At 39.9% G+C, this 143449-nt stretch overlaps 11 protein-coding genes and 1 non-coding gene across 16 annotated transcripts; 5 read left to right on the top strand and 7 right to left on the bottom strand.

Annotated features, from left to right (window-relative positions):
• Positions 1–30140: 30140 nt before the first annotated feature.
• On the bottom strand, positions 30141–33262 carry LOC117503400 (alpha-1-antitrypsin homolog). 2 transcript variants are annotated; one of them, XM_034162612.1, is made up of 5 exons: positions 33224–33262; positions 32404–33082; positions 31840–32110; positions 31467–31623; positions 30141–30396 (listed from the first exon to the last, which is right to left on the bottom strand). In XM_034162612.1, exons 2-5 carry the CDS (start codon positions 33068–33070, stop codon positions 30205–30207), a joined length of 1287 nt encoding a protein of 428 aa, XP_034018503.1. In that variant the 5' UTR covers positions 33071–33082; positions 33224–33262; the 3' UTR covers positions 30141–30204. The 2 variants fall into 2 exon arrangements, with proteins under 2 accessions (XP_034018503.1, XP_034018504.1); XM_034162613.1 differs by having other exon boundaries at positions 32404–33079; positions 33224–33254.
• A 9563-nt stretch (positions 33263–42825) lies between these two features.
• zgc:100997 (uncharacterized protein LOC445211 homolog) lies at positions 42826–49681 on the bottom strand. 2 transcript variants are annotated; one of them, XM_034162287.1, is made up of 10 exons: positions 49473–49681; positions 49104–49165; positions 48927–49022; positions 48513–48596; positions 48345–48437; positions 48045–48271; positions 47746–47939; positions 47013–47095; positions 45885–46906; positions 42826–44468 (listed from the first exon to the last, which is right to left on the bottom strand). In XM_034162287.1, the coding sequence occupies exons 1-10, from the start codon at positions 49540–49542 to the stop codon at positions 44339–44341; spliced, it is 2061 nt and encodes a 686-aa protein (XP_034018178.1). In that variant the 5' UTR covers positions 49543–49681; the 3' UTR covers positions 42826–44338. The 2 variants fall into 2 exon arrangements, with proteins under 2 accessions (XP_034018178.1, XP_034018179.1); XM_034162288.1 differs by having other exon boundaries at positions 42827–44465.
• Positions 49682–51238: 1557 nt separating this feature from the next.
• Positions 51239–53643, bottom strand: prkrip1 (PRKR interacting protein 1). Its single transcript, XM_034162286.1, has one exon. It carries the CDS (start codon positions 53617–53619, stop codon positions 53059–53061), a length of 561 nt encoding a protein of 186 aa, XP_034018177.1. The 5' UTR covers positions 53620–53643; the 3' UTR covers positions 51239–53058.
• On the bottom strand, positions 51297–51573 carry LOC117503686. The gene has a single exon (XR_004558636.1).
• A 1270-nt stretch (positions 53644–54913) lies between the features above and the next one.
• glrx5 (glutaredoxin 5 homolog (S. cerevisiae)) lies at positions 54914–58954 on the top strand. The gene is made up of 2 exons (XM_034162429.1): positions 54914–55326; positions 57327–58954. The coding sequence occupies exons 1-2, from the start codon at positions 55047–55049 to the stop codon at positions 57497–57499; spliced, it is 453 nt and encodes a 150-aa protein (XP_034018320.1). The 5' UTR covers positions 54914–55046; the 3' UTR covers positions 57500–58954.
• Positions 58955–60584: 1630 nt separating this feature from the next.
• ints9 (integrator complex subunit 9) lies at positions 60585–67117 on the bottom strand. The gene is made up of 17 exons (XM_034162072.1): positions 66988–67117; positions 66534–66661; positions 66392–66452; positions 66231–66293; positions 65339–65478; positions 65115–65201; positions 64722–64842; positions 64489–64623; positions 64287–64398; positions 64011–64191; positions 62750–62810; positions 62451–62622; positions 62259–62383; positions 62012–62179; positions 61833–61931; positions 61026–61163; positions 60585–60944 (listed from the first exon to the last, which is right to left on the bottom strand). The coding sequence occupies exons 1-17, from the start codon at positions 66994–66996 to the stop codon at positions 60768–60770; spliced, it is 1977 nt and encodes a 658-aa protein (XP_034017963.1). The 5' UTR covers positions 66997–67117; the 3' UTR covers positions 60585–60767.
• Positions 67118–67607: 490 nt separating this feature from the next.
• On the top strand, positions 67608–74457 carry pla2g7 (phospholipase A2, group VII (platelet-activating factor acetylhydrolase, plasma)). Its single transcript, XM_034162073.1, has 12 exons — positions 67608–67750; positions 67830–67886; positions 69806–69928; positions 70128–70278; positions 70529–70622; positions 70708–70776; positions 71705–71864; positions 72047–72160; positions 73051–73142; positions 73232–73402; positions 73484–73632; positions 73715–74457. Exons 1-12 carry the CDS (start codon positions 67712–67714, stop codon positions 73813–73815), a joined length of 1320 nt encoding a protein of 439 aa, XP_034017964.1. The 5' UTR covers positions 67608–67711; the 3' UTR covers positions 73816–74457.
• Positions 74458–76921: 2464 nt separating this feature from the next.
• On the bottom strand, positions 76922–89467 carry tdrd6 (tudor domain containing 6). Its single transcript, XM_034161895.1, is given in 12 exon segments — positions 76922–77174; positions 77533–77587; positions 78592–78626; positions 79726–79828; positions 79917–79981; positions 80087–80138; positions 80644–80714; positions 81023–81080; positions 81180–81238; positions 82506–82560; positions 82645–82703; positions 83917–89467. Coding segments are annotated over 12 exon segments (6249 nt in total). The 3' UTR covers positions 76922–77088.
• Positions 89468–91891: 2424 nt separating this feature from the next.
• Positions 91892–94434, top strand: sf3b6 (splicing factor 3b, subunit 6). Its single transcript, XM_034162911.1, has 4 exons — positions 91892–92044; positions 92488–92606; positions 93307–93445; positions 93594–94434. Exons 1-4 carry the CDS (start codon positions 92015–92017, stop codon positions 93681–93683), a joined length of 378 nt encoding a protein of 125 aa, XP_034018802.1. The 5' UTR covers positions 91892–92014; the 3' UTR covers positions 93684–94434.
• vsnl1a (visinin-like 1a) lies at positions 94314–122234 on the bottom strand. Of its 3 annotated transcripts, none has more exons than XM_034162909.1 (4): positions 122043–122234; positions 114385–114553; positions 96382–96597; positions 94314–96300 (listed from the first exon to the last, which is right to left on the bottom strand). In XM_034162909.1, the coding sequence occupies exons 2-4, from the start codon at positions 114544–114546 to the stop codon at positions 96103–96105; spliced, it is 576 nt and encodes a 191-aa protein (XP_034018800.1). In that variant the 5' UTR covers positions 114547–114553; positions 122043–122234; the 3' UTR covers positions 94314–96102. The 3 variants fall into 3 exon arrangements, with proteins under 3 accessions (XP_034018800.1, XP_034018799.1, XP_034018801.1); XM_034162908.1 differs by having other exon boundaries at positions 114385–114550; XM_034162910.1 differs by having other exon boundaries at positions 114385–114555; positions 122046–122234.
• On the top strand, positions 122235–126495 carry LOC117502778. Its single transcript, XM_034161894.1, has 3 exons — positions 122235–122470; positions 125077–126426; positions 126468–126495. The coding sequence occupies exons 2-3, from the start codon at positions 125096–125098 to the stop codon at positions 126493–126495; spliced, it is 1359 nt and encodes a 452-aa protein (XP_034017785.1). The 5' UTR covers positions 122235–122470; positions 125077–125095.
• On the top strand, positions 126435–131201 carry LOC117503627. Its single transcript, XM_034162907.1, has 4 exons — positions 126435–127958; positions 128622–128780; positions 129213–129293; positions 130917–131201. The coding sequence occupies exons 1-4, from the start codon at positions 126500–126502 to the stop codon at positions 131033–131035; spliced, it is 1818 nt and encodes a 605-aa protein (XP_034018798.1). The 5' UTR covers positions 126435–126499; the 3' UTR covers positions 131036–131201.
• Positions 131202–143449: the final 12248 nt, after the last annotated feature.

Below are 143449 nucleotides of genomic sequence, written 5' to 3'. Positions count from 1 at the left end.
GGCATAACCACAGGAAAAAATGTGTGGTTTGGGACCAAAGACCTTCATGTGTTCTGAGATGATGGATGCCATGTTTGGCAACAGTGAAGAAATAATTCAGTAAGCAGCTCTGCCATTACCACCAAAGATTCTGAGACATGTTTGCAGCACAACAACAAAGTAAAAGCAAGTTTAACATGTTAAAATTAAGTCTTTTCCACCGGTACACCTCACGATAACCCAATAAAATGTATTTGTTTGATATAATATTTGCAATGTACCACTGTTTGCATAGAAAACCAGGATTATGCTGCCACTGATTTTTCTATACAAACAGCAGTGTTAAGCTATAGTACACCCCAGATGTCTTATTGTATTATTATTATTATGTTGAATCATGCGACCCTCAGACTACACAATGTTACGTGACCTGTGATACCAAGCAAAGTACATTACATAAAACTGCATTATTAATGTCTATAGAAGCATTTATGGAATCCACAAATTCAAACACCAGACGGTTATGTCACCTGCAGTTGTGCAATATTTTTCAGCGAAATGACAACTCCCAGAAAGGTGCAATAGAAACACAAACACTGAGCCAGTAATGAGCCACCTGTCCTCAGTATGGCCTTAGTCCACATGCCCAGTAGAAAAACAGAATTATACTTTATTTTACTCCAGGAGAATAGGATTTTGTCTCACAGCTGGTGTTTGTTTGTGTTGTGTCAAAGGTCAGCTGCTGACGTGTATTTGCATGTCAAAATTCCCCAGAATTAAAGTAAACATGAAAAATCAGCACCAATTGATCAGGCAAATATGTTTGCCTTCCTGACCAATATCTTGATTGTCATGGGAATGCTTTTGAAGTGAAATTAAATTTGCTCCCAAAGGCCACTGCAAAAAGTCTGGTGTGACCGACTCCTAAGTATGCACACAATCATTAAGAGCTGGAGAAAACTAAGATGCCTTCAATGAGTGTACTTAATCTGCAGTTTATTTTGCATTCCTCAAGTAAAACCGTTGTTTACAGAAAATCACATCACTAGGGGAACGGGAAAGTACAGATATTTTACTGGCTGCTGATGGACGATGGGCCAGAAGAGACTCAGCTGGAGCCAACTTTTTCTCAGCTAATGAGTTTGTTGACCACTTGCATATCAGCTGACTTCTCCCTGGGTGCTCAGACTGCAGGAAATAAATGGTCTGCAGTCCAGTGAGACATTAGAGGGAAACTGCACAAATATATTTCTTACAATGGGAAAAGCTGGCTGGTTACCCAAAAGCCAAATGTTCAAGGAGCATACTCAACAATAAATAAATACAAGTAGCATACATACTCATACAGACCCTCTGCTGACTGTAGCTTTTCTAAAAAAAATAATGCAACTTACACACGTTAAAAAGGAATAGTTTGCACCATGTGTCATACTTAGTTATCACGTTACGGGGTAACATACGAGAGCTGTCAATAAAGTATAGGTCCTTTTTTATTTTTTTCAAAAACTATATGGATTTCATTCATATGTTTTTACGTCAGACATGCTTGAACCCTCGTGCGCATGCGTGAGTTTTTCCACACCTGTCGGTGACGTCATTCACCTGTGAGCACTCCTTGTGGGAGGAGTCGTCCAGCCCCTCGTCGGAATTCCTTTGTCTGAGAAGTTGCTGAGAGACTGGCACTTTGTTTGATCAAAATTTTTTCTAAACCTGTGAGACACATCGAAGTGGACATGGTTCGAAAAATTAAGCTGGTTTTCAGTGAAAATTTTAACGGCTGATGAGAGATTTTGAGGTGATACTGTCGCTTTAAGGACTTCCCACGGTGCAAGACGTCGCGCAGCGGTCCCAGGCGCCGTTGTCAGCCTGTTTCAAGCTGAAAACCTCCACATTTCAGGCTCTATTGATCCAGGACGTCGTGAGAACAGACGTTTCAGAAGAAGTCGGTTTCAGCATTTTATCCGGATATTCCACTGTTAAAGGAGATTTTTTTTAATGAAAGACGTGCGGACGGGTCCGCGTGTCGAGACGCAGCCGGCACGGTGGCACAGGAAAAACACCTCCGTGTTGATAACCATTTGTAAAATCCAGACGGCTTTTGATGGCTTTCAGTGGAGTGAGTATATGAGAAATTGTTTAACAGCTGGACATGTTCCAACTTGTCCTTAAGGCTTCCAACGGAGGTGTTTTTCCTGTGGCGGAGCGTCGCAGCGGCTGCGAGCCGACGCTGCAATCCGCCTGGACATCTTTCATTTAAAAAAAAAAAAAAAATCTTTTAACAGTGGAATACCCGGATAAAATGCTGAAACCGACTTCTTCTGAAACTTCTCTGTTCTCTCACGACGTCCTGGATCAATAGAGCCTGAAATGTGGAGGTTTTAAGCTTGAAACAGGCTGACGACGGCGCGTGGGACCACTGCACGACGTCTCGCACCGTGGGAAGTCCTTAAAGCGACAGTATCACCTCAAAATCTCTCAGCCGTTAAAATTTTCACCGAAAACCAGCTTAATTTTTCAAACCGTGTCCACTTCGATGCCTCTCAGGTTTAGAAAAAAATTTTGATCAAACAAAGCGCCAGTCTCTCAGCAACTTCTCAGACAAAGGAATTCCGACGAGGGGCTGGATGACTCCTCCCACAAGGAGTGCTCAAAGGCGAATGACGTCACCGACAGGCGTGGAAAAACTCACATGCGCACGAGGGTTCAAGCATGTCTGACGTAAAAACATATGAATGAAATCCATATAGTTTTTGAAAAAAATAAAAAGGACCTATACTTTGACAGACCTCGTATGTCACATGTCATAGAATCGAGTGGACGTCAACATTGTTTGACCTTTACTTTGGAGACAAAGCATTCAGCACACTCAAACCTATTCCATTTATTAATCCAATTAGTTCAAACAATTTGCACTACGTTTTACCAATATTGGAGCAATTTTAAGTTTTAACGCCTGTACAAATTGAAATTGACCTTTGTCACCGTCCGTGTTGTTTTTGCCCTATAACTCCAGAACATTTACTCATAGTCCAAACTATACCTTTTTGTAACCTTTACGTTCATACAAATAATGTGGTATATTTATTTGAAAAGAACATCTAAGGTGTATTTGTGTCCAATTTGGTGCTTGCATAGTATATATATATAGTGCACTCAGAGCACTCATGTTGATTTTGTCTCCAGTATTATCCTGCTGCCACAGCTAGCCCCATGATGTTTCGCCTGGTCACCAGCGGAATTCGGTGTCTTCTCTTCCTTCTGTGCCTCCTTCCATGCACAGGTTTTCATCAGTAAGCTTGTTTACCTTTCACTGCTGCCCCATTGCATTTTGGGTCCTTAACCTGTTGCCTTGGTTGTTTCTGAATATGGGTGATTCTTAGACTACGGGCACTTATGTCCTTTCATCATATTGTATGAAACACAGAAAAAAGGGGAAATTTCACACTTTTATAGTTATCTTTACAATGAAAGTGTGTTAAGAAATTTGTTCTAGTAGTCTGATGACTTTTTCACCTTTTTTCCAGCATCATTATATCCAAATATTGCCGTTTTGTGCTTGTCCCACACCCAGACTTTTGATCTTCAATGATAAAAATGAATGATAAAGTTTTTTCTAATGTTTTAAAATATCTCTGAATAAAATATCAGTAAAATAATCAAAACATAATTGGGGTATTCAATGTCATACAACTGTTGTGACTTTTTTTTTTTAAACAAAATGTAGTTGTCCCACACTATTGCCGTAATTTCCACCACAACACTGTAATGTCCCTTTAAACAGTTTGTATGAAAGATTGTTTGGGTAGTTTCTATGGAAATAAACAGTGACATCAGAGCACATGTATATAGCACCAAATCACAACAAACAGTTGCCCCAAGGCGCTTTATATTGTAAGGCAATGGTGTGGTGGAAATTACATTTACAAGGCCAATAGTGCCCGTAGTTAAAGAATCACCCATATATCCTAACACCACTCCATATATTTTATAGTGTATAAAAAGTCTATCGTTAGTGTTACCCAAGGCCATCAAATATGACCATCAGGTATTGTGAAGACTTTGCGTCCGTCCATCCGTCTGTGCTCAGCATAAGTCCAGTCCTATTACTACCAGAGTCTTCAAATTCACAGGGAACATTCTTGGGACACAGACCTTGGACAAGCTCAAAGATGGCTAACCTTTATTTTAAGAGGTTAAAAATCCACATTCTGTTTCATTGTGTTCTTTTTTTTTCTCTTAGTGGTGGGGATGACAGCCAATCAGAGTAGAGCGGCACCGTGACATCAGTGACTGGTCTCTCTGGTGCTACAAAACTGCTTTGTTTATGTGTTTATATAACATGTTTCTCATATATTATGTAAAAATGAGCAAGAAATAAACACTTCTAAAACTGAAAATGCTGTTTTTGTAACCTAATAACACCTCAGAAGTGATTTACCAGACATTTCACAGACGGTAGCATGGTGACATCACAGGCTGGTAGCTAGCTGCAAACTCTTTTGCTTATGTGTAAATACGGCGTGGCTATACGCCCAACCGTTAGGTCAGTAAAGTAAATTCGCAAGCATATACGCCCAACCACAACCGACCAGTGAGCGCGCTTGTAAGTTGACTTCCGGTTTCAACGCAGGGGGGAAAAAAGGTGGATATTTTCTCGCCGGCTGCGGGAGGGTTCGCACCCCACGGAGGGGCTGTAATCTAAAGTGGTTCTGTTTGGCTCATCACACCCAGGGAACTGTGTCAAAATAACACCATCTTACAGCCAACAAGCAGCATTTTGTTCACAAACTGTTTTGTCGTCATTAACAGGCTTCTGTTCAAAATGCTTATGAAGTTTGTCTGTTTTGATCCATTGTGGTGTTTTCGCAGTAATTAAAGATGACACCGTTAAATGGGTCCAACATACGCCACAACAGAGCCTTAAAAAGTGGTTTAAAAAAACGTAGTTTAGATACACAAAACGTGTCAAATACACGATCACGGTTGGGCGAATAAGGTAAGACATTATATTTATCTGCCCAACGGTTGGGCGTGTAATGTTCAATGTATGACTTATCTGCCCAACGGTTGGGCGTATAGCCTTTGCCGTGTAAATATAACCTCTTTTTCATATATTATGTAAAAGCTATCGAGAAATGAACACTTAAAACTGAAAATGCCATTTTTTGTAACCTGATAACACCTCTGGAGTGATTTACAAGAAATTTAGCAGATGTTAGCGTGGTGACATCACAGGCTGGTAGCTAGCTGCAAACTCCGCTTCGTTTGTGTGTAAATATAACCTCTTTGTCATATATTACATAAAAGCTATCAAGAAATGAACACTTCTAAAACTGAAAATGCAGTTTTTAACACCTCTGGAGTGATTTACAAGGCATTTCGCAGACGTCAGCTTGCACGCCAACGTCCCCTAACTCAACGCTAACTTCTGCTCTTGTCAAAAGCTCACGTATGTGCACTAGCACATCCTCCTGCAGAATCATTAAAAGGTAAATATAGTTTTTGATTGAGGGGCTTTATTGAACCTGTACAAATTGTACATAAGACAATAGGATCTTAAAAATTAATGTAAATAACAATACACATATACATATATACACATACACACATATACACACACTAGTTTCCATTGGTTATATTTGTTTTGTTTTTTTTTTAGTTTGGTTAAGTACAAGATGATATCTTTTTTTTTTTTTTTAGTTAATGTCAACACAGCCTGTAAGATATACTAACCCACCCGCCTGCCCACTAATATACAGCACAGGCAACATCAAAATCAATCCCAGAGCATAAGTGTATAAAGACATCCAGTGAAAAGAATCTAGTGTGCACTGGCAGTCATTCTCCCTCCCAAAACTCAACGATCAGAAAGTCATCTTTTCTCTAGTTCTCACTCATCGCCTTGACCCCTGTTCCAACAACAGCCTCCTCCAAGGAAAGAAACAGAAACTTTGCCCTTCAAATACATACAAACCACTGGGCTCTGTTCTCCTGCAGGACATCAATCCTCACACGCAGCAGTTCTGGAGAAAAACATCTTTCTGTAGACTAAACACTATACTTTGAAGTTTTCTGTCATTTTGTAACATGTTTTTTGGGCAGCATGAAAAATAAGTTTAAAAAGAAAGATAAAACACAGTAGATTGTCAGTTATTTCATTAAGTGTTTTAAGCATACACTTACTGACTCTAAACTTCAACAAAAACGATTTCTCACATACAAAAGCAGTTATCAAAGTGAGTGAAGCACTCAGAGGCTCAGCTGCTCCCTGTTTTAATATGACTGGGGTTTTTAAAATGTGAGGTTTTTTGTTGTTTAAACAATGCCTTCTACAAGAGGATGTGAAGGGTTCAGATGCAAAATCACAAATATTTAGTTGAGGACAATATGTACTGGACTGCTTACTTATCGGTGTTAGAAGTAAGCCCTCTATAGGCTCTGAGGCCCGAGGTTCACTACTGAATCCACAGAGTCAAGCAGATGAGAATCTACCACTCCCCCTGGATGGGACGCCAGTCTGACACAGGTTACATCACCAGCTGAGGTCGTTACCCATTTACAGCTGGGTGGACAAAGTGTCTTGCCTGAGGATGCAAACCCAGGTCCAGCTCCTTATATTGTTCTACACTTAGTGTGCAAAATATTATATTTGAATGTACCATCTTCATTTCTACATTTTTTCCTTTTTAAATCCCCATTTTGATCTGCATTTTTTTCCATTTTAAATAAAATTGGACTGATTGAGTTTTGCAAAAATACAAAAATGCAACATTGAATACCCAAGCAGATCGAGTCTCTTCAACTGGGCTTGTTTAACATCCAGAAAAGCTTAATCAGTTTCAGAACGGTTCTTCTTGAAAGACATTATTTTAATACCATTATTGATCACCACCCCACACCCCACCTCTGAGGTGGGTACCAATGTTTTCCTCAAATATGTCCAGTTAATAAGCATAAAATGAAATTTTATGTTTCTTAAAACCATAAACCCAAATATTACAGCTGACAGCTGAATGTCCCTTTTCAAAAACCTATTTTTCTTTTTTCATTGGTTTTATACTTCATATTCAAACACGTGTGCACACATGTGGGGGGGGAAAAAAAGGCACCGTGCTGGTTTTGTCTCCAAGATCCTGACCTGAGAATTTGCCTGTTCCAACAGCAGCTAATTTACAAGCCCTCCATTGTCCTCCTCTGGAGCCTTTTGCCCGTCTCTCCTTCTGATGCTTCCCGGTATCACACTAACTCAATTATCCAAGAAATATTCTTTCACATGTTGCTTCTGATGGCACATTAGGTGGAGAATCACTCTCCGGCTGTGCTTTTCAGTTCTATGTGAACAGCCACAGATGGGTTTTTTGAGAGAGGGAGCACCTGAAGGCTGTTTTCAGATTTGTCATGTCATTTCTGTCTTTAATTAGCCAGCTGATAGTGAGTTATTTCTTGGCTGGGCTGTTTTTGGTCCGTTTCCATTTTCGTTACAACAGATTGGCACACCGCTGGTTAAAGTTACCATGGCAACAGCGGGCAACTTGTGCCAAGTTTGCTTTTTTATGGTATAGATTGCTTATTGTTCTGTTTTTGTGTTGAAGGGTTTTAAGATTTGGAGTTGAAAACAGAATAAATCCAAGGTGAAAATATCTTGTGCTGCTGTAGAATGCACTGGGAGATGATGGGAACTGCCTGTGCTGAAGTTTGAAGTGAACCAGGTTCTTGGTATTCAGCACCAGCACCACATTGCCATAGCAAAACTCCAGCTTCATCTGTTATTCATGATTTACCACTTCAAAACCAAAACTCAGGCTTCTCCAAAATCATCCAGCTCCATGCACGCCATGCAGATGATGTTTCAGCTAAATTTCAAAGGTACTTGAATTAAGATGCTCTGGGGGTGTGGTGTCCAATTTTGTTGTGAGGTCATCGCAATCAGCTGACCACAATAACACCAGTGGCAACCACATGAGGAGCTCTCGTGAAGAGTCGGACATCCTCTGTCCTGACAGGAGGACTTTACCACCTGTCCATCTTCTGATTGTGCATTTAAAGAGTGCACAACTCATCCAATTTACAAGGCTGTTTTCCTCCCAAACACAACAGCAGAAACATCTAATGAGGTCACAACAGTCACATCTCAGAAATGAATACAAATGAAATCCACTGGTCCTAATAGCCACAAGTAGACAACTACTACAATGCATTTTCCAGACTTTGACTATGCTGTTAGTAGAAAAATGCCCCAAACCTGCACATAGACATAAATGGAGGTTTTGTGGACAAATCAGGTGATTCCTGTGTGCCTGCTGCAGGCAGGATTAACTCAAATCAATGCACATGAGGTCCAAGAGATCCCCAGGGGTATATTTTTGCTATATTTTCTGAACCATTTTCTTATTCAGCTGAAAGTTCATGTAATTTTCACCTATACAGCTTATTTTCATTGATTTTCAACCTGTTAATACTGTGAACTTTATAATAACTTTCTATCAAAATTTTGAGTTTAGTGTCAAATTTTCATGACTATTGAACTATCAGTGCAGTTTTTATTTGGGTTGTTTGCATCAGAGCAACTGCAGGGTGTCAAGGTGAGCATTGAATTTTCATATTGAAAAGTCATGTGCAAAATGGAGAAAATTACCAAATTTCTTTCAAAATAAAATGTGGTTTATCAACCAGATACTCAAAAGTTGTTGTTTTTTTTTTTGTTTTTTTAAATAGCTGGAAGGTGTCTCTATCAAGTTATATTGCAGATACCTGCCAAGACAATAAGTTCTGCTGTGAGCCGTATGAGGTCAGCAATGGGATATGTCAAACCTGAATCCTGCCATTGGAAGAAGGCAGGAGTGGAGCCTTTTTGTACTGAAATGTCATGTTCAAAAAAGGGACAGAAATGACCAAAAATCTTTTGAAATTAAATATGGTTTATCAGCCAGATACTCAAAAGTATTTTTTTAAATAGTTGGAGTGTCTCTATCGAGTTATATTACAGATACCTGCAAAGAAGAAGAAGAAGTTCTGCTGTGAGTCATTTGAGGTCAGCAATGAGGCATGTCAAACTTGAATCCTGCCATTGGAAGAAGGCAGGAACACAGCCTTTCTCCCCACCAACGTCGGACAGGGACCAACTGGTGGCGGTGGAGTGTAGGAAGGTATGGTGCAGGTCAGCAATGAGGGCATCAAACAGAAACCATATGGAGGGGGAGTCAGGAAGATGAGGCAGAGGCATGGCCAGCAACCCCCAGTGGGACCAACAGGACCAATATGAGGTGGGAGGGTGGAAGAGGTGCAACCAAGCCAACAATAGGGAACAATCAAAGGTGGCGGGGTGGAGGAAGCAGTGTCCTGGACAACAAATGCAAACACCAAAGAGGTGAGTCAGGATTGGCATCTTTAAATGACTGTTATTTCCTATTGTCTGTAGGCAAGGTTGGGTAGGATTACATGTATATATGGACATACATTTGTATTACTTGTAATCTGATTACATTTTAAAGTAATCCTACCCAACCCTGTCTGTAGGTGATGAATAAATTGTGGACCAGCTGCTTCTGATTCAAGATATGGCTGTTCGTGATTAGCAGATGTTAATGAAAGAGTGAAGTGTGAGTTTTCCTGGTATAATTTGTTCTATGCTACATTTTCTTGTTTTTCAGTGTATTTCTGTTCATTTTTCTTTGACTGTAGATATACCAGTACCTGGAGATGTTGATATATTGCTAGACATCCTCTGTCTGTCTTTGCTCTGTTGCCTAAATTAAAATTCTGGATGAGAGATAAAAGCAGAGAGAGCGAGAAGAAATTAAAAATCTGAAATGTAAATCATGCTGATCAAACCCAATTTGAGGGAAGTAAAAAGGTCATATGTTTGTTGGATTTGTTTTAATACCAGAGATCTGGAACATATTAGCTTTTCTGTTCCAGAAAATAAATTTGATTTAACCTGAGAGAATTTTAATGCCGTGTTTCCTGCTGAGAATGTAGTTATATCATATTTGTTACCCTTAAATTTCTCATGGAAACTTAAAAAAAAAGTCTTGGTCAGGAGTATGAGGTGTGTATGTAACTAGATAAAATTCCCATTTCCAGCTGCAGTCACGAAATTGGATCATTTGACTCAAATCAGGAGCTCTTGCAATCATCTAAGGTGGAGAGAGGAGAGAGTCTGCAGTGCTTGGATTGTTTTGGCAATAAAAAATGAATTCCTCTCTAAAAGTGTAATTTAAAATGAGCATTAGGCTGTAAAATACACCGCTGGTGTTCTTAGTAATAAGCTCCGGTTCTGCTTTGATGCTGATGCGTGTCACCTTTTTTTGTTTATCTCCTCTCCGTGGACGGATGTTATCATTGAGATGGTGCCTGAAGTGGTTCTATACATCTATACATCACAATATTAATCTCCATAACAAGCAGCCATCAGCAGCATCTTCAAACTCGCATTTCTGGATATAGCAGAGATGTCCATAATTAACTGATTGCTGATCTGCCACATGGGAACAGGAACTCTCGAGATAAACGGCCGAGAAGAAAAGAGCAACACAAATAAATATCAGCAAGATGAAAAATACTTCAGTGGAAGATTCTTTTTAGGTTTTTTTTCTTCTTTACCCAACTTCTCTAACAATCTGGCCATCTGTACACAGTTGTCACTTCATCCCTGCTTGTCATCCTCTTGAATCACATACCTTTCAAATGTGACATGGAAATGTCATTTAAATATAAATCACAGCCATTAACGTTTACTGTATAAACACGGGGTGGTTTATGATGACTTGGTAATGAGGTGTTACAAATCCCAGGGCCAGTGTTCACCGCAGTGACTCCTCTGGTCCCGCGACGTCAACATCACACATCCGGTGAAGCCACCAGATAACTGATTTATGAGCTGGCATTCATACATATGTATTATTTATACTCTGGAGCAATAGCATTAAAGCTTAAAGAACAGCAGCACTCTGGGAGATTTCTCCTTCTGCTGTTTCTCCAATGTGGACTATAATGATATGTGATGATATTGATGATACTGTTTGCTTTAAAATAAAATTATAATCAGCAGAAGCAGAAAAAAAAATTATTTAAATAATTGATTTGGCATGGAAAATATTTCTGTGTGAGTGTTTTTTGTTCTCCTTCCCCTATACATGTAGGCACAAACCTTATGTATGCACTGCTTCGCCTTTTTTTTTTTTTTTTTTTTTTTTTTGGACTCTTGGTACCTTTGTGAGAAATCTGAAATTAATTCAGTGTTGTTTTTACCAATATTTTAAGAGATCCCATTTGGGGAATATTGTACTAGCTTATCATGCTATACATGTCAACTAACAGAGTCAAACACACAGGGTAGTTTGCATATTTTCCCCAACAAAGTGGAGCCCTACAGCTGGAAAATTAGTAGTCCAGTGGGTAGCTGCTACACAAGCACAATAACCACGTAGCAGGAAATACTTTGCTCTCAAAACAAAGACTTTCTTGCATTCATTCTCCAATATACTACAGTTTCATAAAGCAGTCTAATCTTTTAGGTTACTAAATTTACTTAGTCTACTATGGTTAGTCACCCAACATTACTTAGCTATCTAATCTCCGTTTCACATTGATGGCTAAGCTTGTAGATTAGCCGTTTTACTTTAGTCAAAGATTTTCACAGGCATAGCAGCCTTGTGGGTGCCAATGCCAAGAATCACCTCCCGTGTGTGAGAGTTTTGTTTACTTACAGGTTGGATTTTGTTTACTTCTGAATATCATCCGCTACAAGCATGACCGAGGTGGACGGAAGTAGTATCACTGGAGAACCTCTGGCATCCATAAACATCTTCAATGAATTAACCGATCCCGAAAGACCCGCGCCTACTGAAAGGCTTTCCTTACTTCCTGCTCCATCAAGTGGTGGTACATGATAGCCACCTTCTTTGAGGTAAGACACTGAAGTTTTGTTGACGAAAATAAGATTAGCCTCTTCTGTAACAGGCTAAAAACACTAGTTGGCTAATGCGAAACTTTAGCCAACTAAAAATAAGCAAGATTAGACTGCTTTATGAAACCGGACCTAGGCCTCTGGCATCTAACCCTGAAATGTGGTTGTTGAGTAACAGGGGATGCACGGACCAGAGCAGAGCTATCCCAACCCACCCACCAAATGTAAGCAGCCCTGAACCATCGCTGGCCCGAATTCCACAAAAAACAACTCCCTACTAAATCAGCAAGATTACTGCCCAAGTTTATAATTGGGCTGGTTGATCTTCCATGCCACTGTTAGAATTACCTTTGAGCAGCAACGCGGTTGCACTGAACCAACCAAAAATGGTTAATTCAGTAAAACAGAGCTGTCCAGTGGCAGCAACACCAGCAGCAAAACCACACCCTGAACGGACATGAATCTGTGCCTTATATACCCACATCACTGGAATACTCCATTTTACAGGTGAACCTCCATCAAATTCATCACTTACAAATATTAATCCTAATTACTTTTATATTTTTTACCACTTCATATTTACTGCCATCTCTATCCAAAATAACACACTTAAAACATTTATAAAAACATTTACATTCCCCAGCAATACAGCTGTCACCCCTACCCTAATGTATCACTTGGTGCCCTCCGGAACCATTAAGGTGTTTGTGCTGCAGGGGGAACTCTTTTGGCTGAACACAGGAAACAAAGGAGGTAAGTGAGCAAATAACTAATACTCCATGCAACAATTACAAACAAAATATGCATTTAAATATAATGTGCAAACATTACATAAAGTGCATGTGATTCAAATGTGCAGGTGTCATTATTAAAGTGCATGTTAAATGTTATTGTATATGTTAAACCCATGCTGCTATCTTCTCTATAAAGCTCTCTCACTTTCCCTGAAGCCAGCAGATCTTTACAGGATCTTTCCCCAGAGTCAGTTTGAAGACAGTAGTGGGACCCACCCACCAAACATACAACACTCTAGGGGCCCTGATATGTTACGGCAAAGGCTGTTCGCCCAACCGTTGGGCAGATAAGTCATACATTGAGCATTACACACCCAACTGCTGGGCAGATAAATACGAGGTCTGTTAGAAAAGTATCCAATCTTTTTTTTTTTTTTTTCTTTCAAAAACCCGATGGATTTGAATCACGTGTGCTTGCATGAGCCAACCTTGAACCTTCATGCGCATGCGTGAGATTTTTTCACGCCTGTCGATTTCCTTGCAAAGAAAATCCGACGAGAGACTACACCCATCCTCACACAAAGGCTGCTTACAAGCAAATGACGCAATCGACAGGCGTGAAAAAACTCACGCATGCGTACGAAGGTTCAAGGTTGGCTCATGCAAGCACACGTGATTCAAATCCATCAGGTTTTTGAAAAAAATAAAAAGGTCGGATACTTTTCTATCGTATAATGTCTTACCTTATTCACCCAACCGTGATCGTGTATTTGACACGTTTTGTGCATCTAAACTACGTTTTTTACAACACTTTTTTAAGGCTCTATTGCGGCGTATGTTTGACACATTTAACGGCACCATCTTTAATTACTGCGAAAAAAAACACTGTAATGGATGAACGCAGACAAATTTCATAAGTATTATGAACGGAAGTCTGTTAACGACGACGAAACAGTTTTTATGAACAAAATGCTGCTTGTTTAGATCATAGCTCCTCCGCGGGCTGCGAACCCTCCCGCAGTCAGCAAGAAAATATCCGCCCTTTTTCCCCCCCGTGTTGAAACCGGAAGTGAACTTTCAAGCGTGCTCATTGGTCGGTTGTGGTTGGGCATATATGCTTGGTATTTACTTTAATGAACCAACAGTTGGGCGTATAGCCACTACGATATGTATGTTAACAAGGGTGGATGCACACAAGGAATCCCCCACTAAGTGGACAAGGGACATAGCTACTGGGAGGGGGGGCAGTTGCAATAGACAGATACTATAGCAAACATTTGAGGGTTTTTTGTTTTGGTTTTTTTTTTGGTCTTACATGCATATGATTGTTTAAATTTGTCATCTGCTGACATGTATACTGTCCCACAAACGCGTTTGGACATCACAGGCAATAGTAGGATGACAATGGATGGTTCAGTATGTTCTTTTTAAATAATGAACATGGCTAGCTTGCTGTTCTAGCCAATTTAATAAAATGACCTAGTAAGACAATTAACTTATGTAGTTAACATGTAGCTGGTTTAAAAATTGTCGTAGTGTGTTAGCCTTGAAAAGAAATCGGTTGGGTTGTCCACATGTCTTCCACCAAACCTGGCCACAGATTTAAAGCATTTGTATGTTTGGTTTAATCTGTCACTTTCTTGGTACCCCTTAGAAATGGAGGATAAAGGCACAGAAATGCCTTAGTTCCTGCACCTCTTAAGATTTGGATTTATTTACCCTGGAATTAAAGTCAACAGTCGGTACTATAGGCTCCTATTCATAATTTGCTTTCAACTCTAATAAGCCTTGAGAAATGGCTAAAATAACAAAGCTTATGGACCTAACTACAATTTAGGACCTCATGGATACGACTGAATCGAATAATGGGGGGGGGGGGCATTAAAGTGCAGTCTGAATGATGCTTGCACAGGAAAAGCCATTAAGCAGTGGGTCAATAGTGGAGGACAAGCAGCCAGAGTATTAAAGTGATCATGACATCACGCTAAAGGCAGAGAAGCCCTCTAAGGCTTCCTTTTGGCAGCACCTTATTCATCTGTAGCCCAGCGTTTTCATTAAGCACGGGACATATCAGACCGTCCATTGATCCTTGTTCTCTTGTTCTTTCTCTCTGTGTCACTCTGTCATGATCAGACTTTCTCCCCTGTCAAAAAAAAGCTACTTCCACTCAGTCAAAAACATTCGTCTTGATTAATCCGCTATAAGCCACAGCAAAAACAGACACTGAGTCTATTTTTTTTTTCCTAAAAAAAATTATTATTGAAAACCACAATGAATGGTACAATGATGGCAGTATAAAGATATATTTAGATTTTTATATACATTTTTTTAAAATAAATTTTAAAAACTTAACAAAAAAAATACAAAACCACAACTGCCCTCCACCAACTGCCCGGCTCAGTGAGTATACAAAGTAATAAAAATGCACATAGTCGAAACTACATGACCCAGCCCTCAGTCAGTTAAGACCTGCAGGTTGCCATTTATGATCAAGTTTGAGGAAAAACACAATATCCTGAAGCCACTGTGAAATAGAGGGGAGGGTTGGTGGACGTTCACAGCAGAAGAATACCTCATCTGATCAGTGGAGATGGAAAACTAATCATTTCTTTTTGCAAAGAAGTCAAAGAAGTGAACTGATATGGGAACCCCAAAATGGCAATTAATGGACAAGGCTGCAAGTCAGTTCGTAGTATAGTAGAAATAATCCAAAAATAACTTGACCAAAAATTTTGTAACTGGGGGCAGAGGAAAAACATGTGGCTCAAGTGGCAACATGGGTTCAAGCATCTGTCACATTTATCCTCTACATCTGAGTAGATTTTAAACAGTCTCAGCTTTGAACTCTGTGAATGACTTTAAACTGTATGAGTAAGAGGTGAGCAAGAGAGAGAGTTGTGCTCAAAATTTGCATACCCTGGCTGCATATTTTTTTGTTGTTGTTGTTGTTGTTGTTTTTTTGGCCATTTTTCAGAGAATATGAATATTAACACAAAAACTTTTTTTCCACTTATTGTGACCAGCCTAAAGCACACCTGTGCAATAATCATGCTGCCTAATCAGCATCTTAATATGCCACACCTGTGAGGTGGGATGGATTATCTTGGCAAAGGAGAAGTGCTCAATGACACAGATTTAGACAGATTTGTGAACAATATTTGACAGAAATGGGTATTTTGTGTATATAGAAAATGTATTTAGATCTTTGAATTCAGCTCATGAAAAATGGGAGCAAAAACAAGTGTTATTTATATTTTTTATATTTTTGTTCTCTCTCTCTCTCTCTCTCTCTATATATATATATATATATATATATATATATATATATATATATTATACAAATAATGGATGGTAAGGAGTCCAACATAGAGAAATAAATTAAGCAAACAACAAAGAGTCAAGTAATTTAGATCAATTAATTTTGTTGTGAACAGCATATGATTGATTCTGATGCGATGAATGCTTCTAAAACGTCAGTAGCATCCTTGTCTACCTTCTTAGTGTTTTTGGCATCCTTGGAGTTCAATATTTCCACCAGTTCCTCCTCTGTGAACTCAACAAACCTCGCTGGCAGATGATTTTCTGCTGTTGTTGACATGTTTGTTGCCATTTTTTCAACCAGCATCTGTCAGCTAGTTCCTGACCTTTGTATGCTGCTCTCTGATTGGCTAGCTGTTGTTGGCAGTAAGCTCTACCGCTATTGGTCAGTGGCAACCGATCCAATATAACTTTTGGTCCTAGCCTTTTTGGATCCTTTTGGATCCAGCATAACTTTCTGGTGCCAAGCATGCCAAAATACAGGTAAATGATGGACAGAAAGGCTAGTCTGTGATTGGCTATTGCAATCTGAGTGGAGAACATATATATATATATATATGTGTGTATATGTGTATGTGTGTGTGTGTGTGTGTGTATGTGTGTATATGTATATATGTGTATGTGTGTATATATATATGTGTGTATATATATATATGTGTATGTGTATATATGTGTGTATATGTGTATATATATGTGTATGTGTATATATGTGTATATGTGTATATATATATGTGTATATGTGTATATATATATGTGTATATGTGTATATATATATGTGTATATGTGTATATATATATGTGTATATGTGTATATATATATGTGTATATGTGTATATATGTGTATATGTGTATATATATATATGTGTATATGTGTATATATATATGTGTATATGTGTATATATATGTGTATATATATATATATATGTGTATATGTGTATATATATATATGTGTATATATATATATGTGTATATGTGTATATATATATATGTGTATATGTGTATATATGTATATGTGTATATATGTGTATATGTGTGTATGTGTATATATATATATGTGTATATGTGTATATATATATATGTGTGTATGTGTATATATATATATGTGTATATGTGTATATATATATATGTGTGTATGTGTATATATATATGTGTGTATGTGTATATATATGTGTGTATGTGTATATATATATGTGTATGTGTATATATATATGTGTATGTGTATATATATATGTGTATATGTGTATATATATATGTGTATATGTGTATATATATATGTGTATATGTGTATATATATATATGTGTATATGTGTATATATATGTGTATATGTGTATATATATGTGTATATGTGTATATATATGTATGTGTATATATGTGTGTATATGTGTATGTGTGTGTGTGTGTGTGTGTATATGAAGGGTTCAAATGCAAAACCCAGTATCTCCAAAATCATAATTTTTTAGTTGAGGCCAACATGCACTTGACTGTCAAGGGGACCATCAGTGTGCAAAATATGAAAGGATTTGAACAAACTGTTTTCATTTTATTGATGAAAGTTTGTGCATTTCTGCATATGGTTTCCTTTAAATCTCCATTTTCAACTGCATTTTTCTCCATTAAAAAAAAAATACTTACTGGGTTTTGCATCTGAGCTCTTCATACACACACAAACACACACACACACACGGGTGATTCTTTAACTACGGGCACTATTGGCCTTGTAAATGTAATTTCCACCACACCATTGCGTTACAATATACAGCTCCTTGGGGCAACTGTTTGTTGTGATTTGGCGCTATATACATGTGCTCTGATGTCACTGTTTATCTCCATAGAAACTACCCAAACAATCTTTCATACAAACTGTTTAAAGGGACATTACAGTGTTGTGGTGGAAATTACGGCAATAGTGTGGGACAACTACATTTTGTTTAAAAAAAATCACAACAGTTGTATGACATTGAATACCCCAATTATGTTTTGATTATTTTACTGATACTTTATTCAGAGATATTTTAAAACATTAGAAAAAAAAGTTTCTTTACCATTCATTTTTATCATTGAAGATCAAACGTCTGGGTGTGGGACAAGCACAAAACGGCAATATTTGCATATAATGATGCTGAAAAAAGGTGAAAGTCATCATAGACTACTAGAACAAATTTCTTAATACACTTTCATTGTAAAGATAAGTATAAAAGTGTGAAATTTCCCCTTTTTTCTGTTTTTCACACAATATGATCAAAGGACATAAGTGCCTGTAGTCTAAGAATCACCCACACACACACACATATATATATAAAATGTGTGTGAAGGGTTCAAATGCAAAACCCAGTATCTCCAAAATCATAATTTTTTTAGTTGAGGCCAACATGCACTTGACTGTCAAGGGGACCATCAGTGTGCAAAATATGAAAGAATTTGAACAAACTGTTTTCATTTTAACTGTTTTCATATATATATAATATGAAAGTGCCTGAAAGTGCTTCTGTGAGAATGTGCCAAAATTTTGGATAAAGTTTGACTGAACGGGTGTGCACGCTGTGGGGACGCAATCTCAAAGAAGCCACTGTTTCTGACTTCAGTACTGGCATATTCCCAACTGTTACCCTCCCATTTGTAACACACAAATTCCGTATCTGCTGCCTTGTCCAATCCTCTGAATATTGTTTCCATTACTACCTGCTGCTGTTCTCTGTGGTGCAGAATGCTACCAGATGCATCACATGACTCAGTAAACAGGAGAGGCTCAGCTCTTCAGTCCACTATTGTGCATCGATTCACATGGAACCTCCATCAAGGGGGGGGGCATATATTTTGGGCTGCTTGTGTCAACACCTGCAGTGCATCATTTATGACACTGTAAATCTCCACTGATTGCCTCTATCAGACAGCTTGTAAGTGGCTTAGCGTATGTGTGCAGGAATGTCCCTAACAAGCCTGCAGCAATTTCACTGCACATTAGATTTGATGGATCGGCCACAGAGTGCCTCACACCTGTGTCGAAAACAGTCGACACATGTATCAAGAAGCAGAGGAGTTGTGGTGAGTCGATGCAATATGACAGGAGAATAATAATGAAGCACAGCTGTTGTCTTCCCACTGACCTGGATTGATACAGTACACGGTTATTCAGAGGCAGTCAATCCTCCAACGCAGCGGGTTGTCTGGTGAAAAGCCTCGCATCTAATCCTATTTGTCAACAACAAAGATGTACTTAGATTTTTAAGGTCAGATTGTGAAGCAGCACATTCAGTCACATCTACAAGCCAGCGACCGCCAATAAGAATAGTTTTGTGCACCGTGTGAGCACAGATGCAAGTCAGCGCACGCTGTGAATGATGCGCTTTAGTCTATCAGCATGATTTACTCTAATAAGACATCACCAATCATAATCCACATCCAGATGTACTGAGGTTTGTTCCCCCTTTGGTTGATTCTGCCATGTACTCAGGCAGCTACGACCACTACCTTTGCACACACCCCCCACCAGGACTAAACCAAACCAACCTTTTTAGGTTCCTTAGATTACCCCAAAACACAATCGGGATGTTCCCAAAAGTAAAACCTGGCCTCAAGCCAGTTATCCAAGATGGCGTCCAAGATGGCCGTCAAAATTACTTTTTCACTAAAACACCTTTAAACAACATATAAACAACTTAAATATCACAGAGATTCGATGGGAAGACCATTGCAGGTCACAGCAAACTCATTTGTGCCTAAACTAAATTCATCCATGGGTTTAAGATTCAAAATGGCCACCAATAGACCCTTATCATTGAATCTCTGTGTTTTTGTTTAAAGGTGTTATAGTGAACAAGCCTACATTGGTGGCCATCTTGGACGCCATCTTGGATAACTGGCTTGAGGCCAGTTTTTATTTTTGGCAACATCCTGATTGTGTTTTGGGGTCATCTAAGGAACCTAAAAAAGTTGGTTTGGTTTAGTCCTGGGGGGGTGCAAAGGTAGTGGGCGTAGCTCCCCTAGTAATGAAGAATATAAAAAGTGGAAGTCTTCAATTATGCATCTTGAGTGTCTCTGCATAAATGACCAACAAAATAAAATGAACATTAAGGAAGTTCATGTGCAGCTTCCTGCTTTTTTGCCTTTGAAGCATATTTAATGAGGTTCTACCTTCACACTGTTCTTACCTTATGCCACTCACGAGGTGTCATACTGTTTTTGAGCACATGTACGTATTGTTTGGCCAGATTGGTTTTGTGACTTTCACCATGGAAATAATGTTTTTACCTACACCTGTTTGTGAGTTATAAATGTTAAAATGAGTCTCTGTGTTACTTACAATGTAAACATGGTCCAAAGTCGGAGGTTCACTAATCCTCACCTGTGTCTGTCAGATCCCAAAATGTCAGAGTTGACTCTGCAGTAGTTTTTAAGTTATCGCTTGCAAAAATATTGCAAACCAACTTGCTACCTGGGTTTCCATTACAGATTTGTGCAAAAGTTTAGCAATATTTTCAGAATGTTGACAAAGTAGAACGGCAAAATGACAGCATTTCCATGAACTTATAGAATGGGACAACTGAGTTCTGTGTTCTTGTGATAACTGTAGAATTGTAACTCCATTAGTATTGGCGACGGAATGGTATGTCCCACTAAATATTGCCATTTTATTTTTTTTAAGCCAATATTGCCGTAATGTCAACCCTTATAATATTTAACAACCTCACCCTCTCTTACTTTGTCCATTCATACAGTTTTGTGTATTTTAGAATGTGAGGTGATGCTTTTTGTGCATTATGCAACCTGTGTGTTTCCATTGCCATTTTTCAAACTATGGCATATTCAAATCGCCTCATGTCAAATTTCAATTCGCTACTTCACTTTGTGCAATTTGGAGGGTAATAGAAACCCGCCTACTGAGTCACTCACCCGCTGACTGACTCCTTTCATTTTATGCATGCCCTGTTACTCACCTTTATTCATTCATTCATTAAATTTTTGACGCTTATCCGGGTCGGGTTGATAATTTAAACTTGCAGTTCTAAAATTACATTTTTATGTAGCTGCGACACTTTCGCTTCCTGCCTTAATTATTCTGCTGAGCCACACAGATATAATGTGCTTTGCCGATCCTTAATGATGCTGCAGCATTATTCAGAAACGGAATATGTTTGGCATTCCATGGAAAAGATTTCAATTCTGGTTCAGAATTTGACTTGCTTGACTACACACTTCCTTGGTGGTGATATGCACAACTTTTTATACCTTTTTTTTTTTTTTTTTTTAATGGACAGCTGAAGAATTTTTGCTTATTGTTAGGGTTTGTTTTTTTGTTTTTTGTTTTTGAAGAATTGCATGAGTAGTGTGCAGCTTGTGGGGATCTGGATCCTCTTCACAAGAATAACTGAATTTTTAACCTCCTTGAATCTTAATTCTGCGTATAATCTGTGATGGAAGTCTGTCATTTTATTTGTTTAGATTTCATCACAGGCAAAATCTTAGGCATCTCCATCAAAGGTATTTATCACATGTTTGCACGGTCCTACTTGATTGAGAGAAAGTGGCACTCTCCATTTCTGTGGATTGGCACATGACAGGACATGGAGCCTTTCCGTGACCTCCCCTGCTTTAATTCATGTGACTCCGATGTGTAAAATAAACCAGCGAACGGGGAAACAAATGTTCTTTAATTTTGGTTTAAATTGCCCAAAAGAGCAGAGAATTGAATGAACAATAGCAGAGCTGTGCTCCTGAAACACAACAGTGCCACCCACTGGTGTGTGCTTTGTCTTCGTCTATATGTGCACGTGCTATGTGTTTATGCATCTTATCAGAGTGTACAGGAGCTGATTCATGCCTCATGCATGAAGGTAAGTGTTGCATATTGTGGTGCTCATCAGGGTTATTTCAAATGTCCATGACTTGTTTGACACTCATTTTAATGTCCAAAGAGGAATAAAGCCTCTTTCATTCCTGCTGCAACAGCCTGTGAGTCATTTTGATAAACTTCTATTTGCACATGCAGATAGGGCAGATATTTCAACATCATTCACCATAATATTAACCAGGTCAACACAAGCAAGCAGAGACTGTAAGCAGAGTGCAATGTTGTCTCAATCTGGGTCGCTGGTCTCCAGATTCCTGATTAAAAATGTCTTTGGTGCCGTAATATTGTGTAATCCCCAGTGTTGGAGTGAAATGGACGTGATGGACACATTGTTTGAGGCTACTTGTTACTGCGAGTCCTCATGTGGGAGTAAAAGGCAATTTTCAAAACACTCCAGTTTAACCGGTCACACTTCTCCTTCTTTTCTGCTCGACCCCCCGCCCCCCCGGTAAGAGCGGTCAAGAGCACGAGCTTCCCAGGAGGTCACGTCAATCTCCAAGGGTTTAAGACTCCTCTCCAAGGTGTCTTTGGAGAGCTCACAGGGTCTTCCAAAACCTTGATGGACCTCCTTCAGTTGACCATGTAACAGCATTTTGAGGATCCTAGAGATTCACGCTGATGATGTACGTACATTAACAATGTTAGTTTACTCAAGTTAAAAATAAGTGTAAATGCTACAAATCACGTAATGAATGAAAACTGATGAGGAAACATTTTTGACCACCGTCCACACGAAGCGTCAGAACTTAGAGACGTTTTAAAATGTTCCAGATGGAAGCAAATCTTTTAAACTTCTGCTCTGTTTATTTTGTTCAGGTTGTCTGTTCATTCATTCAAAAGTCTGTTACAAACCAAACTGCTGGACTGAAGCATCCATGAAGGCTGTCCTCAGGTTCAGGTTTATGGATATATTGACATGTTGTGGTCTCTCCTCAGCAGATAAACTGCACGGGTCATTTGTTTAAATGGTAAAAAAAAAAAAAATCGGTTTTGCTTTGCTGGAAGTGTCGTCTCACAGCAGTGAAAGTCATGATCTTCAACAAAGTCATGAAAATCTTGTAAGAACCATCCCTGGTTCTCAAGACCAGGCACCTAAGTGATTCTCCTCCTTTTTTTTTAAAGATATTTAGGTGTATCTTAGTATACACTAGTAGAGTTCCACCTTACAGTTGGAATGTATAATAGAAGATATACGTTATTGAATTTTCATGATTGATGCCTGTGATACTGCTGAAAAACTCTTAAGGTCATTGTATTGTCCAGCCCTTTGTGAAAGGTTTAGGCACCCTAGAATTTTTTTGCAATGAATTTTTTTTTTTTGGAGGGCTTTTTCTTTATCAATGGGTCAACAGAAGATTAAATTTAAACCAGTTCTTAAATTGACTGTGATGCCACGTTGGCAGATGTCTTATGAAAGTCACCATCATCCTGGGGCTTCTGATTTACCCATACCGTTGAGATGTGGTTCCTAACCAGATGATGTCTTTGGTGCTTGGTGTCTCTGGAGCATCTTTGGGTCCTGCTGGAATGACTTTGTCAGATGAGGGCTAAATATGATCCAGCATGTAGTTACTATAACAAAACCAAGGGGGTGCCCAAAAGCATCAATTGACTGCAACAGACAGATGGCTGCTTTCAAGATGGTGGACCACATTGTGGTTACCCAATTGGGATCCACACCTGTTGCATAAGGATGTTGGATCTGGCAATGTGAAGCATTGTAAAGTAAGAAAACAAACAACAATATCCTCTCGGAAAGTCATTGCTACCTCTTTTTTTAGTTTACAGACTTTTCCTTCAGCTCTAAAAATAAACGCAATGCCAACCCACCAGCTTTTGAGTTATAGTCAGGAATATTGATTTGTGCCATGAACCACGGACTTTCTTTCGCTGGTAATAGAGATTGCTTTCCGAATAAGCATAGGTTGCCTAAACGCCTGCCTTCCAAAAAAAAAAAAACCCTTAACTCACAGGATCTTGTGCAGCTAATATTAATAATATTATAATATTCTGTGCTGTGAAATACCTGTCACTCTTCCCAAATACATGGATCATCCATTTACTTGTGACTATGACACGAAAAGATGCAATACTCTGTTGCACAATGCACTGCCCAAAACACAGGTAGCACACAAAACGAAATATGGAAAATTCCTTCACATTAGCGTCGGTCCTGGACTGTATTTTTGCAGACTTGTTCCTGTGCATGCCCCCAAACGTGACCTGAGCTGACACCCTGTTCGAAAAATCACAAAATCAAGCATTTCGACTCTGACTGATCCACTGCCCTCCCACGATTACAGCACCTGTCAGTAAATTAACACTTCATGTTTCCACTTCACTTTAGTTCACATCCAACTGCAGAAATCCCCCCTAAAAAAAATTAAACCTTTATGATTCAGATGGAAAAAAGTGAAGGTGTGATCACACCACGCGACAGCTGATGTGTGAACAAATGGAATTTTTCAAGCAGCTTTATCCATTAGACTCCAGCAGGTCTGAGTTACAACAGTGTGAAGACAAAGGAAAAAAAAAATGAACGCAGTGTTACTCCATGTCATCAGTTCATGTTCTGTGGCTTTTCCCTGATCTTGCCTGTTCATCTTCTCCCGTCACATCCACTACAATCGTCAGATATGTCAGAGGAGCAGGCTGAAATACTGGGTATTAGGACTCGTCCTCATCCTGGCAGTGTATGCATTATAGATGCCCACTTCAGAATGTGTCACATCGTGTCACCATTTGCATGCATTTGATCTTTTTCAAGAAGGAATAATAACCAACTCGGAGGGAGATCAGAGAGCTATTCAGTGCATGAAAAAAGGGGAAAGTCGTGGAGTTCAACACTAATGATCAGATCTGTCTGTGGAGTTTATTTCAGAGGAGACATTACTTATATAATTGAAGAAGAAAAAAAAGCTTTGATAACCTCTTGACATTTTTACAATCAAAGTCACAATGCATAAGAAAACTTGATATTTTGTCTTCCATTACCAAAGTTTTGATACTGCACCAGTGCTTTGGGAGGAAAAGTATATCTTTAGTAATGAAGAATGTAGAAGTCACTGCTTTTTTGGAGGTCCTGTGATTTATACTCCGGTACGATTTATATACCCCAAAAAAAAAAATCACACATTCCTTATTAATAATTAGAATATCTATATGACTTTCCTGGGAATCAAAGCACTAAACAAAATAAATTCTAATAATAAAATAATAAATGGCAATAAAATAACAGTACAACAACACACAAAAATCCCACATGAAAGACCCGATAATGCAAAAAAGTGCAACTTATACTCCTGCACAACTTATATTCTGTTGCAATTTATACTCCAGTGCAATTTATGCTCCGGTATGACTTATTCTCTTGTATGACTTATCCTCCGGTATCACTGTTCTCTGGTATGACTTATGCCCCTGTGTGACTTATCCTTTCAGTGTGACTTATCCTCCATTGTGACTTCCTGGCAGGCTATCCATTACGCAAGTCCAGTGTGACTTATTCTCTGCTATGACTTATCCTTTGGTGCAACTTATCCCCTGGTGTGGTTTATCCTCCTGTATGACTTATTCTCCGGTATGACTTATGCTCCAGTGTGACTTATCCTCCTGTATGACTTATCCTCTGGTGCGACTTATCCTCCGATATGAGTTATCCTCCAGTGCGACTTATCCTCTGGTGCTACTTATCCTCCAGTATGACTTATCCTCCGGTGCGACTTATCATTCAGTGCGATCTCCTGGCAGGCTATCCATTATGCAAGTCCAGTTCGACTTATCCGCCAGTATGACTTGTCCTCCCGTATGATTTATCCTCCGGTGTGACTTCCTGGCATGCTATCCATTATGCAAATCCAGTGCGACTTATCCTCCAATATGACTTGTCTTCCGGTGCAACTTATCCTCCGGTGCGACTTATCCTCCCTTATGACTTGTAGTCTGGTGTGATTTATGCTCCTGTGCGACTTATACTCCTATGCAACTTATACGCTCCGGTATGACTTATACCCCCATATGACTTATACTGATGTGTGACTTATACTCTGGAAAATGCAATACTTGCCTATTTGAATTTTAGATTCGTGAAGAAGCTTCATTGAGATCCAGTGAGATTTAAACCATATTCAGTGTGCAACTCATGCATGTTTGGATGATCGGTGTTGAAACCTCACATTGGCGAGTCACATCAGTGCTGTCTGTCGCATCAGTGCTCTGTCACATGTTCTGTGTTGAGAACATTCAGTGTGTTAACATTCATACCCAGCAATTACTGTGTGGCGGCGTTACACAGTGTGTTTCCAGCATTTTATTCATTTCAGGTAAACCTCCATGCAGATGAAATTAGCTCTTTTATTGTCACAATGAAACACATGGAATATTTCTGAGTGCACGAGCTGCCGTCATAGCCGTGGCAGTAACACCTCATTAAACTTGTCAGCGGGTTTGATCATCACGTTGGCAGATATGTTGCTCAGTGTTCACAGTTAACATTTTGTCCATTTTACATTTGCCCATTTGCTTCGTGAGCCCAGATAGCTTTAAACACATTTGGTGACTTTCGAGCTTTAGTGCTGTGGATGTTTTAGCTGGTGGTAGCAGAGAACAATGTGCAACCAGAGGAGAATGTTAAAGGAATCGATTAATGATCATTCAACTGGGAATTGTAATTAAGACTTTTCTTTAACCTACTTTGATAAATGTTTAAGTTTGTAGCCATGAAAAAAAAAAAATCAAATTAGCACTTTTTAAATTGCTTAAATTTGATATTGCCTCATTTGCAGTTTTATAGTTTTGCAATAAAAACACAAGAGCCAGTGCAGAAGACATTTATTGAACTATTTACTTGAGCTCTGTACTTTTATACATGCACACATCAATCAAAATAAATACACATTTTTGTCCCTCCAGGGAGCGTTTGCTGCAGCTGCAGGGGAATGCAAAATGACAGAGACAACACACACAAAAAAACAGACACCCTGTCTCTTCAGATATGACAAGTCTGGTTCTGTTGCAAATATGCAATTGTTAAATTTTCAAGTTGATCATATGCAATGATCAAAATCAGCTGAAACGTGACTACAGCAAGCCGACAGCAGGATACGCTGATGTTCACAGACAGTCGGACAGGTGGGAAGACTTTCAGCACTTCTGATGACTTTCTCGACTTTCTGAATAATTCTTTATGTCCCTTCCCAGTAGTCGACGGTGTGTGGGTGCTGATTGTGGACACGGACTGTGCACATATTGATTGTGTAAATGCTGCAGCAGTATGTCCTTTTATTGACAGGTCAAAGGGTGAGGGGTTGTATGAGGCTGACGGCCATCCAGGTGCACATCTTTCCACGGAGCCATAGGTCGAGTAAACTTTGCCAAGAGATGATCTTGTCAAGCAGTTTCATCCAGGTGAAACCAGGAAAGGGGGTGGTTAACCAGAACGAAAAATAATTTCTTGTATTTGTTTTCTGGTGCATCCTCGAGCCTTGCAGGTGGTTAAGAATAAACAACATAAACCTGTTTGTTTCACTGTAAATGTCTCAAAAGAAGATGACTGCAAGACTGTTGCATCAATCCATCAATCCGCTTTCCAAACCTGTTAATTCCAGTTGAGGGTCATGGCAGGGGGGCTGGAGCCTATTCCAGCGGTCAATGGGCGAGAGTCGGGGTACACCCCAGACGGGCAGGCGCTGACATTTACAGCTATTATCTTATTAATGAAGGATAAATATTTTAGTTGGTCATGAAGCCTCACATTAATGAAGCTCATGCATCAATTCCATTTCTTATGCTGCAGTGCAGAAACTTTCACCTTTCCAACCTCCTCGTTATGGAATTCAAGCTTCATTATGGTTGTTGTTTTTTGCTTTGGTGATGCTGTGGATCAGATCTCTCAGCACAAACCTCCATGCAGCTTGGATTTTAAAAAGTACAACACTCAAAGCTGAAATGTCACCTCATTAATATTTGCTATAAAGGGTCAGTTCTCCCTATTGCATATAGGAAAAATCCACCCAGAATGCATTGTGTTGTCAACAACCAGGATTTTTAAAGCCGGCAAAAACACTTCCTGCAGCACTGGAATGCTGAAGATTTCCGCTTTGCCACGCATGACTGATGTGTTCGCGATGTGAAATGCTTTCAGGCAAAAGCAAGTCGTGCGCCCCCCCATGGGAGTGCGTAAGTCCTCTCTGCGGTAAGGAGAGTTACTTCACACCGTCTGGAACTCCACATTCCAGCCACATCATATAATCAATACTAATAAACGTGTTTACTTCTACCACTGATGAGCACAGTTTGTATCTGCATGAGCTCCTCATTGTCCAGGTTATCTGGTTGCACTTAGTGCCGTCTGTGCTTCAGGGAAGGACGTCGAGAGTGTGGCTGAGCGGAGCCCAGCGAGGTTAGCAGTGACCGGCGGTGCAACTTCAGGGCTTCATTATCTTCACTATCAAAGACGTGACGGCTTCTGTTACGTTGTGGTTTTTTGATCTATTTACTGCTGTGGCCCCAAGAGACTAAAGGCACACGGTACAAGAGCAAACTCACAAACATTAAGAGCAATGCAATTTAAATCTCAGTGATGAAAATACGAAATGACATGCCAAAGTTGAAAGCATAAATATGAAGTCAAATTCATTACACATCTGAAAATGCTTTCATCTGTACCTTGTAATAGCCCTTCCTGTTCTTATTTCTGATTACATTTGTCAACAAAAAGATTCTGTCCTCCGAGTCAGCCGTCGTACCCTCCGTAAATAACAGTTAAGTAGATACAAGCTGGCTGGAGATACGGCGTGAAGCAAAAGCTTGAAGAATATCTGCTTGTCTGTTGTGGCTTAAATGAAGATGTCACAACATATTGTTCTGCACGTCAGTATGTTGAATTGCTAAAGTGATGAGACATTAGCAAGAGATATTTCTACATACTGGAAATTATCTCCGTATGGACATTTGCCCCTTTAGACTAGCCGTAAAAGTAAGGATGGGGAAGTGTGGGGTGAACTACTTGGTCTACTGCCACCGTGACCTGGACCCAGATAAGCAGCGTAAGAATCATTCAGTTGACGATACCAACACCAAATTTGGTATAAATACTTCTGAGAAGTCCTTTTCTTCTAAAAAAAAAAAAAAAGCTGTTACTCACATGAATTTTTTAATTTTGGGTATATAATGTTGAAGTCACTGTTTCATCTGTTCAACGGTCCATTCTGTCTTCAAGCACTGATATGGGAGCAAAGCAAAATCCATCACTGAGGACCTACCCTTACCTAGTTTAGTCCACAAGCCAATGTGGTTTGCTGGGGTGACGCCATTGCTGTGCACAAGCAGCTACTTGGACCCATAGATAAGAGTTTGGTAAGCAGAGAGGACAAATGTTCATCCAAAGGACACGACTGACTTTAAAAGTAAAAATACTACCTCTACTACTAAACCCTGACACTCCAAACACTATCACATGTTGTACAGCATGCATGTACACTTAAGAACATAAACAATCTATTTAAAAAGCATGAAAGTCAACATTAAAATATTTAACAGGTACAACATTGAAATAAACCAAGAATGTGCAAATATATGATGAAAATACATATTTCAGGGTGCCATCTTGAAAAAAAATGGCCGTCATTTTGAAAACTGAAGTGGCTAATGACTGATTTGCAAAAAGTAGACCAAGAAGGACAATTAATCCATATGTGTTGCTTGTATCATAAAATTAAAGATTCTTATGATATATGCATTTATCTACTTCACTAATGTTTGACGTAAACTTTAAAGCCATCAGTTTTTTCCATTATGCTTTTGCACTTCAAGACTGTTGCACCACACAGTTGAGGTGGCAGGGCTGGGGTAGGAACATGTCATGGTGTAAAAAAAAAATAATAATACTTCTGTGCGCCATTTATTTACCCATGATTCTTTTCTCTACATCGACCCAAAGCGTTGGTGATGTGCAGCGTCGGCGTAGTGAACACCGTAGTTAACTTGAGCTTTCCTGAAGTGTTTTATTAGCCAAATGAATGGAAACATGAACTTTCAGTGTAATTTTTATTCAGTAACTGTCTTATTCACACATTTCAAGGAGAAATGAGGCCATTTACTGGATGTTTTCCTTTTTAAAAGAGAAAAAATACAAATTCTGCTTGATAAAACGTCAGATATTGTTAGAGGGCCGTGAGACTTGAGGAGCAGACGATCTGGTTGTCGTGACGACAGACAAATGTGTTCAAAATCGTCTGCACAATCACTCAGAGATGGAAAAACTGTTGAGAGACATCGTTGAGATTCAATTCTATGGAGGAAAATAATTTCCGACAGCAGTAAAACATTTAAACACTTTTTGTATTTTTGTTGTATTTCTGATTTTCACTTGATTTTCCACGCTGTCAGTTGTGATCGTGATCATTTCTTGTCAGCCTTTACGCAGCAGTAGGGTCAGAAACCTTGCCCATGAACAGGATGCTCTTGCTGGCCTTCTCCATGATGAAGACCAGGAAGGGTCTGTTCACGACCATGTGAATCGGCATGCTCATCGGCATCATCTCTAACGTGGTGGCTGCTGCTGCAGTGGTTCCCACTTCATCCACGCTCATCACAGCCTTATGGGTCGCCTGGAACAAGAAAGAGGAAGTCGGTTTTTGCTTTGACACAGTTGCTTTCAAAAAAGTGATCTTTTTTGCGCAATGTGTATCATTGTGATTGTGTTTGAAAAATTAAGGGATTTCAATGGGGGGGGGGGGGGGGTCACAGGGTCATGGAAGAGTTAGTTATATTTGTCAGTTGATCCTTTTTTCAGTCTCAGGTTGACATTTTAAATTTTCTCAAAATCTTGAAAGTAATTTGCACCATATTGGTGAGGCGATTTAATCCAACCTGGATTATAAACCATAAAATCTGGGGTTAGAACTGAAATACAGGTGGGTGTTTGACATGTTTGTCTTACTGTCAGATTCTGTGTTCAACTAATGAATGAAATAGAAGTACTGAGATGAATTGCACCATCCTATTTCGTATCATTTACAATTTCCTATACGTTTTCATGCTCTGGTTTATGCTGGTTTACTCTGATTCCAAAACTGAAAATGGGCTTGTTATATTTTATCATTTTTATTATTTTTAATTATTGTTTAATGTGTTTCATTTATTACTGTAAAAAAAAAAAAAAAATCCAGACTCCATCTTCATGAAACATGCGGGCCGTGTTCGGTCGAGCCTGGAATAGATCATTTTAGATTACTCAGATTATAGATGAGTTTCTGGAGTGATTAAAGTGATGGGCCAATATGTGATTTCCTGTCTCTGTCTCTTTGCTTGCACCTACTGTATCTCAAAAAGTGGTTTGGTGACACTTGGGTTGGAGAAGGGGTTTCGTCATAACCTGGATTTGCTCTCAGAATGGGCCTTTTTTTAATCGGATGGTTTAGGTTCTTTGACATTGTGAGGTACAATTTGCCTTTGAACTCATGACTTCATGGCAATGCAAAGATCTAGTGTTTTGTTTTTGGGGTTTTTTGACAGTTAGTGGCAACTATTGTAAACCACACCATTGCGCCATTTTACGAGGGTAGGCTGAAAAGTTCTAAGGCTCCCCATGAAGGAGTAATGCATTAACTGCATTATAGTGAGCCTTAGAACTTTTCAGCCTACCCTGGTATGTATATATAACAATTCATGAGCTTACCTTTGAGACTTTGGTGGGGACTTTGTCAGAAATACCAGAGAAATCTGCGTTGTCTTCAAAAGCATCTTTGATTCCAAGTTCTTGCAGCGTTTCCTTCAGAGATGCTTCATCAGAAATGGAAAATTTCGGCAGCTCCAGTGTCACAGAATGGAGACGCCTGTGGAAGACGTCACTGCTATCAGAATCACTGTCATATAACGTTTACACAGATCATATGTCCAAAAATACTCAACCAGTTAAAACTTCAAACCTTTAACGTAAGGAACATACTCTTTCAACCAACTCCTACACGTTCTCTCTGATCCTGCAAGATGTCAGTCACAATTGCATAAGACAACACAGAATGAAGATTAAATTGTATAACTTCACTTACTGTTTAAGTTTTTTAAGCCAGTGCCTAAAGTGTCCTAAGTCCAGAATGCCCTCCACCTCGTCCATTTTGCCTTCATCAGGCAACACAACAATCATGGAGGAGTTGCCGCCTTTGTAGGGCAGCAGAATGGCTTGGTGGTGGTGTTCTTTGTCGTTGTAGTACTTGTAGCGGCCCGTCCTCTTCATCATGTCCACTTGCACGGTTTTGCTTGAGGATACGTGGAAGGTGTCTTTATGTGTAAATGAGGCGTTGAAGGGTTTCTCCCACTGTCCTGTGTGAGCAGTGAAGGAAGGACACATGAATATTTGCTTTTGAATGGAGGAGTACACTCTGTACTTATTAATCATATTATAATAAGAACATCGAGGCACTAATCGTTATTCAAACACACTTCTACACTTTTTGAGCGACCTCTCTTTTTTATTTAATTTGTCATTTTTACACAAAATTAATTCATGTTCATGGCATTTAAGTACTTTCTGTTGCTTGTAGCATCCATACATTGCAGAAAGAGATGTGCTTTTCACCGAGTATAAGATGACTCTGCTGTATTATCCATCTTACCACTGAAGTATATGTAGCTGATCAACACCATGGCCATTGCATTGTCTAGATCTTTGACTTGGTCTTTGATCATGTCATGGGTTTTATTGGCAATGAAGCTGTTGATCTTCGCTGCAGCATCCGTGGGTTTGGAAAAGTCAACATGAAAGAACTCTCCTTGGTAGTAAGTCTTGACATCGTTCACAAATGTTTCGAGGGTACTGAAATCATTACGCAGAGCGATACCGTTGCCAAATTCCAGCTGGTACTCATTGGGTTCGCCCAGTAATTTTAGAAGATGCTGATATGCTTCATTGATCTGGGTCTGATTGAACTCGTTGTAGCCCAAGGTGGTAAACATCTGGCTGTGGGTTGCACCATGGGCACCTGTAGACAGCATGGACAGGGCAGTGGCAACACCCAATGGTGAGAAGAAGATATTACTTCCAGCAGGAGATTTTCCCAACAGGTTTTTGTAGAGGTCAAAAGCAAATTTGCCATTGGGAGGAGCCAGGATGTGGCAGGGATGAACTTCATGGCCATGGTGGTCTTTGTAGTGCTGGTGATCATCATGGTCATGACCAGGGGGGTGACCATGATGGTCATGACCAATGTGGTGATGGGCATCTGCCCAGGCCATAGCCAGCAGCACCACTGTGAGCGCACAACTAGCAGATAAGCACCGCATCTTGTCAACCTGCTTAAATGAACAGAAAAAAACACAGGAACTTGTTAATCAGGTTTGAAGACTAAATCATTGTGCTATTTGAGCATTCTTTAAAAAAAAAAAAAATTGAATTAGTGGGCAAATGTTCAGCATATTTCAACAATCCAAGCTCACCTGTACTGTCCCCTTTGCTGCTGAAGGTTGAGCAGAAGCTTCATCATTATATAGAGGCGCTCCGAGAGTGTCAGCTGACAGGTCGATTAAAAATTAACCAAACTAGCCCACTGTTTTCTGTCCTTTGCTAACAGATAGTCAGAATATCTCACTGATGCAATTCCACTCGTGCAGGGCAACGTTGATAAAGAACTCCTCACAAGATACCATGTTTTCATCTGAAAATGTTTTACAAATGCTTCGTAAGCATTGTGTCACTCACAGTTGCGCCTACAGAAATCTTCACACACCTACAGAACTCAAAAGGATACATCACAAACCAGCAGCCTTTGAGGAATACAAGAAGATCCATTTTTGAGGAGGCTGAAGCTCTGAGGGGTTTCCTCCGGTTAAAATCATCACTACATGCAGATGCTTATCTGATTCATTGATCAAGTCAATTCCCTTTTGTCAAAAACTTTGGAAAAAGTTCCTGATCAAATCCCTGATTTCATTTTCAGCCCCAGACGGGCATTAAAACACAGAAATTTAAAGATATGTGTGTGCGTGTGTGTGTGTGTGTGTGTGGACACAATTATCAAGTACAAGATTATAGCAGTGAAAATGTCCACTAGCCTGATCTGCACAAAGATCACTTTCTTTCTTGTGCGTAATATTGCAAAGATTCGACCGGTTGCAGAAACACTGATTCATAACTTTGTTTTGTCGAAAACTGACTGCTATGTTGTTTTCTGCCATCAAGAGTCTCCATCTGATTCAGAATTTAACTAGGAGAAGAATATTTGATCGCATTACTCCAGTTCTGGTTTCCCTTCATTGACCTCCTGTTCATGTGAGGTCTGATTTTAAGGTTTTGTTATTAACTTGTAAAATTCTCAAACCAGTCTCATGGATTGTTGTGATTCAGCAGCACAAAATATACATTAATCTATTGGTTCCTCGTATTGTCACAAAAAGTGTAAAATTTTCGTTATGGCAGCACGAATTCATTCTAATTCATGCCATGATGGCTGCACATAATCAAAACTGCAGCGGGGGAGCTAGTTATGGTTAGGGTCAGGGGAAGGAGTAGGGTTAGTAAGTTTTAAAAAAAAAACGTCACGAAAATTTGAATAATTTTCGCATCTTAAAATTCCAAAACTCAACTCTAAAAAATGTAAATTATACATTAATAATGGGAGGTCAAAGCTTTGCTTATCTAAAAATGATGCATTTCTGACATGTATGAATGCTTTTTTTTGTTTGTTTGTTTTTTTGCTGAATTTTGGGATTCAAATGGAAAATGTACCAGAAGCTGTGAAATGTTCACATCGCCCACTAGATGGTGACAAAAGCTGCTTAAATGTGCAGCAAGATCTCGACTGTTTATTGATTTGAGAAGTTAACTTTTGGCAAAATAAATAAATAAATAAATAAATAAGCTCCCTTATGGTAAACTTATTTGTTTTTTAATGAAAGAGACAAATCCAAAAAAAAATCCAAGCTGAGTACCACTGATCGTCTCCGAGAATAGTTTGCCTTTTATTTTACAAAAAAAAACAAAATGCAATCAGTGATTATTTAACATCACATAGTCAGCAGTCAGAGACAATCAATCAATGATCGGTCAGTGAACTTAAGGTCTTATGGTGACTCATGTCGAGGGTTGTGTTTATTTATTGGTGAAAGATTAAAATAATACACACAGCAACTGTTTCATGTTCATGCCATTTCAAACAAAACAAGAGCAACACAGTCGAGTTGAAGGTCAAGATTAAAGTTCGTGTTTGTTTTTTCTTTGTTTATTAAATATATCACACTTGTCAATAATATATAATGACATATTTATACCTTTAAACATCCAGCCAAGTTCAACTGATTGATGGAGAATAAATGTCACGCTGAATGTCTGGAAGCAGATGAATAGGTTGACATTTCTGTTACTTGTGATAGATCTGTTGTCTTATTCATCAAACTATCAGCTATTCATCATCTCCTGAATGGGGTAAATATCACCACGACATGTCTGCAGGCCCGCTTGATACCAAAGCAAAAACCAGCTAATGTCCCAAAACTCTTAAACTGTGCAGCCACATGAAAATGTATCACCATTTTATGTTGGTTTTCCTTTGTGTTTGGGAAAGACTTGATGTTTTTTGCAAAGCAATTTCCGATAATTGCATGAAAGAATGAGGACATTAAAGGAGCAGGTGGGCTGCAGAGTCTGCAAAAAAAGAAGGAAAAAAAAAAGATAAAATAGCAAATAGCTTTGTAATGGAGGAAACTTAAGGTTTTTTTTTATCATGGGGAGATTCAGTCACAAGGGAAAATACTTTCATTTAAATGTCTTTCATTTTTGTCACATTGTGAAAAATGGAGAAATAAACTATAAATTATACTGTTATTTTCAGAAAATTGGGGGAATGGGAAAAGATGAAGCAAATTTTGTGACATAAGGAAAATTGATAGTTGTGCATTTTTCTGAAAAAACTAGGGCGGACGCATCTCCTCCACTCTCCCTTATCCCTGCTTTCTGCTTTAACCTTCAAGTCCCTACTTCACCAGACTGTGAATTCCTCAAATTATATTGGATTCTGGATCTATTGGACTACTATTGGATTTACCATGGAATTGATCAGCTGGTCTCTGAACGCTATTGACACCATTTTTTCTACAAGAAGGTCAGGACCAGGGGATCCTACCTGCCCAGATGGAACGTATCCTGCGGGCTATGTTCTCGACTCCTGGGGCTCTTGGCGTGTTGCATGCTTGGCGCCTTTCTCCATTGAAGACGTCGAGGATTTATTCATTTTTGGTCTCATGGTAGCAGGGCTGGTACTTTTTGGCTTATGTGCTGCCCTGGTATACCGGAAAATTGGCAAGACAGTGGCATCAAGAACCACTGCCCCTCGCTTGTCCGTCATGATTAACGAGGTTGGCAAGGCAGTGCATTCTCAGACTGCGTTGACTCTTGAACTCGGATGCAAATTGGATGACACCTTGGAGCTGATGCGTGCCTTGCAGTTGAAGTTGAAGGTTTCGGAGGCCGGTGAATATTCTTAATTCATAATTGGGAATATTCTTAATTCATAATTGAGATTTGGTTGTTCAAGTGGAACTGTTAAAAAGTGTTTTTCACTGCTCAACCACTCCAGGCTTATCGAGCCTGAAGGACAAATCGTCCACTGTTTACCTCCAGAGGAATTTATTCAGGCCTTGGTGAGATTATTCGGCTCCTTCTTATCTCAACCCACAAAGACAATAAACTGACAGACTTACACATGGACAAAGACTGAAGCATGCTCCATTTTTCCCTTCACCTCCCTTCCTGCCCCTCCCATCACAAACCCCATCCTGGCCACTGCTCACGCCACCCCTTTCCCCTGCGGGGGCTGCGCAGTTTTTAGCTGCGGCAGGTCCCCGTTCCCCCCAAGCTGGTGGCGGCGTGACTCCAGTTGCAGCGGCTACCACACACTCACATCACCTCAATTTGGAAAATGGACTGTTTCAAGTTTAGTGCACATAAACAATGTCAAATGTATATGTGTTGTCTTAATTCTGATGTGTGCCATTATTACGGTAAACAAGTAATAATTGTGGATTAATTGCTGTTTACCTGTGGAATGTGAGTGCGGAAACCGCGCGATTGGCAAAAACACAAATAACAGCTATTTAATATGAGCGAATGCTGCAGATTCTCAATTATATGCTTCATATTTTTGCCAAGTCCAAAGAAAAAAACTTGCCTGTTGTACCAATTTGTTGTTACACCAATTTGCAAACAACATGGAATCCAGCATGAGATATTGTAGAAAAATGAACCCTGATCCACCTCAAAATCCAATAAACTCTAAAAAAAAAATAAAAAAATAAATGCTGACATGTCCATATATTTGTGAGTTTGTTCATTCATTCATTTTCTGCCGGGTCATGGTGGGAGTAGACCAAGCAGCTCATCCTACACTTCCCTATGCTTGGCCAAGTCCTAATTCTTCCCAAGCCAAGTGGGAAATATGAGTTACATTGCCCAACAAAACAAAAACAAAACAATGCACACTTGACATTAGTTGGTTTGACAATTTTCCCAATTTGCTGTTACACCAATTTGCGAACAACATGAAATCCAGCATGAGACATCGTAGAAACATGAACCCTGATCCACCTCAAAATCCAATAAACTCTAAAAAAAAAAATAAATGCTGACATGTCCATATTTTTGTGAGTTTGTTCAATCATTCATTTTCTGGCGGGTCATGGTGGAAGTAGACCAAGCAGCTCATCCCACACTTCCCTATGCTTGGCCAAGTCCTAATTCTTGCCAGTGGAGTGGCATTCCCAAGCCAAGTGGGAAATATGAGTTACATTGCCCAACAAAACAAAAGCAAAACAATGCACACTTGACATCAGCTGGTTCGACAATTTTCCCAATCAAGAGGAATATCCCGGTGACATCGTCATAGATTATGAACATGAACAGAAAAGCTCAGTTTGTTGGTATCTTCTCACTCCTGATTTTTCCACATCGAGTACAACTTGATGACGAGCCTGAGAGCAATGACGCAGGAAAAACAGCGCAATGGGGAATAAAAATGATCCACGGTGAACAGGAATGAATGTGCGCACTAAAGAGAAGATGAGAAAATATAATTCAACACATCCACGGTCAATAAAAGTGAATCCCTGAGGTGTAATTTGTTCCTCAAAACTCATAACCAGGATTTTATGTCTGGTACTTTGGTGTTATGCCGTTCTATTGAACAAAAGCAGGATGATTTGGATCTTTCTTGACCAGCGTCGTATTTGGCGATATCCCTGAGAAATGACCCCACGGAGCTCCTGGGGAGGTTTTCAAAACTGTAGGATTTCCTGAGCTGAAACTCGGGGAAACGGATTTCTGCCCGCCTGTGAAAACAGCAATCAATGTGTTAATGGATTTGCTCTAAGCTGTCTTGTTACAACTTGTGTGAGCCGTACTGTTGCTTTCCCTCACTGATGTATCGAGAGTAGTAATTATTGCTGACTTAGAAACTAGTCAGCATCATTCATCAGGCCATGCAACAACAGAAAGCCAGCGAGTGAGATCAATACAAACTAAAAGAGATCAGCAAAGCACAGATGACAAACACTGTGCAGAACGCGCTTGCATCCTGTTCTTTCTGCGTAATTTCATTTTTTATTAATTTCCTTTATAATTTTCTTTTTAATCACGCTCATTATTTAGTCCATGGGCCAACCAGGTTGCCAGGGGACTAAACAGCAATTTACAATCCAGACCTACAACAAAATGTATGGTGGCCATCCCAGGGTGGCAGCTGTACACAGGTGTCCAAAGAGAAAAATGCTCCAATCATTTTGAAAAGTATACCACATTATTTCTGTAATCATACCCACTCCAAAAAGGTACAGTTTGGACTAGCTATGATTGAATGTTATGGAGTTATGGGGTAAAAACAGCAAAAATAGTGACAAAAGGCCCATTTCAGTTTGTACAGGAGTCAAAAGTTATAGTTGCTACAATTTTGGTTAAAAAAAGGAATGCAAATTATTGGTTGAGTTAATAGGGTTTTCATCTGCCATGCTTAGTTATCAAGTTATAGGGGTTATCCTGTAACATTGACCTTGTTTGACCTTTACTTTGGAGGCCAAGCATTCAATGTGGTTAAAACTATTCCATTTATTAATCCTAGTAGCTCAGCCAATAATTTGCATCACTTTTTACCAAAACTGGAGCAACTTTAATTTTTGATCCTGTTCAAACTGAAATTGTCCTTTGTCATGATAATTGCTGTTTTTATCCTGTAACTCCATAGCATATAGTTGTAGATTGTCTGAACTATAGCTTTTTGGAATCTTTGGAATCAGATAAATAATGTGCTATATTTTTCAATATGATTGGAGCATTTTTAAATTTTGACCCCGTCCAGGGCACAGCTGCCACCCTGGGATGGCCACCATACCTTTGTGCCAATAATTGTATACCAAGACAGGAGTATAAGTGTCATTTAGTCCCCTTATGTGGAAGTGATTGTCAAAACTGCCTATTGGCTCATGGATGAATGTGTTTTTAACAGCTTTCTATCCAGATATTTAGCAGTTTTCATTTTACAAATCAAGGCTTTATGATGCATTGACATTTCCACCTTTTCACCAGCACTGATGTATCAAATCAACTCCAGAATCACGCAGTCATTTTTCTGTACTAATTCAACAACGTTCAATGATACAATCTGAATGCAACCTTCATAATGCACTGTTTATGCAAAATATATCAAACGCTTCAAATGTCACCTGTAGATTTGTCTAATGATATCACACACTTAATGCAATACTGTCACCCGGTGGCTAAAATCCCAAAACAATTTAGATCCTGTTATGCTAAATTAATATTTAACTTGTGTGAAGCACCTTGAGGCAACCTTGTTGTGATTTGGTGCTATATAAATGAAAATAAATTGGAAATTGAACTTATGTGAAGGCTTGGAATCATTTTTTTCAGTCATTTTGCATCCGCTGACTGAACTCATCATTCTTGCCATGTTACAGGCACTTTTTTCCTGAGAGAATGGGAAATAATACATTCATGCTGGTTTTGCTGTTGTTTTTGTTGTGGTTGCTTAATTTACCACCACAGACGGTCACATTTGAATATCTGTTCTTTGGAAGAAAAAAAAAACAATACCTGATTTGAAAAAGCAGCACATAGTGGAAGTGTTCAGAGTTTTTACTGAAATTTTTCTTAGAAACTTTCATTTTGTGAAGGTGCATCTATTTTTTTTTAACCTTTTAACTGTTCACAGCTTTTCTCAAAACTGCAACTTTCATCACATCAAACTACCTTTGAAATACACAAAGTTGTTGAGTATGAGTTTGTCAAACACTTTGCAAGACTTTCTGTAATGTGGGAAGGTTTCTACTGTTGAAGACAGAAGGTGCAACATGCTGAGGACTCCACAGAAAAGTGGTGAAGGTTCTCCATCAGCATGTAGGCTGCTCCACACTGATCCAGGATTCAGACCCAACTGATTGTCAGTTCCATTGCTGTCTGCACTGTGAAGCACAATGTCAGCTTCAGATCTACTACCAACGAGTCCAAAATCTACACTGGTATTTGGATGAATTTTCCCAGTTTCCACTCCTGCACCGTCTGCCCTTTGATCCCCAGCTGCAGCCCCTCCGTCTTGCAGGAAGAGGTTCTGCTGCAGATTTGTGAGAACCTATATGGTGGTCTCCGCAGACCGCTCTGCAGAGTCGGCCTCCAGCCCGGTGTCCCCAAGTGCCCGTCTCCAAATCTCAAACCCAGAGACCCGAGACAGTTGAGCCAAAGCTGATGCTAGGCCCACGGGCAAGAAGAGGACGTTCTGTTGTTGGACGCCAGGTTCACCAGCAGTGCTGGCGGTTAGGCCCAACGTAAGGCTCAAAGGTCAATGCTGTGTTTGCGAACGATGTGTCGAGAGGCTGCGATGGCCACCTGATCTCTTGTTCCTCCCTCAGTTGGTCTCACATAATCCCGGCCAAACTCCAGCTTTGGGGAAGCTGTGTTCTTGTGGCTGTGCGGGGGTGGTGGTGATGTTGAAAATCTATCGATCTCCGTGGCTGAGCTTTTGACCCACGGGCTGAGCTCCAAGCAAACAACATCCTCCGTTTCGCAGAATTTCAACAGCGCTCAGTGAGCGTGCACGTGCACAACGGTGCTGTGAGAGCAGACCATGCCCGCGACTCCTTTCATCCACACTGTGGTCAGCTGGGTTTTTTGAATATTTCTGTAACTCGAGTGTGAGTTTTGTGTCGGCCCGTCTGTGTGCAGGGAGAACTGAACTTATCTTGCAAAGATAAGTCACAAATCTATCTTATCTCATGCAACTGTAAATAAGAATATTGACACGCTACTGCCACCGTTGGACTTCATCATGAGGTGAAACAGGCGACGGCTCAGAGCCCTCTGTATTCAGTGGACAGAATAGCATATGTAAATTATCCAAGATCGGATGCATCCAATCAAATTTGTGCTTGAAAAATATCACGCTCTCCGATTGTTGTTTTTTGCTCACACACTATACATCCAAATGAGTAAACAAAATATTAAATATGATGTAAATATAATGCAACCCAGTGACAAACCGACACATTAATCAGTTATCAAAACAAGAAGTTATTTTAAATGGGCCATATTGTGTAATATATTATTTGCCTTTTCCTTTCAAACAGAACTGGGATTTGACTCGAATGCATGTGGCAATTTCACTGCTGGGAGGAAAATTCCAGCCAGAAAAGTCTTCAGATGTTAGTAATATGTGCGTTAGACAGAAACAGGTCATTTCTGAAAGTGTGGAAACTGGTTTTGTTGCAGTTTTCATTACCTCAGAGTCAAGAAAAGAATTGGTATTGTTTTAAACAGCTGTTGACCAATATTAACCCACTGAAAAGGTGTATAACATCAGTTTATTTACGTTCCATCTACAGGAATTCTGTGTTCATTGCTTTGTTTGTGTGTCTATAGTTTTAGACTTTGAACACCTCAGTTAAGATCCATTACTGTACATGTGGGTCTAATTGTAGGTTTAAAAGCCTGAGGGCCTCTTAATCATGTAGCCTACTCCGACTATTCCGGAGACTGAAAGACAAATGTCCATAGATATGATACCAAACAAGTGTATTGTAAATATTTGTCTTACAGTCAACGCAAAACCCATCACAAAAGAAGTGTGGTTGATCAATTTAAAGGTGTACGGCCTTTGAGTTTTTAAGATTTCAGTCATAAAAGAATTTTCTTTGGCACCACTACAATTTTACTCCTTAGGATTTAAATGAGTGGTTCGTAATAAGATATTGCCAATCAAAAATCATGCTGACTGGAACAATTTATAATTTTGACCCCTGAAGGGAAAAAATTCAAGCAATCAGATGTAATGACCTACAATTCAATTCATTTCATTTACGCCAAATCACAACAAAGCTGCCTCAAGGCGCTTCGCACAAGTAAGGTCTAACCTTACCAACCCCCAGAGCAAACACACAAGCGGCATTGATAAGGAAAAACTCCCTCTGATTTGAGGAAGAAATCTCAAGCAGACCAGACTCAAAGGGGTGACCTTTGAGTCTACATTTGATAGCGACATCATAGATCATGTGAGGGTTTTGGCTGCTTGCTTGAACAAAACAAACCAAGATGACGGAAAATGCTCTGAACCAGCTTATTACTTCCACCAACGAAGTTGGAGGAGGTTATGTCATCACCCCTGTTTATCTGTTTGTGAACAGCCTGGAGCTCACAATTTTTCCATATATCGCTATCAAATTTTTATTGAACATTCATATCCTGATAGGCAACAAGTGATTTGATTTTCAAGGGTCATAGGTCAAAGGGGGAAAAAAAATCCCTATCTTTAACATTGAACAAATTTTTAAAAATTCATAACTCTGTCAAAAAAGATTATTTTTAAATATTTGACAGCATTATGTAGGATGGTATCTTTATTGAATGACTAAGTTTGATCCAGATCTGATCCAGATTACAGATTTTGTGGCCATTCAAATTTAACACTGAAAACCCTATTTTTACATTATATCTTAATCAAACATGCCCCAATCACTCTCATAATTGAAGGTGAGGTGCAGACTGACACTCAGTATCACCTGAAATAGTTTGATCCAGATCTGCTCCGGATTGTGGATTTTGTGGGCATTTGAATTTAATATTGAAAAGCCCATTTGATGTACATTTTGCATTATATCTCAAAAGTGCATCATTCACGCTCATTTGTGGCAATGAGGTGCAACCTGGCACTCTGAATGAAAAGACTAAATTTGATCCACATCTGATCCGTATTGCAGATTTAGCACATATTTGGTATTAACATAGAAAAGCTCCTTTGAGCTGTATTTTGTATTTTATTTTAACTTATGAAAGTCACTTTCTAACAGGACTTTCATCTTGAAAAGTGTTTCAAAGGTAAAAATTTGTGGAATTGGAAACTAGTGTTGGCGGAGGATTGCGCTGTGCTCTAGTTCCTGTATGAATCTAATATCTTTCTCAAAAAAAAAAAATTAGCAAGGAATAAACACTTGTAAATTTTAAAATGCTGTTTTTGGAACCAGATAACATCTCTGAAGTGATTTACAAGACATCTTACAGATGTTAGTGTGCACACCCAGGGAATGTGCATCAAGCAAGTGGGTCAGGTCACGGGTGATCTGAAAACCTCGTGCATGCACACACGCGCTGCCTCCTACAGTCTGTCTGCACGGTGGCGTTAGAAGGAATTTTTTTTTTATTGATCTTATTGGTGCTGTGCTGCAAATGGAACATTAATTTCACTAAGGGACCTTATCCAAGGGATCAATAAAGTTCTACCTCTCTATAAGACAATATTCACCATGGAATTCAACCACCCACCCCCTGATAAATAAGCTCTCTTCATTAAAATGAGCTGTAATTTTGCAACATGTAGCAAAATTGAGCTGAGATCATAATGCTTTGATTTCAGTACAAACTAAATTTGGTCACTTTTTTGAAATTTGAAAGGCCGTACAGCTTTAAAACAATCAAATGTGGCATCAGAAGAAAGAAACATTCAGAGAAAAATCCAACATATCAAAGTGTTCATTAAATATTATCAGCTCAATCTTTTCAATGCAGCAACAGATTCAAGAGAACACAGCAGGTCTTTGGTTTGCGAGTGGCCGTAGGAGCTGATCAGTCACCCTGTGCAAGCAGCCTGCAGCACTTTTACATCACGTGGAACATCTGATCTGATCCTGTAATGCCACCATGTGGTTTATAAAGAAGAGTGAATGATTTTATTTATTTATTTTTGTTAATGACACAATTACACTGAGCATTTATTTAGCAGGTGCCTTCTGCAAAGATCACCAGATGGACAGTGTCGGATAACTCGTGCAATCTGAGCAGTCATGGGGATAACACCATTATTTGTTTATGTGAAGCTATAGCCCGACAGATAAATAATTTCTGCTTACAAAAAGAAGCAAACATAATCATTAAAATGTTGTCCTGAGGGAAGTTTTCACAACAGAGGTAAAGAGTCAACTGTGCCTGAAGTATCCCTGTTTGGATCATTAGTGCAAACTGGGCTAATAAGCATATCTTAATGAGGAGGGTGCACCACGGGGGGGGCCTCAAAAGTTCATCTTGGGTAGGACGAGGCAGCAGTAGACCAGGATCCACAGCACCAAGAGCACTTGCAGCTCTAATGGGGTTACATCACAGCAGGCTGCTAAGGACTGAAGAGCGCCACCTCCATCACTGCTGGGGAGAATTTAAAACACAAGAATGTTGAATTCAGGGTGAATAGGAGGCACGCTGCAGAAATGATGTTCCATAAATATAACAAGGAGGGCACTCGGAGAGCTGTCAGCTGAACAGCCTTGAAATTTTTTCATTGCAATTCACATCATTAATACCCATAATTACTCTATAATGACACTATATTTCACAGTAACAGATCCAGATCCGTATGCAGACCACCATGAAACTCCACCTGCTAAATGTCAACCATGGAATATGTGGACAACTTAAATTTTGGTGAAATTCATCACTAGAGTGGGCAGGGTGTACCCCGCCTCTCTCCCAGAGACCGCTGGCATAGGCTCCAGTCCCCCCAGATCACTCTTCACTGGAATAAACAGGATTTAAAAATGAAAAACATAAAAAAAAAGAAAATCCTATCTGACTATGTAAGATTTGATTAACACCAACAAACAAAATAATTTCTACCATATTGGTAAGATTAATAATTCTATCAGGTTTTACAGAAATTGTCCAAAACTTTTTTTTTTTAGGAATCATAAATCACAATTCCCTAACTCACATTAAAATGATCAAAAATCCAGATTCAGACAATAATAAATAACTTTTTTTTAATAGAAATTACCAGATTTCATGGAGAGCAGCTGATCTAAAATCTAAAAATTTCTCATCTCATAATGAAAGAAAAAATAAAATAGAATTAACACTTAGATCCAGATCCAATTGTAATGGGTTCTTATTTTTGTTGACTGATCATTATTATTTTTATTTTGTTATTTTAATTTTGATTATTTCATTATTATTATTTCTGTTGACTGATCGTTTGTTTTTATTTTATTTTCATTTTTATTATTTTTTGTTGACTGATCGTTTGTTTTTATTTTAATTTTATTTTATTTTTATTATTTTTCTTGACTGATCATTTTTTTATTTTATTTTCATTATTATTATTTTTTGTTGATAATTTGTTTTTATTATTTAAATTTTATTATTTAAATTTTTCATTATTTTCTTGACTGATCATTTTTTTATTGTTTGTATTTTATTTTACTTTTCTATTGTTATTAGTTTTGGTGACTGATAATTTGTATTACTTTTAAAGCAATCCGCTAAAACATTTTGGGTAAATTCATTAGAAAAATTAACTGATTAGCTGATAAATTGCTTGGAATATTCCAAATAAATAAATAATTACCCTTTTGTTGTGCCTGAGAAATTAAAAAAAAAAAAAAGAAAGTCTTCAAGATCCTGATCAACACTAAAATTCAAATTTCTTCCTTTTGATAGGACTGATTTTTACAAAACCTATTGCATAATCCTGCTGATAATCAGAAAACCTTCTTGTTGGCAGTAATAAAAAAACAGACATGTTGAATATTTGTGAATTAAATGCATTTCTCCAGAGATGTGGATTACCTGATTGACTGACAGGTGGCGCTGAAGAGTCGACCGATATCAGCACCTGGCTCTGTGTCATATTTTATTTCCGGTGCCTTTTCTTCACACGGGTGTGTTTTAACCCTTGTTTCGCTGTCTTCACTCTCCTCGTCCTCTCTTCCTCGTACTAACCGTTGATCGTGCCCTTTCTCTGAGGTCTCGTCTTGCTCGAACAGTCTGGTTCCCCTCGCTGGTCGACCTGTTTCAGAAAGCTCTGCTTCAAAACCAGACCTCACCAGTCTATCATTCTCCATCTTCTCCTGCCTCCATTCTTTCTTCTTTCCATTATCATCATTAACGGATTTGTGTTTCCAGCTTTCATAAAGCACACACTTATTGTTCACCGGCTCTCTGAATGAACTTCTTGCTTTCATCTGACCTGCTGAAGGAGCTCTAACTTCTGCTTCATCTTCAAAATCTTGACCTTCCCGATTGCTGTTGTGTAACACCTCCTGCCCATTTAACATCATTTCTTCCTCCGTTTCCTCTTCCACTCTTGCCACTTGATGTTTCTGCTGACCACACGATTGGAAAACCTCTTTGTTGAGTTCCAGGATGTAGCTGTATGCTTCCTCCTCATCGGAATCCAGCACTGATAAGTTGTAGATTCCTTCCTCTGAGCTCAAAGAAAAGTGACTCTCATCTCCTCTGAACTTGGTGTAGCCTGGACCCGAGGTGGAGTTCTCTATCCACGATTGAATCTCCTGGCTGCCAACACCTACGGCCAATGGACTGATTGGCCCAAAGACGCTTAAATGCCTGCTTGTCCCTTTGTGGTTGCCTACAGGCTTTTCGGAAACCCAGGCTCCACGAGTCCCCCCTGAGGATCTTCTGGCCCACCGTTTCCACAGTCGCTGCTCATTGCTCTTCTCCAGGCTCTTGAGCAAAGCTTGAACTTTTGGGTCATCAGCCTGTGTGTCTCCAAAGCTGACTGATTCAAGTGATCCAAAATTTGGGATCTCAGGGATGTTTACACTCATTTCGGTATTGGACATCTGATCCTGTGTAAATACACATATCAAACAATTAAAATAAGCTGCTGTTGCCATGACAACCTAATGAAAGACCTCAATAACATCTAACAAATTGTGTAAAATCCAAGCTCACCTCATGCGTGGCTGAATAATGGCCCAGGAACATGGACACATAGGTGATGATGGACTTCTCATCTGGTGAGTTACATGTTACATCTGTAGACAGACAGACCAATTTCAAACTAACATGGTAGTCGGGGGGTCAAAACCGTAATGGCGGTTTAAGCCCCTCGTGTCAACTAGTAAAGCAGATAACTGCATATTCCAGAGTAATGTCTGTCAACACTGTGGCAACCAAGAGCACAGCCCAACTGACTGGAGACTGGTGATGAATGGCAGATCTTCTGGACAGTTACTTCTCCTGTTGCAGCAAGTTCTCAACTGACCAGATGTGGATGCACATCCAGATGTTGTGGGTGGTGCAAATGCTTCAGACTTGGTCTTTCTTCCACAGCTCTTTGTAGCTACAACTGTGAAAATTAGCCCATTGCCAACTATAATCTGAGCAATGATCAACCATGCCTACTTCTAGATGGTCTTCTGGAGGACCTGAATGCTCAGATGAGTGAGATTTGGATAAATATGCACATTAGTTATTCTGTCAAATTCTTCTTCGATGGATATATTACTAACAGGTATTTTCTGTATATTATTCTGGACCGCTGCTTCTGATGCACTTCCACTGTCCATTGATAGGTGGCGTCACTGCACTACTGTAGTGCAGATGCAATCACAATGCTTAAAGTGTTGTTTTATTTTTTTAGGAGTTAAGCGGATCAAAATGCAGCACTTAACTGCGGTGTTACCTTCAGGCTCCAGTAGGGGTGGTACACCCAAACTCTGATGAGCTATCATGAAGGCCTCCTTCATGTTTTCTCCAGGCTTCCTGGACAGGCTGTTCCTCAGGTCAACCAAGAATGGGTTTATGGACTTAATCAGTGCTAAGAACGCCAGGCCACTCCTCCAGCTCTTCCCAAAGTCATGCACCTCCACACCAAACCTGAAACCAACAGAGAAACAAGTGAACTCGGCAAAAGTCTCTGCCTCCTTGGTGACAGTTGGACAAACCTTCATAGAGTTTGCAGATCTGGTCTTTCGCCCTCACTTTGATGTGCATCTTTGGACCCAGTCTAGGAGCGTCTTGATAGCTTTCCCGTGATACCTTGACCCCCTGGCAGGTTTCCTGCCTTTGCTTGGCAACGTTTGACTGGAAAAGTTCCCAACAGTGTCTGTGGGCAGCGGTGAGAGGTCACTAGAAGGAGAGCTGCTCACTGACAAGGATGAAAGGCTGGATGACAAATGCCGCTGGAGGCCTGCTGTCACCTCCTTGATCTGGAAAGAAGAACATCCTCAAGACTGAGCTGGAACAACAGGCGTGACAGTGAAGGATGATGGAAACACCCACCTGGAAATGCAGGATGATGCTCCAGATCAGACTGAGAACAACCGAAGGAACACCATCCGCGATCCCGGAAGCTTCAATGCTGAGCAGCTTCACCTGAGACGCCAGGAAGAGACGACCGTGAGACCACGTTTTTAACACCGTATGTCAGGTAACTGCTGGGAAACTCACATGCCTGTCATCCAGGAAAGCCAGAGCTTTAGCAATGTTGTTCAGTCTGAAAATATGGTGAGGAGATGATCTGAACCTGTAAAGCTAAAAAGTACAGAAGAAGTGCAGGTCTTTTTTTTTTAAATTGGATTTAAAGAGGAACTTGCAGGTTAAATTATGTTTTATTAAATTCACACGTCTGTGCTGAGGAAATGATAATTAGCCCATCAGCCGAACAGTACAAGTTAAATGGACTAAACAACACTTAAAGTCCAGCCTCAGTGTACCATGAACTACACAAAAAGTATGGTGGCCATGGCCCCCCCCCCGCAAAAATTGCTGTTTTTCAGGAAGAATCCTCTGAGTGCCACACATTTTGGAAGTAAGCACACATTGTGACTATGAATTACCGCGAGAAATAAAGTTGACACTTACCAGTTTGCAGCTGGTGAGTTCCTCCAGCAGGCCCATCAGTATTTTACCATCCTGGATGTCCGTGAACAGGTCATGTACCTCAATTGGAGGCTTGCACTAACAAATAATGATGCACCAGTGTTTGCATTTTTGCTGTAAAATACGTGGAAATGAAACCATAATGTATTTGTCCCTTACTTTCTGCAGAAAGACGTTCATCCACCTGGTGAAGGTTCTCTTCTGCACAGTCTTCCTCCCACCTGAAGGAAAAAAAAAGAGCTTTTGCATCAATGATTTCACAAGATGCTTGTGATTTTGTGTTGACACGATAAAGCAGGCGGAATCTGCCACAACTTGCAGTGTCGAAGAGCGTGGAGTACTGACTTCTGATAAGAAACGGTTGGAAATACTGCGATTGGGCAATAAGGTAGAAAAATACCAAAGATACCTTCGCAGAGAAGACGAACGGTAAAGGAAGATCTGTTTTACTCCGGATGAGGTGACACTGACCGGGTGTGTTGTGTTGGTGATAATCACAGCATCAGTCTTGTCATTTACTCACTGTACCTCGAGGCTGATGTAAGTCTGGATCTCTGAAGTCTCCCGCTGAGCTCATCTGTGAATCCTTGTCCTGCATTTGTCATTTAACATCACCTTCTTTCCAAGAGAACTCGACACGAAAGCTCCCGGTATGAGTGTCTGAGGTGTCTCACAGAATTAGGTTGAAGAAATGGTACGGCGAGGCCACGCGTCCTGCCTCAACACGCTGAACCCGCCCTGTACGGTGTTGATCAACGCTGACACCACTCCCCCCAAAACGGCTCCAGTGGAATTCTGTTGGCAGGTAGCAGTTTGGAAAATGCTGTCTGTTGAGGTGTTTCCTTTCTCTCGAAGGCCTTCAGTGTTTTCAAAGTAGCAAACACCAGCTGGTTTGTAAAAGTGGGTCTTGGACGGGGTTGTGAAAACCAGTGGCTTTGATGCCGTTGTCAGCAAGGAAAGATTTACTGACCGACTTTGTGTGTGATGTTGTAATCTTTACTGAATTAGTACCTTGATTGCACCCTTTCACAGAGGGAGGAATCAGGGTGACTGAGACTGTGATTGTCCTGAATCATGACCAAGATCCAAGCTGTTAGTGGCTTCCTGGGCTCAGGCATTAGAAGCCTATCAGTAATAAAGCCAAGTCTTCAAGGTCATGGTGTTTCCTGTTTCACTCTATAATTACAGGATGTGAGTGCAAATCGTTGACCTAAGGAGATGACTGGATGTCTTTGGTAGCAGGTCTCTTTGAAGGATCCTTGGGTACCACTGGAATGACTTTGTGTCAAAAGGCTACTTAAGGACACTTGGATAAGGAGTGTCATTTGCATTTTGGAGGACCATCGGCTATTTTGGCCACATGATGCATTTCTCTTGGTGATGCAGATGCCTCAGTTTTGAGGACCCCAGTGGCTGGAGAAGGTTGAGGGGACATCCACATTTCACCTATCTGCAGCAGATAGACAGTTACTTTCTCAAAGTGGGGATGGACCAGTTAGTTGCCATCCAGAATCCAAATTGATTCTATAGTGTGGTGGATAGGACGACACGTGGCACCAGCGCCTGATCCTAAAGTTCCCAACCCTGGTACTGCAGTTTCTATGTCTGTGCTCTGCCAACCGCTCTACAACAGCAGACATCTGAACACTCATCAGTGTTTGGGCAGGTTCACGGCTCCCAGAGTACCAGGGTGTGTAAGTATGTATAGAATATTAAATAAGGTACCTTTAAGATATAAATAAAACTTTTAAGCAACATCATTATGCATGTTATTGTTGGACATATGAACAAGAAATGCTCAAAAGGAACATTTCTGAACATTACTCACCAGTTGCTTACGTAACATCCTCTATATTAATTTCTGACAAAGTTCAAGAAAGTTATAGTGAACAAAATTATAATGTTTTGTCTTTCAAATTCAGCTTAATGTCCTGCTGAGGACACAATACAGCAGCAGTAATGCTTTGGTTTGGACAGATGTTTGCTTTAAATTACGCTTTATTTTTCTCTAATCTCTCTGAGTTTTTTTCTGCATCTTCTCAAATGTCAAATTCCATTTTTGTTGCCGTTTCTTTAGTTCTGTCTGGTTGTGCGAGTCTACAAAGAACTGGGTACAAACACAAGCTGCTTGGCAGAGGGACAAATAGACAAGTCAGATATTTGAAAATACAGGTTCTCAATTGCATCTTGACATTTTGAAATTATTAAACAAGAATCCTTTAGTTTGTAGATTTTTGTATACAAATCTGACTACAAACAATGTCTGAATTCAAGAAAACAGTCTGAAAATCAGATGGTTGAGCAGAGTTTTATTTGTCTTGGGGACGTGACTCTGGGATGAAAGCAAAACATGCTTGTGGCAGCTCACAGTGTTTGACAGGAAGAACTTCACCTGTTCCAAACAATACCTGGCTGCCCGGTTTTTCTCTGCCTGCCTCAAGAAAGGCGACGGCCACAGAACCAGACCGTCACCGCCGTGGGAAGCAGATCCAGCTGTCCAAGGAACATCGCACGTGGAACTCCTCAGCCTCTGGGAGACACGCCTTTTTATTCTTTGTGTTGCTTTCTGCAGTCCGGCTGTGCCCACGAGCAACAGTCATGGCAAGGGGCACTTTAACGAGACTGCAAACAACCGTGATCATCAACATTTTGCACAACTCTGCTGCTCCAAGTGTTTCAAACTCTGAGGTCTCCAATAACTGGAATTTATTCAACCGGAACACCTGGGTGTCTGCAAATCAGCAGATTTTAATTCAGGTATTTACATCATACATCGTGGAAAAGCTTCAATACTCTGATAAATCTCAAAATCTGTAGATAATTTCACGACAAAAAAAAAAAAAAAAAAAAACTGTCCCGCAAGTGTTCAAAATCTTAGGGTCAAAAACAGATTTTTTTTAAGTCACTCACTCTGTTACCAGTCTTAGCTCATTGTTCAGCGTCAACAGAATAAAAGGCACAAACCTGTGCTCTCTGGTGGACCTACAGGCTGGAGTCCAGGTTGAAATCCCTCCCAGAAGCATTCCACAAACTGATAGTTTTGCATCTGTTCCGCAGTTTGTGAACCTGAACTATTCCCAAATGGGACCTGGACCATATAGGAATTGTGCTATTATGCAAAAATCCTGGACGTGCACAAAGCTGTAGTCTGGCAAACGTACTGTTCAAACCCCAGAGCATTTTACAAGAAATATACACTAACCCTATGGCCACATTAGCTTCAAATCACAGTGACAAGCAGCTGGTTTTGTCACTTGTTGGGCGTTCCCAGGGAGGGCACGCTAACATGTTCGTAAGATGTCTCGGAAATCACTTCAGCTGGTGTTACCTGGTTACTTAAACAGCATTTTTAAATTTAGACATGTTCATTTTTTTGCAAACGTTTACAAATTGTATGAGAAACATTAGATTTATACAGAAACAGCTGTTTCAGAGCGTTTTCCACCATCTTGGATTATTTTTGTTCGCACAAACAACCAGCTGACGCCATTCTTGTTTTTTTCACTCGGATTGGCAGTCACCGTGTCGTGTCACTCACCATTTGCAGTCTTAAGCCACCTTGACACTTGCACGAATTTGATCCCCTACACGGGCAAGCAATCTTGTGCGCCAATGAGTAAACTTGTCAAACTGTGTGTGTGTAAACTGTCCGTGAACTTTGCGCAGCTGCGTGCCAGTGCACAAAGAACATTTTGAAATGTTGAAAACTTGAACGTGAACTAGCTGCGACTATTGCACAACCTATTCACAAACACTATGTGTCAATGCGTGTAGGACCTCGCACAGTTTGAGTTTACTCACTGGCACGCAAGATTGCCCCGCCAGTGCGGGGACCAAATTCATGGAAGTGTCAAGGTGGCTTTATGTTCCATTTTGGCCCCGCCTACCTGGCGGGGTGAATGTTGTCTGTTGCTGCCACAAAACGCCCACTCTGACTGAAGACGAACGGCGAGTCGTTGCTTTGCATTTCGCTTGTGGCTAAGGTGACCCAGACCAGTTACATTTAAGCAGTAAATAAAATAAAAATACAAAAATAAGAATTTCCACTTTGCTGACTCTGGAAACTCCTGGCTCCGCCCCTGCCTGTCCTGGCTCCGCCCCCTGGAGGAGCTCCTCACTTCTTCCCCATGATGAAGCTCGGCTCCTCCGCGTCGTCCTCTCTCTCCTCCTCTTCCTCGCTGCTGGCTGACTTGTCCTCCTCAGTCCCCTCTCTCTTCTCCTCCTCCTCCTGCTGTTTTTTGGCTTTCTTCGCCGCCTTTTTCTTCTGCTTCAGTTTCTGACGTTTCTTCCGCCTCTTGGCCGTTCTGTCCTCCGCCTTGTGTTTGTTCTCTTCCACTTTGTCCAGATATTCCAGGTCCTTCTTCTGAATTTCCGACATGCGGTCCAGGAAGTCCTGCCTCTGGTACTCCCTCCGGCGGAGGTGCCGGTACACGTGGAACTCCCCGCTGCCCGCTCCGGCGCTCGAACCCATCACGTCCCGCACGAACTCCGGCGGCGCACGCGGGGTCCAGTCCTTAGCTCGCTCCGGGATCGGAGCCGGTTTCTCCGGGTTCCGCATCAGTCTCTCCAGCTTCAGACGCTGCTCCTCGGCGGGCATTTTAGCTATTATTAAAGGCTGAGCCTCTTTTCCGCCTGGTTTCTCCGCTTTAACGGGCTTTGGTATTTGCGCCGCCATGTTTCCTCCTTCCTCAACCCGCCCCGGAAGTTAAACGCTGAGTGACCTGCGTGTTGCCAGATCTCTTCATGAAAACAAGCCTATATTATACAAGTTCTTAAAATGGTTAAATTTAATGAAATAATCAATGTACATTCGTTTTTTTTTTTTACACACAGCAAAGAACAAATACATCTAACTTCGAAATAATCCATGCTTTTATCAGACACTAAGGAGTTAATTAGATGTTCCCTCAATGACTGTTGTGCAATGTTCTGAAGTTCCAGAAAACACCATTTTTATGCAACTTTGAATTTATTTCTAAAATCCCCACAAATTCTTCATGTGTGACGCGCACACACCACACGGTGTCAAAATAAAAAAGGAAGTATAGTCTAAGTAATATTTGTTTTACTGTGTAGATGTCGACATACATCTATACACGACATTATGTATATTTCTCGCAAAGATGCAAGAATTAAGCTTTAAAAAAATACACAAATAAAATGAATGCACACTGTTGTGTTTTTACTTTAGTGTTTTTATATTGGCCCGTTTACATTTGAGTTGGTTGCTGCTGTTTGTTGTTTTGTATGTGCTCCTAAACATTGCAGGACTAATAAAGGGTGATCTTATCTATTTTTTCCTTTTAATTTATTATTAGGTAAGCAATTGTGAAAAAAATATTGAAGACTTCTCCCCTTTACATGTATATAAAATTATAAAGCAATTTGATTTTTTTTTTTTGTTTTATTATTTTTGTTTACTGTCTGTTTTACTTATTATTAACTATTATATTTTTGAATTTATTTATTTATTTAACTGGGAAGTTTCTTTTGCGGTCACGTGGTTCTGAGACCAGTGAAGTTGCGCCGTCACTAATCACGTGATTATATCCAACCAAATGACGCCTCTAAATCCATGTTGCCAGACTCTTATACTAAGCGCCCTTTGGGATTGTTTTTATGAAGTTGCTGATACATTTTATTAGCGCTGGGCTTGTTTTCAAAATGCAGGTATTTTTATTTGAGTTTGTTTTCGCTAGTCAAATATCAATAATAATGGTACATTTCCTTATTGTTGCTGGTTGCTTTCTTGATTGGTGAAGGTGGCAGTTTTATTTACTAGTGATTGTTTAAAGCTTGCGTTTATAACAACAGTAATAATATGTTCATAGTCTCATCTTTTTGTATCCACGGCAAAATTAATAATTAAGTGGCAATTTTGCATCCTTTCTACGAGAAATGGCTTTTCTTGAGTTGGTTTTTAGATACGTTTGCTTGTTTTATATACACCATCTGGCAACGTGGCGTGGGGCTGTTTTTTCTGCGCTTCGGAGCTTGTGTGTCAAATGTAGCAACACTTGTGTTACTTGTCGCTGACTCAGTTCACTTTGATACAGCATTTATTCTTCTGGTTTCAAAACAGGTTCCAGCCTGCCGAGAACCATGTACACTTTAACCAGGTGTCTCCGGGCGGGGACGGCCGTCTGTCTGCGCGGGCAGACCGGCGGACGCGCGGCCTCCAGCCGCCTGCTGTGCACGACGGCGGACGGGCAAAAGAAGCTCGGTGAGATGGTGAAGAAGGACAAAGTAGTGGTTTTCATTAAGGGGACTCCGGCTCAGCCCATGTGTGGCTTCAGTAACGCCGTGGTTCAGATCCTCCGGATGCACGGAGTGGAACAATACGCCGCCTACAACGTCTTAGACGACCAGGAACTCCGACAAGGTCAGTGAAGTGCGACCAACCTGGCAACAGGTTTCCACAGCGGTTCGGCGGTGTTACGCCGCATTCTGTGACTCGTCACATTCTGTGACCGATGAAAAAAAAAAAAAAAAAAAAAAACCTACTGAGGCAGAGAGCTCCATCAGACAATTTAATACCGAGAGACAGTTCTGAAGACTGGAGCAAATGCCATGTCCATCAAATATTAATGTTTTTTTTAACCATTATTTATGACCTTACACATAACATAAAATGACATGAACTAACAGAAATATGAAATTTCCATCATTTAAATTGTGGTTCTTGTAGTAGATTACAAAACATTATAAATCTTTTGTTAATTTATTCCGCTTTACATAGACCAATTGACATCTGAGAAGTACCCATCATATGATGCGAATGGCCCCTTACTTCAGGCACTGAGGGGCTGTTAGCCCATACCACAATTTTTAAAATATGAATCGCTGATTTGGTTTGTAGCAAAGTTTCACCCACAATATTACTAGATTTGTTCAAGAAAGTTCAGCCTGTCAGTGCTGAAGCCTGCTGTCCCACAGACTGGCGTAGAAGAAAATAGCAGTATGCAGACTGTAGCTGTGTTGGCTATATATATTTATTTGTTCATTTGATCAACTTCATAATGTTATTTATAGCTCCTTGCACTTTTTGTGTGAAGATCATGTTGAAAGGTTCTGTCAATTAAACATATGCTGCAAAATATTTAAAGAAAGTTGTGGTTTAAGAGTGCGTTATACTAAATTTTTGACACTTTTTACTGCAAGGAAATATTGGTATCGGCCTCCAAACCTTGCCGATAATCTGTATCATATTGGCCCTTAAAAATCCATACTGGTCGACTCCTACCAGTGATGCATGTTGGGTTGGAGAAGAATCCTGTAGAAGGTTAGTGGCCTTAACCAACTTTTGTTCTGAGAAAATGGGTCAATATTTAGTCAAAAATCACATTCTGGGGTCTAAGTAATTGTCTGTCTGTGACTGAATGACTTTTAGCTTTGACCAGAATCTAGTTTGATCTTTAAGGGAAAATTCTAAGAAGTTTCTAACAAATTCATCATCAGCAGCAACTTTTTGTACGAGCAACCTTTAAGAATACGTCCCTTGGTTTTCAACTTTTATGCATCATTCATGGAGTAGTTTAAACAATTTTTAATCCATTTAAACCTGGAAAACCAATAGAAAAGTGATTTAACTGGATGAATGGTGGCTTTGCACCAAAAGGTTTACCAGCCATCAGTAAATATGGTGTACATTTATTAAACATTTTCAAAGCATCACAAGAATAATTAATAATAAAAGCAGTTCTTAATTATATGGATACGACTTTCTTCTGTCATGCATCAAAAATAGATGTAATCTCCTAAAAAAAAAAAAAAAAAAAGTAAATAAATAAAATTAGAGACATCCCTTTGTCTGTCGCTGAAGTCATTTTGGCAAATGTAAATTATCTGAAATGTTGAGACCCTCATTGAGTCTCTGTGTTTGGTGTAAAACTCCTTTTTTTTTTTTTTTTTTGGCTGCTGACTTTTCTCAGCTGTTTCTGGTCTTTAATATCTGTCGGCTGTCTTGAGTTTCACTTCTCCGTGTGACGTTTTTATCAGCATCCTGCAGCAGGAACTAAAGGGTGTGGTGCTCAGAATTAACCGTTACATCAAACGACTCTGGCTTCTACAGGCCCGAGACGTTTCTTTATATAATTGTTGAACACACATGAAAGTATTTTCCCCTTTGTGTTTCAGATGAGTTTTAATGGGATTTTGCAACAAACTTCCACATTGCATTGAGACTGTTCCCATGTCAAATACTTTAAAATACAAAACAGTTTTTTCAAACTTGTGGCCATGGGGCTGCATAAGGCCTGTTCTTTCATAATTGTGTTTAAGTCCAGGAAATGGTTGAGTTTTTTTAGTCTGAGACTTCGAAATGCCCCCGTCCTCTTGGAGTAAGACCTGATGTTGTGCTGGTGTCACTTTACTCTTCCACAGGTGTGAAGGACTTTTCCAACTGGCCCACAATTCCTCAGGTTTACTTCAACGGCGAGTTTGTCGGCGGCTGTGACATCTTGTTGCAGATGCACCAGAACGGAGATCTGGTGGAGGAGTTGAAGAAGTTGGGCATCCACTCTGCGCTGCTGGACGCTGAGAAAGAATCTAAGTAACGGAACAGGACAAAGTTCAGACAGCCGAGGAGCCAAAGGTCACATTTAACAGGTTCAAATTCTCAGTCAAAGGAACAAAACCAAACCACTGCAGAGGAAGCTGGGAGTGAAACGCCACACTGCTTTGCTGTGGCGGGTCTGCTAAATAACTGTTACCATTACTACTTTAGTTGGTGTTGGTGGGGAAAAATTAATAATAATAATAATAATAAAAGCCACCACGAGGTGCCGTCTTGAAATGACTTGTTTTGACCAAAATAACTTAAAAAACAAAAGACCCTTTGTTTTATTTTTTACAAGTTAGTCAGTTAATCTCTGTGTGTCCAATTGAACTCTACTTTAAACCAGTTTACTATCATTATAGAACTGGTCTATAAATTACTTCAGCATTTTAAAACCATTTGAAAATATCTGTTAAATTTTGCCAAAAATGTTATTGTACAGCGACCCATAAGAAATTATCTGGAAAAGTGTTTTGTTTTGTTTTTTTTTTTAAAAAAGCAGATTAAATCACACTTGTGGTAAAAGCTGGTTCAGATGACTTTACCTAAAAATGGAGCAGCAGCAAAGCTTCGAGTCGGCCGGTCGCAAATAAATTGGATTAAGCATTTGTTTTTGTTGTGACCAAACATTTCAGCTCCGTCAGTGGTTACATCGTGCCTTCAGTCAGGTTGACAGACACGTCATGCGGTCTATGCGTTACGTTTGCTCGCTGTCTTCGTCTTTGTAGCGACGTTGGTTTAATTATACAAAGTGTTTTATTGAAACACAAGCTTGTGCAGTTTGTTTTGATTTAACATTTTATATATATAAAATATAATCTTTATTTTGATTATGAAGGATGTTCAGTGTGAACATTTTTGGAAATGGGCACTTTTGTGTTGAACTTATTTATACCGCCCTAGTGCTGATGAAATGTATGTCATCCATGTTTCTTAATCAAATATCAAACTGTTTCCACAGCAGTAAAATGACTTTTTGTCACGTGTGCAGTAATAACGCTGCTGTTGTGACATTTACGCCTTGCGCAGTGAGATCGGAGATGGTGCTCGTGACTGGTTACCGCTGCTTTTTGGTTGTTTCCCCCCAAAGCTGCCACCTCTTCAAAACCAAAAGATGATTTATTCATCCAATGATGAAAACAGTGTTTTAATAATCATATCCAATGTTTAAGAAGTGGTAAATAGACACGCCCACTTTACACGCAGGTTTGTTGGAAGCGACATTTGTTTTGTTCATCCAGATACACAAACGACATACTGTTGCCTTTTCATGTCACGGATTCTCCGGCAGTTTCTTTCAAAAAGTGATGTCTAGTCATTTTTCTTTCTGGCCCAAAGAATCTGACTTTTATGGATCTTTGATTTTATTTTTCCACTACACAGTTTCATGTCATACACTGTAAAATATATAATCTGTTTGTAATCCTAATCCCATTAAATAGTTTCACACAAGCACTGACCCCTGCTGGAATCTGTCAGTCTGTGAACAGTCAAGAAAAATCAGTTTTTCACAGAAAGGAAGAAAAATTTCCAGTTTTTGTAGTGTTGATCTGAGTCGTAATGTGCAAAATGCTCCGGATCACCACAGCAGTGATCCTCTGTGGAATCTGGCGCAGGAGCAGGTCCTGGTGTTCCTCAGCAGTCCTCCAGATAAAATCCTGATCAGGACCTGCTCTGCCGAATGTCTAAGTTCTGATGGGATCAGGTGTGTACATACCAGCGCATTATCTACTCAAATAAGCAAGCAGCAGAGGGGAAGTGATTATGGCACTGAGTGTTGGAAGCTTCAGCTGAAGTAGAAAAACCTGTTTGTCTAACAACTTCTGAGAATTTCAAGAATATTATTGACAAAAGAAGTCAAAGACAGGGACTAAATTTGATTCTGATGAAAGCATCAAGAGGAGAAAGTGGATGTGTTGAGGGTTGGTGGTGTTGTGTGTTAGTGCATATCTGGGACATTACGTTGTGGGTTTAGATCTCGTTCATGCTCCAACATTTTTGATGTCTAACTTATCCAATGAAAAGATAAAGGCACACAGAGGTCTGCGTGAGAAGGTGCCTGTGGTGTTGTAATGTTCACGACTATTAGTCCATGAGCCAGTCGTCAATTTTGACCTGATTAGTGCCACTTAAGGGGACAAAACAACACTTAGAATCCAGCCTCAGTGTATCATGGCCTACACAGAAATGTATGCTAGCCATCCCAGGGTGGTAGCTGTAGCCAGGTAGGGGTCAATGAAGAATTACACAGAGGTCAAACTTTAAAAATGCTCTAATTATGTTGAAAACTATATCACATTATTTGTCTGATCATAACTATTCCAAAAAGGTATAGTTTGGACTATCTATGATGGCATGTTCTGGAGTTATGGGGTAAAACAGCAAAAATAGTGATAAATGTCAATTTCAGTTTGTACAGGGGTCAAAAGTTAAAGCTGCTCCAGTTTTGGTTAAAAAAAAAGTGATACAAATTATTGGTTGAAATAAAAGGATTAATAAATGGAATAGTTTTGTGTTGAATGCTTGGTCTTCAAAGTAAAGGTCAAACAAGGTCAAGGTTTACTGAATTCTATGATGTGACATATGTTACCCTGTAACATAACTAAGCATGACAGATGGTGCAAACTATTCCTTATTAGAACACCATTAACCCAAACAATAATGCATGACGTCTGTTGTGTCTTCTAAAGCGTTAAGCTATATAAGGAGGTAAATATGCTTTTTTTTTTAAGCTTTTGAACTTTTGTTTGTTGAGCTTCTAAATTCAGGGGCCTGTAATGAAATTGAACCTATGATGTAAACATATTCTTTCAGCTTCTCCATTAAGTAATATACAGCTATGTCCTCTGTCTTGTTTGAGTGATTGAACCTATGTTCAACTTCAAAGTTAATTGGGATATATGGGAAGTGAACCTATGACCAGCTGACATTTTAGAATAAATATTAGACAATTACAATATCTTTTTTTTCCTTTTGCTATAACACCTGCTTCCTCCTACGAGCCTGCTAAAATGCGTGACAACATATGATGGACCTGTCGTGAAGGATCAGATCAGCATGTGACCTCATGACCCACAATGCCCTCACTGGATCTGCTGGTTCAACAGACACAAAAAAATAGCTTTTATTCAGTATAAATGTGCAGCCATTCAGACGGTGCACTGTGAACGGTCTTACAAAACAACACTGCAAAGGGTGTAAACATTAAATAGGAGTGAGGTATGCTGGGAATCTTGTGAGTCCAACGGGGGTGGGAGGAGGAGAAGTCAGAGTTTCTGCAGGAAGCGCAGCACCAGATCTCTCAGCGTGGTGCGCAGCGGCTCATTGTTGTCGCAGACGATGTGCGTTCCATCCTCCTCCAGCTGGATCAGCGTGTCCTGGGCCTGCAGGTGCAGGATGTGTCCGTCCACCGTCTCCTCCACTTTGACCTCTGTGATGCCGTGCTGCAGGAAAGAGGAGAACGTCAACTTAAACACGAATGTATGAACAGAGTGAAGGTACAGAAATTTAAATACGCCTTTCACCTTCTGCAGCATTGCCAGGAAGGCCTCAAGGGGCACGGCCCCACTCAACAGGGGTTTGGGGGTCAGCAGCACGGGCGGCTCCTCCATCAGCCGCTTCCTCTTCTTACTGGGTGGAACTGGAGGAGGTTTCGGCACCGACTGGAAACATGTAAACCAGCAAACTGTCATTTGGGGGTGATTCTTAGACTACGGGCACTTATTATGTCCTTTGATCATATTGTATGAAAAACAGAAAAAAGGGAAATTTCACACTTTTATAGTTATCTTTACAATGAATGTGTGTTAAGAAATTTTCTAGTAGTCTATGATGACTTTTTCACCTTTTTTCAGCATCATTATATGCAAATATTGCCGTTTTGTGCTTGTCCCACACCCAGACTTTTGATCTTCAATGATAAAAATGAATGGTAAAGAAATGTTTTTTCTAATGTTTTAAAATATCTCTGAATAAAATATCAGTAAAATAATCCAAACATAATTGGGGTATTCAATGTCATACAACTGTTGTGATTTTTTTTAAACAAAATGTAGTTGTCCCACACTATTGCCGTAATTTCCACCACAACACTGTAATGTCCCTTTAAACAGTTTGTATGAAAGACTGTTTGGGTAGTTTCTATGGAGATAAACAGTGACATCAGAGCACATGTATATAGGGCCAAATCACAACAAACAGTTGCCCCAAGGTGCATTATATTGTAAAGCAATGGTGTGGAAATTACATTTACAAGGCCAATAGTGCCCGTAGTTAAAGAATCACCCTTGGATGACGCACGCGCTCGTCTTCCTGCAGATTGACAGACAGACCTGCAGCGTGTGCTTGTTGTCCTTCGAGTGCAGCACCGCAGACACGGTGGCTACAGAGATGCCGGGTTTGACCTCAGACGGCACCAGCGAGTTGGCCAACTGAGGAGGAGAATCACACAGCAGATCTTAGAGGCTACGAGCTGCACTCTGACACCGAGTGAGGTTTATTAAATTCTCACCTCAGGCAGGATGTAGACGCGCTCGTAGCGGCGTCTGAAGGGCAGGTTGAGGACGGAGCAGCGCCTGTAGGGCACAGGAGGAGGCTGCAGCTCCAGCATCAGGTCGGAGCGGTGCGACTGGGTCATGGGAGGCTGGGTGTACTGCTCCGGACACACCACATGGAGGGGCTGCAGGACAGCACACACCGAAAGTGTTTAACATCACAAGCTGTAATCTCTAAGGAAGACTCGGCAGCTGCCGCTGTACCTGGACTTCTTTCAGCAGCTTTGCCACTTGGTGGAAGTTGAGCCGCGTATCAATGGGACAATAAACGCACTTCATGGCCAGTGGCTGGTACGGAGCCAGAGCATCCAGGTAGGAAAAGTCTGGTTCTGAGGGGGAGGTCGGTTAATAACAAGCATTAGACCTGACGCAGAAAAACCACACAGTGCTCCTCACCAGTGAAGATGATGGTGTTCAGGCCGGATTTGCCCCACAGTTCCATGAAGTGAACTACATCCCCAAAGCGCAGGGACGGGTGGCCAGTGAACACGACGCACGGCTGACGGAACTCGCTGCTGAAGTCTCCGTGAATGCTGGGATAGTGCTTCAGTTTGTTGGTTTGGATCAGCTGAAACGCAAGACACAAAAGCCACATCGCCGTTTCTGCCCACCTTCATAAAGAATCTTAAAGTCTCCAACCCGGCCGACCCTCAGGATCAGTCGTTCAAAGTATCAGACACAAGAAGAGGACTTACCTCTGCGTGTGGGAAAGGAGGCTCGGGGAGGTAAACCTTTGTTTGCTTGTTGTGGCAAAGCCTGATGAGGAAAAAAACAAAAAAGGTTCAAGAATCCCCAAAGTCCTTTGGACAGAGAATTATTTTGGCCAGATATGAGAAAAAAGTGGCATTTATGATTCAAGGTCAATGAAAATCTTTGTGTAGGTAGACACTCGAGTGTGCAAAATATCACGTTTGGCCTTTCAAGGGGCCTTTAGAATGATTCATAGACAGAGATTTTTGTTGTCACAACCCCTTTCAGGGACCCTGGGGGGACCCTTGGAATGACTCAAGGATAATGGGATACTTTTTGTCTGTACATGTCCTCCTAAAGAATGAATGAATTAATTTATTCAGCACACAGAGTCAAAATAACAAGGAAAACTCATTAAAAAAAACAATTTTAAAGAATCTTAATGCAAAATGAGAAAACGTTACTAAACAGTTTTTCTGCAATAAATCAGACTGAAAATTTACTACTTTTTTTTTTTTGCACCCTTTTAGGGGCCCACAGGGATTCCATCAGAAAGTCCAACCAACCATGACCAGACAGGTCTCCAAGGATTGGCTGTACCAAATATAAGATTTTTCACAAACAAAAATTGGAGAACGCAACATGCGTGAATCCAGATGGATTTAGTACCATGACTATTCGTCCAAAGGACTAAAAATGGTTGAAGTTTAGTCAATAATCCTACATAATGCACAGCAGAGCATAACTGGCATCACAGTGGCTTAGTGGTTAGCACTGCTGCCTCACACTAAGCCACCGTGCTGCCCACCTTTCTGTGTGGAGTTTGCATGTTCTCCACGTTTGTGTAGGTTCCCTCTGGGTGCTCCGGATTCCTCCCACAGCCAAAAACATGCAGGTTAGGTGGATTGTAAACTTTAAGTGGTCTGTAGGTATGAATGTGTTTGTCTATATGTGACCTTATGACAGACTGGCGTTCTGCCCAGGGTGAACCCCGCCTCACGCCCTGTGACTGCTGGGATAGGCTCCAGCCCGCCGTGGCCTGATCTTGAATAAGCGGTTGAAGATGTGTGTGAGAGAGTGACTTCTACACAAGAACCACCCGTTTCCTGACATCAGATGACATCACCAGTGGTGCAACAACCCTTATCTAGAGCAACTATTCTAAATGAAGCAAAACGCAAAAAAGGAAAAGAAATTGATATTGACATTTAAGTGTCGTCGTCTTTTTTTTTTTTTTGTACAAATAGACAATGTGGTCGCTCTTACCACTCAGCAAAGATCTGAGAAAACTCCAGCGAGCTGTTGGCCACTGGAGAGATGAAGTAGAAAGGCGTGGTCCCCAGGTTGGCGCTCTCGATGAACTGGTACAGACACTCCAGCAGGTCGTAGATCACGCCCGAGGAGTAGCACGGCACCAACACGTTACCTCCTGCTCGTATCGTCATGGCTACATTAAGAGATAGAAAAGATCATCTGTCATAAGGAACTGTTTTGTTTGATGCTACGAAGACCGCAACCCTCGTGAACTAACTGTGCGGTTACCTAGGTTACTGCAGAATTCTCCTAGCATGCCGTCTGGGTTGGCGGTCGGCATCTGAGTGAGACCCGTCAGAATCAGAACGTCGCTGTTCTTCAGGGAGCTTTGATCCATCGGCTGAAAGAAGACAGAGTTCAAATCACTACAAAGACACGCCCCCTCCCTCTACTGGTCCAATCCAAAGCATCACATTTTTCCTGTCCGTACCTGTGGGTGTGTGGTGAGCAGCGACGAGCCCGACACATAGGAAACTTTCTCGTGATGAGACTGGATGATCCAGTTTGAGCTTCCCAGTGAGTATCCGGAACTTAAAGGAGAAACCTGGACGGCCCCAAACAACTCCTGAGGGACAACCACGCTAAATTCTTCATCACATACACCAGAATCCCCGTTTTAATTTCAGGGCAGGCGACAAAGCATGAGAGAAAAGTGTGTCTCACCACTTTTTGTGAATAACCCACAAGCTGGACTTTGCTCAGGGCCGAGTTGACCTCATGCATGCTGTAGCATCGCTTCCAGGTCCACACGTCCACCGCATCCTTCAGGGGCCCCGGCAGAATCCTAAAACAAGACCAGGTCGAATCAGAACTCATTCTGATCCGATTTCACTGCAACTGTGTGCCACCCAAAGAGCATGGAAGCGTTTGTCAAACTTTTGTACAGATATTCTCCACCTGTTCAGACTGTTTCTGCAACTCAAACCACAACCAGTGACCAAACTGTGACATTTGCAAAGTCAGCCACAGCATCTGGAAACAGATTCAGGATCATGCTGCACACCATTTGATGTATCCATGGATGCCTGACACTGCACTGAACATGTCAGCAGCTACCTTTGTATTTCCTTGTTCTTCCAGCAGGTAGCAGACTGGGCTTTGGGAACTCGCTCCATGAAGTTGACCAGCTCTTCCATCAGCAGTCTGAGCAAAGCAAGAAGATGAAGGATTTTTTAAACATACTGAACCACAGTCAGTGTTTGGTTCCAAAAGAAGGCAAATTAATTATTGCTAAAATTAACTACAAAGTGACACAAATGTAAAAGAACGTGCCGCCTCACCTGCCGATCTGCAGGGTGGGCTCTGTGGCATACACAGTCCCAGTGAAGCCCGTGTTTTCAGTGACGTAAGGTAACGCCATCATGCAGTGATAGTTGGAAATAAGGATAACATCGATGGTGGACATATCCAGCAGGTCTCTCTGTCAGACATTGTTCAACAAAAGGCTGTTTTTTTGTTGTTGTTGTTTTTACTGCAGAGCACTTATCAAAATCAATGAATAACAACCAGCAAAATGAGGAAGAATAACTGAAACATTATAATGTTACTGATCAGAATCTTACAGGAAATCGCTCATAATCTGAACTCCTAAATTCATTTTGCTTTTCAACTATTTCAAATAAAACTGAAAAATTAACTGACTTTTCATTGATTTTAGAGCCAGCTAAAACATGCAAAAATGGCATTATCTGGTTTAAAATATGTTCAAAGACAGTTACAAACATGTGACCTCAAATAAAACAGGAAGGAATAAATATTCTAGATTGAACAATGTTTTGATTTTTTTTTTTTTTTTTTTACATGAGGAATCATTTAAATGTTACACTGATTATAAAATAATTATATTTCTGGTGAGCCACTAACCATTGTTTGAATTTGCTGTAATAATTGTATTTAACTGATAATTTCAGCAAACAAGTCATCCAGACGATGAGCGCCCCACTGCCGCCTGTTAATTTTTCAACTTGGCTTGATGCATCTGTCAGTCACAAGAGCATCTTTACAGAAAACTGTACATTTTAGATTTCTACATCTGATTTGAACTTACACATATGACCTTAACATGACCTGTGTTGTGAGAGGACAGCCTACTGAGTTTATACATTGAATTGCTTTTTAAAGGTACTGCCATAAAGACAGACAGTAGCCTCTTTAGGCGTGTACGTGTGCTACCTCAGGGAGACAAAACTCTGGCTGTGAGTCCACAAACACTCTTCCTGCACATTCCTTCAGCTCCTAGAATGATGACAACAGCAGCAATATCTATTAAAAAAAAACATTTCAATGAGGATGTCCACAATCAGCCTGCAGTCAAACTAAAGACATGCAGTCACCTTTTCCATGTTCACTGTTCCGTCTTTGGAGACCCAAGCTGGGAGCTTGGAGAGTCTTGGACTAAAGAAGAGGAAAAACAGGACATCAGCCCTCCATAGGGGAATGAATGAAGGTGTGAGTGGTGACAGCATGACGTCTCACCTGTGCACCAGAGGAAGCGGCAGGAAGTGGAGCACAGAGGTGGTGTCCAGTCCACAGTCCAACATGACGGTGGTGGATTTGAATTTGAGGACATTGCAGGGAAGAGTGGGGTGTCCGGACAGACAGTACTGAAAGTCAGCACAAACAGACCCATCATTAATAACAAATCACACCTACTCTGTGTCAACAATATACAAAAAAAGTGTGGAAGAAAATAACAGAAATATTTCCTCAATAATAGGAATTCATTATAAACAACAATGAAAGGAGGAGACGCACATTTTACACACAAATATCCACATGCATTAGTAGTGTAGCCTGATTAATGGAGGCTAATAGCTGTCACGCTATACTCGGTCATAAATTGTTAACCCGTGTGGTAAAGCGTGGTCATAATCACCGCGTTATTTTTTGCTGCTTAAACATTATCTGTGCTGTCAATTTGGTTACTCACCAGTTTCATTTTTGACCAAAAAAAAAATTAGGGTGAATGAAACCGGATTCGTTAGCTCGGATTAGCCAACATTCATCATGCTTCTTCTTCTTGATGTTTGCCAGGTGTTTACCCGTTAGCGTCACCAAATGGCCAGGAGTGTGTATTGGTATCCTGTTCATCGGTTGTTGTTGTTTTTTTTTTTCTTGCTTTCTAAGATATTAAAACACGCACCTGTAACATCTAATCTCTTCAAAGAAAATTTTCCAAATCAAAACTTAGTTATCTTTCTGAAGGAGTTTCCCTCTCCTTATATTTCAGGGACGTTACACCTACACCGCCCCCTACAGATGTGGAGTGTAACTTAAATAATTAAAAAAAAAAAACAAGAATAAAAATGAACAAATCTGGATGAAAATGAATTTATAAATTATTGTTGACAACAACACGTGTTTGCTGGCTGTTAGTCAGACTGGTTGGTTATTTTATGAGGTGTTCATATTAATGCCAGCATTAAGTTTAAAGCCTGCCCAAATTATGTCAAGCATTATTTTCCCGATACATTATTTAAAACACTCAAAGTAGTTGATTATTTTTTCCTGTTCGCGGATTGCGGATTTGTCGATGAATCGAGTTGTTGTTGTTGACCGGTGCTGTTAGCTCATGCTAAATGCTAACGCCCTGTCAAACTAAACCACTCCCGTCAGACTCGTTCCGCTGCTCCTGACATTGTAATTACGCTGTAATGTTGCGAAACCCATGTAAGAACTTTGACACACTTTGCGTATTCCCGTTGGAATTCGTGATTTATTCATGCTCGCTTGGTGCCCCTTTTGTAGCTCTCAGGCTAATGTTTTCATTAGCTTTGGCTGTTTCTGACGGACTGCTCCGGTTTTAAAACCAACAACATTCACGTACTGGTAAGGACAGATTTAAACCATCATTTGTTTTTACATACGCGCTCAAAACTGTAGTTAATAATAATGTTATGTACGGTAGTTACAAGTTACGGTAAGAAGTTTAGTTTCGTTTTGTAGTGCAGCAGATAAAATTTACAGAGGAATCCTTCAAATCTGGAATAAGCACCAAATTTCGCACAAATACTTAGACATTACTCTTTTGAAAAAACTGAGTAGCCACTTGAATTTTCAGTAGGCGGCCAGGTAGGGGTCAATTGAAGAATTACACAGTGGTCAAAATTTAAAAATGTTTCAATCATATTGAAAGCTATACCACATTATTTGTCTGATCACAGCGATACCAAAAAGGTATAGTTTGGACTATGACTAAATGTTATGGAGTTATGGGGTAAAAACAGCAAGAATGGTAACAAAGGTCAGCATTAGTTTGTACAGGGGTCAGATGTTAAAGTTGCTCTAAATGTTGTAAAATGTGATGCAAATTATCGGTTGAGTTAATAGGGATTTAAAAAGGAATAGTTTGCACTATGTGGCATGATTAGTTATCATGTTACAGGGTAACATATGTTACATGTCATAGAATCCAATGGACGTCGACATTGCTCTACCTTTACCTTGCAGACCAAGCATTCAACACAGTCAAAACTATTTAATTTATTAATCCTATTAGTTCAACCAATAATTTGCACCACTTTTTACCAAAATTGGAGCAACTTTAACTTCTAATCCCTATACAAACTGAAATTAACCTTTGTCACCATTCTTGTTGTTTTTACCCCATAACTCCATAACATTCAGTCATAGATAGTCCAAACTATACCTTTTTGGTATCGTTGTGATCAGACAAATAATGTGGTATAGCTTTCAATATGATTGGAGCATTTTTAAATTTTGACCCCTGTGTAATTCTTCAATTGACCCCTACCTGGCCGCCTACTGAAAATTCAAGTGGCTACTCAGTTTTTTCAAAAGAGTAATGTCTAAGGAGTATTTGTGCCAACTTTGGTGCTTCTTTCCAGAAATGAACAATTGTTACAGTTATCTGCTCCACTATTGACAGTTTCCTCGGTTTTAAGAAATTCCTAAGTTTTTAACAGTGTTGTGCTACAAAAATATCGACGATATTAAATAGCATTGATTGATAAAGGCCATCTATTATATATATATATATATATATATATATATATAGTTTTTATTGCTGGCAGGGGCGTAGCGAGGATTTTTTTGTTTTTCCTGTGACAGGGGTCCTGCAGCAAGAATTCAGCATCATGTTGATGTTGCAGTTTCATTTCTTCATCTTTTATAACACAACAGAATGTTCTTTCACAAAAGTGCACATCAGCTTAGACTCCATGCAGTGACGTATGTCATTTTTGTGCCATGTTCGTGAAGAAACTGTGAACCATTTTGTATTGTTTTTTAGGCTCCTTTATTGCTCCATGTCGACTTAATGAGTCTCTAGTGGCCATCTCAAAATCCATTTAGGATCATATGCCTGTTTCAAAATGAATGCTTTAAAATCTCAAGGTTATAGCTGCTATTTTTGGTTTTTGAAAGTAGCTCAGTTGAATTCTTGGTGCCAGAAAACATGAGGCACCAAAATTGTTGAAGCATAAACAACCTCGTTTGGATAAATTTGACACTTGACCAAAAGTGCATTGACCTTTCCACATTTCCAGTCACCATGATTCAATGGAAGGTCAGAAATGGGGCAAGCCATTTTCATTTTTTGCTTCCAACCATCATTTCTAGACCTCTTGATCTGGATTGTTTTGCTGGTTATGGTGCTGGTGTTGGTACGGGCAAAAGTCCTTTGCTGGTTTAAGCATGGTTGGCCTGAAATCAGTATCAGCACATCAGTGTGAAGTGGTTCCAGCTCAGTCAGTGCTTCTCATTGTTTTTATGTCTCTGTTTGACAGCGGAGGTACACGCTCAGTTTCCTCAGCATGGGGAACACCTACAGCAATAATCTGGGGATCCCTCCAGCCAAAGGCCCCCATCCTGTGGGATGTACAGACTTCATGATGGACCACACCAAGCAGGTAAATTCTAAATACCATTTATCAGTTAATACCCGTCTGCCTGAGCTGATGTTTGTCAGCAGGAGGTCTTAAATAAAACATCCAAAGACTGGGAACAGCTTTTTTGCATTTCTCAATCCTAGTGTTTTATAAACTAAATGTTTTAATTATACACAAAAATTAGACTCGTAACTGATTTAACTGTGTGAACGTCCAACAGGGCAGCTTTTTCCGAATGTACTATCCTTGTCATGAGCCAGAAGAAGTAAAACGACCAGACTGGGTGCCAAGCAGAGAATACTTTAATGGTCTGGCAGACTTCATGGAGTTCAACAGAACTCTCAGTGAACGGATTTTCAACTACCTCTTTGGTAACAGCACTCACGTGCAAGACCTTTATCGTGTGTTTTGTGCAAAACCATACCAGTATTTTTATTTTTGGATAGGTGTGTTGTGGCCCTGCTCAGTCCTCATTTTCTATCAACAGTAATAAGGTTCTTTATTGTAAGTTTAGCAGCGATAAAATCAACTTGGGGTTAAATCTGTGGGTTTATTTTACTGTTGCAGGGGAAGCTACAGTAATTGTAGCCATTTTAACCACTCTGAATTTCTTTGTTTCAGGGTCCTTTAAGATCCCAGCCTTCTCAGACGCTCTGTTTAAACAAAATGGAAAATATCCTGTAGTCATTTTCTCTCACGGTCTTGGAGCATTTAGGTACCAACAACTTATTTTTTTCCATTTATCAGTTGAAGTTCACTCGTCATCCGTCATGCTGACTTTTTTTTTTTAACTCCTGCAGAACTTTATATTCGGCTATATGTGCAGAACTGGCGTCTCAGGGTTTTGTTGTGGCGGCAGTGGAACACAGGTACTCATTTCTTGGCGTGTACTTCTTATAGATGCAGGTTCATGTGTTTCAATGAAAGAGTGACAGATTCATGCAAATCAATTGTTTTGGGTCATAAACATTTCACCCTGTTGAGTCCACATTGGGTTCACACACCTGTAACATCTAATCAATTCCTAGAAACAGTCATTCTAAATATCACCTGTTTGCAAGTTCTTGGTTAATATTTCTCATCAAAAAGTTTCAGCCAAACTGGATCAAAACACAATTTATATTTTATCTGGGGCTAAAAAAGTCTGCAGCAGTTGAATGATCCCACTTTCAGTGACAGACGTGAACATAAATGAGAACTGGTAAATATTTTACATTTTCCCCCTCAATCAGTAACAGTATTCACCTCTGCTCGTCCGTTTGTATTATCAAATTAAACTTGAACTGTGTTTATGTCCTGTTTCCTCTGCAGTGTGTCAGATGTTTGAATGTTAAGCAGCTTGCAGTGATTATGGTTAAGGTTGTCATGGTAACGGACAATAGCGCAGACCAGCTCATCACATTTCTGTGCAGCGTAGAGACGAGGCAACCATATGGAGACAAACATAAAGGCCGTAGTGGTATGACCCAGCCATTAGACGCCACAGAAAGAGCCCGTGACCCCCGCAGTGTCACACTTTGACAGACCTGCGGTGAGGGTCAGAGGTCAAACCGGCTGCCCCGTCGCTGTGTTTTTGTGAAATCTTTAAATGTGTGATTTTTCGGTTTCAGCTGGTAATCACTTAAGACATTCTGTGTTGAAAGGCCTCATGGAAGAGCCAGTAATGCTGAATGTTGAGCGGTGGTGTGGTGGTGAAAAAGCCGACTCTGCATGTGACTGCTCCGCTGCCTCCAGGTCAGCTGTTAGCAATGGCAAACAGTAAACCTGACATTTAACTTCTTTTTGTTTTGAACACAGAGACGAGTCTGCATCGGCGACCTATTTTTATCGTGAGAAGGGAGAAAATGAGTCATCATCCAGAAAGTCTCCAGCAGCTGGAGACGACCTGGTGAAGGAGTGGATGTACTACAGACGCCTGCAGCCGGGAGAGAGGGAGTTCCCCCTGAGAAACAAACAAGTACGAAGGGCTTCCTCAAAAAAATCTAAAGTTTTAACCACTGTGGTTTAAGTAGAGATGACGTATAATGCAGAGCTGCAGAAATCATTTTTGCTGTGTTGAAATAATCTTTTCAGAAAGAGTCACAATGCGGAAGTAGGTTTGTTTTTTGTTTTTTAAAACACTCTCCCCCCCATTTTCAGGTGAAACAGCGAGCAGATGAATGCATTTGGGCTCTGGCTAAACTCACCGAAATCAGCTCAGGGTTACCCGTGAAAAATGTGCTGCAGACCCAGTTTGACTGGACAACACTGGCGGTATGTCCAAATTTAAGAACAACTCACTATTGTACAGTAAACTAGTAAATGACAGAAACTTGTTATAATTGAGGGTGGAGCAAGCAGCAGAAACAAGACTAAAAAAAAAAAAAAAAAAAAAACACAAAGGAATGATAAATATTAAACATTATTAGGTTTTGGAACACCAAGTGTTATCACTATACAAGTCCATCCCCTCCAGGTTAACACATTGACTCCAAAACAAAACACTAAATTAAGTGCAGATGAAGACAAACCCCTTAAAATGTAGTGAGTTTTGGTCTGCTTGAGGTTTCTGCCTTCATATCATCAGAGGGCATTTTTTTCCCCACCATCACCTGTGCACTTGGTAAGGTTCGATCTTACTCGTGTGAAGCGCCTTGAGGCAGCTTTGTTGTGATTTGGCACTATATAAATAAAATTAACTGAATTGTGATGGAAGAGATTTATTTCTATGTGATGTAATTTCCCACAGACAAGTTTGCCACCTGCTGGCTGGTTAGTGGAAATTAGTAACAGGTGTGGTTATCAGGATTCTGCAGAAATGTACAAAGTTACTTTGTGTTGAAAGTCAAGGATTTTGTGTGAATGCAGCTGAAACTGACGCTTCATTTTCTCTCCGTCTTTCAACAGAGTGTAGTTTTATAGTTCTCTGAAGCATGAAATAAGCCTGTTTCAGTTTCATCCACTTCCAAAGCTGAGGTCTGCTGTCCACTGTTGCAAACACACCTATGTGAAAATATTCCAAATGCTTTCTCACAGTTTTTTTCTAATTAGGATTCGAACCTTGTTAACCATGACAGCTGACCTCTGACAGTTAGCACTTAGGTAATTAACGTAGTTTAAAACCCATTCATGGGACTCGTTAGGCTTTTGCCCCTCACTTGCAGAACTGCATGGATCTGTGTCGGACGGCGATCGTGGGGCATTCCTTTGGAGGAGCAACAGTAATCGAAACTCTGTGCAAAGAGGTTAAATTCAAGTATGTAATTAAAAATGTGGCGCCACTTCTTCCAATTTTTATTTTTTTTGTAGTTGCACAGCCTGTTGAAGTGATGCCTCTATGTTTAGGTGCGGCGTAGCTCTGGACACCTGGATGGTCCCGTTAGATGATGAAATATTTCCCCTGGTGAAGCAACCCATCTTCTTCATCAACTCGGAGAAGTTCCAGTGGGCGGGAAACATCAGCCGCATCAAGAAGCTGGACTCAGCCGTCACGCAGAGGAAGATGATCACCATCAGGTAGAACAGAAAAGTGGCTCACAGCCACGTTCCCGTGCAGATAAAAACTGATGTTCATGTTTTTTGTTTTCCGACCATCAGAGGTGCAGTGCACCAAAGTTTCCCAGACTTCACCTTCTTAACGGGGAACTGGATCGGAAAGCTGATGAAGCTGAAGGGAGAAATCGACCCAGAGCTCGCCCTAGATCTCTGCAACAAAGCGACGTTAGCATTTCTGCAGCGCCATCTTGGTGAGAAAAGTCAACTTCTCGTCTTCATGGAAATATTCCTTAAAGTTCAGAGTTCTGTTTGATGTCATTTTGGATTTTGCAGGTCTAGAGAACAACTTTAATCAATGGGATCATCTAATCGATGGGAAAGATGAAAACCTCATTCCAGGAACCAATATTACACTTCTTCAGTCTGCCATCTGAACTGAAGTGCCTCCTGACAAATCTAATTGTCCAAACCCAGGAACAGTCCTGAAAACATGGAGCCACACCTGCTTGGTGTTAATTCAGAACATGAAGTATCTAGGAAGTGATTTACCTCACACACAAACCACCACAGCCATGACATACGGTTAGAATGCTCATCTCTACCTCAGTGATTCTTTTTTAAACTAGATTTTTGTTTTTTGCCTTTACGTGAGAACGTGAACTCAGTGGACCCGTGTTTGTTCCATGATGCCTGAATGTTGGTTAGTTGTACACTTATTGAAAGATTTAATAAGCAGCAATGTTGACGCACTTCCTACAGCGTGTCTGGTTCTACGATCAGCGAGGAGCTACACCAACCACCCCTCGGTCATCATAAACAAATCAGTTATCAAACCAAGAGACTAAAGTTGGGATTAAAGAATGCCTTAATGCATTTAAATTAACAGACTGATGATAATTTGTCTGAACTCATCAATCTGCATCAGTGAAATAAAAATGACTGTAAATTGATATGCAGTGACGGTGGAGGGGGAGAGATTGTTCTTCATTCTCAAAAAAATAAAAAAAATCTAAGTGAGCTACTTTTGTTCCATTGATATACATCCAGAATCAAAAGAATTCATGTTTTCAGATGTTGGAAACGCATTTATGTATTTAAAATGATTGCCATTGTTTATACACTCAACAAAAATATAAATGCAACACTTTTGGTTTTGCTCCCATTTTGTATGAGATGAACTCAAAGATCTAAAACTTTTTCCACATACACAATATCACCATTTCCCTCAAATATTGTTCACAAACCAGTCTAAATCTGTGATAGTGAGCACTTCTCCTTTGCTTAGATAATCCATCCCACCTCACAGGTGTGCCATATCAAGATGCTGATTAGACACCATGATTAGTGCACAGGTGTGCCTTAGACTGTCCACAATAAAAGGCCACTCTGAAAGGTGCAGTTTTATCACACAGCACAATGCCACAGATGTTGCAAGATTTGAGGGAGCGTGCAATTGGCATGCTGACAGCAGGAATGTCAACCAGAGCTGTTGCTCGTGTATTGAATGTTCATTTCTCTACCATAAGCCGTCTCCAAAGGTGTTTCAGAGAATTTGGCAGTACATCCAACCAGCCTCACAACCGCAGACCACGTGTAACCACACCAGCCCAGGACCTCCACATCCAGCATGTTCACCTCCAAGATCGTCTGAGACCAGCCACTCGGACAGCTGCTGAAACAATCGGTTTGCATAACCAAAGAATTTCTGCACAAACTATCAGAAACCGTCTCAGGGAAGCTCATCTGCATGCTCGTCGTCCTCATCGGGGTCTCGACCTGACTCCAGTTCGTCGTCGTAACCGACTTGAGTGGGCAAATGCTCACATTCGCTGGTATTTGGCACATTGGAGAGGTGTTCTCTTCACGGATGAATCCCGGTTCACACTGTCCAGGGCAGATGGCAGACAGCGTGTGGCGTCGTGTGGGTGAGCAGTTTTCTGATGTCAATGTTGTGGATCAAGTGGCCCATGGTGGCGGTGGGGTTATGGTATGGGCAGGCGTCTGTTATGGACGAAGAACACAGGTGCATTTTATTGATGGCATTTTGAATGCACAGAGATACCGTGACGAGATCCTGAGGCCCATTGTTGTGCCATACATCCAAGAACATCACCATGTTGCAGCAGGATAATGCACGGCCCCATGTTGCAAGGATCTGTACACAATTCTTGGAAGCCGGACATGTCACCCATTGAGCATGTTTGGGATGCTCTGGACCGGCGTATACGACAGCGTGTACCAGTTCCTGCCAATATCCAGCAACTTCGCACAGCCATTGAAGAGGAGTGGACCAACATTCCACAGGCCACAATTAACAACCTGATCAACTCTATACGAAGGAGATGTGTTGCACTGCATGAGGCAAATGGTGGTCACACCAGATACTGACTGGTATCCCCCCCCCCCCAATAAAACAAAACTGCACCTTTCAGAGTGGCCTTTTATTGTGGGCAGTCTAAGGCACACCTGTGCACTAATCATGGTGTCTAATCAGCATCTTGATATGGCACACCTGTGAGGTGGGATGGATTATCTCAGCAAAGGAGAAGTGCTCACTATCACAGATTTAGACTGGTTTGTGAACAAAATTTGAGGGAAATGGTGATATTGTGTATGTGGAAAAAGTTTTAGATCTTTTGAGTTCATCTCATACAAAATGGGAGCAAAACCAAAAGTGTTGCGTTTATATTTTTGTTGAGTGTATTATCTAAAACTGGGTTGGATCACTGTGCCAAGCGAGGGTACCAGCACGCATTTCTCAAACGCTGCCCGTGTCTTCATGTGCCAACATCAAAAGATCAGGGATGGAACTTTATAAAAAAAAATTTAACTGATAGATGTCATTATTGATTCTGCTGATTGAACTAATTATTGATTTCTGACCTGTTTTCAGCATCACTGCAACTGCTGTCGTTGCTCAACGCCAAATTTTTACAAAGCGGAACTTTCAGAAAGAAACTTGTCTACATTGGTAACATCTGAGGCACAAGATTACAATGCACTGAAAAATTCGGAACCTAGAGTCTCGTTGCGACAAAAATAGCAACAAATGTTCAACATCATGCCAGAAACTGACAACACATCCACATTTTAAATTATAAATCACATACACTGCTGCAGTGAATAAAGTAAGATGCTTTTTCCAGCAGGAAAAATTGACCAAACACTTTCATAAGCAAAGTTTCTAATACATTTATTTTACCCACAGATGTCAGTTGGGACCCATTTGGAGTAAAATTTTACCGTAAGTCCCCAATGTGTCATGTAACACTGACAGACTGTTAGTTACAGTGGCCACTTATCTGGAATGTTAATAAATAAATCTTCACACCAAATACAAAAATGTCCTTGTATAAAAAAAAATAATGATCGATCCAGTCACATTAATGATATCCCCTGAAACTTCAATCAGCATTTTTATTTATTTTTTTAATCTTTAAACTTTTTAAGCACTTTATGGAACATGTATATACTGGGCCAGCACTCAAAAACAAAATGACAAAAGTTTTCCACAAATACTGTTGAACAAAACCTTTTTTAAAGGTTATATAATTAAACAGGAACAAAAATCTTAAAGTCTTAACAAGGGACTTTTCACTTAGCCCAGTAAATCTGGAACAGCACCAACCACTCGAGTAAAAACAAAGAAAAACTGAACATATTTCAAAAGTAAAAGAATAGGTAGCTGATAAACTGTGTGCAGCGTCTTATTCCTCCGGCTGCCGCTGAAGAACCTCAGCACAACTATCCATAATGAGCAGACAGAGGTGGGTCGCATTTGACAAGTGAGCCGCTAAAACACAAAGAGAAACAGTCCATCATTATCCCGCTTACGGAAAAGTGACGACACAAAGAACAAGAAAATATTAGCCACGATGTGCTCAAGAGTAGGCTATGTTTGAGGGAATGCCATGATGCATTCAAGTGCAAAAACATGTCTCCTGATCAACGGACATTTCAACCAAATGTCCATAAATACTGACTCAGCGGGTTACGTAACAGATAAAATGTGATTCTCTCCTGCTTCCCCATTTGACATATCAACAAACATGAGTTTACGGCCACATGGACAAGTTTCAGTCAGCTGTAGGAAGTTCTAATCTCTTCTTTATCAGACTGTGTATTATCACTGAATATCCTGTCCCATTTACCAAGACTGTCATCAGCAGGCAGCATCTGTTCCACGCATACGCCATCATTAAGTTCCTGTAAGAGCCAAGTAGAGATGAAAATAAATATGAAGAAAAAGACAGCAGCATTAAGGACAGTGTTTCCCCTATAGTAGCACAGGCCTGGCGGGCCACCAGGCCAACAAAACCCCCCCACCAGGAAGAATACCGCCAACAAAATACTACCAAATTTACAGTAATTTGGATGTCAATCATTTCAGAACTTCCACAGCGCTCTGATTCTGGGTTTCCTCCTCATGCAGTTTTCTGTGGAGTAACTTATTTAAGTGATTAGACGCCTCGGTAAGTGGCTTATTTTTGGATGACTGGAGGTCAGCTGATAGCAGCACAACATTAAAAACTCCTACTGCTGTCTGCATCAATTAAAATTAGTAGACCTTTCAAAAGAAGGCGTCAGAATCTGTCTGACATAACCCTCCTTGATTTTTTTTCTTTTTTTTTTTGGCTTGCTGCAGAATGTGTAAACTGTGACCCAGAGATCTGTCAATGACGACTGGGAACAGTCTGGCTCATTACGTTTTGTTTATACCTGAGTATATTGTTGAATATAATGCAGCTGCCAGTGTGAGAGACCAGTTTACTGTGATTTTCAACAACTTCCTTTGCTGATTTCCAGTCGTGGTTTTTCTCTTGGTTTGCAGCAGTGCTGGGAGTGTCATCGGCAGCACTGACCTGTGAAGGAACAGTGCTGAGTCTTTACGTCATGTCATGCTAGCACTAATTAGTCGGGCTCATATGCCGCTTCTACTGTGGATTTATTTTCTATTGTTTCACTGCAGAAGTAACTGATAGGATTAAGGGAACAACTACAATATGCAACATGGAGCAATTTGCCTTTGTGTCACATTATTTTTACTCAGTATTTTTTTTGTGTGTGATGGTAAGTGAAAAACCTTGACTTGAATGAATACCACCTGTCACATTGTATTTTTGCACACATGCATGCACAGAAGACTTTGACGATAAGTAGCAAACTAATAAATCATTAAAATGTGTTTTCTCCCAAAAAAGCACACTCACCTTACTGACCAATGTTTCGGCAGTTTGTCGCTTATCTGTAAAAAATAATGAGAAAGATCATCATAATGGAGTCAGTCAATGGGTGGGTTTTCTCTAAATCCATAAAATAAATAAAAACACCACCCAAATAAATAAATAACTCAAGTACCGTGCTCTCGTACAGACGAAACGTCTGCCAACACTCGTTTCAAGTTTGAGAAATTTTCATCTTGGGGAAAAAAAAATTCAAGGTCCAAGTCCTGTTATAAGTGACTTTTCATAAGCTAAAATATAATACAAAATATAGATCAAGGGGCTTTTGAATGTTAAAATCAAATATCTGCTAAATCCACAGTACGGATTAGATGTGGATCAAACTTAGTCTATTCATTGAGAATGTCAGTTTGCACTTCATTGTCACAAGAGAGTGATTGAGGCACTTTTGATTAAGAAATAATACAAAATGTACACCAAATGGACTTTTCAATATTAAATTCAAATGTCCACAAAATCCATAATCCAGATCAAATTTTGTCAGGTGACTGAGTGCCAGTCTGCACCTCACTTTCAAATATGTGACTGATTGGGGCACTTTTGATTAAGAAATAATGCAAAATATACATTAAATGGGGTTTTCAATGTTAAATTTAAATGGCCACAATCTGTAATATGGATCAGATCCGGATCAAACTTCAGTTGACAAAGGATATGAGCCTACATAATACTGTCAAATTTGCGCTTTTTTGGCAGAGTTACAAATTTTGGAAAATTCTTTCATTGTCAAAAGATAGTGATTCTTCCTGAATATGACCTTGACAATTTAATCAGTTTTTGCCTATTAGGATATGAAAACTGTCAAAAAAACAAAACACAAACAAACAAACATGTTAAGAAAATTTGTGGGCTCCAGGCTGCCGAAAACAATCTCCGCCCAACTTTGTTAGAAGTGAAAAAAATAAAAAATAAAAATATTGTCTTAATTTAGTTCTTCAGGTTCTGAATGAAAGAGGTAAGGACCACTGAATGTTCCATAATTTCAGCATTTGAAATGGTCTTTAAATAAAATCAAGAGAGGGACAGCTCACGTTGTTGACTGCAGGGTCCTGGTGGACACTAGGGGCCACTGTTGCTTTAATTACAGAAAAGAAAACAAACCTGAAATAAGCTCAGCAGAGACAGAATCCAAGGATGACTGCCACAAATCAGAAGCTTCATCCTCACAGAGAGTGGAGGTTTCCTCTTCACTCACACTGTTGCTCTATTCAAAGAAACAAAAAACAATAATTACATGGCAAACATTGTTTATGCTCCGTGAGCTTCCAAACAGCCTCGACAAAACTCGTTACCTCATTATGACTGGCAGCAAATGACAGGTCCTCCTCAATTTTCATTTTGTGTTCAGAGAGAGATTCTGTGAAAATTTTGACAATTACAGCAGCATAACTGGATATCTCAGTATTCTGAGCACACAAGAGCAAAGAAGCAAATAATCACCATAAGCAATGAAATGACTCACCAAACTTTCCCAGATGAATTACATTAAAGGGAAGCAGTGAGTCATTTGGCACCTACAAAAAAAAAAGTTTTATTCTCCATTTTAATTTGAGTAAAATAAAATAGGCAAGCAATATGACAAAACTCAGATACTGGTTACAAAATTAAGGTCAAGAATCAACCAAATATTTAACTAAGACGACAATGTCCAACGTGGCCCCGTTCCCTTTTTTCTTTTGTTCACCATGACAACTGACAAACTGTCTGCAGGGTTTTATTCTACATTTACAATGAACTTTTTTGTTTAATTAAACATAAATTTAACTGTGTGCAGTTCACACAACATTTACTTTTGTTCCCTGCTGCTGCAGACAGATTACATGTATCATCCTTCAAAGGAAAGAATTTGGGCACCTGTATTATACATGACACTTTATAAACACACAAACATTTTTCCAGATTCATTCAAATGCATTTTCAAGTGACAGAAAAATTCACCTGTGTATACTGAACTGCACATGCACAATAAAACCTAAAAACACTCAAATAAGATAACATGCAAAAAGCTGTGCTCGTTACCAGTTCCTCTGCTTTCATTCTGAGAGATTCATCTGTTGTATTGGTGACATCATCACGCTGCGGAATCAGACCTGCGACAAAAATGTCAAAACACAAATAACCGCTTCCAGCCGTGATTAGACATTTTCACAGATATATGGCTAAAAGAATTATTACAATAGTTCGCTGTCAGTCAACATCGGCTCCATAATCATCGTAAAACCGACAATCGCGTGAAATATGCTTTTTTTTTGGGTGAGTGTGTGTACGTGGCCACTTACATTAACACTGATGTCAGACACACATCGCTTACAAATGTTAATTTCAGTGATGACATCTTATGAAAAATAAAACATTCCTCAGGACTTAATATGGTCAAACAAATGAAGCTGACACTCACAGGCTTCAGCGTCCGTACGGCAGGCGGCCCCGCCATAGTCATCACCGCCATCAGCAACCTAGTCCACATGAGCGCAAATAAATAAATTAAAATGGTACATAAATAGTCAAAGTGTTAAATTCAAAAGGCGTCTCACTGTTTCAGTTCATTCTGTTACCTTGTTCTGTGTGGAGATCCGCTCGGTGACTCCTGTGTCATCTTCATGTGTCAGCTTTGCTAACAAAAATGACAAGTGCTTAAAATAATGTTTAAAAAGCACCTGTACAATCCAATACAACAAGCAAGATCTGAAAGCCAATGCAGATACAACTACAGCAACCTTTGCCAACACTAGGTGTCCAATTCCACAAATTTTTACCCTTGGAAAAAAATTAAGATTAAAGTCTTGTTAGAAGTGGGTTTTCATAAGATAAAATACAGATCAAAAGGGCTTTTCAATGTTAAAATCAAATATCTGTTAAATTTGCAATACTTATCAGATGTGGATCAAACTTAGTCTACTCATTGAGGGTGCCAGTTTGTACCTCATTCTCACAAATGAGAGTGATTGAGGTACTTTTAAGATATAATGCGAAATGGACACCAAATGGGCTTTTCAATATTAAATTTGAATGTCCACAAAATTCCCAATCAGAATCAGATCAAACTTTGTCGGGTGATGGTGAGTGACTGTCTGCACCTCACTTTCAAACATAAGTGTGACTGGGGCACGTTTGATTAAGATATAATGCAAAATAAAACATAAAATGGGGTTTTCAATGTTAAATTTAAATGGCCACAAAATTTGTAATCTGGATCAAACTGTCAGTCGATGAAGGATACCATCCTACAAAACTCAAATATGAAAGAAATTCCATCTTTATTTTGACAGTTATAAATTTTTGAAAACTGGCAAAGTGGTTAGTGAAGGTTCCTGGTTCCATGTAATATGGAGTTGCATCAGGAAGGGCATCCGGCATAAAACTTCAACATGTAGATCCACGTCGGATTTGTTGTGGTGACCCCAACTGCAAACAAGGGAGGAGCCGAAGGGGCTTAGTTATGTTCAACGTTAAATGATAGGGACTTTTCTTGACCTCTGACCTTGAAAATTTAATCAGTTTTTGCCCATCAGGATACGAGTCCTCTGTAAAAATTTCCTAACGACATATGAAAAATTGTGGGTTATAGGCTGTTCACAAAAAACAGAACCTCCGCCCGACTTCATTGGCAGAGGTAAAAACTATACGAGCACTTTAGCAGTTTTTCCACAAATGTGATAAGTCAGAATATAAACAGACAAATTACTGCAGGACCATTTGTAGATTGAAATTATGCTTTTAAATTTTATTTTCTTTGGGTGTGAGAAGCAGGTCTGCTCTGGGACTATACACTCATGCCATGTGTGCTGCAGCATCCATCATACTAAATAGAAATGCAGTGTCTGTGTGAGGTACCGTGGCCAATCTTTTAAGGTTGACATGAAGATGCTGACGGGCGATACCTGTGCTGACATCTGTGAAACGCGCCTCTTCAGCATCCTCTTCAAACACAGCCCTCTAAAAACAACAGAGGACATCACTTGTCAAACCACAGCATTTTACAGTTATAAGTTAAAAGTCACATTAAGTGAATTAATTTACCGTATCTGCAGAAGGAAATGTGTCACTGTGCTGCTCACTGGCTGCTCCATCCAGCTCAGCTACAACAGACATAGATGAAATAAAATACAAACAATGATGGCATTAATATAAATGAGTGGTTTCATGCATGAGGCAGACCACATTTCTGAGCTGAAAACAAGCCTTTTGTCTACATTTGCATGTTTTATGCAGATTTGCTGAACTATAGTGGTCGTTGTTGGCATATAAAAGTCTGTAAGTCATAGTAACTCACCAAGTAACTCCTGTGCAGGAGTAACACTGGGTGGCTGTATTGATTCCACCTGTAAAGAAAGAAAAACATTTGAATTAAAAAAAAAAAAAAAAAATTTTAGGACCCCAGATTTTAGTGACCCCAGAATCACCCTTAAGGGGTGTGTTTCAGTAAAGTTCAAGGTCATTGGGGTCAACAGTCAAATTTACTGGTTACAAAAGTTGAATATTCATTTTTAGAGAAATCTGTTGAGGTACATGTTGTGTATAATATGGCTCTATTGGATATTTAGTCCATAATAACAATTTTCAGCGTAACTCAGTTGTCTGATCCAGATCAATGTTTTCTGAGTGACCAACGGCTACAGAGGAAACCTTTTAGGAAAGAGGCCAGGTCTTATTTATTTTACACACACACTATTTTATATGTGTGTGTGTGTGTGTATGCATTAGACCATGGGCCCAACAAACAGGCACAAAGCACTACAAATGTCAAACTATTTACCACCGATGTCTGACTGGAAACTGAAATATCTGTCGCAGTGTCAGGCCTGTCCTCACAGTCCTTATTTGGTTCTTGAAATGGAAAGAAGAAGAAAAAAAACATTATTTCACACTGCACTGACAAGAAAACAAAAGCCAACTGTTCTGTGTTAAAACTTGCAAATAAAAAAGTGCAACAGTGGAACAGTGATTCCTGTTTGTATGCAAATGTGCTACACATCACCATTTAAATCACTTTTCCTCATGCACACATTTTACCGCTAGTAACACTAGCATTCCTATGCATGCAGCAAGACTGAATCATTGATTATTAGCATACAACAATTAAAAACAGAGAAAATAGACAATATACACAATTCAACATGGGTTCAGCACATACTAAACCTTAAATGTCCACACAGACTACTTTTTTCTCCTCTAAATTATTAAACATTACAGCACTGATGCTGATTAATTGATTATTAAGATCCACAAGCCTGTTTTTTGGGGGGGACCAATGTATCATTATTTTAAAAACAAAAGCCAAACTAATCTGACCTGAGTGACTTGTGATGTCATCGTTGCCTCCAGAATTGTGGGTCCTGATGTCTTCAAACATCTCCACCTCACTTGGTGCAATCTCATACTTGTCCTCATGTACGTCATCTTCAAGTGCTGGATCATCTGCAGGAGTCGACTCTGGAGCACCTGCGATGATCGAGCACGTTTGCGGAATTTCTTTACCAAGTGGAGTCACATTCTCTCTGTCATTTTCCTTCACTGGCAAAGACTTTAGGTCATCTGGCTTAGTGCCCATCACTGATATGCATTCATCAGTTTCCAGGTACTCGTCACAACTCAAGCACAAAACGCCTGGATCCTGTTCCTCATCAGGCTGAGACAGCATGATGTTAATGTCACCATTACATGGCTGAACGTGATGATCTACACCTTCTTCTGGAATCTCTGTGCAAGACTCGCAACGACCAAAATCACCAGAGTCGTCACCATGCATCTCCTCAGCTGTGTGACCCTCATCAATCTTATCAGTGAAAACTTCTTTACTTTGGTCTTCATCATCTTCAGCTGCAGAGACCTTTGACTCATCTGTTGGTTGACGCTCACCCAGCACAGCGTTCAACTCAGGTATTCCACTTGAGGGGGACAGTTCATCCGTATCAAGATGGTTTTCTGATGTAGAGGTTTTCCACCAGTGTTTAAGCGACTCATTCATCACTTCACCTTCACATTCCAGTCGCACAGAGTGTTTCATCTTTCCTCCCGCCATCGATACTCTACACACCATAAGGTGAAACAGTCTGTCTGTTAAAGCAGACAGCTCATCAACTGCCGCATTATCCCAAAATCCATCAGAGGAACCAAAGCCTTCCAGCTCACATAAAAATGCTTGTGGTGGAGTTTCCACCAGTTCAGGAGACATTTCCCTCACATCTTCTAGTTTGACTTCAGATTTGTTCCCGTAGTCCACAAAGAGAACAGACAGATTATCTTCACCTTTGTCAATGACCTCTGCACGATACCACAGCTCATCTTCTGCATAACGAGCAATGCATGGACTGCCAGGGGACAACACGTTTATATCCACTTTTCTGTGATCTGCTGTATTACCAACTTCTGACACAATGATCTCAAGTGCATTACTGTCAGCAGACTGACACCAAAAGGTTAGACCATCATCCACAGCCACAATGTAAACTTCTAACTCTTGTCCTTCTGGAAATTCCTGTTCCTGGTAGCACAGAAGTGTGGGCTCTGGGATATGTTTGTTGTCAGACTTCTGGAAACCCTCGTCTTCTGAAAAAGCTAGAGACACAGCAGGTACTTTACATGTGATATTCACATCTTTGTCCTGAAGACTGACTTCCCACTGAGAACCTGACTTCCCCACAAACCGGCATTTCAACACCGTTTCTGCATTTTCACCAATGTCTCTCTTGAATGCTGACACAATTTCTGGATCAAGAACAACTTTCCTTTCAAGAGCTGCAGTGTCACGGAGCTTACAATGTGTGCTGTACCTGGGAATGTGCAGGAAGGCCTCTTGGAGTTCACAAATCTTGGAAAGTGGTATTACTGTTGTATTCCCATAATCAATAAACTCAACACGAGCCGTGGAGCTTCCCTGGATTTCTCTCACAACAGCACGATACCATGAGAAGTCATCTGGAAATTCTGCTTGTACCAGGTCACCCGGTTGCACATCTTCACTGACCGGCTTTTGGGTTGACTGTGAATCGTTGAGTTTTTCCACAAGAGACACTATTTCGGCCTCTTCTCTTACAAACTGCACATAGAAACTCAGCGGGCTGTCGCAGTGCGAAACAAATACGTCCACTTCCATTCCCGGTGTTATGCACTTTTCAGGCAGGTCTGCAACCTTAGATCGTGTTTCAACGCTGGCTTCTGATGTCACAAATGTGTCTGTCTGAGAATCTGGATCAGTGACATTTGAATTCATGAGCTGATTTGAGCCTGTGGAGTTGTACCGTTTTGTCTGTTTGCTATGGGCGTCTGCTGATTTAGGATGACCTTCCATTTTGTGGGCCGTTCCTGACCTTCGCTGTGGAGGTCTGTACAGCTCCAGTGCAGATTTTACATGCTGACCAGTTTTAAAGTTACAGCTCATCGTGTCCCTTTGTTTCGGAACAGCTTTCGGAACCCTTTGTACGTTATTTGCAGATGCCTCAGATGCTTTCCTACCCTTGCAGACCACCACTTCTTCATTGTGCACCTCAATCTGAAACATCTTGTTAATCTTTGAATTGATCTGTTCCTTTCCCTGGTACAACTCTACCACCAGCTTGCCATCAGGTTCTCTAGCGACCACTAATGCTCGAAATTTACACTCTGTGACGCTCGTCTCAAACCAGCTATTGACTTCAGAAGGGACGTCGGCAGGGACATCAGAGAGACAACAAACAATGGCTTGTGAAGGAACAGAAATTATGTCAATGGCTTCCTTGGGAATTGGAAGCAAGTCCGTCATGTTCACCTCGACAGTGTCCCCATAATCCACAAAGTGAACCAGGATTGCAGGCTTTCTGGATATGATCTGTCCCCTGTACCACTGATCATCAGAGTACTTTGCAAAGCACAATGATTCAACTTCTGGTGGACTGACATTCTTGAGCTGATTGCACAAATTGTTCACCTTCTTGTTTAGATCTTCCATCACATTAGCATTTCTTGAGAGCTGGCAATAAAACTGACCAACACTCTTCACATATGTCACAGTGACCTGTTCATCTGTTCCGGTTTTCACACCGTGTGCGGAGTAGTAGTACGTGTCAAGTTGGAAAGGCTGCTGTGAGGCTTTCTTGGGAGACACGCATTTGTTAAGTTTGGCCATAATGCTGCCGATGTTCTCAAAAGGAGTCTCGAGGTCCACCAGGTTGAAGATAACCTGCTGAGTGTACAGAATAGCATAGATGGTGCACTTCAGAATACCATGGTCAGAAGCAGCGCTATTCACAAAGTCATTAAACTTTGTGATTGCTTCTGGACTCCAATCATTTTTGGCAGATGATTTGTCTAGAGGGTTCAACAGACTGCATCGGAAAGCTTGACCTTTTAGAGTCATGAACTCTGGATGGATCCTCCTCAGGTCATGAATGGAGACCGTCTCTGTGTGGCCATAGTCAACAAATCGTACATCTACATGAGACTTTTCATGATTCTTAATTATGAGACCTCTGTACCACATACCATTCGTGGGGAAGCGGGCGATACATGCATTTTCCACAAAAGGCTCAAACTGACTATCTGCATAATGGGCCTGGATGTCACGTATAAGCAATTTCAGATTCCATGCATTTTGTACCAGCTGGCACCAGAAATCATTTGGACTTTCAATGAAAGAGACGTTAACATCAAGGACACTTCCGATGGGAAACAATGGCTCCTCAAACATAGTTTTAACCTCAGAATTGTTGACCCCAGCAGTGTTTTGAGGCTGAAAAGATGCCTCATTTTTCCTGCAAAAGTCAAGTGTGGTATCTGGATTTTGCACAGCAGAGGTTGTAGCTGGTTCCATCCACATTTTGGTTTCAAGCCATCTCTGGGTGTCATCGCATTCAGCAAAGCCCAAACTACACATCAGCTCACCAATGTCTCTTTCCCCAAGTGGTTCAGCATCTGTCAGTTTCACATCGTAACAGTCATGTTTTCCCATCACATGCACATTTAGGACTTTATCTGTGACTGCTTCAGTGAAACGCTGAGTGGCGCTGTGACTCCAATCTCCATCTTTTGGCCTAATGTTTGCCAGTTTACATTTTACTGAAAGCCAAGGCTGCAACTTGAACTCAACAGGAAGAGTCCTGATGTCACTCCTGCCAACCACTTCAGTGTTTCCATAATCAACAAAAAACACTTTGAGTTGCGTCTCACCAACTTCACAGACAGTTACCCTGTAGAATTCTCCATCTTTTGCCTTGGCGGCACAGTACAAACCAACAGCTGGACTCATCACCCTATACTGACTCAAAGAGTCTCTGTACAGGTGAAACATACCATCCATCAGTTTGTCCAAAACATTTGTATTCTTCTCAATCTGGATCCAAAACTCTGATGGGTTCAACACATGTTGAACAACTGCCACATATGAAGTATTAACCGTGAGGACGTCAACCTGTAGGAGTTCTAGTTTTTCTTTGTCATTAGCCTGTCCATATGTTAGTATGCGTCTTTCTTGTGCAGCTGCATGCTGGTGGCTGTATGCAGAACTACGAAAGGCTAAATCTTCAAGCGATTTTCCATGCTCCAGCAAACAGTCCACATTAGAAACAAACAAGTTGTTAATGTTTACATTTTGATCCCCATAGAGTGAGATGTAGTGGACACCTTCAGACTGGCTTTGGTACTCAAACTTGGCAATCAATGTTTTGTGCAAAATAAGGGTCTTGAGATAGTCTATCAGAATTCGGTTCCATCCTACCCCTCTGTCAATGATTCCATGCAAGGAGCAGTTGTAAGTCACAACAGGCATCCTGAAGAATTCTGCAGCCAGAGGTTTTACATGATCCACTTGAACAAGATGTTTTGTTCCATAATCAACATTCAGTACTTCAACCAGTTTTTTGGGAGGGAGAACCTGCTGTATGACAGAGCGGTACCATTGACCATCACTTCCTCTTGCAGCACATGGAAATCCGATCACAGTATGACCTACAGTGGAATTGGTCAGTTTGTCCTCATAGCACTGTGTCATATGCTCGGAAAGCTTCTTGAGCTCTGGTGAAAAAACCTTCAACTGGCAAAAAATCCTCTGTGGATTTATGACTTCTGTGATTATGACCGTCTCCAAGGTTTCCGTAGATAGTTCTGGATGCAGGAAAAGCTGTTGCTTGTGAATCTTATCATCTGCATCCACAGTGTTATTTTTTGAATAGTTCTGCAGAGTGTCTGGGAACACGGTGACTGATCCACCTGACTGCAGTAACTTTTGCACAAATGTGTGGAACCTGTCCACGGACACAAATTTGGCTAATCCCATCTCACACATTTGTTTAGCTATGCAAGGGATGTGTAGGAAAATCGTTCTTTGAGTGACCAACACATCTTGCACATAAGCCATTGCTGATTTTCCGGAGAGACGCCTCATGAACTCGAGAGCAACTGGAGACCACCTGTTCTCAGGTGAGAGTGGCAGCACATTGGCTAACACACAGTATTCCACTTCAGGTGGCAAGAAAAAGTGCTCCTTCTTACCCAACGCCAGCATGTTTGTGGTCGTGGAGTACGAAAGCCCTCTGTCGATCAGGAACACATTGCATTCTGTGCCATTTCTTGAAACTATGCGGGACCTGTACCAAGTATCATTAATCTGAACCAAGCACTCGTCACCAGGATTTCCTTCAAACCTATCAAATGGTTTTTTGGGCGACTGAATATCTTTGGCCAGCTGTTGATGGGCCTCTTTCCTGTTCTCACTAAAATGGCCCCAAAACTCCACAAGGTCACACAATGGATGCACATGGACCCTGGTTATGTGAACTGTTACATATGATCCTGGTTTAGGGAGTCCAGAGATCTCAGACATTTTGGCAGTTTCATTCATTCCAGTTTTCCGTTATTTGCCACTTCTCATTTAAATAGCTTGCTCGTGTTGCCACGGCACCACATCTGGAAAATACAGAAGTAAACAATCAATATCAATAAGTAAAGACACACTAATAAAACCAATGACATACATACATATATATATAGACACACACACACACACATATATACATATATATATATATATATATATATATATATATATATATATGAGTGACTGAGGCACTTTTGTTTAAGATATAATGCAAAATATACACCAATTTTTTGGGGGGTTTTCAATATTACATTCAAAATGTCCACAAAATCCACAATCCAGTCACATCTGGATCAAACTGTATCGGGTGATAGTGAGTGCCAGTCTGCACCTCACTTTCAAATATGAGAGTGACTGGGGCTTGATTAAGATATAATGTAAAATATACATTAAATGGAGTTTTCAATGTTAAATTTAAATGGCCACAAAATCTGTAATCCGGATTAGAGCCGGATCAAACTTTGTCAGTCGATAAAGAATACCATCCTACATAATTCTCTCAAATATGAAAGAAATTTGATGTTAGAGATTTTTCCAAATTTACAAGATTTTTCCCAACTTTGACACTGAAAGTCGAGCAAGTTCTTGCCTATCAGGATATGAATCTTCAGTTTAAAAAAAAAAAAACAAAAAAAAAAAATCAGAATATATGAAAAACTGTGGGTTCCATGCTGTTCACAAGCAAACAGGGTGAAAACATAACCTCCTCCAAGGCAATAATCATCCAGCAATTTATGTAACTTATTCAAACAATGACCAAGTCAGATTAATTTTACTGTACCCAGTGCACTTTTAAATACAACTGTTGCTGCACCTGTAATTATTGTGCCATTTTAATAATCACAATCTCTCTTAAATTTTGCATTTTAATAATTATTTTAATATATTTTAGTTTGAAACTTGGAATGTTTAAAAGTTTCATTTTCTTTTTGCCTATTTTCTGTCATCTATTTGTGTTGCATGTTCTGTGATGTTTTTACTTTTATATTGCAAAGGACAGCTGGAATAATTTTTGAAGTTTTTGGATTATCTTCAAAATGTTGCATGTATTGGTAGGCATGATAAGTGTGTACTTATATATTTTATGTACATGCTTTATTTTCCCACATTTTTTCCAACGATTGAATGCTCCTGAATTAAACTATTGTGGCTCAATAGCCACAAGATGTCGCCAAAGCGCCGTGTTTCGAAAAATTAGACGGAGGCATTTCGCATCATCGGTTCGTTTAAACTTTAAAGCTTTTTTTTAAGCCTCGTTTTTGCAATCGCACCCGCAAACTCGTGTCACGCCTGAAAACAGCTAAAGCCAACAATGACAAAACAAAAAACTTAAAAAAAATAAATACTGTGGGTCAAAATGGCGGCCGCGAAACATGCTAGGCGCTTTCTGGCTGCAAAAAATACATCGTTTTCAGCTTTCAACAAAAATATATACTGGTGTAGAGATAGAATATTAAACAGAAAATTCTGACATAAATTGGGTTCTTACATATAAACAAAGTGATGGCAAATAACTAAGGTCAAGTTGAAACACACGTGCGACGAGACTCGCGCATTCACGCTCAGGACAAACTCACCTGCTTTATTCGCTGAAAATGTGACTTTGTAACAAAAAAAAAAAAAAAATCGACAAAAATGGAAATAAATCCACAAAACGAGCACTGACGCCACAACAAGCGCACTTCGAAAAACTGTTTTCACGCTTCGACAAACTTCAATTAGTTCTACCCCTCCCCCACCCGGAAGTACTTTTCCCACCAATGAATTTTAATTAAGCCGTTAACTTGACAGACGTTAACTATCCTCGAACATTTAATATTCAAAAATCTCAAGATGGGCCGTTATTATTTGTATTCATAGTTTTTCCTTACATTTTATAATTGATTTTCTTTAGTTAATATTGTACACACACTTTACACTAAAATATATATTATTCCAGTGTTGATCATATTATTTTGTGGACCATAATGGAAATACTTGCAGTTTTGTATGTGTGTGTGTGTGTGTGTTAACCATTTTTTTTAAATAATTTTTAATAATAAAGAATTAAAAGGAAGTCGAATCAAATACATTAAAGTGCCCATGTATAGTACCGTGGATTTAACGTGCCAAAAAAACGTTTGGAAAAAAAAACACTAAAAAAAAAACTATTAACTATTTAAATGTATCAGTAAATAGCTACATATAATGTGTGACAGCTTTTCACTTTTGAAAATATAGGATTTATGTGGGAAGAACTGAAATTTATAAGAAAAACGGGTTGTAATTAATCGTTTGGTTATTACATGCATAATCCCAGGCCTCCCCAGTATCAGAATAGATCTCTACTTCCCAGCAATAATATTTATGCTTTGACCAAGAAATTTGGCTTTTCAAAGCAGATGCATGCACTGTATACAGCCTGTCGTTAGGGGGCGGCAGCGCAGCATCACGACAGTGCGGTTGCTCTCGATGCGGAAGTCCTGAGTGACGGAAACGACGAGATTGAAGCTTCGTGTTTATTTTTTGGCCTTCGTCAGCTACACATAAAAACATTCAATCATGGCTATGCAAGCGGCTAAACGCGCTAATGTGAGTTTTTTTTTTTTGTAGTTCAGTGTTGTATTTATTAAGCGATGCACCGTTGAACAGTAGCTTGTTTAAGATAGAAACTAGTCCAGGTAGTCGTTAGCATTCTTAAGCTAGTTATCGCTAACTCACGATCCGTAACAAAAGGCATCAGTCGAGTTGAATTATTAAAAAAATATTCGATTCTGTTCATTGACAAATTAGTGAATAGCTTCCACTGTTCATTTGATTAGTTGCGTTGTTCTGGAAGTCAGCTCAATAGTCTATTTGTATGACCAGTGAAGAAATTGGAATGTATTATTATTATGTTGCACTACATAAATCTTTCAAGTTAGCATTCCAGGGAGTTAGAGAAACACAACATAATCGTATGTGGCACCTTCAGTTGGTTTTATTGTGTGTCCATTGGCTTTTAACCATTTGTTTGTCCTTGTTGTTTGTTGCAGATCCGATTACCTCCAGAAGTCAACAGAATTCTGTATGTCAGGAACCTTCCTTATAAGATCACAGCAGAAGAAATGTATGACATTTTTGGCAAATATGGTCCAATACGGCAAATCAGAACGTAAGTTTTTAATACGCTATAGCTTAGTGGAATGAATGTTTGCTTTGGTCACAATGGGTTAAAGGAACAGGACCTGCACCTAATGGGGAAACACAGATATTTATTACACTGAGATGTCTGGAGATCAGAAATTGGTCAACTCAAGGCCACATGACTACCTTTTAAGTTGGAGTCACATAGGCCCTTCAACATAAAATTCTGCAGAATCAATGCAAAATATTTTTGGGAATGCACTGTTTGGTATGTGTCAACAGAATACAAATCTGCAGGCTGGCAACCAGTCATCCATAGGCCAAATGTCTAGAAATTCATGGTTGAGCCACTTTGTTTGTTGTCGTCACTGCTTACACCTATGGTGAATGACAGAAACTGCTACTTATAAATGTGGCCACAGCAGCATCTACTGCTGTGATTTATATGTTGTTCGTGTTGTCTACTGTTTCTGACACGTAAAACAAAAACAAACAAAAAAAACTCATATGTTGCATTTATCATGGCCACTGCACACACTCAGAAGTCAACAGCCATATCCTGATCATGTCAGAAGGTACTATTACAACTACTTAAGTATGACTGGTGGTTTGAAACCCAGAATCTCAAATGTGGTTGTAAGAAATTGTGTTTGTGTACTGAAATTGTAATGCTTGCTTGTAGGACACTACCCATGTAGTCCTCACTTCATTTGATTCTGTCTGTTCAGTGGAAACACACCTGAGACAAGAGGGACGGCCTATGTGGTGTATGAAGACATCTTTGATGCGAAGAATGCTTGTGACCACCTGTCAGGCTTCAATGTCTGTAATCGCTACCTGGTCGTTCTCTACTACAATGCCAACAGAGTACGTATGAGCATACCGTTAGGCCAGCAAGAAAGTCAGACTTGTGTTTTACAAGCAGATATGAAAAATGATTTGTAAATTGACCAAAAAATGTGCTTTAGAAAATGGGCATTAAATGTTTAATTTGTTTTGCTGATTTCATTGACAGGCTTTCCAGAAAATGGACACAAAGAAGAAAGAGGAACAGTTGAAGCTTCTAAAAGAGAAATACGGCATCAACACGGATCCTCCGAAGTAGCATCCTGGAATCCTCTTCCCCCCGCAAGAAAAAGTTACCCGTATTTTTCTGCCTGTACAAATCTCCCTTTGATTTTGTTTCTTTTTCTGAGGAGTTAGTTTTTTTTTTTTTTTTCTATTTACAAATATGTGTGAATATTCTGATCAGAGATATTGTTGACTCAAAATTCCATTTGTGTAGTTTTTGAAGCTCAGTACTTCAGTTTTTTGGTCGATTTCCCATTTAGCCGAGAGACTTGGCAAACATCACACAGATACACGTTTACTTAGTATTTAGTTTGGCCTCATAGTTTGTGCTTGATTATAGTGCTGCTGTCTTGTGTGTCTGAAGTCTGATTTGATGACTAACAGATCTGCAGAGGGTGACGTCTGTGTCTTGATTGATGTAAACAGCTGTTTTGTTTTTTGTCCCCTGTCAAAGGTCCATTTGTTTTTCTGCTGGTGCAGTGTATTGTCAGTAAAAATGACCTTTAAATGAGAACTGACCAAATCACTGATGTGTGGAAACAGTGCAAAATTCTGTGTATAAATTGTCGTTTTATTCCTTTTAAATGTCAAATGTTGTTCTTAGATTGCACCTGGTGATACACTGAACCAAATAAGCAGACCAGACAATAGCCCATAGAGTTCCTTTTATTAGATTAAATCACAACACAGGGAGTAGTGCAGCCATGTTGTCAGGGACACGATACATGCTACAAAAAAAGAAAAAAAAAATCCTTGTACACGCTCGTCTTTGCTTACATTTGGTATCTTAATCGTAATAGCAACAGTAATAAGAGGATGTCATTAAAGAAGTTCAGATGACAATGGACTGGTGGTCTCTATTGTACTGGTACCTTGTAACACGAATATGACCTTTAACCTCTCAAAGCTGTAAATAGCTCATCAAACATGCAACACTAAGTTGGAAAGTTGTTTTCACACAGTTAGCTGTGTTGCAGAGGGCTTACAGGTTTGGGGTTTTATTTTGTGGTACCGCACTTTAACACTGAGCCTCTATACATATCAGTTTGCGTACAATATGTGAGGGATGGGAGTAAAAAAGTACAAAAAGATCGAGTTCAAGGCCGGGCAGGTGAATTGTCCGACTTGGGCTGTAAAATGAAACGCCACTGATGGCTCTCACTGCTCTGCTTGAAGTGCTCGTGTACTTTCACTGAAAAAGACAAAACAAGCTCGAGTGTTTGATGCTTTTATTGCATAATGCTGCACCAGCTCGATGTTGGCTTGCCACCTCACTGATATGCAACCTGCAGACTATCTGAGAGAAAACAAAAACGCATGTGTTAGTGAGAAAAGCTTCAGAATGTAACATGGAAAAAAACCCTCAATGATTATTTGTGAAGTTAATTGCCAACGAGAAGCATCCATTCTACAGGGAATCCTGATTGAATTATTTGATCTCACCTCCAGTCTGCTTTTACTTATATATTTTTTAAACAAAATATTAAAGTGCTGTTACCTCTGAAAGTGAAATAGAGAAATTTATCAGCTGCTCACTAAGTGCGGAGGCGGCAGACTTGTCCTTAGCAACATATACTACAGCTCAGCTACACGGAAACATGTTGCCATAGTTTTAGCAAAATTAAAAAGTGACAGATCACAAGTAATCCCCCCCCACTCCCATCGAACCCCCCTATTCAGTACAAATCTTTCGAGCCTCACTGTGCTGCTGCGATAAGGCCTTCTGTCTTCGGTTAAGCTCACGGGATGAGAAAAATGAGATTTTTTTTAAGGCAAAACCTAAAGGCATGCAAATTAACTACATTTACGTTTTTTATTGACAGTACAAGCACATTTTTTTTTGTTTTGTTTAGGTTTTTTTGCAAGGAAAAATTTGACAAACAAACCCATGTCTTGGCCTATCTCTGGCTAATGTTCAAGACGATGGATTGAGTGTCGTATTGGAGGCAGATACATTATTATAAGAGTTTGGTTCAGTATTTATGAGACACGCAGCTAGCGTCAGTAAACTTGGGACAATAGATGAGAGTAGCGGAAAATTCAACGTAGCACATCACTGATGCGCAAGCTCCAGTGGAATGAAACCGTATGTAAAATACTTTGCACACTTCACATTTTGGCAGTTGATTGTTAAATAATTTAAATATATATTTAGATTTATAGATCTCGCTCTCGCTCTCTCTCTCTCTCTATATATATATATATATAATTGTGCAATGTGTAAATATGTGTGTTTGTGTTATGCTGTATGCTATGTGTAGATTTTTATATAGCAAATAACATTCTCATGCACACGAGTGTTTCAAACACAAGAAGCAGATCCATTGAAAGGTAGTCCAAGTATTATTTTTTTTTTTCTTCTTCAGTGGAAATAGCTGCAAACTGAATGGAACATGAAATTTCTTTCTGTGCAGTCCATGGCGGCTGGTGAAGCGCTCGGCTCACCCTTTGGCCTATTTCTGGAGGTCACACTGCAGGAGTAATACGATGGACGGGTCACTCTTGGCGGCCTCTTTGAACTCCTCCAGCGTTATCTGGTCGTCGTTGTTCTTATCCATCTTGGAGAAGATCTTGTCCACCCTCTGTTCGGGCGTCAATCCGTCCTCATTCATTTTCATCATGATGACTGTGCCGACCATCTTGTAAATCGCCTGCGGACAGTAGAAAGCAGGTTTGTTTGGTTTTGTTAAGATAAAATACGAAGTGATCAAGCGGCCAATCTCCCATTTTACCTCAATGATCTCCAGCATCTCCACTCGTGTGATCTTTCCATCTCCATCCAGGTCGTACATGTTGAAAGCCCAGTTGAGTTTCTGCTCAAAGCTCCCTCGTGACGTGATGGACAGTGCACAGATGAACTCTCTGAAGTCGATGGTGCCATCACCATTCTTGTCAAAGGTGCGGAAGGCATGCTGGGCGAACTTGGATGCATCACCGTAAGGAAAAAACTGCAAAGCAAAAAAAAAAAGGGGGGGTTATAAAAAGAACCGTGCAATTAGCAACAAGGCTTCACAAATGACTGGAGAAGGTTATCAGTATTTATTTGATGTTATGGTTATAATGCTTGTTAAAAGACACCAGCACGGCCCAAATCAGAAGATCACTGGTCCTCACCTGGATCTATCAGAACAAAACCAAACCTGACTACGTACAGACTTATTTACAGAAATTTTGCAGACCCGCTCACTGACTGACTGACTCCATCAATCCTATGTTTTAGCTGCTGATTGCAGAGAAAATGTAATTACTTCCATGTGATGGAAAGTCTTCTTCAAAGCTAATTCCTGCAGACTCGTGTGGCTCAACCAGGCACGATGTCCCGTGGGGTCTCTGTTGTGGTGGCTGCAGATTGATGCCTTCCTTAAGGAACCTTTGCAAGTTTCAATGTCCCCTATACACTGTCCACTTGTTGCTAGTGCTAGCTTACTGCTATATAGCTTGTTGCTTATCATAAGAGAAGACAAGGCCGCTTGAAACCCCATTGCTAAAGAAGTGAAAATAATGAATATAAAAAAAATCGTGACCCGTCATGGCATATTGCAATCTGAAACATTACCACTAGATGTTGCCAAATCCTGCAAACTGTAGCTTTAAGATTTTTGGAATTTTTTTCATAAAAAAAATGCTGAGGCTTATAGGCTAAAATACTGAATAACCTGGATTAATGACAACACAAACACTCACTTTTTAACCAACGTCATCAGTTTCAACTGAGATAATTAAATCATCTGATCTGCAGAAGTGGACAGAGACTTTTTAACACCTTAAAGGTTAGTAAAGTGTGGGTGGAACAACAACAACAAAAAATCACAGGCTAATTTTTGATGGGGACAGTAAAAAAATCAGCACTTTCACGACGCTCATGCCGCTGATGTGCCTTGAGCTAAGCCCTTATGGGGATAAGTGGCCAGACTGTGGTTGTACTGGAAGCTCTCCAGTACAACCACAGTGGTTCAGTGAAACCAAATCCCATAAATGCTATGCACAGGCTCGGTTCTCAGTACCAGCAGCATTGCCGTTACAGCATCCCTAAAACACATGAAGGTCTGAGCTTAATGCAGTAGCGCTGCGGATGACTGCCATCCCCCCGCCTCGGTCCCCATGTAGTTCACAAACCTCGTGTGTGGCCATGAGAAGCCAAGCGATTCATTAGCTGTAACCTTCCACTTGACCTTTCTGGTAAAAAAACTCTCCGAGCTGATGGGCAATCTAGGCGCAGCTGTGCTGATCTGGCAGAGGACTCATTTAAACAAAAGAGAGCTGGCAATACCAAGAGCTGATGTCAAGGGAATGTAACAAAAAAAAATGTTTGAAATCTTCTTGTTTCATAACTGAGACTTTCTTCTTCTTTTATAGAATTTTTCTGCTGTTTTTGATCACAATAAATGCAAACACTCCCATACAGATGTGCTGTGTTATGCAATTAACCAAGTAGAAGAGCACTCAATGGCATACGTCTACCAAGGCCCAAAATAGTCATCCGACCATGTTTTAATCAGAATCAGAATAGCTTTTAATCACCAAGCATCCATTTGACTTCTGCTGACATTTACAATTTGACTTCAGTTTGAGGTGCACTCTTTAAAAAGATTAATTTTATTGGGCACAACCAATGGTTTGCTGGTTTTAGTTTCCAGGTTAGACTCAACCTTCTCACCATATTTTGTGAAAATTTCTCTCATAACGTGTTGTTTGCATTGGGGTGGGGGGTGTTCAAATTTCATGGATCCACCCCTGAATGTGGATCTACATGAAATGCTACCTAAGCTTCTTCAAATTCATTTGTTAGCAGCCAGTTGATCGCCACCAAGTGACAGTATCCATCTATCTGCCACTGCCAGGTGAAATGTGGTGCCCTCTTAGCCTTCGAGTTGCTAGGGTTCTCAACACTGAAGCATCTCCATGCTGGTGAAGCACCACATGACCAAAATGTCAACGCTGACAGTCCCCCACAGTGAAAATGATGCTCCTCGTCTGATTCTCACTAAGTAACTGCTCATTTGAGACAAAGACATTTCAGTGGTAGCCAAAGATCCACCAAAAAGACCCCATACCAGATACATCCAATCATTGCCTTAGGGGTTAGTGTTCAAGTCTCACAACCCGACAGTAAAACAGGAAGCACCAGGAGCGTAACAACTTCAAGCACACCTGCTCCTAGTTTGTGTCATGCATGTGATTATAGGATTATTGATCCAATTTTCAAATCCAACTTCCAGTTAGTAACCTTCAATAAAGCCTTATTAAAACATAATTTCTTGGATTCCCCACAGCCACATCAACATTTAATGGGCCCCTTCTTGGATCATGGCCCATCCTTTTACCAAGTTTTATGAAAATCATTCATAAATTATTGAAAAATCCTGGTAATGTGGTAATTAATGTCACTGGAAAGAAAGAAAAAAAAAGTGAAAGTTACAGCGATGAGAATAAATCAGAGAGAAAGACAGAGAGCATCTGCTTGGATCATTCTGCAACAAGGCCCCACGGAATTCTACTGCAAATGGACTGCATTTTGAATGGACTGCATTTATATAGCGCTTTTCCAGCCCAGCCCAACACCTTAACCACTAGACCATCACCTCCCCAACTGCAGCAGTAAAATCATCAGACTGCAGTGACAAGCTGACAGAAGGAAGAAAAAAAGGAAAGGAAGAAATCAGGGTGGAGAGAGAGACAGAAAATTAAAGTCGGAGGTGGAGGTTGATGGGGCGGGGTAGAAGAATCCAAAAGGTGTGACATGAATGGAGCATGACAGGTAGAACAGAGTCTCTTTCTGTCCTTCTGAGAAACAGCACTAATTTGAGAAAGGAAGCCCCTCGGGACGGCGGTTGGCATGAAGCTGGCAGGATGCACAGGATGCAACATGGCGTGTTCCCGTGAGCCTCCTGCCCTCGTTTCATCTGGCCAACCCTGGAGGATCAGCAGGCACGTGGACGAGGCGGCGAGTCTGAGGTTGACACAGGATGAAAGAAAAGCGTGGAGGAAAGCGGAACCAAGAGGGAGGAGGAAGAAATACATACAGGACACAGGAGAGAACCACGGTGGCTCCCTGACAACCTGGCAAGTTCTGAAACAATTTGTTATGCAAAAATGGAGAGAAGGAAGAAAAGAAAGAAAGTGGGACAAGGTGATGAGCATAGACATTATATACAAGCTGACTTATATATATAATGTCTATGATGATGAGACTGTGAAATTCCTCCTCTGGATTTCTCTCTCATCACAAGTAAAAACGGTGCTCGGCAGATGGCGAAATATCAAATGCACAGAACGTGACACTTGTGATGCATTTTAGAAAAACCTTCACTAGATGGCAGGCAATTACAATTTTCCAACAAAATAACAATCCAAGGCCCGAAAAGCTGTTATAGTCTCTGTAATGTCCATTAAATCTTCTTATTCTGATGATTTAGGCTCAGCCATTACAGGACAGGCGCCCGCACTCCACATACACACAATCCAAACCACGCTGCCGCTACGTGGGTCATAAAAGGCTCCATGATCAGCATGTGTGCAGAGACAGATAAAGACAGCGCTAGAGACAAATTTCACAAGATGCATTCAAATGAAGGCAAATGGCGCCTTATGCATAATCACGGAACACATGAATATTTCAGCTCGATTCACTGTGCATACTAAACCGTCCCAATTCAGGAAAGTGATTCAGCCATGTGTCCCTGCTGTGTCTGGGATGATAGATTACAAGCCACATGAGACAGGTGTTTCTCACGTGCTCTTCATCCACTTCTTGTCTCCTTCTCGGTGGGCACACCTGAAAAACCTCAAGCCGAGTGAAGGAAACTCACTCTGGACTCAGTGTATTTTTCACTCATTCACAAACAAGACCCAACTCGAGAAAATATCACCACCACTCTGCCATATTTGCACAGGGGTAATTCTATATCACACAGCCTGAATCACAATTTAACAGACTTTTCGGCTTTGCAAATGCTTTTTTTTTTGTTTTTAACACAAATGAAAAAAATTGACATATTTTACAAAAGCACATTTATTTGTAAACACCTACACATGTTACATTGATTCACTTGTGTTGGTTTTTACATAGAATGAATGAATCAACCAATCAGTATGAGCGGAGGCTTAGTTTACCCATAATCGCCTTGGGTACCTGTGTGTTAATGTTCAAATCTTCAGAATTAGTGCATTATTTTAAAATGAACAGATATGTATTATATATCCACTTTGTACATTTTAAGAGTTTACATTAATGTAGTTATTCTATCCGGAATAATTTGATTTATAAATCAAAACCATAAGTCAAACCTGCTTCCCATTTCAAGACGTCTGCCTCATCGCTGGACCACTCTAAGGTGTTAAGGAGCAAAGATTTTTATTTATTTTATTTTTTTTGTGGCACTTTGGTAGTCAGGCCCTTTCTGCTGGGGGCAGAGTTGAGCTCAGCTCCTCTTAGCTACCTCACTGCTGCAAAATACATAGCAGACAAGAGCAAAATAGATTATAAATGTTTTTCAATGTTACTAGCTATGTAAAATAAAAACATTAGTGGTCTAAAAGTTATTGGAACTAAATTTATCGGAAGATAATTGGTCTGATGGTGGTTTTAAAACTTATCTGAAAAGCTAATCCGCTAACAAAAACATTAGCTTCGGTAATTATCGGTTATTGGATTAGCTGAACAGTGCCCACCAATGGCAACAGAATTACAATCAGAGCAAATGTGTTAATGGTAAACTAAAATATGGCCAGATTTTTCTGTCATTGTAATTCCATTACTGCAGAACTGTGCTTGTTGCTTACACGTATTGTGTATCGGCGGTAGTAAATCATTTGTGATGAAATACTGGAAATAACAAACTGTTCAAATTTTGTTTGGAAGAATCCAACATGTCTGTTTTGAAGACACAGGACGCCTTCGTGCAGATCTGCAACCACTGGAATTTACTGTCCACATTAGGGGGAGTTGCACCTATGACGTCAATGTCCTAAGACAGAGTTATTGCCCCTTTACAATAAAGGGTTGTAACTCCACCCCATATTTGAGTTCACAATATGCTGGTTTGCAGCTGATTTACAGATTTAACAGTGTGCACTCAAGGTCACATTTAGTAGAGCTACCACGTCTGCAAAGAGCAGCAATGCAATCCTGCCATCACCACAGCGGGCGCTCTCTGTCCACGAAAACCACAGTAACAAGGACCGGATTCAGCCACAAGCCTCCCAGTAACAACTCTCTAATAATAAGTAACTTAAAGGCTGGATAGCACAAGCATTCGGCCGTGCCTCCATCCACAATTGTTGCGATGCGCTGCCTGCCAGCTCTTCATATAACAGTTAAGCTGGACAGACATCTTGCAGCTTAAAAGCTTCCAGTGATGAGGTTGGCAAGGTCAGGATTTAAATGCGATGAAGATTTATTTACTATATGCACATTCTGTTGCAGTCTGGGCCTGCAGATTGCGCATAACTGGATTACGGTCATCTCAGTTTAAAAAAATAAAGAAATTGCTACATGTAAGCCTTTACAAACCCGAAGAGTGAAAAAGCTGACAATATGCAAATGTGGCAACAAAGTAATTTTGAGACCTATGGGATCATGGCCATGATGATCTGTTTCCTATTCTCATCTATTTTTTTCACTGATAGTGTCAAATCTCAAAACCTAAATCCGTCCTGTATTTTTCTCGTTGCTCTCCAGGCTACCTCTAGGGGCTTTGAATGCAGGAACATTTATTTCAGTTATCTGTTCCTCAGCAGCACATGAAGTTCACCATCATTTTGCCCCCTGCATGAAAGCTATGATTAGCCATCAGACTGGCAGCAGAATAAACACGCTCTGAAAAACACTTCTGCTTTGTGGTTTGTATTGCTGAGTGAAAAGTGTTTTTTTCTCTCGCGCCCACCAATGCAATAAAATAATGATATAGAATTTGGCAAATGTTGGCAGCATTTGTGAAAATACTGCAAATGTAAACGCGCCGGATTGAACTGACATTTTAAAAGATGATGAGCATGAGCAAATGCACATTAAAGACTGTATTATCTCAGTAATGTTGGCTGCCGCTGGACATAATCAGCTGAATCGACTTTGTTAATTGCACCGAGATGAATCGTCTTAATATAACTTTGAAAATAATATTTCTATAATTGGCTTTAAACTGTTATAAAACTAAAATAGACTAGTTTGAAATGGCTTTGATTGGACACAACAATTTCAGGATATTTCTCTTTTCATCATCAGACTCAGGCGTCTGAGTTTTGCTCCAGTGACACACCTGGCTCGTGTCTGATGGTTCTGTCCTTTTGTGGCACCACAGGGCTTTGTAAATAATGTCATATGTTTCATGCATCCCTTTGCTGACATTGTCATATCCAATCAAGCCTTTCTGGAGCGATGGTAGTAGGGCGGCGGCACATTAGCTCTGCTTGTCGCTGGTTGCTTACATCAGTTTGGTGCTGCTTTATCAAGCTTGAGAAAGACGGCAAAAGAAGAAACATGTGCATAATCCGTTGTGGGCCGTTTGCTGGGGTATTTACCGTGATGGAGGGAGGTTGTGTTCGCTTACATAAACCCTCAGTGACGTGCCAGGCAGCTAAAAAAGCCTCGGCCAACATACTGCTGTGTCTGCTGCTGCTTCTAAAGCCCGCACCTTCTTCACACATGCAAAACTCAAATTGAAGTCCATCATTTTCTTGTTACTCCGATATGGGTTTCTGAAGTTCTATCAGTTATCAAAGCCAACAATCAGAAATGAACGGTTTATTTCTCTGATTTGGTGCATTTCTCTGCAGAAACAGTCAATCTCTCTCCTAAATCATCATCACTCCAGCATCCACAAATCAGTTACATCTATGGAATCTTACACAGGAAGAACAAAGGTGCTTTTTGGAACATCTGGTGCATCAAAGTTCATCAGGTTTTACAAAGGTTGTCCCCATTATATGTTCTTATAATTTAGAGATTTACAAGACAATAGCATTAATCATTTTGAAGTTATCCTGTTAATAATCTGGAGGATGGACTACTTTTTCTATTCACGCATTGTAGTATACAGGGTACGTACATGTCCAGGTTTTTCCAAAGCCTAGGAATAGGAGATGGCTGCATGCTCTATGTTGATCAGTGATGAAGAGAGCAACTGCTATTTGGAGTAGGGGAAACCGGGGCACTGTGAATCAGTAGCTATATCTGCAAAACTACATGTATATTTGCAGTAGTTATACCATATTTTTATGCATAAAGACATCCCCCTTAAAAATTAGTGTTTTATTTTTGGATACATGTTGTGTGGGCCGCCAGAAGAGGAGGTACTGCTGGCCCACCATCAGAGGGCGCCCTGCCTGAAGTGCGGGCTTCAGGCACGAGAGGGCGCTGCCGCCACGGACACAGCCGGGAGTGACAGCTGTCAGGAAGTAATGAGTAACATTCTTCATCATCTCACTCCATAAAACCCAGACGTCATCTCCACCTCATCGCCGAGATATCATGCTTCATTGGAGGTAATATCCTCAGCCATTTGTGTTTATCTATATCTGTATATTGTGAGTGTTTGCAGGAGTACCGGTCCCTCTTTCTGTGGAGGCTGAGTGAGTGCAGGAGGGCACTCTTTTCCCCTGAGGAATCACTGCGGTACTCTGCAACATATTGAGTGAGAGGTGGAGGTGGCATTCCCACCGTTGTTGTTACTGGGTGTACACACACCCACACTTGACTGTCTGTTCTCGCCAGCAGTACCAGATCCGACAGTCGGGGACGGTGATCACCTGGGAATTCGGGACTTGGCGGCTCCAGTATTCACCAGGTTCTGTGGTGGCGGAAATCGTGTGGTTCCGGCTCTTCTCAGGACAGACGTCTTCTATCCTCGAGCCTGCCCACACGTCACCTTTGTGGATTGACTGTAATTATATTCTGAGATTGTCTGTATATTCGTTGTGCACATTTCACAACATTAAATTGTTACTTTTTGGCTCATCTATTGGCTGTTCATTTGCGCCCCCTGTTGTGGGTCTGTGTCACTACACTTTCACAACAATACATTAAGGATAAAACTAAGTGGCAAGTGAATTCAGTTTTTTCCTATCTACAAATTTTGTGGATGTCAGTGTCTTTGTATTTATTTCTCACAACAGAGGAAAGGTGCCCCAAAAATTTGTTATTAGTTAGAAGACTACCCCGTCCAACTGATGAGCATGTGTTATGTCTTCTCCAGACTATCAGCTATTTGATAACATGACTCGTGTGTCACATGCACCCGGGGCACAGTGAATCTGGGCACAGTGAATCAGTCTAGAAAGTGATTTACTAAGCCCCAGTATCAAGTGGATGACAAATATTACTTGTTGAAGCTTATACATTTATTTTTCTATGAATTATTTCTATAATTTGTGTATATAAACAACTGTTTTCATGTTTGAACAGTTGTATTTATAATAGTTTCTAAAGGACGTATATCACTATATAAGACACTCACACATTACATAGCTGGTTTGCTGGATTATAGTTTGTATATGCATCAGCATATATTTAATAATTTTGAAGAAATCTTTATAATCATGTGTTTTTTCATTATATTCTAAGTTGATTCACTGTATCCCGTGAATTAGTGTCTGGGGCACAGTGAATCAAAAATGTTAAAATCGATTTTAAACACCTGTAAATTACACTTGGGGAGAAATAAATAACACAGCCTTATAAACAATAACTTGATCTATTAAATCTACAATAGAATGACTTCAACCTATACATAATGTGTTTATGCTGTCACAAAACAACATTTCTGATCCACTGTGCCCCGGCTTCCCCTACCTCGCATGAGGTAAACACCATCAGGCTGTTCAGTGTGCTCCTTCATCCGCAGTGAACGACTGATGAATGTGGTGTAATCAAACTGCATTAGTATGTGTGTAACCTTTGATTATAATCTAGGTCTGCAGGATTACTTTAGTCATGAGGGATTTGACTTTGATGTAGTCAGGGAAGAGCTAAAAACACGCGGAGGTGAAGAACAGATTTTTCAGCTTTGAAATGAAACAGTAAGCGTTCTATAAAGCACACATTTTACAAACGGTTACTCAAACGGCTTGCTTGGATGCCGCAACATCTTTGTTGTTCATTACCAGCCTGCTGCTGATTCCTGAACTGCACGCAGCCGTTCAGCTTCTGACCGTGACCCTGGTTTATCTGTAGTTACAAAACACCCATCTGGCAGCATTAACTGTGTGTCAGGAGTATAAGTGACAAAGCAACAGCAGATGGCACTATTGAGTGCGGAACCATATTTCACGCCTCGGGATGGAGAGGACAATAGTTATTGGCAGCGAGAAAATAACCAAGTATGAAGGCTGCGATGAGAAATACTGCACAATAAACTAAAGTACCTACAAAACAATATTCCTAGAGTATGCACAAAACACACTGCAAATACCCAGACGCGTAGATGTGTGGTGCACTGCCCGACTGCCACCTTTGCAGCAACTAAATCACACTTTGATGAATAAAATGACAACCGGCATGTTCTCCTAAGATTGTAAAGTACGAGCAGAGCAATGTTCACATTGGTAAAGGCTGCTCAGTAACATCTCTATGTGCGCCTGTTTATGCACGTGCACTTATCTGTTACAGCATTCTTTTTTCTGACTTAGAGGAAAGTACAAACACTAGACATCTGAGTGGTTCATGTCATCTCCTTAAAGTGTTAGTCATTTCAATCAACCACTTAAGCAGAGCATTTATTCTAACCCTGACGCACACACGAGAACGCCACTGTGTCCTCGTGACGTGGAGGATGCAGCTCTGTGATCCATTTAAGAGCATCTGCACGAAAAGACACTTTGTACTTTTGCCAGGTGACTGGTGTAAGTAATTAGCGGCACTCTGACTTTGATCTCTGGTCTATTAACGTCATGCATTAAGATGAACGAGACCAACCTTCTTTCTGTTTGCCTCCCAATTCTCCAGCTTCCAAATGATTGATTACATTTGGCTGAGCAGTAACTAGGTTTGCAAAAAACGCCACCCAAATGTACAGTAGTTACTCCATTAAATGCCCCAGTAGTCTGCAATTTTCACGAACAAGACCATTTAATGACCATTTGCATGGATGCATGCATGCTGTCCGCAGTGCGGCCTCACGGTACGTACAGTTTTCAAATAATCAATTGCAAGTAACACAGATTCACAATTTACAGTCTTTGTACTTAAAATAGTTTCAATACATATAATTTTTTTCCTGAGATGGCAAAAGAGTGCCACAGTGAAAGTCAATACAGCGTTTGAACTAATGGAAAGAATGTGATGAGCAGTAACTGAAAACTGGTAAGCAACTTGTGCCTGACGGTATGAAATTCAGCTGTTGCCTATTAGACATAATCACCAACTTGATTTACACAACTCGGCAAACGTGTTTATCTGACTGTTCAAATCATATCGGTGTAATTACTGGTACAACATGTGCACCATGTCATACAGTTAAGTTTCATGGCAGTTCAGGGCAGAATGAAACCTTTGCCGCTTTTGGCTCTAATGACTTTGTTTCTGTATTTTGTCAAGCACTTTTACTACTAGTACTACCTCTACCAGGGCAGCAGGATCAGTGAGGAGGAAGACTTCAAATGCATGTTTTTCGATTAAAAAAAAAGATCATTGACCAAAAGTCAGTACAACCTGGTTAATAAAGGTGTCATATTCAGATTTGTACCCAAATCAGAGAATCTTTTTTCCTTATGAGAGAAAATACCCTCCCGGTGACTGAAGTGTGAAAATATCCTTGTTATTGTGTATCATTTAAAGGAAAAATAAAGAAGACCCAACATGGAATCCTGTGGAACACCAACATAAAACAGACACGCCTGTTTACAAAGAGAACAATGTATTAGCCAGATCTGAACAAACTAGTTAAGAGCAATACCATGATTGATGACATGTCACTGAAGGCTGTGTTTTATTTAGGGTAGTCCTTCAACTGCTGATGTGTTGAGCCTCAATTTTCATTAAGAAACTAGTTCCAAAGTATTGCAAGATGTGAAGAAGGTTGCAGTTTTTATGATTACCAAATTTATTTACTCTTGGTGAATGCTGCAAATGTTGTTATGCTAAGTCACCAAAAGTGGTTTTATTTGCCAGGAATGGTTTCAGGGTCATGACTTCTTGATGCACATGAACAACAAAGCAGATTGTCCAATCAGCAGCTAAAATGAAACACCTGGTTATCAATACAAGTACATCATGATGAGGAGCAGCCATCAAATGTGGTAGACGAGGTGATATGTGGAATGATACACGCAGGAATATGAGAGGTCTTTGAGGAGACTGCATGGTACAAACATCAAGACAGATCAGCGGACTTCTTGTGAAGCTACAACACTTACTTTATTCATGGTTCTATGTGGTCATTCAAAATAATTTTAGGGTAATCTGCGTGATTCAGCCAGAAGAGTTGGAAGACAATCTAGCTTCCTGTTGGACATCAGGGTCAACAGAGGTTTGCTGGCTTTGCTTGCAAAGTCAATTCACAGACAGATTTCAGGTTATGCATCAGCAGAGACAGAACTAGTTTAGTAACACTTGCACATGCTTAATATCTGCTATAACAACTTTAATACTCTTGGTATAATTTGTTCTTGTGCACTAACTACTCCTATGAACAAGGCTGAGAAGCTTATGTCATGACTGAAAATTGCCTTGCTGACATGAACGCACCAAGACTGTACTTTGCAGAATATAAACCCGCCCAACAAAACGTTAACAGATTTGTGGCCTGTTGACTTCATCATTAAAGGAACTGACTGTCCACGGAATTATTCTCCATGGAGGATTTTGAACAGTGACTCAGAGGTCAATCCTGCTACACTGCCCCAAGGATACGTATGGTTGTTTTATTTTATGCCCATAAAGACACTTAGTGAGGTCCCATTCCCACCTATCACACTGCAGCAGCATGACTCACTATAAGTTGCTTAATAACGCCACAGAGAAACTGATAGGTCAAAACTAATCAATTATTATTGATCCATCTGTCCATTCCTCTCTCATGCCCTCGCTCTGGCTATCATTCACAATTTTAATGGTTGTGACGTGGCATACATTTTGTGTGCAGCCCCCCCAATTTTAGGGAACCAAAATTACAGAAATACATAAAAAATAGATCATTATTTTTAATCATGCTAGTTTCTTGTGTTTTTAACTTGTATTTTACCCATCATTATATCTTTTGTTTTTAAATATCCTTTTGTTTTTGCACCTGAATACCCCATTTTGAACAAGACAATAAATATGTGCTGTACAGATCATTTTCTTATATTTATGTATTTACGAGTATATTCTTGTCTGAGTTTGGCTGTTGTCTGTGCGTGCATCAAACAAGAGGGGAGAAAAAAAAAACTGGTGACAGAATCTGTCATCTTAACATTTCTGAGAGTGTTGTTATCCTGTTACAAATGGCTCCCAGACCGTCTGGTGTGTCAGGAATGAGAAATTTCACACACTGAGGCATCCAAACACTTCAGTGAGAATAGTGATGGAAACTCTATTCCATTTTTATATCACTGTCTGGCCTTGAGAATGACATTAAAATTGAAATTCCGGTGCAAAAACAAACCCTACAGCGGGGTTCGTGTGTTCATGTTGGACTGTTAGGTCAAGTTTTAGTGATGAATGTCCCAGACAGAGGACACTGAAAGACAGACAAGATCTCACCACACAAGACATGGAGACGCATATTAATATCTTTGAATGAATTTACAGGTTGTGCATAACTCTTGCTATTTAATTAAGTGTATATAACCAGTAAAATCTGTGCACGATGGGTATGTTAAAAATGAATATTTATAGACCAGTCCATAAGTATTTGGACAGCAACAAACATGAAGCTTTAATTTTAAATAAACACACAGCCACCGAAGCCTTTAACTCCTTCAGAGCTGTCATGGGTGTTTTGATGGCTTCCCTCACTCGTCTCCTTTTTGGGCAGTCACTCAGTTTTTGAGAACTGATTATTCCAGACAGATTTACCAAACACAACCATACTGTTAATGATTGATGTAAATGAAGTCCAAGTCCATCACCTGACTTCCAGCTGGAAAGGAGATGATTTGTATTATCAGTAATCATTATTAAGTTCATCCAATTACTCATGGCCTCTTAAAATGGAGGGACTGTGTATAAATTGGTTGTAATTCCTAAATGGTTAATGCAAAGTTTTGGATGAACTCTTTGAATTAAAGCTGAAAGTCGACACCTTAAAGTCGACACCTTAATCACATGTTGGTGGTGGTGCATAAAAGGCAAAATGACAAAAATTGTCGCTGTCCAAATACTTGTGGACCCACGTGTAACTTAATTATGTGTTTACGTGGAATAATTTTCTTTATTCTTACTTTGATAAATCTTCAGTGACGCAACATCAAGATACATCATGAAGCCTCCAACAGCAATATGTGAGATTTAAGGTTTATTTGCTGCTAGAAAACATAGACAAGCACTTCTCGAGTGTTACTATATGTACTGTATGCTGTGCTGTTACACAAACTACAAATACATAGTGCACAACATAACAGATTAAATGATATGAATGCCACAGTTGCTGCCTCAGATATGTACACCTATTATTTCCAGTTGATATCCTACAGCTGCTCTCTCTCCATCTGTTTCATCCACTTTTTGTTCTTTGGTGTCACAGCCTAAAAACAAGGATCGCCTTAATGGGGTCACAGCACAGACTGAACAAAGAAGAGAGAGAACAATGTGCCTGCATCCTGTGAAAACTGTACATTAAATCCAGGCAATCGGCAGAGTGGAGGTCAGCGTGAAAGAAAAAAAGGGGTTTTGGAAAACTGTCACATCTGAGCAAACCTGAAACACGGTTCATCGCTCGTCTCGGTACTCAGGTGTAAGCTGACCTCTGCTCTCTCATGCCTGCATGCACAGTGCGCACACAAATGCCACACATGTGCACTCATTTTGCACATCATTGCTGCGTTGATGAGCCCAGCGGAGCTAATGAATAATGAAAGATGTACGCATGCTTTGCTGCTTTTCCTACATGTGACCTCCACCACACCCACAGACTCACTCTGCTAATGCGAGGTGACTGCGGACCATTATTCTGCTTATCAGTGTTCAGGATTTAGATAAAGCACCGATACACTGTTGCCTAGAAACACAATAAGATCCATCAATAATAGAGGTTATAAACCCCTGTAGATCTGAGACGTTGTGCAGCTTCACGTTTGCATGCATGCCTTCAGATCGTGACAGAAAGACCTTTTTCTCGTAGTGGTTATTTCGTCTGACTTAGTGTGCTGTATATTTCAAATAGCGCTGCAAACTCTTTATTTCCCAGGAGTCTTGGATATTTTGTTCAGTTTTAAAAGGTTTGTGATGCTTTTCAGGATGAACTGGCTGAAATGAAAAATGTCATCCCCAATTTTTTAAAGCAACTATACTTACTGGTGAATGTTTGTATGATGCTCGAGGCCTGTCAGCATTTAGAAGGACCTCACTCATAACCTCGGTGCACAGGCGTGACTTACGTAACAGCAGCCACCCTCAGGTTATGAGGCATTTTGTGGTACCACTGATAAAAGATGAATGACTATTCTACTTCTGAGGATGCTTGATTCGCTGTGAGCTCTTAGGGAGTTAAAGTTGTGCAGTACAGAGGAAACAAGATGCTGAGATGCAACAACCCAGGAACAATCCAACTTCCACTGAACTGAGAGCCTTAAAGGAAAAACGAAGATAAACCACCTCATGAAGGTGTTGGTCTACCAGAACAGCTTCAAGGCACCGTGACTTTGATTCTACAAATTTCTTGTACCCTACTGGAAGGATAAAACACACTTTTTCCAAAAGATATTCCCTCCTATTCATCTGAGTGGAGATCTTGTGTGTGCAAAGGTCAAAGCATCTGAATCACATAATTTTCATATCACTCGAAGCGTTCAGTGATATTAATTAATAAAATGTTGCAACAACATTTTATTTTAATTTTGTGAGCAAAGTACCATGGAGGAAAAACTGTAGTGACCGTTTACACTTTCATTAAGCAGAACTGTCCAAAATCAAATGAAATATCATGACTAGCTAATATATCACTCCATAGAAGAAGTTAAAACTTTTTTTATGGAGTGATACGTCAGTTTGAAGATTGAAACGCACAAGTCAGACTCCAGAAAAAAATTCAATTATTAAGTTGTCTGCTTTTTGTGAACAAGCAGGAGAAATTTCAAGGATTAATCCAACATCACTACACTCCAACAACACGAAGCTCAGCATTTTGAAGCTCATAATCCAACCCAACCACTCACTTATAGTGTCAAGTTGTTTCATAATTTAGACATCAAAAACACCTACGGACATAATTTTAACAAGATCTAAGAAACTTCAACATGTTCACCACAGCAATAGCATAAATTGCAATCTGCAGGAATAAGGACACATTTATTTATCAGTACATTTTACCCAGAATGGATTGTATTGGTCCAACTTGAAGTGGTGGCCAGTGATTTTTCATGTTTTGCTATGTTAATCGTATGCTAATCATGTGAATGATGTAGTCTGTACTGACTTTCTGATTGGCTGAGAATTTACATACTACCAGGAATATCCTGTGAATAAAATACTTGCGGCCTGGCTCCATAGCAAGCTAGCACAGCCATTAGCCAGGTAATAAATTCACATCTACATCAAGAAAATGTATATTTACGGTGAAGTGAGTGTAAAGTATATAAATATATGAGAGCCGCTGCTATTTTAGACATTATCTAGTACTTACACCGGGTTGGCATCAATTCCTTTCTTACGTTAACTTGCGAAACCTGTAATAAAAGGAATTTAAGCAGAATGTTTTGCTTGTGTGGTAGTGAGGGCAGCAGACCCCTTTAATCACTAATTCTTTTGTTATTTTTTTGTAAAAGGATCATTAATAGTCGTAGCATTTAGCAGTGGCACCAATGCTCTTTATTGCTCTTGAATCACAATTTATCTTTCATTATGAGATCACCCTTTCCGTAAACATGTTTTCCCTGTTTTGACCGAATAAATAAATCATTGACTAAATTCACACTGCTCTGAAATGAGACTCAGGAGGCTACATATTAGCAGGAGAAGATAATCATCTCTCAGATAGCTGCTTCTCTGCTGGTTTTCTGTCTGGACACAAGGGGGGTAAATGGGATCACAACAGGACACCTACTAAAACACAATAGGGAACATTATGGGAACGCAATTTCAGTTCCTCAGTGGATATTATGGTGATGGAGAACACATTCATGTGACTTTGACCAACTGGGTCAATACAGAACAGAGGAAAAAAACCCAAGAATACATTTGGACGGCATGTCTAACTTGTTTTATTGTTAAGCTCCAGTCACACTAAGGAAACATATGATGAAATGATTCTATATGTTTGTGTTCATTTTTGCCTGCCAAAAGTGCAAAATGTGCACCTTGTCAGCTGATATCAGCCAAGTCCATCTGAAAGTTTTGGCGTGTTCAAAACTTTGAGCAGATATCAGGCTGAGAGGTTTATTGCTTGTTTTTTGTTGGGTTTTTTTGCTGTTTTGTCCTCTGCATATCATATATTTTTCCCTGCTGTTCTCTGACTGTTCATTCTGACATTCTGATTGACCAAATGTCCAGCACCCGGAGAAAAGACTGACAGTAAATGCAGCTCCATGTCTGGAAGAAATAGACAGCGCACTCGCTTTTTCTGTCGCTCGCTCTGTCTTTCTTTCTTTCTCTCTGATTCTCTCTCTCTCTCAGTGAGGAGACATGACGGAGCGAGTGAGGAGTGAGGATACATAACTTCATGCTTTCAGAGGGCCAAACTCTGCTCAAATGCAGCATATTTGTCTGTAAACCAGGAAAATACTTCTGCTCAGCTCAGAACTCTGGAAATGTGACATCATCTGTCCATTAGCGCCCCAACTCCATGGGCGACTGATGTATTTGCGAACAGACAAAACCTTTAAATACGTAACTAATTCTTTTGCTCTGCCAGTCATAGTGTGATTGGGACTTTAAACAGTGATAGTCATTAACTGAACACTGTAATATGAATGTCACCATTTTTTTAATACAACTGGTAACACTTTACAATAAAGGAACATTAACTGACATGAGTTCATGCAGTAATAAGAATTAGTAATAACATATTAATGGCGTTCATGTGAGTTACTGTAGCATTAAGCATTAACTAACAGTGAATTGTGTGTTTAGTAATCTTTTTAGTAATCATTCAGTAATTGTAACTGTATAACTTTTGCTCCTTTGCAAAAGAAGTTCGTAACCTCAATTGACTTTCCTGTTTAAATAAAGGTTACATAAAATAAATTATTAATGGTGTTAGTAATCAGTTATTAATGGTGCTCATGTTAGTTAATGCAGCATTAAGCATTAGCTAACAGTGAAGTAAGAGATGCAAGTGTTTAGTAGCCATTTATTAATGTGTTCATGTTAGTTAATGGAGTAATAAGCATTATGTAACTGAACTAAGGGGTATTTCTTTTTAGCAATCATTTATTAATGGTAATTAATGCCTTAGTTCACATAAACACATTAATAAATGATTACTAAACATAGCAAACTGACTGTTAGTTGTCTATTACTGCATTAAGTAATGTTAATTAATGAAACCTTATATATATATATACTCATGTAATTTTGTGTTTCTGACAGTGAGCAAATATAAATGTGCACGCTTGATGGTGATGTGTTTGCTTCATGCTCTTGGCAGAGTGAAAGTGAGCTTCACCTTGACGTAGAGCTGCTGGAACTCTTCCAGGTTGAGTCGACCAGTGGGACAGTCCTTAAGAAAACCTTTATACCACTGCTTCAGCTCATGTTCGTTAAACTCTGTGTTCTTCACCAGATCCTCCATCACTTCAGGGGTCAGCTTGCTGTTCTGTTTCCCCATCGTGCTGCTGAGGAAGTTGGGATACAGGAAACACACACGCACACAAAAGACAATCGCACAAGTCATACATAAAATTAACAACACCGTTCACTTAACACAAGATGTAGTGATGTTACTTCTTTTGAAAACATCTGTTATGAACTGAAAACTCTTGAGGGATTTGAGTCCATTGAGGTTAAAAGATGATATGGACACTGAAAACTTTAAATCAAAGATTAGCCTGAATAATAAGATGTGTCTGCCACCTGCTGGTTGGATTACGGAAAATTAGGAACAGTTGTCTTTGAGGCAACATGTAGCTTGTCTGTTTCTTTCTCAACAGTGAGCCCATTTGCTCAGTGGTGCACTTCGCCAAGTGAAGCTAGCTGCCACGGAGAGAAATATGGTTCCCTCTAGGACAAAATATATAACGTAACAGGAAAGTGAAAAGAGAACTAAAGAATGGATAGAACGTTTGACCTGGGATGATACCTAAGTATTTTATCAGTACTGCAACTTAATGATGGCAAACTCGAAACGCCGTTCTGGAACGGTTTGAAAATGTTGAAACAGCCATGTGTCAGAAGACTGTTGTGGAGTCTTTACCAAAAGGAAGAAAATATGTGTTATGCTAAATGGAGACTCATTACATCACCAGCTGTTTGGAAACAAAAGCTTCAAACCATTCAACTGTTTGTGCACTAGCATGTATGCTGCTTGTTGATATAATCAGCCATGAAAACTGCATATTATTTGTTAGTAACAACTGTAACAGTTTAATACTTCAGTTTCATTTTTATGCCGATGACCTCCAGATTTATATGCCAGTTGTGCCTAATAATACAAGTGCTTTGGACTCCATACATAGCTTTTTTAAGAATATTAAGGACTGGCTGGCTCAGAATTTTCTGCACCTTAATGAAGCCAAAACAGAGTGTATTCTGTTTGGAGCTAAAACTAACTCTGATCCAGATCTTGGCTCCCTGGCTCCTTATCGTAGGGCTGTGGTAAGGAACCTTGGTGTGTGGTTTGACGACTGTTTAAAATTTGAGAAACAAATTGACAGTGTGGTAAGAGCCAGTTTTTTCCAGCTGAGACTCCTGGCAAAAGTCAAACCCTTTCTAAGCCAAACCTTGAAAAGGCTATGCATGCTTTTATCAGCTCCCGGATTGACTATTGCAATGCACTTTATGTTGGTATCACTCAAGGCTCTCTAAACCGACTCCAACTGGTCCAGAATGCTGCTGCTCGCCTGTTGACCAACACCAGGAAGCACAGCCACATCACTCCTGTACTTTACTCCCTGCACTGGCTTCCAGTCCGTTTTAGAGTTGATTTTAAACTGTTAATGTTTGTTTTTAAAGCTGTAAATGGCATTGCACCTTCTTATTTATGTGACCTGTTAAAAACACACAACCCTGTCAGAGCACTTCGGTCTGCTGACCAAAACTTTCTTGAGGTTCCCAGGTCCAGGTCCAAACAATGGGGTGACCGTTCTTTTGCAGTAGCAGGTCCTAAGTTGTGGAATGCATTACCTCCTGAACTGAGGTCCATTAATAGCTTGCCTCTGTTTAAAGCTAAGTTAAAAACATACTTGTTCAGGGCAGCTTTTTGCACATAATTGCTTTGACACTTTTTTGTCTATTTTTATTCTATTTTAGATGCTCTTATTGTGTTTTTCGTACTTTTCTTTTTATTTTATCTCTAGCTGGTGCTATTAGAAAGCACTTTGGTTCAGTGAAAAGTGTTGTAAAGTGCTATAGAAATAAAACTTGATTGATTGATTGATTGATTAATATACCTTCATAAGCCTCAAAATAAATAAATCCTCATTTTCTGTGGGCTGCTTAGAATAACTGCAAGTTCTTCAGGAAAGATGGTTGTAGCTTATTTTAAAATCTAAATTTGAAAATTCTTTTAATGAGGCACAGTATGAACCAGGGTAATAAGGGTTATAAATATGAAATCATTAATTTCAATTAAAGTAATTTAGACAGGCCCTATTGACTAAACATGGCACCGCAGCACACAAACTTAGACACTCTACCCCTGCTTGGCACAGCAATCACATCACTACATGTGTGTAGGCCAGCTATGATGTCTGGCAAATAACTAGAGGGCCCATTTCAGGATATCCCAAACAGCATGCTGCACAACTAAATCAAATACTTCAAAAATCACCTTAGACTGACTGCAGAAAAGCAGTGAAATATTCGCTCTGGCATTGAATGAGAACTTGCAGAACTAGAATGTGGTCAGTGATTGACTTTTTTTTTTGTAAACCAAGGCTCTTCACATTTCTGCTAATCAATTAATCAACTAATCAATTTGTCAAGTCATGGTTTAAGGCGTTAAAAAGTTTTTCTTGCTATATAAGCCCTGAGACCATTGTTGCAGGTGCTTATTCCCGGGTACTGTAGAATGAAGCAGATGAGAGTCTACAGCATCTAACCAGGTGACTTCTCCAGCTGAGGATGGTACACATTCATAGCTGTGTGGACTGGAATAATGCCGATGAAGTATCTTGTTCAAGGATACAGACAGGCAGCGTGACAGAGAATTGAACACAGATCCACATACCGGTAACCCGACTCCTTTTCCCACTGAGCAATCTGCTCTGTTAAAGGCAGCTAAAGGTTAACAGGAAAATGTTCACAATAAAGTGCTACAACATTTTCATTGAACAAAAAAGATTAATTCAATCTCATGTCATGGCTTATGGGGGATGGAGATGATAAATCACCTTTTCACAACTACAAACTTATGGAGAGTGAGACACTAGTGGGAGTTGTGGGAAGGAGGGAGAAAGGCATGAGGAAAAGAGTGACTCGGGACACGTCATATCCAACACTACTTGTAAGAAGGCAATGTCTAAGGCTCAGCGGTCCCTGACTGCTCTGTACCGCAGAACTGGTCTGGATGTTCCTCCGGCAGACGATTGATTAATGGCTGTTTGATCACCTGCAACTAACAATGTTGGGCCTCAAAGACAAAACTGCATTTACAATGACAGTGGATAACACCATAGAATGGATAATACCATAGTTTATCTTGGAATTATGGATAATTTACTGGGACTTTTCAGCATACAAAGCACTCTGTAGTCCTACTTTACATATTGGTTGAATCTGCAACTGCTGGAAACAAACTAATCTAATGTTTCAGGTGATATTTTAGTACCGTACACAGTAGGGCTGCAGCTATCGATTATTTTAGTAATCGAGTATTCTATCGACTATTTTGGCGATTAATCGAGTAATCAGATAAAAAGTACTTTTGCGTTTTTAAACAACATCAGTAGTCCAGGGCTCTCCCTAAGCAATGGCACAATGTCTCTGCGCCAGAATCTTAGTAAAACAGAAAATACACGCACATCCAAGATGTGTAAAAAAAGGAGTGCTGGATCAAAAAAGAGACAAATATCAAAGCAAAAATCTGCACAACCTGAGCGCTCCAATGCAAAAAGCTTTATTTGGATACAAATAGCACAATAGCTGCACCGAAATCTTGACGTACTAATTTGATTAGCGTTTACACGGTTTATGGGCATGCTCTAGTCTTCTTCTGTGTTTTTTTCTGGGGACATTACAGCGCCACACACAGGCCTGGCACATGGACTACAATGTTAAGTGAAGTTTCGAGGCACAGAATTTGCCTCAAACATTTTTTGTAATTGAATTATTCGAGTTACTCAACTAATCGTTTCAGCGCTAGTACACAGTATGTAAGGTACTCCCCCATTGAACCGGCCCTGCCAAAGATTTAGTGCATCCTTTTATGATTTTGCAAACTGATAAAAACAAGTGTTGAGACTTTTTTTAAAGGGAAAACTTGCATTTTTCAAAAAGCAGCTTTTCAACAGCAGCCTCACGTCAACTCGATGATCAGCCATTTTAAACACATTCATTTTGGAAAATGTTCTCACTCAATAACTGATCTTGTGATCCTTCGGCTACACTTTCAACATGAGTATCGATTTTGCAGCGACAGATCCACACGCCCATTGAACTATCACAACTAGCAGAACAAATGTGCAATAAAATAAATTGTTTCTCAAAACAGAGACACATGGCGGTATAAATCCACATAACCTTTGTCAGGTGATACCTGTCTCCGGGCTGTGTCTTGTAGACACACAAAAACACATCGCAGTCCAAGTATTGTAGTTTGGATTGTACACCTCCAAATCAGAAAAAGCTGAGATGGTGTGGAAAATACTAAAACAAATAACACAGTGATTCTTATATTTACTATGAGTTCTATTTCATTCATTAACCTCAGATGTTTCATGTTTTATGTGATCAACTTCATTTCATATATTAATTTTTCTCTTTAATGGCCATGCAAGCCATAAATGCTTTTCTGATGCCAAACTGCAGATGCACAGGATGCTCACACTGTCCATTTTTGAGAATAAATCAACATCTAGCATTTTGGTGCAGCTGCAGCAAGTGAAAAATTTTGAAAATTGGTCACATTCCATTTTCATATTCACTCTGAAAACAGCATCCAGTTTTCTGTCTGCCACACACAAGGTGTGAACGCAGCATCAGAGGGAACATGGCATTCAAACTGGCAACATGCCTGAATTGATTAAATCGTGCAGCTAAAAAATCTGTATATTATTCATTTCCTTTCTCCTGCTGCTGACTGCAATGTGCAGAACATTCAGCTAATCATTTGGCAAGTGTGTAATGCACTCATCAATGCTCAGATTTTTTCTTTACATGTGAATCTTTGGTTTTTATTTATTTATTCTGCAATTAATTTAAAGAGTCAAATTAGATGAATGTATATGACTAGTCACAAGTGCAGTGGATTTCTCCAAGAAACAAGTAAAACGAGTGACTTCTTCTAAAGGTATTGTACAATTATTCCTGCACTGCACGAGAAATCAGTGTTTCAGTGAAGCTGAGCTGATACTGCAGTCTGACTGAAATTTGAGAACACTTTTTCTGTTGCAGTGCAGACAATCAGACGAAAAGACAACAGCTGCAGCAGCACACAGATGTGTCTCGGGACAGATGTGAGCAAAAGATGTATGGCAGCTCTGGCGCACAAGACACCAGATGGATAAATGTGTAGCAAAGAAATATAAGAAGAGTAAATGAAGGAGTCACAAGGGTGCTACGGAACTGTCAGATTTCAGACCATGTACTTTAGACTGTATTCCTGTTGTTGTTAATTCCAGTGCCAAGAATGTTGGACAATCCTGGAATATTGCACTGGGATTAACAAATTTATTGCAAAATTGTAGTTTAATTTGAAAATGCAGCATTTCATTAACATCCACCATGATACACACACAATCCATATCAATCAATCAATCAATCAATTTTTTTATATAGCGCCAAATCACAACAAACAGTTGCCCCAAGGCGCTTTATATTGTAAGGCAAGGCCATACAATAATTATGTAAAACCCCAACGGTCAAAACGACCCCCTGTGAGCAAGCACTTGGCTACAGTGGGAAGGAAAAACTCCCTTTTAACAGGAAGAAACCTCCAGCAGAACCAGGCTCAGGGAGGGGCAGTCTTCTGCTGGGACTGGTTGGGGCTGAGGGAGAGAACCAGGAAAAAGACATGCTGTGGAGGGGAGCAGAGATCGATCACTAATTATTAAATGCAGAGTGGTGCATACAGAGCAAAAAGAGAAAGAAACAGTGCATCATGGGAACCCCCCAGCAGTCTACGTCTATAGCAGCATAACTAAGGGATGGTTCAGGGTCACCTGATCCAGCCCTAACTATAAGCTTTAGCAAAAAGGAAAGTTTTAAGCCTAATCTTAAAAGTAGAGAGGGTGTCTGTCTCCCTGATCTGAATTGGGAGCTGGTTCCACAGGAGAGGAGCCTGAAAGCTGAAGGCTCTGCCTCCCATTCTACTCTTACAAACCCTAGGAACTACAAGTAAGCCTGCAGTCTGAGAGCGAAGCGCATATGAAAATTAGTGCTACAGTTTTTGAGAAATTCAACAATCCAAAATTCAGAAATGATGCCAAATTCACAACTTACATCAGGTCTCTAAAACAACAACAACAACAAAAAATCTCATTCCTGTTCTTGCTAAATGGAAAAAAAAATAAAACAGCTGCTTGCCCCGCTCCCTCTTCCTTCTCTCGAAGACTGTGTGGGTGTGTTGCACAGAGCACACACTTCCTCAGTGGATGTGTCTCACAGAGCCAGCAGGATGCCAGTTGTGCATGTGTGTGACATATGTCACAGAAGTCTAAAACAAGCCATGTGAGGTGTGAATTTAGGCATGAGAATCTCCTGCTGATCTGCGGATGTCCAAGTTTCCATGTGACTGGTGTCCTACCGTAATTATGGCGATTAATGGAGGGACCATGTAGTATTTTCCAATGCTGGATAAGACACGCATTTTTATTGGTTGACACCAGTTTCAGAAATTCAACATAACTGTAACAATTGTCTGCCGCAATGTCATCTATTTGAGATGACGTCATGGTAGACGTCTTACTGTAAAAGTAAAATTCAGAAATGACCCCTTTAAAAGCAAGATAACTGAATAAAATCTCCATTTGTGCCGGACAGATGTGAGGATGATTAAATTCAGTTTTCTAGTTTGTTTGTTTTTTCAGCAGACAATACCTGATATGCATCAGTAAAGATGCACATCACACGTAACGCTGCTTTAATCTGACATGCAACTACATTAAAAACAGACAGCTGGTGCACTATGAGAAATGAGGGTTTGTCAGGGACAAAACCACATTGGGTTCAGTCTGTAGCGCATTGCAGAGCAGAGCACCATGCATGTTGCAAACCTGCACAAAAAAAACTGTTTTGTTTTTGTTTTGTAGTTTAATCAAAGACTTTGTGAGATATGCAAAGATATGATCAGTAAGCAACTAGCCTCCTGAGCGAGGCAGTATTGCATAACAGTGTCCATTTAACATTATTTGCCAACAGGGGGATGACCTTGAGAGAAAGGCAGAGTGCTGGCCCAGAGGGGCACCATTAGACAGGAACAATGCAGTTTAGAGGTTTGAGTCAGTGCAGGGCAGACCTCCCTCCCTCTCTCTTCCCCTTTCTCTCTCTCTCTCTCTCTCTCTTTCTCTGAGGGCCATGTCTGCACTGATTTGCAAAAAGGTGCCTTCCTCTGTGAGGATGATGTGGGTTAAGGAGACACATCACAGCCCCACCTTCATTCCCCTACACCGCCCCATCCAACCAAGCCTTGCAACATCAGCACCACAGCCAAACTATACACACACACACACACACACACACGCACACACACACGCACACATCACCTCCTCAACCCTCTGCTTCGTGCATCTTCACACGAAAATCAGAAACACGCTCACAAGTCACGATCTGTGCGTGAGAACCGCGCGCTTGAGTAAAACAGCTACATTGTGAAATTCATCACCATCATCATCATCATCATTATTGCAGTTTTACGAAACTAAAGGAATCAAACATTTGAGGAGTCTAGCTGCAAAATAAATAAATAAAATTACATTAAAATGTTATTTGGCGCAAAATGAGTTCTACCTTTGGGAGAGTGCGCACAAGTCCGGGCTGGTGTCTCTGGAGCGGGCTAAAAACCGGCGACGAAGCGGGGAGAAAAAAGCTGCTCAGGAGCTGTTCTTCTGCCGAGCCGCTGCTGGGTTTCACCAGGCGTTTGGCGCTAATTCGGTTGAATTTAAATTTCTATCAGGGTTTATTTTTTTTTTATTATTATTTTTTACGGGAGAAAAGTCAGCTTCGAGGGAAAGTAAAGCGGCGCAAAGGAGCTCCGTTGCGATGCTGCTGCTGTACTGAGAAACAGTGAGAGAGCGAGCATCACTCTAAGCGCTCTCTCTCTCTCTCTCTCTCTCTCTCTCTCTCCCCCTCCCCCCCGCTTTCCCGCCGTCGCGTGCGTGTAGAGATGATGCTGCAAAAAGAGAAGCTTCTGACGAGGATTTATTAAATTCATTTAGGTGAGAATTAAACCCACCAAACTTAAATTGAACCCATTAATGATGTAAACCGCAATAGTTTCGAGGCACATAATGAACAAAAAAACAAACAAAAAAACATAGTTGCATTAGCATAACTAACAAGTAGCATCAATCAAAGTGAGAAGGTGATTTAATAATAATGTAAATTATGGTGCACGAACAACTGAAATATTACTAACTAATCGACAGAAGATTGAATTAACCCTCTCCCAGACCATCTGACCTTTTTTAAAAAAACAACTCACTAAGCTAACGTTAGCTAACTTATACTAGCCTAATGATAAAAAGTTTGCTACATTAGCAAGTTAGATTTTAGTAAAAACTGCAGAAAAGAAGTAAATAAAAACAGCACTTTGCTTTTAGTTAAGGTTTTTTTCTCTCCCATTTTGACAAAACTTTCTTGTGATGTAAAAGTTAACATTAGCATTATCCATTTGCATATTGAATGTTTAGCTCTTTATGCAGATTAATATATGAAATTATGCCCATTTCAACACTGTTGTTTTTACAATTAAATAAAAAAAATGTTAACTGCTTACTGGAGCAATTCTGTAAAAAAAAAATGGGACAAATGTAAACTTAACAAAACAACCTCTAATAATTATTGCTATACTTATACCTACTATTGCTATACTGTACCTCTAAGTATAACTATTGTAATTTACAAAATAATAATGATTTGAAACAAGTCAATTAATTCAGCCTTCTGCTGAATTAATATGACCATGCTGTTGTTAAAAAAATTATTTTTGTAAAATGTACATAAGGTTGTTGCTAATTGTACTTTGAATCCCATTCAGTTTCACAGAAATAAAGGTTTTCACCAGGACAAATGGTGAAAGCAGTTTTCGGTGGCAAGAAACAAACCCTAGGCAGTGTTATTTCTTTTTTTTTTTTTTTGTGAAAATACCCAGCCTTAAAAAATACATTGAATATAGAAATAGACCTTTTGAAAAGTGAAGCAATAATTCACAGCATTTTTTTTGTTGTTGTTTTGAAAGACACACCAAAATGTTTCTTAACTTCTTAAAATTGAAGCTACACAATATTGAACATGAAATACAGAACATTGACAACTTCGTCTTCGTGGGCATGATCCAGCACACAGGTGCCTCAGTGTTGATGAGGACCCCAGCAAATGGAAAAGGCAGAGATTGGCCTGTCTGCAGTATATGAATGGTCACTTTCAGGAGATCGGGATGGATCAGTCCATCTGCCTGGGTGGTTGCTACAGGACCAGGACCGTTTTGATTGTGTGGTGGTGATGTGAATTCACAGCATCAGCGCATGCATAACTGAGTAGTGAACACTAAATTGATGAGTTATTGGTATTTTTTGTTGTGTTCCTCAATACATTATGAAATGATGAAATGTCCATCTTCCCTTTGTATGAAAATTGTAATCTCATGGTTTGAGAAGTATTGCAAACAGAGGGTTGATCTTCTGACTGATGGATAGATAGATATGGGTGAGGAATGTGAAGACCAGAAGTTGTCCTGGCTTCATTACCACCGTTAAGGTGCCTGTGAGCAGGGTTCTTTTTACCCCAAATGCTCTCGGTGTGCACATTTGTGCCTATTGTATGGTAGCTCCTAACATTGGTGCATGAATTGCTTAATATGAGGATTGAGGTTGTAAAGTGCTCTCTTTTCAGATGGAAAAACACTATAGAAAATGAAGTCCATTTAAGTGACGCTGAGGAGGTTGTGGGCGGCCAGTAAGCCTGACAGTGTAATTATTCAAAGACAAAACTCTTTTGTTCAGCTTTGAAACCATCACATCTTATAAAAAACAGAATTTCACAGTTACATATTTTTTTTATGTTTTCAAACTTTATTTAAATATGATCATTGTTTTGAGATGAAGAAAAGCCGACTTCCATTTTCCTTATATTTAATAAATAAGGGGGAATAATCACATGATAGCACAGTGTCCTATGCAAAATCAAATTTTATTTGGAAATATATCACTATAGATTGGAGAGATGCTCTTAATATTTTAGAGCTGAGGCTGATTCATGTACCTGCGCCTGCCAGTGTACATCTGTGCCATAACTTGGAAGAGGTCCTTCCAGAAATAAGACATTTATCTGACTCATTACATTACAGTGCAAAATATGAATCAGATAAGAGAAGATAGCAAGAATAGTTAGAAAAGACATATATGTCTGTAAACTACAAAGAAATTAGTTGATTGGCATCTCATTTCACTTGCTAAGTGTTTCAGTGCTTCAGCCTGGAAACCATGAGGATGAAACATCCTGCCAAAAATGCACATTTTTGAGGAAATGAAGCACTGTAGCCCAGAATGAGGTGTTAAAGTGAGGAAAAACAGAAGTGTCTCAAATGATGACAGTAAATCTGTTGTGTTCTGTACAGTGAATCAGCATCATGCTGTGTAACAATCTGTACTGATATCGTAAATCCACTAACTGGATATTATGCTGTCACGTCTTTTATTTTGGAGATTTGCAGTGGGATTATTGTTGACATTAAATCATTCTTATTGATGTGATTGATGATTATCACTTTAATGAGCAGACCTTTTTAGGTCCAGTGTTCACACGTGTGCTACTTCCATTTTAGGATTTGGAGACTGAAGTAAATGGATAAGATAACCCAAGAACACATCTGCCAGCAAATTGTGAAAGGAGTTGATTCACCACCATCTCCCAAACGACCAAGGACTGATTACATGATGCTACTTTATAAAACAACCAGCTCTCTGTCATCAATAAATACTGTCCATAAAAACAAAGCTGAAAATAGAAGTGGGGATCTGCACTGTGAAAACCAGCAACCACAAGAGAATAAATTCAGTGTCATTCCTCATACAAAGATGACTCCTCCACATACCGATGATGCACCCACAGGAGCATCAAAAGTCTGTTGTATTCTTCCAGAGAGACACTCTCCAGATGTGGGGAAAGATAAGCAGTCTGCAGGTACTGAGAGTGACAAGCTGAGCAGCTCTCCAGCACAGCATCCAGGTGGGACATTAGCAGAGACTTACACATCAAAACACTTTGACACTGACTACAAGAGGCTGGACACGTCACCTGAAGATGAGACTCTTGGCGGTCACAGCCCTCTGTGCAGCAGTGATGAAGATGGTCAACTCCAAGCAGTCAACGTTAGTTTAAGTGTGGAGGAATCCCTTTTTCAGCCTGGTAGCAGCACTTGTGAACATGTCACACGTTTTTGTAAAAAACGGAGTCAGTCCAGTAACACCGAAGAGAATAATGATAACAGGAATAAATATAGCGACAGAAAGAATGTTCTTTTTGACAAGGAAGAGAAAGAATGCAGTTGTAACATATCCTGTAGTCATAATGAAGACTCCAAATCATGCCGGTCTGTACTGGACACACAGATGAAGTCAGGCGAAAAAATGTCAGATCTGCAGATTTGTGGAAAAGGAAATTTTACTTTCTGCAATGTGAAATCAAAAGAGCAGGTTAATCAGAAGCGCACAAACGCCAACCCTGCTAATACTGAATGTGCCGAGGAACAAATAGTCTCTTCTGAGACAAGAAATGTGGAAATTGTGACTGAGATCAGAGTGATTCCTGAAATTGACAACCTCTGTGGGGAAGAAGGAGAGAATGCTGCTCTGCAGATGATAACCAAACCTCCAAGTGAAATGGGTGATTATACAACAGAGACTCCAGTGCCGGCACAAATCAGTCAAGAGCCTGCAGAAGGAGATAATGATGCGGGACCTTTCAGTGTAATTGACCCTGCAATCTGGAGTGAAACTGACAGGGAGGCTGAAGGGAGCACTGCAGGTGTAGAATTATCTCCATCAGTAAAAATCTGTGAGGTGGAAATGCCTGTTCCACTCTGTTCTGACGTCAGGGATTTGCAGCACAGCACAAAGGAGCTTGCAGCTTCTGATCAGGCCGAGCAGTTTAATGGTGAAGGCAGAGCACAGCAGTGCAAAGATGAAAAAGAAGATTCCTGTCAGTTATACACAGAGCCACAGTCTTGTACCATCTCAACTAGTCAAATGCATGACAAGACTGGCAATGAGGCCAGTTGTTTTTGGAAATCCAGTCCCAGCAGCAGTACACCGAGGCCTGCAAAACCTCTTCCTGCTGGGGATCAAGGGAGAGAACGCTATGGTGCTGAGCACAATCATTCAGACTGTTTTCCTCTCAGTCTTCAACACCTGAAGAGACAAGAGGCCAAAACATCACAAAGTGAAATTTCCAGAACTCATGGGACGACAGAAATAAAAGAAGTAGCGAGTGATAAAGTTCAAACTGATGGAGACATAAACTTTGATGGAGGAGCGGAATCAGAGAAAGACGTCCCCCAACAAAATAAACAAGACAAAGCCGACGTGACTAAAATCTCAATTTGTGATTGCATTGGTGGCTGCGCAGAGGGCAAAATGAGTAAATCTGACAACAAAGGCAATATGACCGAGTGTTTGTCTGCTCACACACACACCTCTCAAAAAAACACGACGGTGGAGGAAACAAAGGGAAAGGAAAAGAAGGAAGGAAGTGCTGTTAGAGGAAAGATAAAAAGTGATGGACATCGTGACTCAGAGGAAACAGACATGACTGAAATATCACCTGTTGACTGGACAGAGGGCAGTGTAACCCTGGCTACTGGTAAGGAAGAAGAAAACAAGCACAGTTTCTTCCAACAAGTCGAAAAGGAAGCTAAGTGTTTAGTCGTCATGTTTCCCCCAAAAAGTGATGCTGCTGTGCCAAGTAGTCATGATTTAAGCCTGGCTTGTCCATTAAAAACTGGTGGTAGTAATACCAGAGATGTAATATGTGATGTCACGTTTTGTTCAGTGCTGTCTAATTTCACGCTCCATGACCGTGTGCCAGAGGGGTTTGACACATTCGAGAAGATCCAGCTCTCACCAGATGATGAAGACCAGGAAGAGGGTAGCCTGAGCAGTGGCCTTCTGCTCACTAGCTCACCTGGGAAGTTGTTAAAAACTGTGCAGCAGCAACTTCATCATCCCACGCCAGGGGCAGAGAGTGACGAGCACGAGAAGGTGGAAGGATCTGAGCACTGTGCTGAGAACGTAGAAAATGGATTTTTACGCAGTGAAACCAGATCCTGTGAACTCTCCGACTTTATACCACCAGAAGATGACATTGCTGCAGGCCAGCCTGAGCAACAGCCAAAAAGTGAGTCATCCAGTGAGGCCTGTGCATGCTTCTGTGATGACATAAACTCACTGTCGGTGTCGTCAAGTGCTTCCTCCCAGAGCCCAGGTTTTGATGTCCTCAACCACCCTCACTTTGAGATGAGAGCACAATTCGACATGGTCCTAAAGGAGATGCACTTGTTTTTCAAAATTAGTGCTTCTGATTGTACTGGTGACATTGAAACATCATTACCTGAGGAAAGCGGTGATGTCACTGAAGCTTTGGTGGACAAGGCTTCAAACAGCGCAGACGGCCTCAGCAGCCCAGAACAGGGATACCAACAAACATCAGGTACCTGCAAACATTATACAATGTACAGCCGACAGTATTACCGAATAAACACAGGAGCAGTGAGCCATCAGTTTTAACAGAACATTTTGGTATGTGTAGCTGAAAAATATTGGTATTAGTATTTATACATGAAACATAGGGCATAATCAACTTTTTCTTTTAAATCCCAATTTGCAACTTAATGTTCCACCACAATCCAAACGATAATTACAATAACAAATACCTACCAGGATATTTTCACTGTTTTCAACATGTCACACACATATGTAATGTGGGCTGATTACTCATAAAATATAAATATGGCTTTCATTTATTTGTCTATATAACAAGGCATGTAGATGTGTCACAATGAAATTATTTTCAGTTTTTCTTAAATGCAGATGTTGCATTTAAACTATTACTGTTTTAGTTTGGTGTAAACCAGATCATTTGTTTCGGAAAATGTCAAAATCAAAAATTTTATAGCACTCACAAAGCATTTGTTAAATAAATAAAAATATTTGAGCCAGCTGCAAACACTTGTTTGCATTTGCCTTATGTTAATGATGAATAAGACATTCTGAAGGGGTTTATGTTATTTATTTATTGACAGTGTCAGACACTAATCCCAGCAGAACATCTGACTTTGTTCTATAAGTATGTTGTTTTGTTCTTATTGTTCAGACAGTGATGCTGATGACAATAGGATCCTGAAAACCTCCAATGGTGACACGATAGTTTCATGTGCCACCGACTGCGCTGATGGTGAGCAGAAAGTGACTGAACTCGACTGCAGCCACCTGTTCCTGGAAGAACCTGTATGCACTCCAGAGAACCACACAGGTTTAAAGTTTGCTTCTTTTTTGTTTGAAATGTCTTTACAGTAATAACCCCCAAATTAACAGGGTTAGCAATTAAATGGCATGTTTGAAAACCATAAAAATGAAAGTACTTTAATTAGGTCTGCTTTTTTTTTTTAGCTGTATTTTTTCAGTGGCACATTGTAAACATGGTTTTTACTCAGTGTTGGTTGATACATTTAAAAAGGTCAGGTTGGTTAATTCAGTGAGGAAATTGCATTTATTAGTTTGTCTTTTTAAATTGACACAGCTTCCTTTTATGAATGCTCTCATTATTTCTTCCTCCCCAGTATGCTGCCTTGGAGCGATAGCGCTGCCATGAATGCAGTAATGTTGTTTAAGGATAAACAGAACAACAAATAAGACAGGATTAGCCCTTCCTGGCTGTCTGTAACTGTCAGTATTTTGTTTTTAGATCTGCAGGAGGTGGAGAAGAAGAGCAAAATGTGGTTGCCCTCCTTTGTGTGTCGACCTCTCCTGGAACAGCTGGGCCACAGTGAGTTCAATAATGTGACTGCACAAAATATTGACAAAATCGCCATAACATTTTATTAATAAAATGATGCATTCTTTTGGAAATATTTGACTAAAATGCTTTCTTAGAATTTCTTGTTTATTTACAAAAAACAGTGAATTTAATTGGCATTTCTGTAAACTAGTGGCTGTTTGCCAGAAGTGCAATTTTCAGCTCTTTAGCATGAAAGCCAAACTAAATGAAAATGTCACATCTGAGCATTTACAAAGCTGCCATCAGTTTCAGCATGACAGTGTTCATCTGTTATGGTGCCATGTTTCAATTGAGAGGATATTTCAAATTTGGAAAAACTGTTTATTTTGAAGTGTGGAGGAGCAGATTTGACTTAATGTTCCTGCAAAGAGCTTCTTTTGAGATTGGAAGTCTACTAGTCTACTGCATTATGTGTTTGTAATGAAAAACAATGTCAGCTTACTTGAGTGGTCTCAAAACAGAGGCCTCATATTATCTGGAGACCACCAAGTTGTTCTGCCTGAGGTAAGTCATTTGCACAAAAGTCCTGTGTTTTTTTCTACTACTACTTGAGACTATATTAATGGAGAAAATTTCTTCTAGCATGTCAGATAGGCAGCTGATAAACTCGGAATAGATCTTACAGTTGGCACACTTTGGATTAGCTCGAGGGATGTTGGAGGTGCAGGTCCTTTAAAGGTGGCTCAATTGGTGATCGCAAAATCCAGAGAACTTGCGGAGCGCTGCAGGCTGTGTATGCAAATAAGTAGCAGGTAGAAGGAAGATGAATCTCACTCTGCCCATAAAAGGCCATAACCTTGCAAGAATAAAGCGGTTTCCTGTGCCGATGGCCGAATATAATGATGGGAGTTAAAGCTGACGTTAGACTCAACTTCGTCTCTCAAGCAGTAAAGACATTTCCTGCGTTCTTCACAATGACTGGAGGCTGATGCAGGTACGGTTTTTAAATTGTAAAACGAGTGTACAGTCATACATATCTGCTCCTTTTGACATTTTTGTTCCACCTCCACTTCCTTTCCTCCTCTTCCGCTCATTAATCTTATCTGATTATTACATTTTCTTACTGCTGAGCTGTTGTTTTTTTTAAAAAATTTCCACTGTAATCAAATGTAATCCTATTATATTGACTCGAGTGGAAATTTAAAATGACTGTTGTTGGAGTAAATCATTGCACTAATTATGACCCTGAGATGTTTGAGTTGTTACATTATTAAGGTGACATAAGCTTGTCCTTCTATGTTATTTAGATAAATACAGAGCTTTATGTAACAATGATGATAAATTCTTTTCATTCACTTCATCCCTTTGAAGATTGTGCCGCTGTACACCACTCTATAATGTGCATTCCTTCCCATGGCTACGCTAATTAAAATGCATTCAAATAAGATAGGTTTTCAGCAGAGTAGTGTACTAAAGCCATCAGGAAAGACAGCATACTGTGTCCTTTTATGGGTTGTTACTTTGTTGTTATTACTTTTTTTTTTTTTTTTCCAGCCATTCAATGAGGTTTGTGTCAAAAATAAATCAATACCAGTGCACAATGTATAAGTCCAAGTCTGTAAGAAACCGCATTCACTTACAACATAAAAATTGTTTCATTTGTGTGTGCAGGTCTGGTGGTGTCTTCCAGAAGACTGGAGCCTCTGAAAACGTGCACACGCCCAATCAGGGTTGGACTTTCAAAGAGAGCCAAGACCAAACACCTACACCGCCCCCATCCTTATAAATGAACAGCAGGATGGCATCAGAAATGCAGTCAAAGTGATGTGTGCATAGATGTTAACACTCTTAAAAGCCTTTGCCATGTTGATGAATATTTATTGTCTTACTTAAAGTGTTCTTGGTTTTCTTGGATTCCAGCTTGTTCTTAGTTTTTGTGGTTTTATTCTTGATGTTCTTTTGCAGTTTTAAACCGAGGTTAAAAAAAGTTTGATTCTGTTCATCGTCCTCTGTCATGTTTACATATTAATGTTGCGTGATAACTTTCCGGTGAAATCTCCTGCTGTTTGAAGACTGTCATCCTGGTTTTATTATTTATTATTGTCCATTATCCAATTTGAAAATGTATTTAATGTCAGTTTGACTAATGTTTTAAAACACTTTGAAGTATTAATATATTTTCATTGTTTTTAAACTGCATTCTGTATTTTGTTTGACTATGTTGCATTTGATTAGCCTTCATATCTTCTGTTTTGTGTCTGTTTCTACTGTACTTTGACTTGTTTCTTCAGTGCAGTTCATCTAATTGAGCTGATTGTATTCTGTTTGTTTCTGTGTTTACACCAGTTTATGCGTTGACATATATGCAACATATCCTGACCACAGTTCTGTTGGAAGGTTACTACTAGATGAATTTCAAAATGGCATGTTTGCTAAATAATAAAATAACATATCAGCATGTGAAGCATGTCTTCCATTATCCTGCTATATATGATCTTCTGGCTTCAACATTAAGCACTTTGAAATGTGGGACAACAATTTTTCCGTGTCCTCAAAAATGGTCTAGTCCTACACTGGTGGGTAAAGCAGTGTGGTCCAGGTGAGCCAAATGAATATAAATACTCTTAAAATATTGAAAATTTCATGTAATGTGAAAAACGTAGTGGTTTATCTATTGTGTCAATAATCATGATGATATTGTTTGCCCTTTGTGTCCACAGATATACCATGTAGCTGCCAGCTTTTTAGTATAATAGTAAGTGTGCTATACATTATTGTACCAGTAGATGTCAGGAGTTTAATCAGCTGTTAAATTAAGCCTATGGTGAGGCTGTGCTGGGAGGCTTCAAGATGAATATGAAGTTGTGTTGTCCTGAGGTGTAAATGTGACAAGTACAATAATGGCAGCTTGTATGCTTACCTCCAAACGAGAATGTCCCGGGTTCAGGTCCACCCTTTCTCATTGTCTCTGGGCATCTGTGGTTGTGTTTGGAGAGACATTTGGTGTAAAGCATGTGCCACATCAACATTTGGCTCAATACAAGATCCACTGTGGTGACCTTGAGCAAACATGAGAGAAGCCAGACGAAAGTCCAACTGGTCTCAGTTCAGTATACATCCAACCTCTTAGCAAATGGACTTTTAAAAATAAGTAAAAGCTATTTATGAGCAGCTTTCACGCGCCAACAGCTTGTCATGTTTTGTTTTATGACAGTGTAGGTCTGTAGCAATGCCTTCTTGTAAAAGGAAAAACAAAATATGAAAATCTATATAACAATTCTCTCATCAGGATTTATCATCTTTTGTTGCGAATTAAAGGGAGTTTTTGAGATGTTTCAGCTGGCAGGCAGGTGATAAACATGACTGCAAATCAAAACAGAATAAAACCACAGCGTTGGGTTCCAAAAGTAATTGGATTCAGAGGCTACACTTTCAGTCTGCCTTTTTAATCAGGCACAGAGTGTGATGGCAGGAGAGGGGAGTTTGATTAAGTTGCCATGCTGTGGAAGGTGGATGTGGAACATGAGATTGCTGATGGCTCGTTTTCTTTTCTGTGTGCCAGAAAATTGGAGAAAACACCTAGTAAGTCCCTTCGGCTGCTCGCTTTTTTTTCACTTGGGGTCGCCACAGCAAATCTAAGGTGGATCTGCATGTTGATTTGGCAGAAGTTTTACACTGGAAGCACACTAACCACTTGGCCACCACCCCTGCCTTGAGAAAGTATCTAATCAGAGCAAATACATTGTTCTTTCCTCAGTTCTGTTTATGTAATGGCACTTGCTAAACCAAAGTTATCCATCTTATTTCCTCTGCACGCTGTACATTCTACTTGAAGTTTAAAAAAATTGCATGTTTTGATGAGTTTGGCTGCATTTCCTTCCTACAGTTATGTTGCACACTTGCCTAAGTGGGGTTAAACTTTCATACTTTCTCGACTTTGCTTAAATTTTTGGTGCTGTTTTTTGATGGTTGTGTAGAATGCAGTAGAGCTTCAGTAGGCTGTACACACGGTGTCATAGGTTGTCACCCTCATTTCTCCTGAATATTTTGAGGTGCCTCGTGACACAGCCAAGTATTACAGCCAAAACTATAAAAGAATTCTAAACATTGAATACTTAGCAATGATGTGTTATCGCACATTAAAAATAATCTCATTTCAGGGATTGTGTTTGGCTCAAAAATCTTTGACACCTCTTTGTAAAAGTGCTGAGAATTTGAAAATGCACCACCTGCTGTAACTACTGCAAGAACAGTTAGTTTGTAAAATCCATAAAAATCACCGTAGTGTGCTTTTAAATGAGATCACTAATGATTGCCTGCATATGCATGAGTCTTCCTGGCCTCGTTCGCTCAATCGTGATTTGTAGTTTTCTGATTGTAGTAGTTATGCTTATAAAATGCTCATAATGCATTCAGCCACTTAATAAGCAGAGCTTCAAATTACATTAATTTTCCTCATGCACAGTGTGTTTTCTTACACGAGGTGAGATAATAGGTTTCTTTAAACTTGAATTTTCTGCTTACTGATCTAACATGAAGGAGTCATTACTACTTTGGAAAGAACAAGAAGATTTCATAGGTTCCAGTGGAGCCAGAAGTTATTATTAACTGTTACAGAATTATGCCTCCCTCAGTCTCACACATACACACAAAAAAGTAAAAAGAATTTAATTAATTCATTATGAGCTCCTGGGATGACATGACATGACAACAATGTGCATTTTCATGTTTTGAATTTCCTCCTATCGCCATAATTAAAGGATTAAACATGCACAATTTATTTTTATCATGCTGAATGGAAGAGTACACACATTATTCTGGCAGAATAAATAGGCATGTCAGTATTTCACTGATATAAAATGTGTTACTGGACACCTGTTGTATGGAAAAGCATCCAGATGATTGCAGTGCAGTCACTGACTTCTTGAGATACGGTCATCGATGTATTTTAGAAGATGACCTCTGATTTTGTGTTTGACCTATGACCTGTATTGTGAGCGGTTGCTCAACTAAGCTTATCCACCAAGATGGATCAAAATTGCTATTTTCATTGTGAAGATATGACTGCAGACAGTAGACATTGAGCTCTGATTTGATATTGAGTTGACTTATTATGTAGTTGACCTTGACATAACATGTTTTGCAACGGGACAATCTGCTGACTTTATTCCCCAGTTTAATTGAAATTGCTCTTTATGTTTTGAAGTTGTTGCCACGGATAGACAGACAGACAGACATTGCTGGTGTAATAATGGCTTCTTTCCGAAGTTAATTACTGGACAGCTGATCCGCAGTAAATAGTCACAAGAGAAGATGATTTTCTGCAGCTATGTCACTGAATAAGCAAAGCTGATGAACTCTTTTTGTCTATAAAAGTTTGACAAATTGCAAGATGCTAAGTCAAAATTACATCAGCCATAACTGAGAAGTCGTATTTAGTAACTACTTAATAATGAAGACATTGCTGATGTGGGAGGTGTTTGTCTTCGTCTTCATCTAATGGGCTTTCACAATTTACTACACAGTAGCTGCAGCATCATTGCGTTATTAACAAAAGAAAAGCGGTTGTTGGGCTCTTTGCAGCAGAACGCTGTGTCATTACAAATCACACATGCAGAGTTTAGGTTAACAATTGGACTTTGGCACACACAACACTCACAGCCCAACCTGCATACATTTGCAGATCAATAGCAATCAGTACTGGAATTACATCATCAACTTTGTGACTAAAAATGTATCCAACTAAGTGCCGTTAAGATGACTGTTTGACTGTAGTGCTACTAAAGTAACCTGAACTAAATTCTTGTCATTGTATAAATGCTGGGTGCTTTTATCGTGGATGCACGGCCATACCAAATGCTTCATTTCTACTTTCGATAAGTGCTTTCACTGCACAAACAGTGTGGTGTTTCATGCATTTTTAGTTGTTGAATCAGAATTCAGGAGTGGACTGTTTGTGAGCACCTGAATCTTATCGCTCTGCTGTTCGGCTCAGGTTTGCTGTCTGTGATGCAGCATGAAAAGGAGCAGGCAGACGGAAGCCGCAGTAAGAGGATTTCACAGCTGTTATAACACAATTTTGTATTATTGTTTGACCTGCTTGTGAAAAACTCATTAAACTGGCATTAACTGGACAGTAAATGGTCCGAGCACGACAAACTGCAACGTCGGTTCAAGAAAACGAATCTTCACTGTATCATGACAGACTTTGGATCAGGTGGCACACTGGAAAATGAGTGGGACGAGAGGGTCACCAGGACAGTTTTATTTATAGATGGATGTTACTGTAAACAGAAACTGTAGAAGTGTCTTCGCTGTTACATATTATGACTGATGAACATAGTTATTTCTATTTAGTAACTGAATTTTCTGTCATGCACTAGTTCCTCAGTAAGTGTTGCGAGCATCAGGAATATCCTGCTGAGTGATGATGAGGCCAGTTTTTATTTTTGAGAAGTTCACCTGAGTACAGAACCAGAATCAGGGCCTAGTGTATCAGCTAAAAGAATGTAGGTGGGGCCATTTTGTAATGGCCTGAATTAACGAGTGCCAAAAATCTCTCATAATTCCATTATGGTACTTCATTACATCCACGCTGGCTGCAGAACCATTTTAATCCTCCTACACAAAGCTGAAAGCTGGTCTTTTGTGTTCCTGGTGTCTCCAGAGTTCAGTGTCAAAACTGAATATTGGAAATCAGATATACAAAGTGTAAATCAAATGCTTACCTGAAGGGTTTTGGTTTAAACTTCTCAAAATAACAGAAACAAGTTTTTGATAACTTGGACAAAAGTAATTACTTCAGAAAACTATCAAACCTCTGGGATTTTTCAAACTGGACCTTATTTTTTCAATGCTTTTGAGTTCCAAGTATTTGCTCAGGGCAAAAATAATTTTACTTGGTCCACCATCACGCGTTAAACAACTTTACATTGTAATGAAATTGGGAAAGCTATAGCCCTTAAAGTAAACCATTTTTTGTTGACACCAGTTTGGCAAAGATATAATTAACCCCTTAACGCCTATTGTCGCATATACCGGTATGCTACAATATTTGACTCAAATATGCAACATACCAAATTGACCAGTATGCCTGTTGTCGCAAATTTGCAACATACCATTATTATTATTATAACATTACAACATAAATTATTACCAAAATACCAAAATTACTATTTATTTATTGTGCAAAAGTGTAATTAATAATGTCAACATTATTTACCATCTACTTAAAGGCAAAAACACACACAAAACATTTTTTTTATATACAGCTATATAAATTCAGGCGTTAAGGGGTTAAACGTCCCTGGAACCTCAATAAACGACCAGATCAGATCACCCGTCATCGCAACAACCACCACACTGAAACTGCCCTGGGTCTTGAATGGCAACCGTACAAATAGACAATCGGTCCACGCCCAACTCTCGAGAGTAACCAACATAAATCACTTCAGGTGGGAACCTTTGTGTTACCTCGGCCTTTTCCAGCTATTTGGATCCTCAACACTGAGGCACCTGTGTGTTGCACAGAGAAACATGCCACATGGCCAAAATGTCAACAAATGTAAAGCTTTTTAAGGTGGCTCAATATAATGTTAGTTGTGTACCTGAGCCTCCTTTTGTGTTGGCAGTGTGTCTTTCCACAAAGTCATTGCAGGTCAATTGTTGATTAGATACTTGTGATAGAAACTAGAAAATGTTGTACACTTTTTAAATGTTTAAAAATAAATAAATAAACAAACATTAAATAGATATAAATTGGTTTGGGAAATTCTACAGTGTTTGGAAAACCTTAAAAACAGAAAGTGAAACACTGCTTCAAAGAAAGGTTCTCATTTGAAACACCTGCTACATGAAGTGAAACAGTTGTTTCAGAATTTTTTTCCATGGTTTTGAAACAATGAATAAGCAAATGCTTCCACAGAAGATGCTTTAAATATGACAACATCTATTGGATAGTGGGGACCTCCAGCCCCCAACATCCCTAAACCTACCACTTTTTTGTTGTTGTTTTTTAAGTCAAGAATGAATAATTGGTTCAAAAAGCCTGCAAACCCATCTTAAATTTTAGAACATTTTGCCAATGGACTGATTAGACAATGGATATATTGCACGTTAATAAAGCAGAGCCACTGAGCTGAGATGAAAACGGGGCTGTCAGAAATTCACTGCAGCCAGTGACTAATCGCCGTCTGCCTCGGTTAACCCCACAGGCAGATGGAAGGGGGCATTAATCTGTAGAGGACTCGCTGGGGAATTCGTCCCCTCATTTTAGAGGACTCAAGTTTGTGCCGCTAATCTGTTTAAAAACACCAACTACAGGGCAGATGGGGACATTTGAAGACTTTAGTGAGCTGCTAAAATTAAAAGATTCTGAAAAAAATGTACTGAGGAAAATAAAATGAGCAGCATGTGATTGAGAACCAATCTAATCCCCTTTACAAACAGCTCCCATGGACTCACTGCCAGATACCCTTGATATTATTTTTACTGGGGAGATCTTTGCTCCTTTTTGGGTATAACTGCCTGATAAAGCAGAGCTTTCAGCTGTGACAGGGTTGGACAGAGAGTTGCTGCCTTTTCTATGGATGGCAGCTTCTTGAACCTCCTGCACTGCTTCTAAGACAGTTTTATGGAGTGTTTGACGACTCCATGTCAAATGAGAATTTACTCTGTTCTTTATTAAACCCGTGAATGCAGGCACGTACTGCAGAATTATGTTTTTCCTTCAGCATTTCATCAGGTTTGGAGCTTTCTTCTATTTTTCTTTTAAGCTGTATGGAATGATTTGGCGGACAAAGCTAATGTTTCTGGCTCAATGTCTCATCTCTTTATGTGTGCCTGACTTGTGTGCTCATTATTTCTGGTGAAAGATGTGGCGATTTTTCTTTTTGTTTGTTTGTGACTGTTGTGGCTCCTGTAATGGAGGATTTTTAAGTATGCCACCAGATTGCAAAATGCTATGCCCTTTCAGAGAAAATGTGGTCATTTGGCTCCAGATAATGACAGTATGATTGAACGGAGCCAGAGGCGTAAAAAAGCAACACAATAAAGTACATTAAGAACATAAATCAATATATGAAAATTCAGTTCTGTTCACATTGTGATACCATTTTAAGCATGCACATTACATTGGACTACAGAATAAATACACAAACTAAATTATAGCAGTATTTATAAGAGTGCTTACCTCCATCATCACAGAGGAAAGTTAAAGTAGACTTGTAATGTTAAAGTGCAATATAGCGTAAAAAGTTCCATTTTTTGGAGCAGTATTTGTTTTGAGACAGGTTTCATGGGCACATGTCCAGATCATCATCAACATTTTAGGTTTTTCTTCTTAATATATTCACATATACTGTAAAGACCAGGTAAGGACACCAATACTAAGACAAAAAGGCATAAATTAAACAGGACTGGCACTAACAGTGGCAACACAGTTTGCAAATGTGAAAAGAAAACCAAATAAATCAAAGGACAAAACAAGAACATTGGCTAAAGACCTTGATTTATCAATATGGCATCCTGCCCGTAATCCTGTGGACTCTATGCTCGAGCTCTCGCTGTCAGTCATCAAAGTTGATGGAGAAGACGACCTTTGTTCGTGACTGGGCCTGTCACAAAGCTTTAGCAGCACTGCTTTGACAAGGAATAAGAACCGACTCAAACTCCACATGTCCAGCCTGAAGGAAGAGTTTTTGTTCACCCCAGGAAGAGAAGTACTGCGGAGAATCCAGTGATCTGAAATTGGCATTGAAGGACAAACTGAAAGAAAGTAGAGTACACGGGACGCAATCCAAACATGATGTCCAGGCTGAGTCACAGCTTCAGGTGGCGTATTCCACCTGGTAGTTATAACCAGGACAGGCATTCACGCTTTGACATCTTGTCCAAGAGAATAGGGGGATGGATGGTGGGTTGCATCAACAGGGTGCATAGTCAATATAGGAGGAGGCATTGGATAGGAAAATCTCTGTGTCAAAGCTGCATCAGATTCCTTATCCTGTCTGTGTAAGATGTCCTCCTGAGCTCATCTAACCTTTTGGGGGAGTGTTGACACACATTCATATTCCGCGGTGCAACAGAAGAGGTCCACTGGAGCACATCCTTACTTGCTGCGCCAAAGCATAGGAAGAAGGTCATGACCAGTGAAGCCACAACCAGATACTCACAGTGATTACTAACAGCATCTGCAGTGCCAAAGACTCAACTAGGTGACTCCAACCAACAAGGCAGATGATTGACATTCTCAAAGAAGGAGAGAAACCTCAACCCAAACCAAAGGCAGCAACTGGGCTCTTCATCTTAGCAACAGACTGGCAGATGAGGCAGGAATTGGGGAAGAGTACAAATTGTGGAAACCACTCCGAGACCACAACAGCAGAAAAAAAGGGGAGTTCATGATTGAACTTGCAGTCTCCTGGGGAGAAACTATGGTGGAGACCAGTGAGAGGAAGCAAGCAAAATATTCAGATGTGGTGGAAGAGTTTTTGTAGAGGGTGGAAAGCAAAGTATGAACCCATAGAGGTGGACTGCAGGGGGTTGGCGGCTATGTTACTGTGCAAGGCCTGTAACCTGCTGGACATCACAGGAATGCAGAGGAGGAAGGCCATTAGAACTACCACAGAGGCACTCCATGGTCACATGCTGCCCACTCGCCAGGATGTATGATGTTCGAAGACCCAAAACACCCAATGACCCACCATACCCAACATCACTGATGATTTGCCCAGTGGTATAATTAGATTATCTCAAAACTCAAGTCAGTTCTGGTAGCATGTGTTGGTGCCACACTTCACCGCATCCCCGACACCACAGAACCACATTGGATTCTGGATAGCAACCACCCATGCAGACAACCAGTCAATCCCCACATCTCTGGAATAACCATATACCTCTTGCAGCGAGTTGAAACGTGGGTTTCCTCTTCACAAAACAGAAGGTTAAAAATAAATAATAAAATAAAACCTGGTATCCACTCTGGCAAAACACACTCCATGAACAGGTGAGAGTGGGTAAGAATGAAAAACTGAACCGAAGAACTGAGTGTGGCACTGACAATAAGACAAAAGTAGGATGAGATAATGGCTGAGATTTGTTCACAAAGAGAATGACATCAAAATTCAGCCCTGTGCTTGAAAATATTTCATAAAGTAATTATAGAGTTAGTCATCAGAATTACTGCTGTGGATGAGGTGGAGATTATCCAAGGATAGGAATTTCACAGTGGGTGTCACCGGAGAGTGCCGACCTCCACTTCAGAAATCAGAGTCACTGCTGTAATTAACTCCACCAGTGGTCAAAATACCATTCTCAATTTTCACCTGTAGGTCTTTATGACATCACAACACAAGTTGAAAAGAAAGGCAGTGTCACCGGAATATGTGTAGCTCTTTCTTTTATAACACTTGTCTTGAAATTACTTTAAAAAACATAAAAAAAATACATAAAATCTGACTCATATTAATCTGCCAGCTAGAATGTTGTAATTGAGCTTCTCTCATACTGTAAATATGGATATCTGTTCATGCCAACACCTTAAAAAAAACCCAGATGGAACTTGTTTTTATACCAACACATGGTTTATAATTGTCATCCACCAAAAGTATAAAACAAATAAGAAAACTGCCAACAAAAAGTGATATTAGCTCAAATTTTAATCCTTGTACATTTGTAAATCTACAAAGTTACAAAGTACATGCCAGTCGCTCAAACACAATGTCGGATTAATTTATTATCCTGCTGATGTTCCATGATCATCTGAAGTGGATATGAGCTGGGCAGCCTCTCACTTTGTAACCTCCGCACCGCTTCAAGCTAATTTGGCATCAACAGAAAGGTACTTTTCATCCTACATTCAGAGTTATTGTGTGCATTTGAAAGGTATATAAATATAAACATTCTGAGACAGGTATTTAGCATGTATTAGAGCAGTGATTGACAGTAAAAGTGTTTCATAATGATCCTGCAGGAGGTCTGTGCTGATTGGCTGACAGGGAACGCTGCTTTTAGTTAGCAGTGGGGGCATACTTCAGATTTCATACTGAGCTGTTGCAATGCCATCAGGGTCATTGCATGAGTCAGATTGGAGAAAAATCACTTCCTGTGATTTTCCATGCCATCCGTGCTGATCCGAAGGTGCTGAAACGGGGTATTTAAGTACTATGCGCTCAACAGTGCAGCACTATGGATCTTCATCAGTGCTATTTGATTATTTTCAACCCAGCCTGCATTGTTGCTTTGTTTAATTTTGGGTTGCTGGGAGCCTTGAGTTAGCGTTCCCTGTTGTAGTTAATTAGGTGTATTTGTTTCAGCTGTGGGAGTAAGCAGGGTGTTGTCAGTGAAATTGTTTATAGTGCATTGATTTTCCAGACTAATTCTCATTCCACACAAACCGTCCTGATTCACGGCGTGGTGCTGATTCTCTCATTGATGTGTGAGGTATTGTTTGATGGCGGTTGTGACTAAACTGCTCTGAATGTGGCTTTGGGGGCTGCTAACTGCTCTTGATACATGTAAAAAAAAGCACAAATACTGAATATCTATATTGCAGTGTTTCCCATAATTTTTCATGTGATTGCCAGAAGGGACTGATGAGAAGGAGAAAAGCGGAGGAAAGAATTGATTTCATGCAAGAATGGGAGCGTTGCTGGTATGTTATTGCATCATTTTGGGGAAAATGAAACCTTTTCATGGGTTACCAAGGCGAAATATGTGTTCCTTAGAGTGGATAACTTTACAGGATGCTGCAGAAATGACTGAAATCACATAATTGTTTCTGCAGGAATTGTGTTTTGATAGGAGTCAAATGTCTATGTTTCTTCTCTGAACAAATACAAGATATAAAATATATATAATACATCACTATGAATGAATGAATGAAAACTGTTTATTTCGAACATTTGATACAACAACAATTACAAGATAGATCAGTAAAGACAACAACAAAAAAGTTCCTACTGTGTACCCAACATGTCCGAAAAGGGGTAGGGTGAAGCATCAGCTTATTTATCCCTACCCCTTCTTCCCCACAACCAGTAATACCCTTTGCCACATATACACATAGATTCCTACACACCTAAACCGATATCAATATATATATATATATATATATATATATATATATATATATATACATATATACACAAACATAAATATACACCTACACATACCTACTTACATACAAAATACTATATATTTACAAGCCGAAGCAAAAAACAAAAACACCCTAACCCTCATTACCCTTCCTCCTCCCTATACCTAGAAAAAAACATATTTTTGTACCGCTGTTTGAACTGGTTCATGCTTGGACATTGCTTGAGCCCCACTCCCAATCTGTTCCACATCCTCAACCCACAGACAGAAATACAGAAACCTTTTAATGTTGTTCATGCCCACTGATGCTTTAAATTAAATTTCCCCCTCAGACTGCAATCCCCTGATCTGTTAAAAAACATATTTTTAATATTTGCTGGAAGTAAATTGTTTATTGCTTTATACACGATTTGTACTGTTTGAAAATGAACCAAGTCTGTGAATTTTAAGAATTTGGATTGTAAAAATAGTGGATTTGTATGATCTCTATAGCCAGTATTATGAATAATTCTTATAGCTCTTTTCTGCATTACTGATAGTGATTGTGTTGTACCTTTATAAGTATTACCCCATACCTCTGCACAGTACTGTAAATATGGTAAAACCAGTGAGCAGTAAAGAATGCGGAGTGAGTTGTGGTCCAGAATATGTTTGCTTTGTTTAGAACTGAAATGCTTCTTGACAGTTTACTTTGTATATGTTTTATATGAGTCTTCCAGTTTATCTTATCATCTATTATCACCCCCAGAAACTTATTTTCATGTACCCTTTCAATATCTACCCCCTCAACTTGTAACTGAACCTGTATGTCTGTATTACAATAGCCAAATAACATGTATTTTGTTTTACTTAAATTGAATGATAATTTGTTTCTGTCAAACCATATTTTCAATTTTCCCATTTCTATACTGATCCTCCTCAGTAACTCCTGCAAATCCCCCCCTGAACAAAAAATGCTTGTGTCATCTGCAAATAATACTAATTTTAATATTTTGGAAACATTGACAATATCATTTATATAAATTAGAAACAGTTTTGGACCCAATACTGACCCCTGTGGGACGCCACAAGCATTGCCCAAGCATGATGATGTATATTCCCCCAACTTC

Source organism: Thalassophryne amazonica, chromosome 21 (genome assembly GCF_902500255.1).
Source record: "Thalassophryne amazonica chromosome 21, fThaAma1.1, whole genome shotgun sequence".
Taxonomy (NCBI): Eukaryota; Metazoa; Chordata; class Actinopteri; order Batrachoidiformes; family Batrachoididae; genus Thalassophryne; species Thalassophryne amazonica.
This window is presented reverse-complemented; position numbering and strand designations above follow the sequence as displayed.

Bases quoted from the DNA above. Each gene is read 5' to 3' on its own strand.
- glrx5 (XM_034162429.1), top strand. From the start codon at position 55,047: ATGTACACTTTAACCAGGTGTCTCCGGGCGGGGACGGCCGTCTGTCTG. The intron at 55,327-57,326 runs GTCAGTGAAGTG...ACTCTTCCACAG, and splicing joins CGACCAGGAACTCCGACAAG to GTGTGAAGGACTTTTCCAAC.
- zgc:100997 (XM_034162287.1), bottom strand. From the start codon at position 49,542: ATGCAGGACAAGGATTCACAGATGAGCTCAGCGGGAGACTTCAGAGAT. The intron at 46,907-47,012 runs GTGAGCTTGGAT...GTATTTACACAG, and splicing joins ATTATTCAGCCACGCATGAG to GATCAGATGTCCAATACCGA. The intron at 44,469-45,884 runs GTAATCCACATC...AATTCTCCCCAG, and splicing joins GCCACCTGTCAGTCAATCAG to CAGTGATGGAGGTGGCGCTC.
- vsnl1a (XM_034162909.1), bottom strand. From the start codon at position 114,546: ATGGGGAAACAGAACAGCAAGCTGACCCCTGAAGTGATGGAGGATCTG. The intron at 96,598-114,384 runs GTGAAGCTCACT...TTTGCTTTGCAG, and splicing joins TCCAGCAGCTCTACGTCAAG to TTTTTTCCTTACGGTGATGC. The intron at 96,301-96,381 runs GTAAAATGGGAG...TACTGTCCGCAG, and splicing joins AGATGCTGGAGATCATTGAG to GCGATTTACAAGATGGTCGG.
- prkrip1 (XM_034162286.1), bottom strand. From the start codon at position 53,619: ATGGCGGCGCAAATACCAAAGCCCGTTAAAGCGGAGAAACCAGGCGGA.
- LOC117503627 (XM_034162907.1), top strand. From the start codon at position 126,500: ATGCATGACAAGACTGGCAATGAGGCCAGTTGTTTTTGGAAATCCAGT. The intron at 128,781-129,212 runs GTTTAAAGTTTG...TTTTGTTTTTAG, and splicing joins CACTCCAGAGAACCACACAG to ATCTGCAGGAGGTGGAGAAG. The intron at 129,294-130,916 runs GTGAGTTCAATA...TTGTGTGTGCAG, and splicing joins CCTGGAACAGCTGGGCCACA to GTCTGGTGGTGTCTTCCAGA.
- sf3b6 (XM_034162911.1), top strand. From the start codon at position 92,015: ATGGCTATGCAAGCGGCTAAACGCGCTAAT. The intron at 92,045-92,487 runs GTGAGTTTTTTT...TGTTTGTTGCAG, and splicing joins AAGCGGCTAAACGCGCTAAT to ATCCGATTACCTCCAGAAGT. The intron at 92,607-93,306 runs GTAAGTTTTTAA...CTGTCTGTTCAG, and splicing joins CCAATACGGCAAATCAGAAC to TGGAAACACACCTGAGACAA.
- LOC117503400 (XM_034162612.1), bottom strand. From the start codon at position 33,070: ATGCGGTGCTTATCTGCTAGTTGTGCGCTCACAGTGGTGCTGCTGGCT. The intron at 31,624-31,839 runs GTAAGTGAAGTT...CGTCTTCCACAG, and splicing joins TGGCTTAAAAAACTTAAACA to GCGTCTCCATTCTGTGACAC. The intron at 30,397-31,466 runs GTAAGCTCATGA...TTCTTGTTCCAG, and splicing joins TCCCCACCAAAGTCTCAAAG to GCGACCCATAAGGCTGTGAT.
- LOC117502778 (XM_034161894.1), top strand. From the start codon at position 125,096: ATGGATAAGATAACCCAAGAACACATCTGCCAGCAAATTGTGAAAGGA. The intron at 126,427-126,467 runs GTGCAAAGATGA...AGTTATACACAG, and splicing joins GGTGAAGGCAGAGCACAGCA to AGCCACAGTCTTGTACCATC.
- ints9 (XM_034162072.1), bottom strand. The intron at 64,192-64,286 runs GTAACCGCACAG...CTCTTAATGTAG, and splicing joins AGAATTCTGCAGTAACCTAG to CCATGACGATACGAGCAGGA. The intron at 61,164-61,832 runs GTCTGTCTGTCA...ACATGTTTCCAG, and splicing joins ACAACAAGCACACGCTGCAG to TCGGTGCCGAAACCTCCTCC.
- pla2g7 (XM_034162073.1), top strand. From the start codon at position 67,712: ATGTTGCGAAACCCATGTAAGAACTTTGACACACTTTGC. The intron at 67,751-67,829 runs GTATTCCCGTTG...TGTTTTCATTAG, and splicing joins AGAACTTTGACACACTTTGC to CTTTGGCTGTTTCTGACGGA. The intron at 73,403-73,483 runs GTAGAACAGAAA...TCCGACCATCAG, and splicing joins AGGAAGATGATCACCATCAG to AGGTGCAGTGCACCAAAGTT.